A 126,328-nucleotide genomic window follows, 5' to 3' on the forward strand; every position below is an offset into this window, starting at 1 on the left:
CTCTGAAGGAAGCTGGAGGTGGAGGCCCCTGAGACTGTTTCTCCATTTTGGTCACGTGAGTGGTAGGGACTGATCTCTTTTCTTTGCCTCAGCTATCTAAGGGCTTGGGCCTTTTGGCCCAGCCTAAACAGAGGGGGTATTTAAGCCCTATTCCCTTCTCTCCCCTTTCTCTCTCTCTCTTTCTCTATCTCTATCTCTAATACTTTTCTTCCTCCTGTTTGTAATTAAACTCCATAAAAGGTTGACTGCTGACTTGAGTTTTCATTTAGGAATTACATAGCTGAATTCCTTGGCGACCTTAAATTAATATATATCAGTCTTTTTTTTTTTTTTTTTAATTTTAATATTATTTTATTTGGTCGTTTTCATACATTATTCACTGGAAACAAAGATCGTTTTCTTTTCCTCCCCTCCCCCCCCCCCCCCCCCCCCCCCCGCCTTTCCCTCTCCCATAGCCGACGCATGATTCCACTGGTTATCACATGTGTTCTTGACTCGAACCCATTTCCCTGTTGTTGGAGTTTGCATTATAGTGTTCATTTAGAGTCTCTCCTCAGTCTTATCTCCTCCAACCCTGTGGTCGAGCAGTTGCTTTTCAGCGGTGTTTTTACTCCCACAGTTTATCCTCTGCTTGTGGGTAGTATTTTTTTTTTTTTAGATCCCTGCAGATTGTTCAGGGAAATTGCATTGATACTTATGGAGAAGTCCATCACCTTCGATTGTACCACAATGTATCAGTCTCTGTGTATAATGTTTTCCTGGTTCTGCTCCTTTCGCTCTGCATCACTTCCTGGAGGTTGTTCCAGTTCACATGGAATTCCTCCACTTTATTATTCCTTTTAGCACAATAATATTCCATCACCAACATATACCACAATTTGTTTAGCCATTCCCCAATTGAGGGGCATCCCCTCATTTTCCAATTTTTGGCCACCACAAAGAGCGCAGCTATGAATATTTTTGTACAAGTCTTTTTGTCCATTATCTCTTTGGGGTACAAGCCCAGCAGTGCTATGGCTGGATCAAAGGGCAGACAGTCTTTTATCGCCCTTTGGGCATAGTTCCAAATTGCCCTCCAGAATGGTTGGATCAATTCACAACTCCACCAGCAATGAATTAATGTCCCCACTTTGCCACATCCCCTCCAGCATTCATTACTTTGCATAGCTGTCATGTTAGCCAATCTGCTAGGTGTGAGATGATACCTCAGAGTTGTTTTGATTTGCATCTCTCTGATTATAAGAGATGTAGAGCACTTTTTCATGTGCTTATTAATAGTTTTGATTTCTTTGGCTGAGAATTGCCTGTTCATGTCCCTTGCCCATTTGTCAATTGGAGAATGGCTTGATTTTTTGTACAATTGATTTAGTTCTTTATAAATTTTAGTAATTAAACCCTTGTCAGAGGTTTTTATGAAGATTGTTTCCCAATTTGTTGCTACCCTTCTGATTTTGGTTACATTGGTTTTGTTTGTACAAAAACTTTTTAATTTGATGTAATCCAGATTATTTATTTTGCATTTTGTAATTCTTTCTAATTCTTGCTTGGTTTTGAAGTATTTCCCTTCCCAAAGGTCTGACATGTATACTATTCTGTGTTCGCCTAATTTTCTTATAGTTTCTTTCTTTATGTTCAAGTCATTCATCCATTTTGAATTTATCTTGGTGTAGGGTGTGAGGTGTTGATCTAAGCCTAATCTTTCCCACACTGTCCTCCAATTTTCCCAACAGTTTTTATGAAATAGTGGATTTTTGTCCCAAAAGCTGGGATCTTTGGGTTTGTCATATACTGTCTTGCTGAGGTTGCTTGCCCCCAGTCTATTCCACTGATCCTCCTTTCTGTCTCTTAGCCAGTACCAAATTGTTTTGATGACCGCTGCTTTATAATATAGTCTGAGATCTGGGACTGCAAGACCCCCTTCCTTTGTATTTTTTTTCATTAATTCCCTGGGTATCCTTGATCTTTTGTTTTTCCAAATGAACTTTGTTATGTTTTTTTCTAAATCAGTAAAAAAAATTTTTGGGAGTTCCATGGGTATGGCACTAAATAGATAGATGAGTTTGGGTAGGATGGTCATTTTTATTATATTGGCTCGTCCTACCCATGAGCAGTTAATGTTCTTCCAATTGTTCAAGTCTAGTTTTAGTTGTGTGGAAAGTGTTTTGTAATTGTGTTCATATAGATCCTGTGTTTGTCTCGGGAGATAGATTCCTAAGTATTTTATTTTGTCTTGGGTAATTTTGAATGGGATTTCTCTTTCTAGTTCTTGCTGCTGAGCTGTGTTGGAATTATATAGAAATGCTGATGACTTATGTGGGTTTATTTTGTATCCTGCAACTTTGCTAAAGTTGTTGATTATTTCAATTAACTTTTTGGTTGAATCTCTAGGATTCTTTAAGTAGACCATCATGTCATCTGCAAAGAGTGATAATTTGGTCTCCTCCTTGCCTATTTTGATGCCTTCAATTTCTTTTTCTTCTCTAATTGCTACTGCTAGTGTTTCTAATACAATGTCAAATAATAGAGGTGATAATGGGCATCCTTGTTTCACTCCTGATCTTAATGGGAATGGATTTAGTTTATCCCCATTGCAGATGATATTAGCTGATGGTTTTAGATATATACTGTTTATTATTTTTAGGAATGACCCTTCTATTCCTATGCTTTCTAGTGTTTTTAGTAGGAATGGGTGTTGTATTTTATCAAAGGCTTTTTCTGCATCTATTGAGATAATCATGTGATTCTTGTTGGTTTGCTTGTTGATGTGGTCAATTATGTGGATAGTTTTCCTAATGTTGAACCAGCCCTGCATCCCTGGTATGAATCCTACTTGATCATGGTGGATGACCCTTCTAATCACTTGCTGGAGTCTTTTTGCTAGTATCCTATTTAAGATTTTTGCATCTATATTCATTAGGGAGATTGGCCTATAGTTTTCTTTCTCTGTTTTTGGCCTGCCTGGCTTTGGAATTAGTACCATGCTTGTGTCATAAAAGGAGTTTGGTAGGACTCCCTCTTTGCTTATTATGTCGAATAGTTTGTGTAATATTGGGGTTAACTGTTCTCTGAATGTTTGATAGAATTCACTGGTGAATCCATCAGGCCCTGGGGATTTTTTCTTAGGCAGTTCTTTGATGGCTTGATGGATTTCAATTTCTGATATGGGATTATTTAAGAAAACTATTTCTTCTTCTGTTAGTCTAGGCAATTTATATTTTTGTAAATATTCATCCATATCACCTAGATTGGTAAATTTATTGCCATATAGTTGGGCAAAGTAGTTTTTAATGATTGCCTTAATTTCCTCTTCATTTGAGGTGAGATCCCCCTTTTCATCCTTGATGCTATTAATTTGCCTTTCTTCTTTCCTTTTTTTAATTAAATTAACCAGTACTTTGTCTATTTTGTCTGTTTTTTCAAAGTACCAGCTTCTAGTCTTGTTTATTAGCTCAATAGTTCTGTCACTTTCTATTTTATTAATTTCTCCCTTAATTTTTAGGATCTCTAGTATGGTTTTCTTCTGGGGGTTTTTAATTTGTTCATTCTCAAGTTTTTTGATTTGCATTTCCAATTCCTTGGTCTCTGTCCTCCCTAATTTGTTAATATATGCACTCAGGGATATGAATTTTCCTCTAAGTACTGCCTTGGCTGCATCCCATAAGGTTTGAAAGGATGTTTCGCCGTTGTCATTTTCTTCAACGAAATTGTTAATTGTTTCTATGATTTCTTCTCTAACTAAATGGTTTTGGAGTATCATGTTATTTAATTTCCAATTAATTTTTGATTTGGGTCTCCATGTACCCTTGCCGATCAATATTTTAATTGCCTTGTGATCTGAAAAGGCTGCAGTTAATATTTCTGCTTTTCTGCATTTAAGTGCCATGTTTCTATGACCTAGTGTATGATCTATTTTTGTGAATGTGCCATGTGGTGCTGAAAAGAAGGTGTATTCTTTTTTGTCCCTATTTATTTTTCTCCATATGTCTATTAATTCTAATTTTTCTAAGATTTCATTCACCTCTTTTACCTCTTTCTTATTTATTTTTTGATTTGATTTATCTAAATTTGATAGTGGTTGGTTCAAGTCTCCCACTAATATGGTTTTACTGTCTAATTCCTCCTTCAATTCTCCTAGTTTCTCTATTAAAAATTTGGATGCTATACCATTTGGTGCATACATGTTGATTAGTGATATTTCCTCATTGTCTATACTTCCTTTTAGCAGAATATATTTACCTTCCCTGTCCCTTTTGATCAGGTCTATTTGTACTTTGGCTTTGTCATATATCATGATTGCAACTCCTGCCTTCTTTCTATCGGTTGAGGCCCAAAAGGTCTTACTCCAACCTTTAATTCTAACCTTGTGAGTGTCAACCCGTCTCATATGTGTTTCTTGAAGACAACATATGGTAGGGTTTTGTGTTCTAATCCAATCTGCTATTTGTCTGCGTTTTATGGGTGAGTTCATCCCATTCACGTTCAAAGTTATGATTGTTATTTGTGGATTCGCTGGCATTTTGATGTCTTCCCCTAGTTCTGACCTTTCTTCTTTAGCTTTCTCCTTTTGAACCAGTGATTTACTTTAGGTCAGTCCCCCTAGTCCCCTCCCTTGAGATGCTTCCCTTTCTAGCCCCTCCCTTTTTATGCTCCCTTCCCCTCCCCCCTCTCCTTCCCTCCCTTTTTGTGCTCCCTCCCCCCTCCCCCTCCTTAATTTTCCTTTCTTTCTTGCCCTAATGGATAAGATAGAATTCAGGATCCCACTGGATCTAGATGTTCTTCCCTCTCAGATTTGATTTCACTGAGAGTAAGGTTTAAGTACTTCCACTTCACGCTCTCTTCCTCTCCTTCTCATATGAGAGTTCTTCCCCTCCCCTTCCCATGTGTATCTTTATATGGGAAAGTTTATTCTATTGATTCCCCCCCTATTTCTTGAAGTTAATCTTAGTATTATCACGGTTCCCCCCTCCCTTTTCCTTTTTTTGCCCCAACTTTCCCCAAATCTTCTTGATTCCCCAATCTTTCCCTATGCATGTTTCTTCTAACTACTCTTATGATGATACAATTTATGAGAGTTACACAAAACATTTTCCCCACATATTAATATGTATAATTAGATGTAAATGTAGTCCTTATAGAAGAGAGTTTGACTTAAAGAGAAAGATAAGATTTATCTCCTTTTCCCTTTCTTTCATATTTACCTTTTCATGTTTCTCTTGCTTTCTGTGCTTGGATATCGAACTTTCCACAGAGCTCTGGTCTTTTCTTAGCAAATGCTTGGAAATCTTCTATTTTGTTGAATGCCCATACTTTCCCCTGGAAGTATATAGTCAGTTTTGCTGGGTAGTTGATTCTTGGTTGGAGACCCAGCTCTCTTGCCTTTCTAAATATCGTGTTCCATGCTTTGCGGTCTCTTAGTGTGTTAGCCGCTAAGTCATGTGTGATCCTTATGGGAGCCCCCTTGTATCTGAAGCTCTTCTTCTTGGCTTCTTGTAGGATTTTCTCCTTTACTTGGAAGCTCTTGAATTTGGCAATTACATTCCTAGGCGTTGTCTTTTGGGGATTTAGTATAGAAGGTGTTCTATGAATCCTTTCTATTTCTATTTTGCCCCCTTGCTCCAGAACGTGGGGGCAATTTTCTTTTATAATCTCCTCTAGAATAAAATCCAATTTGTTGTTTACCTCTGGTTTTTCTGGGAGACCGATGATACGGAGATTTTCTCGTCTTCCTCTGTTCTCCAGGTCCGTGACCTTCTCAGTGAGATATTTTCTGTTTTCTTCCAATTCATTAATTGTTTGGGTTTGCTTTATTGATTCTTGCTGTTTTATCATCTCACTTTCTTCGAGGTCCTTAATTCTGGTCATTAGGGACTGGATTTGCTTTTCAGCCTTGTCTGCCCTTGTATTGGCTGCTTCGAGTTCTTTTTCCAATTGAGCAGTCTTATCTGTCAGACAGCTGATCTCTTTCTCCCATTTTTCTTTCCAGAAGGTTTCCATCTTTTGGATAAGTTCCAGTTTGAGATCTTCCAGAGCTTGTTGATAGTTTCCATTTTGGGAGGCGTGTTCTGAATTTTTTTGGATTTCCTCTTCATTCTCCTCTTTCCCTTGGGTACTTCCACCATAAAAGTTTTCAATAGTCACTTTTTTCCCTTTCTTCCTGGAGGCTTGATTTTGGGCCATGTGAGCCATCCCTTTGGTGGTTTTATTCCCCTTTCCTTTTTGGTCTGGGGTCTGGGTTATAAGAGTGGTTTTTCTGTGAATTTAGGTTGCTTCAGACTAGTTCTTCCCAGCCTCCGAGCCCAGGTATTCAGCTCCGCCCAGATAATCCGTGCGCCTTGTTCAGCGCAGCCCGCCCGAAGTCCGCTGGCTTCTCCAGTGAAAGCGCCCTGAGACGTTTTTTCCTGGCAGTCCCCAGATCCCAAGGACCCTGGAGTGCCCCCCCAGACAGAGACGCTCCCCACTCACTCGCTGTCCCGGTGAGCGCTCAGGTAGCTCACTCTGGTTTAGTGGGGGAGGTGGGGTGGGGGAAGGGCGGCTCAGTTCACTTTTCTGTGCAAGCTTTTCCTTCTTATTTTAGTGTGAAAATGTTCAAGCCCCACGTACCTTTGCCTCTGTGGGGTACTGGGGAGTCCTTCTGTTCCTCCAAAGGTGATTTTATGCTCCTTTGATGTAGTCTATTTCGTTCGGTGCTGGGGAGAGGAAACGTGCCGCGTCTAGATTGCAGCCATGATTACCCGGAAGTCTATATCAGTCTTTTAAAGTAATTTCCTTGTCACAATCCTCAGGATATTAGCATAGTGCCAGACATATGGTAGGAGTTTAATAAATGTTGATTGACCAATACTAGCTATTGACCAATATTAGCTATGTGACCTTGGGCAAGTCACAACCTCTCCTGAGGGCAAATTTGAACCCAGGATCTCTCGTCTCTAGGCCTGGCTCTCCATCCATTGAGCCACCTAACTTCCCTAATCAACAAGTATTTATGCCATCAGGCATAATATTATCTCATTTGATCCTTACAATAGCTCTGTGAATTGAGTTATTATGATGTCTACTTTACAGATGAGGAAACTGAGGCAGAAAATAATTAAATGCCTTGCTTGGGGGTCATACAGCTACAATAGCATCTGAGGCCATTTTTTTAGCCACCCTGTCAGAGTAGCCATATCACAGGTGCCATGATGGGCAGCTGAGGCAAGAGAGAGAGACTGCATTGCTATGAGTTTCCTGTGTGGTGGGGACCAGTTTCTCTGCCTGTCTGTGCTATTATGAAGAAGAGATTCCCCTCTTCTCTGAGGATCCAGGGTTCTGTGAGATTTAAAATGGTTGAGGTCTTAAACTGTAGTGATTAAAATAGTGGAAGATATAAATTGTGATAGATATAAGAGAGGGTGAGTAAATTTGACCACAGAAATATGTTTCACTACAGTGTCTTGGGTTTTAAAATCAAATATAAGGTGGTTGCCAGGAAATATTCCCAATTATTCAAATACCCAAGTCAATTGGGTTTTATAGAGATTTTTAATCAACAATACAATGAGTAATCAAAGAAAAGAGAGAGAGAGAGTAAGAAAGGAATAAGTATGAAGGGCCTCAAGCCAATATGGCCTAGACCTGAGTCTTAAAAGAGAAATCAGTCAGTTTTTTAACACTCACCACAAGGTCTGACTAAACAAGGATACTAGTGACACCAGGCCAGCGTCCTTCCTCAAAGAGTCTTCCAGCCAGAGATTGTTTCAAAGGGCCTCTCTCAAGAGCCTCCAGAGCTCCTACCCCAGAGGGACAGAGCCCCTCAGAGGAGCTGCTCAAGGAGCTCTCCTTCAGAATGAGATTTCCTCCAAGAGCACTTCTCCTCAAAGAGATCTATCTCCAAGGAAAGAGCCCTCAAGCATCAGTCCTCAAGGAAATGAGTCTCTCAGAATGAGATCCTCCAGAATGAGAATCAGAAATCGAGATTCCCTGAATGAGATCCAAGCTCTTATTTTTAAGGGCAAAAATTTCCTCTGTCACCTCCTCTAAGTCCTTACATCTACCAATCACTGTAGATTTTTCTAAAGGACCGCCCATTTTGAATTCACAGCTGAGTAGTTTTAATCTCTTTAGTAAGTCATAAAAAATGCTGCTGTGTCGACAAATTTCATTAAGAAAAAACCTCCGAATAAGTTATCACCCTTTTAGGTTTAAGTAGTTTACAAGTTGTCCCCCCATATGGGTACCTAGCACCTCATTGTATCAATTTTAAAAACAGGCATGACTCAAAGAACTTCCTGTCCTTTCCATAAGCATGGGTCAAAGCACTTTCATTGTTCAGCAAGGAGTTTTCTGTCCTAAAGCAGTCTTAAGTAGGGTGGAGTAGGGATATTCCCAGGGCAAGGAGTTTTCACATTCAAGTAGAATTCTCACTATTTGCTAGGGAATTTTTTTAAGTAGAAGATTCCCCAATGGGGAAATTTCCAACATTCATAAGTCTGAGAAATTTTAAGGTTTACAGTTCATAGGGCTCCATTTCTTGGATGCAGCAGATACTTATGGGCCTGACTAGAATCGGCCTTAGGAAGAAGGATGGAGGTAGTGGAGATGAGGCTCTGTGTTAGGAAATAGCAAGCAGCTCTTCCTGGGAGAAGATTGAGATAATTTTTTTACCTTGAATGAATGAAAAGCATTTATTAGGCTCTTACTATGTGCACGACACATACCATATTGGTCAAGAGATTTCTCTAGTCTCTCCCACTGACTTCAAAAATAGATTTTAAAATTAATTAATTAAATAAAAATTTCCAAAACTTAAAAAAAAGAAAATAGATTTTTAAAAAATGAGTTGTTAGCTAGGTGGCTCAGAAGATTGAGAGCCAGGTGTAAAGGTCCTGGGTTTCAAATCTGGCCTTGGATACTGGGTGACTCTGGGCAAGTCACTTAACCCCCCACTGCTTAGCTTTTACCACTCTTCTGCCTTGGAATCAATATATAGTATTGATTCTAAGAGGAAATGAAAGGGTTAAAAAAAATGGATTTCAGGAATGAGCTTCCTTCCAAAGTCACGTGGGTGTGCTGGAAATGTCCTGCCAAGGCCTGGCAGTGGGGAGACTGGAGTGTTTTCTATCTTTACCAGAAAGAAAAGCATCAGGTGTTTAAGAATCTATTTTCAAAATTCTGTCTTGATGTAGCATATTCTAAGCTATAATAGGTGTGTTTTCCTTTTGGGTCTTGGGAAGTTTGGGAAGAGGTAAGAATCTTGACAGTTGATAGAAGCATGAACCCATTGTGATCGATGCACAAAATACTATGTAGTAGCTTTTACATTTTAAATGCTAGATTGAGCCCACTAGTAGTGGAAGGAGGTTGAAAGCAGTTCATGGAGCACTATAGAGAACCAGGGTGCTCAGAGAACCACAAGGCACTTTATGCTGAGTCCAGAACATATCACTAGGAAGCACATGGTCATCAATGTTCATCTACCTTCCCTTTCTCCTACAGTAACAAAGCAAAGGGCAGGGTCATTAGAAAAGAGGAAATCCATCTGTAAAATAGCATTAAGCTAAGTGGACACTTCCTAACTGTGTGACCCTGGGCAAGTCACTTCACCCCCATTGCCTAACCCTTACCACTCTTCTGTCTTGGAACCAATACTCAGTATTGATTTAAAGATGGAAGGTGCTAAAGTGACAGCAAAGGAAAGTAATGAATGCTGGAGGGGATGTGGCAATGTCGGGACATTAGTGCATTGTTGGTGGAGTTGTGAATTGATCCAACCATTCTGGAAGGTAATTTGGAACTATGCCCAAAGGGCACTAAAAGATCCAGCCATAGCAATGCTGGGTTTGTACCCCAAAGAGATAATAAGGAAAAAGACTTGTACAAGAATATTCATAGCTGCGCTCTTTGTGGTGGCCAAAAATTGGAAAATGAGGGGATGCCCTTCAATTGGGGAATGGCTGAACAAATTGTGGTATATGTTGGTGATGGAATACTATTGTGCTCAAAGGAACAATGAAGTGGAGGAATTCCATGAGGACTGGAACAACCTCCAGGAAGTGATGGAGAGTGAAAGGAGCAGAACCAGGAGAACATTGTACATAAAAACTGATATACTGTGACACAATCGCATGTAATGGACTTCTCTACTAGCAGCAATGCAGTGATCCAGGACAATTCAGAGGGACTTATGAGAAAGATGCTATCCACATCCAGAGGAAGAACCATGGGAGTAGAAACGCAGAAGAGAAACAACTGCTTGATTACATGGGTCGATGGGGATATGACTGGGGATGGAGACTCTAAAGGATCACCCTAGTGCAAATATGAATAATATGGAAATAGATCTTGATCAATGACACATGCTAAACCCAGTGGAATTATACATTAGATATGGTAATGGGGTGAGGGAAGGGGAGGGAAAGAACATGAGTCTTGTAACCATGGAAAAATATTCTAATTAATCTAATTAAATAACATTAAAAAAAAGATGGAAGGTAAAGGTGTAAAAAAAAAATCAGTAAGCCCAATGGAGGTGATGGAAAGAGGGGGCAATACATAATCATACTTAATATTTATTTGGATATACTCATTTGGCAGCCCTCCTCTTCTCCACTTCTAGAGGAATATAGATTTCTTAGGAATGTAGCTTATGTGAGTCTTTGTGTTATGTTTGGGACATAGGAGGTAATTTATATATATATAACCCTTACCTTACCTTCCACCTTAGAACTCTCAGCACTTGACCCTGCAACTGGTATCCATCAGGTCTTTATTATTTTATTAGGAGATAGGTCACCCTGAAATGAGCCAGGGGCCAGGGAAGAGCCAAAAAACAAATTAGAGGTTCAAGGCAAGCCAGAAAAGGGTGTGGGAGGGGGTGAATGAGTGAGGGTGCACTGGCTGAGGGAGATATCACTCCAGGCAGGGAGGATCTTGGAAGATTTTTTGGAGGAAGAGTTGTTTAAGGAGGGTGGGAGAGCTGGGGTCTTAAAGGAATAGAAGGTTTAATTAGGCACAGACTAGAGATTAGATTAGAGACTAGCATTCCAGATAAAGGGAGCCTGTGGGCTAGTAGCAGGATTAGGTGATCTCAGGAAATAATTTTCTTGATCCAGGAGAGGTAGGGAACCACTGCAGTCACTACAGGGGGTTTGAAGACATCCACACAGTTTCCTTTGGAGCTAAAGGAGATGATCCCATAAACCTTCTCTCCTTTACAGATCAAGGGGCTCCCCGAGTCTCCCTGGAGGAACAAAAAATGGTGTCAGCTTTATTTCTGGAAACCCCAAGTTTGCCTCTGTCCTTTGGGAATTTGCCTTGCGGAAAATCCCAGACTGACTTAGTCTCTAACTAAACAGTAAACCTTAAAATACTTAATGATCCCAGTTTAGGTGGGTCTAGTAGACATAATCAAATAAATCAACCATACTTCCTGTCCTTAGTTTCCCAAAATATATATAAGACCCTATGCTCTATTATTCTTTGGAGAATCATCTTTGGTGGTTCATTCTCCCAGAGACAGTGTTCCCAGAGTCCCAGAGCTTTGGTTCTATTTGGAATTAAACCCTTGACTCTGTGTGGCAGGGGAATATTGAATACTGTCTCTTGTCCTGATTAAAGATTTGGTCTTGCTGACTACTTTAGTGGTTTTGTGTTTTTCCAAGTTGACAATGGTTACCCTTCCTGCCAGGCAAACCCAATCCTGCCAGCAGCCAGTTTCTCAGAATTCAAGAAAACTGTCTCGCCAAACTAGGGAAAAAGAGGAAGTCATTTCAAGGACTCCAGAATCCTGTCTTTTTTACTACCTGTCCAGCTAGACAAGGAAGGGAGATTTCCCCATGGATGACTGCTCAGGAATCCTTTTTTCTTAACTATTAATACTGTCTGTACCCATTAGAAGAGTAAAGAAACACTAGTTCCAAGAGTCAGTCTTTAAGTTCATGAGAGGTCACACATGGAAAAATGGTGGGTACAAAACAAAATCGAATCAGTTACATTTTCCCAGAAACTCACTTTCAAAAGATCCCAGACTCTCAGAATCAGAGACTCCCAGAGAAACCAGTGTTGGAGGGAGTAATAAACAAATAAGTCCTGTTTTTATAGCACTTGAAGATTTATAAAATGTTTCCCTCACCACTATATTAAGTAGGAAATACAGGGATGGGTTGTCTATACCCATTGTGCAGAGAAGGAAAGATTCAGGTGGAATGTAATTTATTGGCCAAGACGGGGCTGGAAATGGAGCCTAACTCTGAGCCTGGGGCTTATTCATTATATTCCACTGCTGATCACCCAGTTTTAGAAATCGTCTAGTCCAAGCTTCCACTGAGTTAGGTCGGGCAGATATTATTCTCCCCTGTTTTATGGGTGGGGAAAATGGAGGTCCAGGAAAATGTGTCGTGTTCAAAGTCATCCTGTGAGTTGAGTCTGAACTCACATCTTAGAAATACATGATAGGGGCAGTTGGGTGACTCAGTGGATAGAAAGCCAGATCTGGAGTTGGGTTCAAATGTGACCTCAGACACTTCCTAGCTGTGTGACCCTGGGAGAGTCACTTAACTTCCATCGCCTTGCCCTTACCACTCTTCTGCCTTGGAACCAATACCTAGTATCAATTTGAAGATGAAAGGGTTTAAAGATAAAAATAAAAAGGATGCAGGATGTATAAATCTTCCTCCTACTCTGTGGGATACTAGAACCCAAAGAAGCAAGAATCCACACGCCCCTCCACTCCTTGCAATTCCAAGTGTCCCTCCTGGAGTCCCCATTACCTTGCAGGGTGCAGAACCCTTTTTGATCCCAGCCACACAGAGCGTCGTGGGTGTGATCTTCCCATGCCAGAAGCGGCTGTTGTTACACATGCGACTGTCCAACACCTTCACGTTCAGCTCCTGAAGGGTCTGGGCTGACCCTCCGTCCTGGCGCAGCTGACCCCAGCCAGCCACAGTGCATTTTGTCCCAGGCTGCAGTGGCTTCAGAAACAGATTTCTGGGCAGGGAAACTAGCTGCACCTCTGAGTTCAGTTTTACTTTTCTGTCCAGCTGGGGGTAGGAAAAGAAGGGGTGGGGAAGGGTTTTATAACTCTCTGTCCAAGCCCACATCTGTCTGCCTGGCTCTATCTACTCTCAACTCACCTTTCATCAGACAGTCTCATCTTGCTGTCTCCCCAACAGGGTCAGACTCATGTTATCTTAACCCACATTTGCCATCATCCTCATCACAATAATAGCTAACAGATCGAGACCGTGCCAGGCACTGTGCTAAGAGCCTTACAAATATTAGCTCATTTGATCCTCACAACAACTCTGGGAGAGAATTAGAATTATTATCCCCATTTTACAGATGAGAAAACAGGCAAATAGAGGGTAAGTGACTTGTCTAGGATCCCACAGCTAGTGAGAGAGGCTCGATTTGCCTTCAGGTCTTCCCTGATGCTCCATCCACTCTGCCACCAACTGCCCTGCATCTGTTCACTCATCTGTCCTTTCCACATCTCTCTGCCCAACCTCATATCTGTCTCCTCGGTCCTGAGGATCCCTTTCTTCCCTGCCTACCCCACCAGCAGAGTCTGGCTCAAGGCAGCAGACTCTTCCTCATTAACGTTTGTCTGTTTCTCATCTTCTCATCCCTTTCTCTGGCTACACAGCAAGGATTCTTAACCTGGGATCAGTGCACTTTTTTTAAGTCTAATTTTTGCATTCAAAGGTATTTTATTTTCCTAATTACATGTAATGAATATATTTTCTGAAACAATAAGACGGTGAACTTTTAAAAAACACACCACAAACCCCTTACCTGTCATCTTAGAATCAATACAGTATATTGGTTCCAAGGCAGAAGAGTGGTAAGGGCTAGGCAATAGGGGTTAAGGGACTTGCCCAGGGTCACACAGCTGGGAAGTGTCTGAGGCCAGATTTGAATGCAGAACCTTCTATCTTCAGGTCTGGCTCTCAATTCACTGAGCCACCTGGCTGCCCCGATGTGAACTTGGTTTTAAAAATATCTTGATAATCCTATTTCAATGTAAATGGTTTCCTCCACAATTCTGGGTGCTTTATTTTATGTTTAGAAACATTATGCCAGAAAGAGGTACAGAGGTTTCACTAGACTTGACCGCCAAAGGAGAAAGGGACACAAAAAATATTAAGAACTCTGCTCTACAGGCAACCAAGCTAGGGTGCTAATGCAATTCCACAGCCATAATAAGAGAGTCTCTCCCTCCAGAGCCATCCCCAGAGCTATGAAGGCTCTGAAGGGGTCACTGAGCTCAGTTTCCCTGCCCCATCCACGGAAGTCAAAACCAAGACTCTTGGCTGCCAGCTGAGTTTTTCCCATGGCACGGAGAAGCAGCAGAGCTCAGATGCCACCCAGCAGCTCCCCTTCCTCTCTCTGGGGCCCAGGCAGTACCTGAAGGAGCATGATGTCATTCTCCAAGCTTTTTTTATTGTAGGCTGGGTGGGGGATTATTTTCTTGATGCCAAAGGACACACCGGGTCCCTGGAGCTTATGTAGAGCCAGCACAACTCGAAGCAATTCTGTTCTGAGGTAGAAGCAGGGACATGTGGCTCACATGGGAGCTGGGGGGCAGAGGCTTGCCAAATCCCTCCGTGGGATATCTTGCTTGTGACAATTTCTTTTTTTAATCCTCACCCTCTGTTGTAGTATCAGTTCTTTTTTTTTTTTTAAACCCTTACCTTTTCTCTTAGAATCAATACTTTGTCTTGGTTCTAAGACAGAAGAGCAGCAAGGGCTAGGAATGGGGGTTTACTTGCCCAGGGTCCCATAGCTAGAAAGTGTCTGGTCAGATTTGAACCCAGGACCTCCAGTCTCTAGGCTGGGCTCTCCATCCATTGAACCATCTTGCTGCTCACTTAGTAACAATTCCAAGAAAGAAGAGTAGTAAGGGCTAGGAAATGGGGGCTAAATGACTTGCCCAGGGATACATCAATGAAAAGTGTCTTGAGGCCAAATTTGAACCCAGGTCCTCCCAACTTGAGGCCTGGTGCTCTCCCCACTGTGCTACCTATCTTTCCCACCCTTGGTAAAATCTGATACTAGGGTCCTTGGCCCTAGAAGGCCTAGGAGAAGGGACTGGGACCCGTTTGCTATCTTGACTCAAAAGAACCTCTCTGAGAGGAAGGAAAACCTAATTTCACAGACCAGATAAATTAAAATTTTTGGAACTCACGACAAAACAAATTTGGGGGGGGTAGCATAAGGGACTTTTTTTTTAAACCCTCACCTTCTGTCTTGGAGTCAATACTGTGTATTGGCTCCAAGGCAGAAGAGTGGTAAGGGCTAGGCAATGGGGGTCAAGTGACTTGCCCAGGGTCACACAGCTGGGAAGTGTCCGAGTCCAGATTTGAACCTAGGACCTCCCATCTCTGGTCCTGACTCTCAATCCACCCAGCTGCCCCCATAAGGGACTTTTATGGTTAGGAAAATTGAGGACAGGATTTCCCCTGGGTCACACAATGACTTGATGCAACTAGAATCCAGATTTTCTCCTTCCTAGGCTGGGGCTCTATCCAGTTTGTGATGTCAGAAAAACCAAGAGGAGGGATAAAAAAAGGTCCGCAGGGTGGCCAGGAAGGGTATGGCGAGGGTACTCCGCGGATATACCTCCCAGTAGCTGAGAGACGAGTCAGCAGTTTTACCCCCAACTTCTCAGGAAAGATACTGGGTCAGGGTGGGTGGCAATCAGACAGTGGAAAAAGGATTTCTGAGAGGGAAAGACCACTCACTCAGAGGAACTGTGGGGGCCCGGGGTGCCAGGTGCAGGGAGATTGGAGGACAGCACTTTGGAGCTCTACTTGTGGGATCCACCTTGCTATTCTGTAAGGTTGCAAAGGGCCCAAAGCCCCAGCTCTTGGTCACTCACCTCTCAGGCAGGCAATGGGCGGCTGTGAGCACCCACTGCTTGTGTATCAAAACACCTCCACAGATATGGTTCCTGTTCTTCTTTAGTGAGGCCATATAGGGGTGGGAATGGGGCACTGACTCATGGCCCCCAATGATCTGGGACTTGAACCCCTCTTCTGCTGGGAGATGGGGGAGTAAGAGAAGATGGGTCCTCTGCGTAATCGTATGTATGGTCCTCCCCATCACCAACACCACCCTCTTTCCCAACTGAGATCTCAAAGCCATGAAAATCTATCCAAGAGGGGACAAGCTGTTCACAGGCTGGCAGGGCACAGAAGATACCTAGGAGTTAGGAATCCAAGGTTCTCATTTACAGCTGGAGAAACTGAGACCCAGAGAGGGAAAAGGATATCTCCAAGACACTGGTACCCAAACTCAGATCTCTCAACTCCTCTCTAGATCTCTTCTCCCCCATTCCCAGAGTTGTGCCATCTCCCATCCAATGTGGAGGCCACCAGGGTATCTAACGGCAACCGAGAGGGGACTAGAACCCAGGTTTCTCACTTCCCCTTTCAGGTGGTCTGTCCAAGGAGTTACTCACCACCTTGCAGCCCCTCAATCACCAGCATCAACAACAATGCCATGCTCCTAATCATGGTGGCTCTGGGACAGATGAGCTGGGAGCTAAGCAAACCCTCTTAGAGGGCCCCACCCTACACCTTTCTTTCTCAGACTAGACAAGCTGAGCAACAAGAGGTGTGAGATTCACCGGATGAATATGGCACCTTCTGCTTCCTCAATTGCAGATATTTAGCTGTAGCACACAACAGAATAACTATGAGGTCTTGTAAGGGACCTCCTTCCTGTTCTGCTCCAAGCTATGTTGCAAAGGCAGAATTGATGGTCACAGGAAAGGGGCAGGACAGTGGCCCAGAGTTTAAAGTCTGAGGCTTGAAGCAAGGGGTGGAGGAGAGGAAGCACTGAAGGGCATAACTTTTATTTGTGATCTACCAGGTCTTAGTAGCTACTCCATCAACTCCTTATGTGGACCCAGAGGGCTGTGAGAAGAACTTGAGAGAGTAGGGAATAATTCAAGCAATCAGTAGATCTGAGTTTGGGGTCGGAATTATTCAGAGACCTTGGAGAAATTATTTCCCATCCTTCTGGACTTCAGTGTTCTCTCATCTTTAAAAGGAGAGTGTTAGAGTAGCTAATCTCCAAGATCCCCTCTAGCTCTTCTCTTTGAGTTTCAGCATTTTCACTTATAAAATCAAAGATTTGGAGGTAAAGCAATAGAGCACTTGGTCTGGAATCAGGAAGACCTGGCCTCAGACACATCCTAGATCTGTGACCCTGCTGTTCTGCCTTAGAGTTGTTACTCAGGCAGAAAGTAAGGGGTTTTATAAATAAAAATAATTTTTTTAATAAAAATTTTTATAAGTAAAAATGAGGGATTTGGATTCAATGGTCTCTAAGGCTAGATCCAGCTGTTCCTAATCAGAACAGAAACTCTTTGAAGGAGAAGCAGTCTTCAGGGAATGTTTTTTGTCATTGTCTACCCATCATCTAACAGTGCCATCACACAATGCTTTTATTTTTTTTTATTTAATTTTTTCCCCAATAACATATAAAAAGTTTTCAACATTTTCCAAAGAATAGTGAGTCTCAAATTCTTTCCCTCCCCCTCTCCCCCCAACCCCTTTGAGATGGTAAGCAATCTCATATGGATTTTACATTGCGATCATATAAAACATTTTCCCATATTGATCTTTTTTATGGAAGGAAACAAAAAAAATAAAGTGAAAAAAGTTTGCTTTGGTCTTAGTTCAGAATTATTTCTTTTTCTCTGGGAGTAGATGGAATTTTTTACCATGAGTCCTTTCAGAGAGTTTTGGATTACTGAATTGCTGAGAATAGCTGTTATTCACAGTTGTTCATTGTGAAATATACCTGTGGTCCTGCTTATTTCACTCTGCTTCAGTTTGTTTTTCCAGGTTTTTCTAAACTCCTGCTTGTCATTGCTTATAGCACAATAGTATTCCATTACAATCATAAAGTATAATTTATTCAGCTCTTCTCCAATTAATGGGTATCCCCACACTTTCTAATTCTTTGCCCCAACAAAGAATTGCTTTAATATTTCTGTTCATATAGCGCCTTCCTCCAATCCTCTTTAAAAAAATCTCAACTCCCTCAACAATGCATATGTGTTCCGGTTTTCCTATATCCCCTTCAAATATTGTCACTTTCCTTTTCTGTCATAATAGCCAATCTAAGGTGTGGAATGGGTACCTCAGAGTTGTTTTAAATCATGATTTTTAGTGATTTACAGCTTTTTTTTTTGCATGCATGACTATAGAAAGTTTTAGTTACTTTGTCTAAGAACTGCCTTTTCATATCCTTTTGACCATTTATCAGTTGGGGTCTTATATATTCAAGTAATTTCTCTATTTGTTTGAGAAAAGAGGCCTTTAAAAAGAGACAAACTTTTTTGCACCATTGTGATTATTGTTTATTACTTTCCATCCTATTTACCCATTTAGTTTCTGACCTCCATCTCCCCCATTTGTCCTTTTTTCTATTAGCCCCATTCCCCTTCTCTCCTCCTTCCCCTCCTATTTTCCTCTAGGGTAAGATAACTTTCTATACCCAACTGACTGTGTATTCTTCCCTCTTTGAGCCATTTCTGATGAGAGTAAGGTCCACATGTTGTTCTCCATGTTCTCCCAACTTCCCCTCCTGTGTGAATGCTCTTTCATGCCTTTTATGCTCAGCAATTGGCCACATTTTGTTTTTCTCTTCTCCCTCCTCCCACTGCATTCTTCTTTCTCATGCCTTAACTTAATTTTTATGTCATCCCATCTTATTCAACTCACACCCTCATCCTCTATGCATTCTCCTTCCAACTGCCCTCCTAATAATGACAAAATTCTTTGGTGTTACAAGAATCATCTCTCCATGTTGGGATGTACATAGTTTAACCTTATTGAAAATCTTTTGATTTCTTTTTTTTTATTATTCTCCTGAGTCTTGTATTTGAGAATCATGTCTTCTATTGAGCTCTGGTCTTTTCATCAAGATGAAAGTCCTCTATTTCCTTGAATATCCATTTTCCCCCTGAAGGATGATGTTCAGTTTGGTAGGGTAAGTGATTCTTGGTTGAAGTCCTAGCTCCTCTGCCCTGGGGAAATACCATATTCTAGGCCCTCCTATGCTTTAACATAGCAACTGCTAGAGTCTTGTATTATCTTGACTGTGACTCTACAATATTTCAATTTTTTTTTTGGTTGCTTATAATTTTTCTCCTTGACCTGGGAGTTTTGGAATTTGGCTACAATATTCCTGGGAGTTATCCTTTAGGGATCTCTTTCAGAAGAAGATTAGTGGATTCTTTCAATTTCTATTTTGTCCTCTGGTTCAAGACAGTATTCCTTGATGATTTCTTTAAAGATGATGTGTAAGCTTTTTTTTCTGGTCATGGCTTTCAAGTAGTACAATAATTTTTAAAAATCGTTATTTTCAAGGGGGAAGCTGGGTGGTTCAGTGGATCCAGAGCCAGGTCTAGAGATGGGAGGTTCTAGGTTCAAATCTGGCCTCAGACATTTCCTAGCTGTGTGACCCTGGGCAAGTCACAACCCCCATTGCCTAGCCCTTACCACTCTTCTACCTTGGAGCCAATACACAGTATTGACTCCAAGACGGAAGGTAAGTTGTTTTTTTTTTTAATCTTTATCTTCAGTCTATAATACTATATATTGGTTCCAAGGAAGAAGAGTGGTAAGGACTAGGCAATGAGGGTTAAATAACTTGCCCAGGGTTACACAGCTAGGAATTCTCGAGGACAGATTTGAACCCAGGACCTTGTGTCTCTAGCCCTGGCTCTCAATCCACTAAGCCACCAGGCTGCTCCCCTCCCCCCAATAATTCTTAAATTATCTCTCCTGGACTTATTTTCTAAGTCAGTTGGTTTTCCCATGAGATAGCTTACTTTTTCTTCTATTTTTTCATTCTCTCGACTTTGATTGTTTCTTGATGTCTCATGGAGTCATTAGTTTCTGCTTGCCCAATTCTCATTTTTAAGTCATGATTTTCTTTTCCTTCCTTTTCACGATTTTCTTCAGTGAGCTTTTGTACCTCCTTTTCCATTTGACTAAGCATACTTTGTAGAGTTCTTTCCTCAGTGGATTTTTGTACCTCTTTTTCTAAGGAGCCAATTCTGTCTTTCAAGTTTTTCTCTTCAGTGCATTTTTTCTTTTTAATATCTCTTTCCACTGGGCCAAAACTGCTTTTTAAGAAGTTCTTCTCTTCTTTGGATGTTTGTGCTTGCTTCATTTACCAAGCTGTTAGCTCTTTTTTCATGATTTTCCTTGATCACATTTTTTTCTCAATTTTTCTTCTATTTGATTTTTAAAATCCTTTTTGAGCCCCTTATTAATTCTTTTGGGGCTTGAGAGCAATTCATATTTTTCGAAGGGCTTTGGATACAGAAATATCGCCTTTGTTGTTTTCTTCTGAGTTTGAATCTACCCTGTTGCCAGAATAAGTTTTTTTTTGGTTGTTGTTGTTTGTTCATTTTCCTGCCTTTTTCTTTTCTTTTAGTTTAAAAAACTGTTCAAGTTGGACTCTAACTGTGGTTGAAGGGAGCACGGTTCCAAGTTTCAGGTTATTTGTGCAGCTGTCTTCAGAGCTGGCACTGGAGATCTATCTACTTTCAGTTCTTCCAAGGTAACAGGATGTAAGGAGAGATGTGTTTAATACTCTCTAGGCCTGAACTCTGGTCTGAGTAACTCTAAGCTTTTTTGCCCCTTGGAACTGTGACCAGGATCCTCTGCCCTGTGGCAGCAAGTGATGGTTTATGCTGATGTTTCTCCTCATCCTGTGACTATACCCCAGAGCTTTGACCTACTTGTGCATGTGGGCAATATGACAAGAATCCTGCCCCCAGAGCCAGCAAAGGGACCTCTATAATCTCCTTCTGAGAAGTTGTCCTACTTCTCTTACCATATGTGAATGAAAGTTACGGAAGCCTTGACTGCTATTTCAGCTGTGCCCAAAATCTGTTGCTTTGCTGAGGTCTGCCCTGGCATTCTGTGCTTCACCTCTACCCTAGTGCACTACTAGATCCCTCGTGTCAGCCTTCTAAGCCATTCTGAGTTGAAAAATTACTTCACCATGTCTTTTTGTGGGTTATGCTGCTCCAGAATTTGTTTTGAGGGCTCCCCCCCCACCCTGAAAGTGCTTTTAAAATGCTTTTGGTGGGGGAAGCTAGGTAGCACAGTAGATTGAGAACCAGGTCTGGAGTTGGGAGGCCCTGGGTTCAAATTTGACCTCAGACAGTTCCTAACTGTGTGACCCTTGAAGTCAACCTCAATTATCCACCCCTTACTTGTTCTTCTCCACCTTGGGACTGATACTTAGTATTGATTCTAAGACAGAGATAAAGAGTTTTTAAAAAGATGCTTACTGGATTAGAAGTCTAGTGTTACCATGTTTCACTGTCAGTCTTCTACCTAGGTTAGACTGAATTTGCTGAGATTTCAAGTATTTCTGCCTTTACACTCAAGCACTGATTAATGACCCATAATAAGTCAGTCAACAGTCTCTTCTCTGTCTTCCCTTTACTTAGAAATAATATAAAAAAAAACTTAAAAGGGAATCTTTTAGCCATCTAAGTCCAAATATATATATATTTTTAAAACTTAGCTTGTCTTAGAATACATACTAGGGAATGGTTCCAAGGCAGAAGAGTGGTAAAAGGGCTAAACAATGGGGGTTAAGTGACTTGCCCAGGGTCACATAGCAAAGGTGTGAGGCCACCAAAGCACTCATTTTAGATTAAAAAAGAAATAAGACCAGAAAGGAAGTAGCATGTTCAAAATCAAGACAGTATGTGGTAGAGTTGAGGTTCCAGTCCAGCAAAGTCTTCCTTGCATTTTGGTTCTGTTATGAAGTGAAATTCTCAAGAGAAACTCGTTTTGCCCATGCCTAACTTGTCTGAGCTCTCTTTTTAACCCCTTATTTTCTGTCTTAGTAATAATTCCAACAAAAAGCCAAGGGCTTAAGCCATCAGGATTAAATGACTTGCTCAAAGACACACAGTCAGGAAGTGTCTGAGGCCAGATCTGAATCCAAGTCCTCCAGACTTCAGGCCTGAATCTAGCCATTGTGCCCCATCCTCTTTAAGAACAAGGACCCTGGGGACCTTGGGAAGGAAAGCATGTATGCCATGGTGGAAAGGGGGCTAGCCTAGGTGTCAGAAGGGCCTGGGTTAAGTTCCTGGCTCTGTCACTGACTACCTTGGGTAAGTCATCTCTCTGGGTCTGTTTCTTCTTATTTCATCTGCTAGGCACTGAGCAAATTGCTGGGAACACAAAGATAAAAAGTTCCTGTTCTGAAGGAGCTCATAATCTAATAACAAGCAAATAATGATGTATAAACATGCTATACAAGGATAAATTGGAAATAATCCAGAGAAAAGGCACTAGAATTAGAAGGGACTGGGATTTCAGCTGGTACTTTAAAGGAAGCAAAGGTGAAGAGGAAGAACATTCCAGGGATGGGAAAATACATGTAATACTGAGATAGGGTCTTGTTTTATTTTAAGATCAGCAAGAAGCCCAGTGTCACCAGATTGAAGTATAAGGTATAAGAAACCTAGAAAGGTTGGGAGGAGGGGAAAAAAGTTGTGAAGGGCTCTGAATGCCAGAGAATTTAATATTTGATCCTTGTGGTGAGGGAGCAATTGGAGTTCACTGAGTGGAGAAAGGGAGGTTTACATGGTTAGACCTGTGCTTTAGAAGTTGAGTTGATGGACCGGAGTGGGAAGATATTTGTGACAGGCAGACCAACCAGCAAGGTATTATTAAAAAAAAAATGAGGGCATTGGGTTAAGATCTCTGAGGTTCCATCTTGTTCCAAATGTTTTATCCTACGACTATTCATTTTTGCCCTTAGACCCTCAGATTCTCTAGTGACTGGTACAAAGTGAAAGTTTAATAAATTAGCAAGTTTAGTAAATGCTTGCTGACTGACCAAAAAAATGTCAAGGTGGAAGACTGACCAAAAAAATGTCAAGAGTTGGAAGATTGGAAAAGTCCATTCTCCTCATTTTACTTATGAAGAAATCAAGGTCCATAAATGTCAACTATTAGTATTATTACCATAAAAATAGTATCACTGACCAAGATCACACAGAATCAGTGGCAGAAATAGGGCTAGAATCCATGTTTCCTGCACTGAAGATATTACAGTTCCAACAACCACCAGCCTTAATGGAGAATACATAGTACAGATGTGCTGAAGGCCAAATATACATGGCCTTCTGGAGACTACTTGCCATTTGCCCATTAAACAAGGAATAGGATGAGGTTAGACAGCCAGCTACTCTCTGGGTCTTCTACTTGAGGTGAGGGCCAAGAGACATTTTCTCTAGATCTAAGTTACCTGCTCAATTTCCAAAGTCCCAGCTAGATATTCCCATAAGACCTAGTCTTGAGGATGTGGGTTGGGTTGGTGACTGGAGAGGCCCCAGTTCTCAGAAACATAACAAGATAATTTAATCCCAGCAACACCTACTTAATGTTTTGAAGTCAGATAGCCTGACTACTTCCGGCAAACAAAGGGGTCCAAACCAGTACACTCTCAGGTTTACACTTTCCATATGAATTGGTGTCACCTCCTCTTGTATGTGGCTTAAGTGACATACATCCTCACCACTGTAGGGTCCCTGCTACAACATCCTGACTTCCCCCAATGACAGCCTCCTCTGTGCTAGAGGTCATTGAAAAAAAAATACCTTTGCCAAAATACCTGGTAGATTCCAGTTATCTCCTCCATAGCACCCGAGTCTGGTTATGGCAATCTTTTGACACCATCTTTTGACTCTAAATCTACCAATGACTGAATCTAACAGTCCTTTCTCAACTTTCACTTATCTTGACCTCTCTCATGAGGTGAACTCATCAGTCCCTATGGATTCAGTTATCTCTATGCAAATAAATCTTAGGTCTATTTATTTAACCAGCCCCAGTCTCCCTGCTTCAAGTCCCTGTCACTAGAGCTCAGCCTCCACACAGCTACCAAAGCAATTTCTCTTAAGTGTTCAACTGACCAAGTCACCTTCTATTCAGTTAATACAGTGGTTTCCTATCTAGGACCAAATATAAATTCCTTGGACATAATCCCCTATTCTGCTTATAAAAACCACAATTAACTTTTCCTTCTGTCTTAAAATTAATACTGTATATTGATTCTAAGGCAGAAGAATGGTAAGGGCTAGGCAATGAGGTTTAAATGACTTGTCCAGGGCCACACAGCTAGAAAGTATGAGGGCAGATTTGAATCTAGGACCTCTAGTGTCTACGTCTGGCTCTCTGTCCACTAAGTCAACTAGCTGCCCTCTATTCTACCCTTTCATCTTCATTATAAGGTACTCTCCCCTCCAGACACTATGGTGCAAACTTGCTATTCTTTAGACACTCCACTTCCTGTTTTAATGCCCTTGTCCTGGCTATCCTCCCATCCTCCTTGCCTGGGATGCTTCTCCCTCTTCACCTCCATCTCTTGAAATGTTTCAAGTGTCCTGCTAACCTGACTGCCAACATCTTCTCCAAGATTACCCTGTGTCCTATACATTACTACAAATATGCATGCCATCTTCCTAGCAGAATGGAAGAACTATTTCCCTTCTGTTTGTGTATCTCTAATACCTAGTGCAATGCTCAGCAGAGCATAGGTATCTCATAAGTGTAGCCAAATTGATTGGCTCCCCCTTTCACATGAGACAAAGTATACTATCACTCTCTATGGTTTGAACTCAGTCTTCTCTATTTTCACTCACAGGCTGCAATCCTTACATCACGAAGTGGTCACGAGGATCCGTAGAGAACAAATAAAAATGTTACCCATTAATTCTAACCCACTAGACTAAGCTAGAAGGGGCCTTACACATCATCTAGTTCAACTGCAAAGTTTTCAGAGGGGAAACTCTAGGTCCAGTTAAGAGGCTCACTGATCAAGGTCATACTACAAATCTAGGACAAAGCCTGGGTGAGAACCCACTTTTCTTTGCTTTCAATCTAGGACTTTTGTCCACATTATATGTCTTCTCCCTTGTATTCTACCACCCTTATCAATCCTGCCAGGAGATGGAGTAGTGGAAAAAGAATTGAATGAGTTCATTAATGCTTGTTCTATCTTTAAACAGTGGTTTCCTTATTCTTGCTGCCAGGTGGTGCAGTGGATACTGTTGTGTTTAAACCTGGCATCCGATATTTACTAGCAATATTTACTGGGCAAGTCATTCAGCCCGTGTGACTCACTTTCCTCATCTGTAAAATGGGGATTATAATAGTACCTATATCCCAGAGTTGTTATAAAGATCAAATAGGATATTTGTAAAGTGCTTAGCACAGTGCCTGGCACATAGTAGGTGCTATATAAATGCTGGCTATTATTATCATCATTTAGGTAGGATTATACCTTTCCAAACTTAGCATCTGGGTCCTTCTGACCAAAGAGTATGATCACAGCCTTTGCCCTGCCAACCTCCTAGAAGAGAAATTGCTCTGTAAACTATGAGGAGCTCTAGAGCCAGAAGGGGCTTTAGGCACCAATTCAAAATAGTTCGGAAATATTTGTTGAACTAAATTCAGTTTAGTTCATTTCCTACTCAAGTACCAAGCATTACTCTTGACTCCCAAAAGAAGCCTGTCACCACCCCCTATACAGCACACATTTCTCATAAAGTAGTTTTATTTAATATTTCAAACAAACTGAAGCAGAGAGAAATTGACGAAAAATTAAACCCACCCACCCACTCCTAGAAAAAAACCTGTCCACCCTTCCCTGCCCCAGTAGGTGTCAGCAGCTTAAGACCCCTGGGAGCCCCCTCCAGGCTCTGGGGGCTCTTGCCTCAGAGCATGGTGAGGGAGGCAGGACTGGAGAACCAAGGCCAGCCCAGGGCCAAGGATCTCCTAAGGGTGAATTTGCCTCCCTCTAGTGGTCTGATGTGGTGTTGCAAATATCCAGAGCAGAGCAGGCTGGGGAGAACCCACAAAAACCAGCTTAAAGCCTTTTCTCCTGCCACCCACCACCTGCCACCCACCCCTCTCTGTGGCAGAAGCAAGACAGGCCAGCAGGCAGTGTGACCCCACCTCCCAAATTGTAGCTGCTTCATTTTTCACTCACCTAATGCACACAAAAGCCTGTAGGATCCTCCTAGTCTCACCTAGATGGATGAAATCACCAGGAAGGAACAAAGTGGGCAAGTTCAGACCCCAGAGCTTTCAGGCTGAAGGGCCCAAGGCAGCCCCTTCCCTGGAAAGCCTCTCTTCCATTCCCCACAAGCTGGAAAATGGGGTCTTGGCTTTAAAGATGAAGAGGGCCTGGGGTGGGGTATGGGGGCATTCTTCTTTGAAGGGGAGGGGAAAAAAACACCCAAAACCCAAAAGGAGAAAACCAAGATCAAACAGAAAACTAGAAACTCCCATGAGGTAGAGAGTCTGTGTTCAGGGCTGTCAGGAGTCTAAGAGATTTCCAAACCAGTCTCCGGGTTCCTTGTCTGAGGTAAAATTTTATAAGTTTATTTCGGGCCCGGGGGTTGAGGGGAGGTGGTGTCAGGACTCCTCCGTCCCAGAGTCATCCTCATCGTCACCGTAGCAGCTGTCAGCCTCCTCCTCCATCTCATCGTCCTCATAGTAGTCATCATAGAAGAGGTCCGAGCCCTCATCTGGTGCAGGGGCCTTGGTCTTGACACAATACTCAGCCAATGTTGTGGGCACCTTTACCCCATCTCGTTCTGCATCTACCTTGGTCCCCAGGACCTGCTTCCTGGGAGAGGAGAGGAGAATCAGATTAAGAGGCAACAGATAAATAGCCAAAAGAACACTGTACTCAGGCATCAGGAAACCTCTTATAAACCCCCCAGATCCATCCCTAACTGAGGGACCCTGCAGAGGTTACTTTCTCTAAATCTCAACTAACTCCTTTGTAAAATGAAGATATCATCTACCCTCCCAATCTCATGGGGATGTGGAAGAGAAAAATCAAAGAATGGAATGGATGTAAAGTGCCATATAAGCTGCTATCATTCCTAAGGAAGGGGGCAGGAAGGAGATGTGGGAGGTTAAGAGGAAGGGCAGGACAAGTATTAGCTCTCTTTAATTTCAAGTTAAGCAGACATTTCAGTGTTTTCTCTGAGTAAGACTATGTCTTACCACAGAAGAGGTCAATCTGGATCCTTTCTTCATAGAGTTTAGGATTCTCATCAGGATGAATGAGATAAAAATAATTAGAATACAAAATTGAATGTGCAAATGCATGGAGTTCATAGGAGAGGGTAAGGACTTTGTGAAGCACTGGGTTATTAAACAGGTGCAGATGAGAAAGAGAGGGTAATTTTCAGGTCCAGATGTGAGAGAAAATACGCAACAGCTTAAAAACAATGGATGTGAAGTCCCAGCTCTGTAGTTCTGGGCAAATCCCTTCCAGTGCTAGGCCTCAGTTTGTCTAACTACAAAATGAGGGTAAGGACTCAGATGATGAGTAAGGTTTGTCCAACATTCCTGAGGGTCAGAAAATTTAGAACTAAAAGGGACTTTAAAATTCACTCTGTCCAAAACCCTTTTATTCTGCTGATCAAGAATCTGAGACTCAAGATGAAATGCCCTGCTCAAGGTTGGCCAATCCCCATAGTTCAAAGCCCAGGTACTCTGACTGCATCTGGAATAACACACTTCCCCATCTGGGGAGTTGTTTCTTCTGGGCAGAGTATAATATTTTGTGACTAAATGAAGGAAGGAGTCTGGGATATATTCAAAGGATGGTGATATTAATTCAGACAGATCCTTTGTTGTTCTTGTTCAGTCGTGTCAGACTCTTGTGACCTTATGGACCACTCCATCCACAGGTCTGGCTTGTCCAATCATACAACTAATAAGTATCTAAGGTCAGATTGGAACTCAGGTCTTCCTAACTCCAGACCTGGTGGCTCTATCCACTGAATCACCTAGCTGTCTTCTAGACAAATTATAGGAGTGTACTAAGAGGGTCATTAAGAGAAGTGGAAAACAGCTAAGGAAATAGAATGAGGACAGATTAGAGAGATTTTGATAACTCAAGACTTTAGTCTCTGGAAAACAGGTATTTAGAGAAAGTATCTGAGCAGAAGAACAAATCAGATGTTTCAGAGATGAGAGTGTGGGGAAATTGGGAGGATAGTAGTACCATAAATTAAAGAAAGAAATCCAGAGCAGAATAGGAGGAATATATCCTGATTTGAGGAGACAGCAAACAAATGGAAATGTGGGTCTAGAACACAAAGAAAGATCAGGGCTAGGTCAGAAAAAATAGAATGAGAGGCTTTTGAATACATATAATAGCTGAAGTCATAGGAGTGAAAGAGATCACTACAGTAAAGAAAAAAACCTAAGAACAGAGACTGGAGAATGCCTATATCAACTGCCCCGTACATTTTTTTTTTAAACCTCTATTTCCTGTCCCATTAACAACTCTAAGACAAAAAGACAAGGGCTAGGCAAACAGGGTTAAGTGACTTGCTCAAGGTCACACAGCTATAAAGTATCTGAGGTTACATTTGAACTCAGGTCTGGCATTCTAGCCACTGTGCCACCTAGCTACAGACAATTGCACATTTTAGAGAGCATCTTGATCTCTGTGTTTATGTGTGTACACCTTTATCTACCTACCCAAGAATTAAAGCTGTAAAATGGCTTCAGGATGTCCTAAAAATAGTGGAAATAACTTTCTTTTCATCAATATCCCCATAGCCATTCTTTGATAGACCATAATAGCCCCTAGGCATCCCTGAAACACAGAGAAATGAATAGCCATCCCCATGCACTAGGGATACTTTGCCTTCTGGAAAGAGTGACACCCAAGGTCAGCCATCTCAGAGATAAAACCTTGGACAAGGCATTGATAGTATACTTGAAATCCTGTCCCTCTTCTGCACTGAAAACTCTTTTTACCACCCAGACAGCAAGAGTTGCAAGTATCATCTCCTTCATTCTTGTGTATATGGGAGATTGTCTGGATCCTTGGAGAGAAGAATTACTCTATAGACATACAACCTGTTTCAGTCGTGATTTCTGAACTGCTGGCCTCAAATGATCTAAGTTCTTTGAAGCTAGAGCTCATGGCACCTGGGTGATTTGGCCCTAGGCCCAAATAGTTTAGGTGGGCTAGAAATCAAATTCCAATAAACTGGAAATTCTCATAGGAAGGAATGATATATTTAAGTCTAATAGGGAAGGTAATAACATGTATGTGTGTGTGTGTGTATGTATAGATAGATAGATAGATATGGATAGATAGATAATAGATAGATAGATAGGGACAGTATACGGAATACACCTTATACTATAGTTACATGTATACATGTTACATGTCTTACCTCAAGATCATCACTAAACTGAGCCAGTGGTGGACTGGAAAGAACTCTGGGCTTAGAAGTCAAGAGGAGTTGGCTTCAAATCCTACCTTTAGGGCTGACTTGAGATGTGTGACCACAGGTGAGCATTTAATTTTTCTCAACCCATCAATATTTATTTGTTAAGTGTCTACTATATACTAGGCACTATTGCTTGTGACACAAATGAAAAAAAAAGAAAGAAAGAAAGAAAGAAAGAAAGAAAAGAAAACCAAAAAAATCTTATGGAAAACAAGTGTATGTGTTTTAATGTCCAAGTGTTTTAATGGTTTAAAACTGCACTAAGTCTTTTGGGACATCCTGCTTAACTATAAATAAATAAACTATATAAAAACAAATTGTAAATAAAATATCTAAAGAAAAAATACAAATTAAACACATAGTAGTTAAATACAAGATAGTTAAGGGAGGGAGGAAGGGGAAAAGTACTGGCAATAACACCTGTGGAAAACAAGAAAGGCTTCATGTAAAAGGTAGTACACATATCTTGAGAGAGGGGTTCTTATGAGGTGGGCAAAGGCACAGAGCTGGAAGGTGGGGTACTAAGGAGGTGTATGTAAGGAAAAAAGAGATCAGTTTGCCTGAATTGTCAGATGAAAGGCAAGAATGTATAAGGAAGTTGGGAAAAGGCTGTGAAGGGCTTTAAAGCCTCATCAAAGAGTTGCTATTTTGTTCTAGATACAAAAGGGAGCTACATGAGTTTATTGAGCAAGAGAGTAATAAGGTTAAGATCTATACTTAAGGAAAATAATTTTGGCATCAGGGTGGAGGATGGATCGAATTAAGGAGATCTGAGGCCTGCTGCGACTGTAGTAGAGAAGAGTTGGATATGAGTTATGTTGGGGATCTAGAATGGACAAAAATCTGGATATGTGGAGTGAGAGTGAGGACTTGAGGTTAACACCAAACGAACCGAGACAGAAAGTCAAGAATAATGCTGGTGCCTTGGGTAGAAACAGGAAAGTGTAAAAGAGAGGTGGGGTTTGGAGAAAAAGAAAATGAGTTTAGTTTTGGACATACTGAGTTTAAGATGTTTCCAGAATGTCTAGTTTGCAATTCCCAAGTCAGAGACAACAGAGTTAGATGTACTTAGAACTGGGAAATATCTGCAGAAATGATAATTAAACCTACTAATGAGGTCAAGAAATAAAGAGTATATACAAAGAGAGAAGGAAAGAAGGTCTAAGACAGAATCTTTAGCTGTACCCACAGTGAGGACATGACAGAGATGAGAAGTCAGCAAAGGAGACTGAGAAGGAAGAATGAAACAGGTATAATGAAAACCCAAGGGAGAGAGTATCCAGGAAAGGGTAGTCAATAATATCAAATGAAGCAGAGAGGTCATGAAAGGTGAGAGCTGAGAAAAGACAATCAGATCTGGTAAGTAAGAGATTAGTAATTTCAGTTGGATGAAGTCAGAATGTAGAGAGTTGGGAAAAGAAAGTGCAGACAAGGAATATAGACAACTTTTTCTATGAGTTTGAAAAATGAAGTTAAATATAGGATGATAGTTTGAGGAAATGGCAAGGTCTAGTGAAAGTTTTTTAAGGATAAGAGGAAGAGACATATTTCAAGGCATATGGGGAAAATATAGGTAGATAAGGAGGTATTGTAGAGATTATAGAGAGAAGGGATATTTGAGGGGATAACCTGCTAAAGAAGATGGGGGAGAGGTGACAAAATCATGCAACTCCAACATTATCTTCTACGGAAAACCTTTCCACCCTCTATGTATTCTCTACACATTTATTCTCTATCTACTTATTTAGGTGCTTCTTTTCTACCTAATAGAATGTAAGCTCCTGAATAGTAGGAATTGCTCCCATTTTTTATATCTGTATTTGCAGCCCTTGACAGTGTCCAGCATACAGGAAGGAATGGCCTTAAAACTCTTCAGTAAAGTAAGGGGTGAGGTTCTCAGCTGAGGTGGCACAGTGAAAATGACAAACCAATCTACCAGTATCTTTGCCAAGAACCTCAAATGCTTTTAGGGCAGCTAGGTGGCACAGCAGATAGAGCACCAAGTGGGGAGTCAGAAAGACCTGTATTCAAATCTGACCTCAGACACTTACTAGCTATGTGTCTCTGGGGCAAGTCACTTATCTCTGTTGGCCTCAATTTCCTCATTTGTGAAATGAGATGGAAAAGGAAATGGCAAACCACTCCAGTATCTTCACCAAAAAAACCCCAAATGGGGTCCCAAAGAATAGGATACCACTGAAGCAATTGATCAACAGCAATTTCAGATGAGAGGGTAGAGGTTGGGGGAATATTGAGGAAAAGACAGAAATATCTTGGGGAGGGGGGGGAGTGAGTCTAGATGAATCTCAATAACATAAATTTGAGGTGTACCTGATCAGCACAATGGAGAAGGGTAGAAAGAATAACTAAGGGCCAGGGTTTGGCAGGAATGAATAGCAACAGAAAAAGACCAAAGTAATTGAAAGTAAAAGGTAAAGTTAAATTGGTTAACTCTAAGCTTATGGTTGAGAGGGGAGGAAAATTAAAAAAGAACAGAAGTCATAATGGCCTGAAAAAAGTTATGAATGATAGAGGAACTAGGGGGTCATATGGAGTTAGGATATATTTAAGAGGGGTGAGAAGAAAGGAAAAAAACACAACAGAAAGAGGAACATATGTAGGCAATGGTGATACAGTCCAGGGTTCAATCAGCTCAGGGTGTGGCTGAGGTGGGGTAGGGGAATAGGCTGGTCATTATGGCACAGGTATGTCAAGGGCACAATGGAAAAGCTGAGCACATGTGGAACAGGACAGTTATGGGGTAGAGTTGAGGAAGATGGGGATAAGATAATAGGAAGTTGAAGGAAGAGGGGAAGAAGCCAGTCAGGCAATGTCCTGCCAGACAAAGTACCAAGAAGCCCACACTTCCTTCATTCAAGATCTCCAATCCCTCCACCCTTCAATACTTTCTGGAAGTGGTTCTGTTTTTCCTCTCACTTCTTCTCTAGTTCTTAACCTTCTCCAACCAACTATCTATGGCTCATTCCTTCTTTATCTGAACCTTTTGTGCCCTCTAGAATTCTCACTCTATAATGGCTTGCTTGTCACACTCCACCACAATGAACAAGGGTCCTTTATTCAGGACCTCTTCTTCTCATATACCTTCCTTCTGATTAAAGTTCTCTTTGAACCCCAGTTTCCTCATCTATAAAATATGGATAAGAGAATTATATAATCTGAGAGCTAGAAGGGAACTCAGGAGCACCTAAACAGCGATATGAATATAGTGCCAGACCTGTAGTCAGAAAAACTTGAGTTCAAAATCTGTCCTAAAACATTTACTAGCTGTGTGACCCTGGGCAAGTCATTTAGTCCTGTTTGCCTTAGTTTCCACATCTGTCAAATGATCTGGAAAAGGAAATAGCAAACTACTGCAGAATCTTTGCCAAGAAAACCCCAAAAGGAGCCACAAAGAATTGAACACAACTGAAACAATTCAACCACCAAGAAGGGAACTCAGAGGCCATATATGTATATATAGCATTGAATATTTGCTGAATAAGATGTTCTATATCCACAGGAAATACCCAAGCAGACCATTCAGCTTGGCACAATGGGAAGAGGCTTGGGTCCCAAGTCAGAAGAGGTGGGGTTTGGCTACTGACTGGCACATTAATCCCTGCCTCTGACCTCTAATCGCCTCCTCTAGAGTAAGGAGGAAGCATCCTCTTGGAATTCCTCCCAAGGACACTCTTTCCAAGGCAGTTGTGAAGAGATCCTTATGCCAACTATAAAGTGCCATAGGAATGTGAAGGGCTTGACAGGCAGCTTCCTCCCACTCACCGGATGATGTCTGTATATTCCCGGTCCTTCCCTTTGCTGTCTTTCCATTTCCTGTACATCACAGAAGCATCCACGTTGGCTGGTGAGAAGGTATTGGGCTCATTTAAGAGGGAGATCACGCTCAGGAGGATGGTCCTACCCAGCAAAGGAAGATTAGGAAAATTGTACTGAAGACATCTATTCAGAAAACACCCCAAAGCTGAGACCCTCTCATGGCTAGCAAGAATCTTTCAGAACATCAGGTATCTTAAATGGCACACAGACATATCCACCCAACAGGCCATAAGGGGAGGAAAAGTGCCCACCTGAGACAGTCTTTGGGGATTAGACAAAGGCCCTAGAGAGAGAAAGCCTTTTGGTGGGCAAAAGGGGCTGTTTTCTAGGTAACTTGATTGAGAAGAGATGTGGTCCAGTGGATGAGAAGCAGTGGGGTATAATATTCTAGAGTACTGGCTAAGCACATGGGCTGAGTATGCTAGGATATAAACATACTCCCTAGTATCTCCATTTTTCTTCAAGTCACTAAATTGTTGTGGGACTGGGCAAATCACTTCTCCTTTGAAGTCTAGTTTCCTGAACAGTAAAATGAGGCTATCCCAAATATACAAAGGTCTCTTTCTTTCCTGACCTTCTATAAGACTACAATATAATGAGGGATATAGATAGCAGCAAATCCATCTTAATACTCCTACCATCTCTCTCTGCGAGTGTCCCAACCTGAAGTACCTTCCAAAGGAAAACACGCAGATAAGCTTTGAAAGAGATGCCAGGTGAACTGATACCCAAAACAGCCTACTCGGGTCTCAACAAGTAAGTTGTCAAGTGATTCAATCTGGTCTTGATCAGGTAGGTTTCAATGCATTTAGATCTTGTAGATTCAACTCACCCTCTGGAGAGAACTTTAACTCCAAGTATTCTAAGAGCTATGTGGCTATGAAATCTATCCCCTCTTCTCAGTGGGATCTTGTCTCCCCTTTGGGGGAACTCACCTGACATTCTGGGTGGGGTTCCATCGCTCAGAGGGAAGCTCTCCACTTTGGGGATCATCTACTGGAGGGTGAAGGATTGAGATACAAACATCCCCAGTCTGGCCATATGAGAAGGGAGGGAAGAAAGAAAGAAAGAAAGAGAAGAGGAAGGAGGTGGGGATGGAGAGAAAGAGAGAGAGAGAGAGAGATCAGCTTTTGTAGTGATCTTGGAAATGAAGTCCAAGTCTTTTTTGGGGGGAGAAGAGTCATGCTGACATGGGAGACAATGACCTTCCCTCAAATAAACGCTACTGTCCTCTGGCTGGGAGACACAAATACTTACATACCCAAAGATAGTCTCACAGACTATGATGGACAGCACAAGTTAACTTCATCCACCATTTAGGCTGACTTAAGGCCCTACTTGCCAGCTTGTTCATATCCAAGCCACTTTCAAACTGAAACACTCTCCACCCTGAAACTGGTTTCAGGTCAGAGACTAAATTGGTCCAGTTCCAGGGCAAGTCTTGGCTTGTACAAGACAAATAAATGCTCTGGGATACAGCACAAGGCAGGCTCATCTTCGGTCCCCTGAGTGAGCATGTACACCAAGATAGGTCAGCAGACTGTAGGCTCATCGAGGGTGGGGTCCTGCCTTTTACTTTCCTAGTACTATCCATCAGCCTCTTGCACAGTGTGAGTCCTACTAGAGCAGGCATGTTAATACTTGTCCTGCTAAGTAACCCTCCCCCCCCAACATATACCCACACTCAGAAGGACTCATAAAAATCACAGGAATCCTATGGGGCAGAAAAAACCTGGGGCTTACCTCATAGATGTTCGGGTGCCACATTTTTGTGAGGAAGCGGAAAGCTGGAGGGGAGTAGGGGTAATCAATAGGAAACTTGAGGCGGGCCTGAGGAGGGAAGTAACAGGGGAAAAAGAATGAGAAGGGAATGTCAGCATGCTCCTATGTCTCCTGGTAAAGGAGAAAAATGCCGGCTTTTTCCTGGGTTCCAATATTGCCTCCAAGGTATTTATTAGCTGTTTAACTCTGGGCAAGCCAGTTAACTTCTTTATACCTCAGTTTCCTGATCTTTAAAATGGGGCCAGTAACAATGATCTTAACTCAGAGGAATATTGGGAAGAAAGTGCTTGGAGAACCTTACAGCATTAAGAATTATTGTTACTGGATAGGACAGAAGATCCCCTGGTTCCTCAGTCTGATTCTGCCATTTACTCTATGGCTTTCAACAAATCACTTCACCTATCTAGCCTCAAAGACATGACAGCTGTTACTGTTATGAAGAAGAGAGAGCCATGGCCCTAAAGAGAGGTATAGATTTCTTCCTGTACTCCTCCTTCCTGTCCCTTTTCATATTAGCTTAAATACAGTCTACCCCCTTTACAAAAACTTATTCCATGCCATGTTAGGCGAGTAACTCTCCTGGAGCCTACTTGGTCAGACTCTGCTTTCTATATAATTAATTTCAAGCCTCAGGCACCCTTCTGGGCTGCTGAGAGCAGAGTTTCTATCATTCATTTCTTCTCTGACAAAATTATCATCTAAGTTACCCATTTTCGTTTCTACTCTAGTGACCAAACTCTGAAGCTTTCTAAGGGTTCCAGGATGGAAATGTATGCCAGAAAGATCAGTTCACAGCCCTACTTGGCCTTGGAAAGGGAACTCTCTGCCAGCATCCAGCTGGGTTTCTAATGGTACTTGGAAAGGTCCAATAGGCTTGCTGAAGCACTTTTTCATCCAAGGACTTTAAAGAGGGCAGGGGGATCTTGATTTAAGAAAACTCACTTTCCTCTACTGGCTATGACTTGAACATGGGTCTCTGATGTAATGTGTGCCAGTGTGTTGCAAACCTTTTGTGATGACAGCTTTTGTTGTCTTCCTCCTTGGTTGACCAGCTGGTGAAGCAGGTAAACAGAGGAAGTACAACTCAGACGTTTTTGTTTATTGGAAGCTGCTTAGTCCCTGAATCTTAGCTGTTTGAAAGTGCCTGGAGATTGACCAGCATATGTCACCCTAAGTTGTATAGATATTTCCAGGAGAATTACTTTATCCAATAATAAGCTCTCAAAGGTATAACTGGTGCCAAATTACTTCCAGCAGTCCCTTCTGTCCCCAAGTTCTGTGAATCTCTTTTGGAAAAGTTAAGCACAGGGAGTTCATGGCCCCTAGTTTCCAACTTATTTCTTACAAATACACACAATATCTCAACTCTCAACCCTGACCAAATTCTGAGAACAAAGTTGGTTAGTTTTTGAGGCCAGCAGGTTCTGAAAGAAGCAGTCATCAACAGAAGACTGTAGCAGATAAAAGAAAATGTATCAGAAGGAAGTGTAATATAATAGAAGCCTAAGCATATACTACCCAAGAAATTCATCCTCTTCTATCTCTGCCAAAAAACATATCTAGAATTGGTGAAGAAGTTATGTTTGGCCCTTCTGAATCAGGAATCCCAAGCTATCCAGATTGAGACCCTCTAGCAGATCCATTCTAATCAGGATTCAAGCAGAAACTTGGTGAGCTACCTCCAAACAGAACAGGAGGATAATTTCCTAAGACAAAAAGATATATGATGTTGGTCAGGTCCCTTCTCAAGTAAAAGTTAGAAGACCACTCATTTTGTACAGCTTATAATATTCTTATATATTCCACATACAGGCATCTCCTGTACATGAAAGAATGAAGGAAAAAGTACTTATTAAATAGTGCTTATTCTGTGCTAAGCACTGCACTGAGCAATGGGGATACAAAGAGAAAAGCAAAAACAGTCCCTGTCCCCCCAAGGAGCTTACATTCTAATGGAGGCAGTAATACACATAGGGCAATCAATATCCAGAGAAGAATATTTGGGTCCAAAAAGTTACAGGGTGGTGGTGGCGGGTGCAAATTGGGGTTTAGGGTAGTGGGTTGACACATGCCATCTAGGAAAAATGGCAGAGTTGATTTGAACATGATTCATGTCATGTTGAACTATATATGAGAGCTAATTCTATGATTCTCTCTGAGTCTTCTTTCTTCTCTGTAAAATTAGGAAGACAGAATAGATGATCTTTTAAGGTACCCTTTCCAGCTCAATCTATAAATTGTCTAAAATCAATGAACCAGTCCAGGAGACAATGTCTAACAGGGAACAACCTATAATAGATTTATTCTACCAAGCAATAGATAGAGAGATGTCAGCAAAGCTCACATGTAGGATTCTGGGTTATCCATTGTATCAAAGGTAGAGTTGGCTAGTGATAGCATATGTCCTAGCAGGTGTAAAGGATAATTTAGCGTTGTGACCTAAACTATGTTAATTATTTGGTCGCCATGGATATCCCAAATATAAAAGAAATATAACCAAGTCAGCTGGAAATTTATGGTGATTTAATTGATATAGTGGAAAGAAATTAAGATGAAGGAAGAAAAAGGGTGTAGGATTTCTCCCACCTGGCTAGTGCCAGGAGGAAGACTAGAGGCTCTAGGAAGAGGAGGTTTTGAAGAGTAAGGAGGAAAGAATCAGCCTGAACTCCAGGACTCAGCCAAGATGCCTGAACCCAAATCAGCTCAAGGGCAAACTCACTGCCAAACCCAGACAATAGCTGCCACCACTCCAAGATGTCAGAACACTTAGCACGCTGCCAGCCAGAGTCACCTCTCCGAGGAAAGAGAGAGCGCAAGTGACGTGCCTTATATAGACGGTTTTATGTCACTTTCCTGTGTCTCATGTGTACCAATTCTGTACCAATGATATCTTAGCTTGACTTAGGACAGCCCAGGGGTCTGTCTGCTTTTTCTGCACATGTCTGTTGAAGGCCATTTCCTCAGATAATTAAATCTTTGAGTATGGTGCAGGCATCCTGACCTTGTTAAACTAAGTAGGGTGGAGAAATGTATAGTTCCCAAGGCTTGATTCTGTTAAACCAAGTATCTCCATTGTTACTAATCAGGAAATAGCTAAACCAGATCTTCTAAAGTATAGCCTGAGTAGGGTGGAGTAGTTTTAAAATTCACACAGGCAAAAATATCTTTCTCAGAAAATGATAAAATAGTTAACTATCTCTGAAGAGGACAAGCTTTTCAACACAAATGCTAGTCCGTTCCTCACTCACAATCCCTTCTTTTCGGAAAAGATGAGAAAATTAGGTCTAGCCTGATAGGCCCAGTCCAGGTCTGCAACCCAGAGCTCATATCCTGAGCCTCATCTTACATCCTTTAAGGCCTCACCCCAAACCAACAACAAACACCAGTCACACTGGCCTGTGAGACTTCTGGAATTACACCCTTTACAAAACTGGCAGCTGGGCCCCTAGCCCATTGGGTAACAGCCGTTAAAAGATTAGCACAATAATGCAAACACAGACATCTGCCTTGCCAGCACCAGCTTTCCCCTTGCCTGCCACCCTCAGAACAGCCTCATTGATCTCTTGTAGTTTCTCGCAGTTGATCTGGCTCAGTCATAGCTTCAACTTGTATCCTGGGCCAAGGAAAAACCAGGATGCCCTGGGCCTGTGGGGGTAAGGGAGATAACTTTGCAATCCAAGACCAGGGTCAGAAAGGCTGTGCATGCTCAAAGAAAAATGTTTTAATACATGGTTCTGGCCCTGGTCCATGAAGTCAGGACTGACCTCTTGTCTGATAATTCTACTCCAGTTCTGGTCTAGATCTCCCTCCTCAACAGGGCAGAACAGAGCCAAAGCAAATGAAATCTAAACCATTTAGAATGATAACATTTCCGCTGATAAAATATTGCCCATAAGAAGAGGGAAAAGAATTATCAATGTTACCAAAACCCCAAAGCTCAGGTCTCTAGAGAGACTATTCAAGAACAAACATTTATTGAATTTAATTCATTGGCCTTAGGGTCAAAAGAACAGAGGGAAAATGGGAAGTCTATTTTAGTGAGCAAATAAAAGCTCTTGACTTTTCCTTGTAAAAGTCTGGGATGCTAAGATCCTTATCGGAGGGCCCAAGGAGAAGCATACCTCACCAATAAGAGTCTGTCTGTTTCAGTCTTTAATTTGGAAATGAAACAGCAGATCTCTGCTCAGGCCCAGCAGGGGCAGAGGGAGTGACAAGGTCCTGGCAGGGAAGTGATATGATCTTTGCCCACATGGGGCTTGAAGGATTACTAAATTGCTCTATTGGGCTGCCTCTACCAGGCACATATTTTTCTGGGCTGGCTGGTCACAAATGGGCCTCGGAATTGGGGAGGGTGAACTCCCACCTCCTGAATGCCAGTGTGACTACTCTCAGTCATTTTTTGATTTGCCCAAGCAGCTTGGGATGCTTTTTGTTGGAAGACTCCAAGTAACAACAGCCTTCTGGGTCCAGTAAGCAGAGAGCCTGCTTCCCAACTCAGTTCCAAACCAGCCTCCTCCCCCCAGCCAGACCCTGTGTTCCCCAACAATAGCTCACTCTGCACTCCACTAGCTCCAAAGGACACCATGAGGGACTGGAGAGCTGCTATATCCAGGGCTCTTTGTTTCCTCTGGGGAGGGGAGAAGAATGGGAAACAGGGTAAGGAGCATGGAGACAGCAAGGTGGGGCAACAGAAACCCAGAATTAATGAAAGGGCATCACATCACAACCCTCTAAAATAAGAACAAGGAAAAGTATCCTTTTCTTTCAGGGTTGGAAAAAAATATGAGGAAAATGTCACTGGGGATGGGTGTAGCAGTGGTGGTTCTGGGGTAAGAAGAAAAAATTAAAAGGACTGGACTTGTCCTGAGGGACATATGGTTTAAAAGGATAGGATAATGGGAAAGAGGAGGTAAAAGGGAATTCAAAGTAACCATGGGTACAATTTTTTGGGAGAATTTGTAAAAATAAAGGGGTAATAAAATAAAACAAAAATTAAAATTAAGGAGCTAATAAAAATGAGGGAAATTGATTACTCCTGATACAGTACTTGACTAAAGCGAGTCAGAAAACTGAGGAAGATGTGTATATTTGAAGTTGAAGAAATTGACCTAGGAAAGGGCTGTGGGGTGGGTGGGGTGTATCTAAGAGAAGGAGGAACCCCTGTGTGGGCACACATGCCCACTTAAAAGAAAGGGCAACCACACAAGCATGTGTGTGTGTTTGTGTGTAAGATATGAAAATCTATTATGTGAACCAGTAGTATAGAAATGGATGCATGTTTATAAGATAAAGGAATACAGCATGTTTATATAAGAGATGGGGGAGACTTGCTGGACATGTGTGTCTAAGAGAGAGGGGAACCGTGCATGTATATATATAAAAGATGGGGGAATCCTAAGGCATATGTGATATGTGTAATGGAAGAATCTAGCCTTTGTGTATCTGTGTATAATACATGGAAGGACCAATCCTCTGTGTATGTGTATTATAAAAAATAATGGAATGTGTGTGTAAAAGAAATGGAAGAATCTATTGTGTGTGAGTGTGTGAGAATGTAAGAGATGAGACAATCTATTCTATATATGTTAAAGATGGGAAAATATACAAACGTGAAAGAAATAAGAACATCTATTGTGTATGTACATGTAAGAGAGAAGAACCTATATCATATGCCTGTCTGTGAAAGAAATAAGAATTTATCAGGAATCTAGGGGAACAATAATTTGTGTGCGTATAGAAATCAATTTTTTTAAGTGTGGAATGAAGTAGAAAATCTATTAAAGTATGAAAAATCTAGCTTGTATATAAATGTATGTAAAAGAAGCTATTGCTAGGTGAGGGAGACATACCATTATGGTTATGGGGAAATCTATCTTCTTCACATGGGAAAAGTCTATTGTATGTGTTATGTGTGTGGTATGTATATGGAGAATCTATCCTCTGTGTGTGAGAATATTTTGTGTATATTGAGAATCTATCTTGTATATGTTGGAGAATATTATGTATGTAGGGGTCTCTATCTGTATGGGTGAAGAATAATCTATGGTGTGTACATGGACTCTATCATGTCTGCATTCGAAAGGGCCTATCATCAATCTTCTGTGGGAGAATCTGTTGTGTGAACCATGAGTAAGATATGGGAAAATCTATTACCATGCTTGTGTGAGAGATTAGAGAATCTATCATGCAGCATGCACACTAGGTCTCTCTAGTTATGTGTACATAGAATATCATGTGAGAATGTATATTTTATATACACATGTAAATGTATGAAAATTTATGTGTGTATTTACACATGTATGTGAAAGATATAGCTTGCATGTGTGGCAGTGGTAGAGGATAAAGAAATAGAATCTACCCTGCCTTCTGCTTGCAAAACTACCCCAAACTTGTATTTGTAAGTGTGTGTATGTGTAGAAACAACTCTCTGTATACCTCAAAGGAAGACAATTTATCCTGTTTGATGTATAAGAGATGGGGGAATAAATTTTTCAGATGAAAGAAAATGATAAGAACCTATCATGGGAGGATGAAGTATAAAAGATAGGGAACCAATCATCACGAATGGTGTAAAAGGTAGGACACTATATATGTAGGGGCAGTATAAAAGGGCAGAAGAGATCACTGGGTGAAGTAAAAGGGAACCCCACCATGAGGGGAAGAAGATAAGAGATTCGGAATCTACTATGGAGGGGGAGAAGGATAAGAGACGGGGTACTTACCACTGGGGGAGGGAATGAGAGGGGGGAAACTACTATGGGGGAGGTTAAGAGATGAAGGATCTACTATGGTAGGGAGAGTAAAAGATGGGGGAATTTACCATGGGGTGGGAATAAGAGATAAAAGAACCTACGAGGGGAACATGGTAAAAGAGTCGGGGGAACCTACCACACGGGAGGGGGGTAAGCGATCGGGGAGCCTACCACGGCAGTGGGGGTGGAAGGGGAAGGAACCCCACGGGGTGGCCGGATTCTTCGTGGCCTGGCCCCCACGTTAGAAGCCCGGCTGGTCTGCCTTACCTTGAAGTAGCCGCCCTCGTAATAGGTGTTGGGGGGCCCGAAGATGGCCACCTCCCAGTTGTACAGGTCGCCCTCGTCCACCAGGGTCACCCGGAAGCCCTCGACCGGCTCCTCCTGCAGTCCCTTGAGCTCCAGGAGCAGCGCCTTCTGCGAGCTGGGCACCAGCGGCCGGGCCATGGCGGTGGAGCAGGAGGCAGTGGGAGCGGCAGCAGCGGGGGTCGGGGAGGCGGCGGCAGCGGTGGCGGCAGCGGCGGGGGCGGCGGAGGCCGAGGTCGAGGGACCAGGCTGGGCCGCGTCGGGGGAACTAGGCCGCACGGCCGCCCCGGGCACGCGTGACAGGCCGGGCCGAAAGCTCTGGGCAGGGGGGGAGGAGGAGCCGCCGCCGCCACTGCCGGGAGCCGCCGCCTCCGAGCCCTGAACCCCCGAGCGCTCCACTCGCTCTGGATCCCCGCTCCCCCCCCAGCCCAGCCCAGCCCGGCCCCCCGCGCTCCGCCCTCTCCTCCCCCGGCCTCGCCCTCCCCTCAGCCCGCCCTCAGCAGCAGCTGCCGCCGCCGCAGCCGCCGCCTCCTCTTTCCCCTTCTCCTCAGGCCGCTGCCCGCGCGGGGCACGCCGGGAACTGTGGTCCGCTCCGGCCCGCCGGCTGCGGGGCGCCTGCGCCGGGCTGCCCGCCCTCCCCGTCTGCCTGTCTAGCTCTCCTGCCGGACTACTTCTACCCGCGCCTGCGCCGGCGCTTGCGCGCTTGCGCCACCCTGCCGGCTACCGCGAGCCCGTTTCCCCCCCCTCCCGACCGGCCTATCCAAGGGGGAGAGGAGAGGGGGGCCGAGCGCGCAGGCGCGCCTCAGCCGCGCTTGGGTTCCGCCCCCCGGCCGAGGCCGCAGCCGCCCCAGCCGGGACTACAACCCCCAGACACCTCTGCGGGGGGACGCGGGGAGGGGGCTGTAGGGATGGGTAGGCGTTGGAGCCCGTGGCTGCTCCGTGTGGTTGGGTTTGTTGTTTTTTTTTTTTTGTGACGTCCCCTCAACACCTCCCCCCTCCGTGTACTGGCAAGGGCGGGGCTAGGGTAGGAGGAGAAGACTAGGGTGGGGAGTCGGGGTGGCAACTAGATAGGGTACAGGGAAGTGAGTCAGCCTGGCTGGGATGAACCCAAGGCCCTTATGACCCAACAAACTTTTTAAAAAGAATTTATTTTGTGGGGCAGCCAGGTGTCCCAATGAATAGAGAGCCAGGCCTAGGTTCAGATTTGACTTCAGACACTTCCTTAGCAGTGTGACCCTGGGCAAGTCACTTAACCCCAATTGCCTAGCCTTTGCTGCTCTTCTGCCTTGGAACCAATACAGAGTATTGATTCTAAGATGGAAGGTATGGGTAAAAAAAAAAGTAAGGGTTTATTATGAAGGAACTGGGGATTTTTATCCTGGAGAAGAGAAGGTTGGGAGGTGGGGTTAGGACCTAACAGAAGTCATGAATTGGCAGGACTCTAGGGCTCAGCCCTAGTTCAGCTTAGCCTCAGAGGGCAGAATTGGGACAGATGCAAAGATTTCAGCTCCATTAGAGGCACAACATGAGAGCTGCCCCCACATGGAAGGGCTGGCCCTTGGAAGGAAGGAGTGAGCTCCCTTTCATTCATTAGGCCTCCAGAAAAGGCTGGCCCAGCGTTAGCCTTGTGCTGGAGAGTATTCCTGGCCAGCTATAGGCTGGAAGAGATGGCTCCTGAGGTCCATCCTTTCTTCCTCTTCTCTTCCCCGCACCCCATTGCCTCCAGCCTCCCAGAATCCCAATCCTTCCCCCTCAAGGCTTTGTCTGCCTGGGGGGGCAGTGAGGAGTTGGGGGCATCTGAGCTTCGTGGAATCCACCTCGGAGTCTTTGCTCACTTGGGGAGGGAATGAGATGGGAGCTCGTTGAGGGCAGGTCCTTATTTTCTTTTTTGGTCTTAGAATGCCCAGCAGAGGCCTGGCACCTCACAGGGGAAGTCACTGAGCACTTGATTTGGTTCCCTTTTACCACAGATCCTGCCCTTGCTTTCTAGGCTGGCTAGCATCCAGAAAGATGCCTGGGGATTGGGGCTGCCCCACTGATGAGGGTGTTAATTTGGTGCTGATGCTATAAAAGCTCTTTCTGCTCTCCCAAACTCAAATGCCCCCTACTGTAAGAGTTCTTTGTTGTAGCATTGAAGATATCTCATGCATTAGTGTGAAACCCACTGTTTTTATGCCCCTTCTATTGGCAAAACGGGCCTTAAAAATGGGTCAGCTGGGACCCAGGACAATCAAGAATCCTACTGTATGTGGTGATTAACCAAAGCCATCCCCTCCCTTCTAGTACCGTCCATTATTTTTCTGTGATCTTGGGCAAATCCCTTCCTTCTTTGGGGCCTCAGAAGCAGCCTAGTGTGGGTGATAGAGGCTCAGCATGCCATCTACTATATTTCCTTCATGCCATTTCTGTGCTGTATGTGATGTATCTCCTATCGTGATATGTGTCTTCTATCATGACATGAGCAATACGGAAATATTTATTAAGTGAAAGTATAGGTCTAACCTAGATCCGACTATTTACTCACTACCTGTGGGGAGGAGGGAAAAAAAAAATCAGAATTCTAAGATGTTGAAAAAGTTGGCTGCCAATCAAAGCCCATCCTCTTTCACGTCGGTTTATTTACAATTTTATTTGGGGGTTTTGGTTTTGTATGGGTGTGTTTTACCACAATAACCAATAGGTAAGTGGGTTTTCATGGTAATACATGTATGGCACAGTTCAAATTGCTTACCATCTCCAAGGTGGAGGAAGGAAAGGAGAGAGGGAGAGAGTTTGGATCTTATAATTTTGGAAAATGTATGTTGAAAATTATCATTATGTGTAATTGGGATAATTGAAAAATAACTGAAAAAAATAAATAAAATGTCAAAAAAGTTGCTAAAAATTGTTTTTATCAGTAACTGAGAAAAATAAAAAAAAAAGATCTGAAAAAAAAAAGAGTACTAGGCTTAGAATCAGGAGAGACTTGAATTTGAATCCCACATGCTGATACTAGTTCGGTGACCAAGGACCAACTTTTCTCAGTCTTAATCTATAAAAATGGGGATAATGATAGCCAACGTACTTACCTCACAGGATTATCAAGAAAATTAAATTCAACATTAAAAAGCATCTGCCAGCCCTAAAAGCACTATACAAATGATAATCATTATTTTCCTCTGTAACATTAGGTGGTTTCTTCTTCAAAGGGGAAAGGTATAGCAGCTGTTTTAGAACGTATAGTAGGGGGCAGCTAAGTGGCTCAGTGGATAGAGCACCAGGCCTGGCTCCTGGAGGACCTGGGTTCAAATGTGACTTCGGATATTTCCTAGTTGTATGACCCTGGGCAAGTCACTTTACCCCCATTTGTCTAGCACTTGCCCTTCAGACTTAAGAGTTGTTACTAAGATAGAAAGAGAGGGTTAAACAAATGTAGAGGAGATGATCCTCCCTTATTGGAGGTCTTGAAGCAAAGGATGATGGCACCATATTGGATATGCACCCACATGGGCTGACCTCGATGGTTCCTTTCAGCTGAGAAAAGAAGGGGACAAGAGATGGATGAGTCATCTTTTCCCTGCCTCCTGAAAATCATAATCTAGTTGTTGTCCTGCACGTGAACATAGGAAAGACTAAATGACAAAGCAAGATGTAAATAAGACCTCAAGACAACAAGGGGAGAGCTGTCACAAGAGCGGATATGATTCACTGGAAGATGAGCTTGTCAGTAGTGTAGGAGTTCAGGATGGGGGCAAATCAAGGAGAGGAGGTAGTATCTGAGCTGGGCCTAGAGGCATTTTCGATAGGCAGTGTAGGAAGATTCCAAAAAAGAGGGAGAAAAAACTGTGTAGAGGCGGAAAGCAAGGGGGTGTGTTTTGGAGACTGAAAATAAACCAGTTTGACTGGAACAGGAGATTCCCTAAAAGGGAAGCAGGAGGAAATGAGTTAGACAGATGGGTTGAGTTCAAATGATAGGTTGAAAAGTATAGACTCTTTTTTTCTTTTTTTAGATAAGGCAGTTGGGAGCTATTGAAGGTGTTTTCCTAAGGCCAGGTCCATTGCTCTAATACCTGATACTTATATAGTATCCCCCATGCATTATCTCCATTGATCCTCAAGACAAGCTGTAAAATAGGTACTACAGGTTTTCTTTAGTTTACAGAAGCTCAGCAAAGTTAAATATTTGGCCTAGGGTCACACAGACAGCAAATGGCAAGAAGCAGGATTTGATCCAAGTTTTTGTTTTGTTTTTTTTCTGACTCCCCAAACTGGAACTTTAGCTCCTTTGTTATGCTGCTGCCTTTTTTTTTTAACCCTTATCTTTTGTCTTAGAATTGATATTAAGTATTGGCAAAAGAGCAATAAAGACTAGGCAACTGGGGTTAAGTGACTGGTCCAGGGTCACATAGCTAGGACGTATCTGAGGTCAGATTTGAATCCAGGACCCCCCAACTCCAGGCCAGGTATTCTATCCACTGTGCTATGTAGCTGCCCTGCCACCTTTCAAAAGGAGAAATGTGGAGTTGGAATGAGCAGGACTTCATTATTGATGAGATGTGAGGGAGAAGGAGAGGGTCCATGCTTGGGTGGATGATGGTGCCATTAATAGAAATAAGGAAGGCAGGAAGAAGAACTAAGTTGGGATTTGTTTGGGGAGGAAGGTCAATAATGCATTTAACTAGGGGCAGCTGGGTAGGGTGAATTTTAAAATTACTCCACCCTACTCAGACCTTACTTTAGAAGATCTGATTTAGTTATTTCCTGATTAGTAACAATGGAGAAACTTGGTCTAACAGAATCAAGCCTTGGAGACTCTACATTTCTCCACCCTACTTAGTTTAATGAGGTCAGGAATATCTGCACCATACTCAAGGATTAAGTATCTGAGAAGATGGCCTTCAACAGACATGTGCAGAAACAGCGGACAGACCCCTGGGCTGTCCTAAGTCAAGCTAAGCTAACATCGGTACAGATGAGTCACAGGAAAGTGACGTAAAACCTTCTATATAGGGAACGTCACTTCTTTTCAGCCTCTTTTCCCAGAGAGGCGCAAGCCAGGCGGCAGAAATCCTACACCCTTTCCTCTCCCTTCTTCTTAGATTTCTTTCCACTATATTAATTAAATCACCATAAATTTCCAGACTGACTTGGGTAAATTTTTTAAATTATTATTAGGGATATCCATGGCGACCAATAATTAATATAGTTTAGGTCACAACACTAAAATTATCCTTTACAGTAGCTCAATGGATTGAGAGCCAGGCCTAGAGACAGAAGGTTCTAGGTTCAAATCTGGCCTCAGACACTTCCCAGCTGGGTGACCCTGGGCAAGTCACTTGACCCCCATTGCCCAGCCCTTACCACTCTTCTGCCTTGGAGCCAATACACAGTATTGATTACAAGACAGAAGATAAGGGTTAAAAAAAATAATGCATTTAACTGTTGGATGATGATGGAGGGGCTGATAAGCAAGCAAAGCTGTGTAAGATGTCCTTAAAACACATAGGAATGGAGATAAGACAGAGAGGGGCAGGAGCCATGCTCAAGCCATAGCCTTGGAGGTCATTCAATGTATGGAATAGTTAAAAATGAGGGAAGTTGGGGCAGCTCAGTGGATTGAGAGCCAGGTCTAGACAAAGGAGGTCCTGGGTTCAAATATGACCTCAGACACTTCCTACCTGTGTGACCCTGGGCAAGTCACTTGACCCCAACTGCTTAACCCTTACCACTCTTCTGCCTGAGAACCAATACTTAGTATCAATTCTAAGACAGAAGGTAAAGATTGTTTTTTTTTAGAAAATGATAATAAGAGAAGTAGATGAGATTGTTAAGACATAGAATGTGGAGAGTTCCTTGTTCTCCATAGAATTCATAGAATCTCAGAGGTAGAAATGACCTCAGAAGTCATATAGGCTTACCCATTCCTGAACAAATGTAATCCAAGCCAACAAACATTTGTTCAGTGCCTTACTGTATACCCTGCTAAGCATTAAGAATACTTGAAAACAGGGGCATCTGGGTGGCTCAGTGGATTGAGAGCCAGGCCTAGAGACGAGAGATCCTGGGTTCAAATCTGGCCTCAGCCACTTCCTAGCTGTGTGACCCTGGGCAAGTCACTTGACCCCCATTGCCTAGCCCTTACCACTCTTGTGCCTTGGAGCCAATACACAGTATTGACTCCAGGATGGAAGGTAAGGGTTTAAAAAAAAAAGAATACTTGAAAACAAAACAACAATAAAATGAAAATCAGTCCCTTATCCTCAAGAAGCTTACATTCTGCTATAGATCTGAGCTGGAGAGCTGGAAGTGACCTCAGAGACCCCCTTATTTTAATGATGAAAAAATTGAGGCTCACAAAGGTCACCCACAAGTGACTCGGCCAGTTTCACAGAGGCAGTCCACAAATAACAGAGAAGGGTTCAAACCAAGACCCTCTGACTCCATGGTTGGGGCAACCAGGTAAGTACATACGTGATATCAAGAAGATTGATTAGGAGAACCCCTGATTAACTTCAGGAGTTCCCCAATAAAACAAAAAAAAACTTCAGGAGTTCCCCAATAAATAAAAAAGCCCCCTCAAATACAAGTTGTGGGGCTCATCCTCTGGCAATCTTCCTGAGAGGACGCAAAAGGAGCCAGGGAGGAAACAGATGTAGACAGACTTATGAGAGTTGTGTATGAGCTGACAGATCAGCTCATCCTCTTTTGCAGAGGCTTTGTTGTTGTTGTTCCTTCTATTCAGAAAGTAGACAGCAGAATGCTCCTGTTCTTGAGGGTAGGGAATTCTGTGATGTACACAGCACTGGGTTCCCATCAGCCTCACCCCCTTACTTTTTCTCCAGGTCTAGAAGTGGCTTCATTGAAGCAGAAATGTAGGGGAGCTGCATGAGTTTGCAGCAGGGAGAGAGTCAAGAGGTCTGGAGAGTGGACCTATTTGTCCCTAGAGATAGTAGCAACTGGGGTACCAATAGATTTCTTGCAGACACACATGGTAAGGGAAGACACGTGCATGTTCACTCAGCCTAGGAGGGTTCAGTTGATGGATGATGGTCCTGAGGACCAAACTCCCAGAGTGCAGGGCAGCTGACTGATAGTGGGGATTCGGAATGCTTCAAGCAGGCTATATCTTGGAATTTAACCATGTTGGCTGCTGAGGGAGAGTTCCTGGGCAACATCAGTCTTGAATTTGCTTCTTGGGTAGCAATGGCAAATCCAAGAGTTTTCCTCCATTTGACAGTTTGTGAATCACGGGAGAGAGAACATTTCTTGATGCAGCATGTTCTTTGGAAAATGAAAATAATTAGGGAGATGAGTCTTACTCTGAGGGCAATTCCAGTGAGTTATATTAGGGGAGGACAGGCCCAGGCAGAAAATGATGAGGGTTCAGCAGCCCAAAGATCCATATGAAATTATGAAAAGTAGGAGAACATTATGTACAGCTACAGAATTAATGTCTGAAGAATAACTTGAGGATGTCTGCTTCCAGAGAAAGAGCTGATAAATAGAAACATGAAAGATACATATATCCCTTTTACACTGAGACTTTCCCCATCTAGGTTTCATTGTACTTGTGGGTCAGCATAAGGAATTAAATGAGGGGGCAGCTCAGTGGGTAGCTCAGTAGATTGAGAGCTAGCCCTAGAGATGGGAGGTCCTAGGTTCAAATCTGAATTCAGATACTTCCCAGGTGTGTGACCCTGGGCAAGTCACATAACCCCAATTGCCTAGCCCTTGCCACTCTTCTGCCTTGGAGCCAATACACAGTATTGATTCCAAGATGGAAAGTGAGGGTTTAAAAAAAGAGAGAGAGAGAGAAAGAAAGAAATTAAATGAGAATGTTTTGAAAGCTTTGTGAAGGCCAGCAGCAGATGACACAGAAAAAGTTGAGAAACTCAGAAATGCATAAAATAGCCTGTGATCAAATATTAATCTAGATTTTACAGTTAAGGCACTGTAAATACCCCATAAGAGAAAAGGAAAAAATTCAGACTTCTTCGGTACAAAGAAAGGACATAAAATTGTATGCATTTTCCAAGATAATGAGAGCGCTGTCCCCACAGCCCCCACAATGTGGAAGGGATGTCTGGTGGCTCTAATTTTGTCAAATGATGCCTTCTCTAGTGCAGGAAGGGGATAGAGGGAGATACCCAGGAATTTTAATTTAACCAACAATCAAATTAATCAATACCAACAACAGCCAGAAAAGATTCTGGGGCCCATCTAAGAGAAGCATGATGTTGTGTAGTCATGACATATTGAAAGAGTAAATTATTATTATTTTTTAATTTTAATTTTATTTTGTCAATTTAGAACATTATTCCTTGATTACAAGAATCATATTCTTTCCCTCCCTCCCCTGTCTCCTCCACCCTTCCCATATCCGGTGAAACATGAATTCAACATAAGCTATATTTAGAGCTTTTCCTGGAATAATTCTAAGTGTGGGTAACAAACCAAAGTGAGATAATGACCCTTTTTGGAGAGAAGAGGAGGATCTGACCCCACGACTGATGGAGCTCAGTCTGTGTGAGCCCAGAGTCTTGGAGCAGGGTAAATGATGGAGAGGAGGACTCTGGGTCAGAAGTTAAAACAAAATTTGAGGATGGTGACAGTATGCCTAAAGGGATGGGGGGAAAGGCTGCTTTTTGGAGGTGGCACATAAGCTGAAGAAAGCGAGAGGTCCTAAGAGGAAGATATAAGGAAAATTCTAGTACTGGTTCCCTCCTCTTTGGGCATGCCAAGGTTTTTAGTTTTCAGAAACACAATGAAGGAAACAGATTTAGCTCCTCCAGCTCCTCTGTGTTAGCACTGAAAGCACTTCACATCCTGGCCCCTTCCCACCTCTCTAGCCTTTGGAGCCATTGTTTCCCTACTTGTCCCCTACAGTCATGTTGGGTGCTTGCTATTCCTCACAAAGGATGTTCCATCCCATGTCTTCATTTTGTGAAGATTAAATTTAACTCTCTCTTGATTATAACAATGAAAATACTTAACTCTCTCCTGATTGTGAAGATTAAATTGTAACTCATGTCTATTTTTAGATTTTAATCCCCATAAGTGTAAATACAGTATTTAAAAGTTAGGTATGAAGATCTGCTTATGTAGATCTAATCACCAAAAGTGCAAATATCCCACTTAATAATCATGAAGTGGGAGGTCTGTGGCCCATGTGTGTGATAGTGGGAAATGAATCAGAATCGACTAACTGCCTTCTGGGCAGTCCTAGAACAGGACTTCACTGTGATTGGTAGATGTAGAATTAGGGGAAGGCACAGGAAGTGATGCAAGAGAAAATATCTTTAAAAGGAATTGTCAGGACCTGAGACTCTGCTATCTTTTCTTGGTGAGGCTGATGAAGAATCTGCTGACTAGACTGACAGGTGATGAATGAAAGGCTAACTCTTAACTGCTGGCTTTTCTCTGAAGAAAACTGCCTCAGGGAAGACCTACTCTTTTTAAAAAATCCTTACCTTCTGTCTTGGAGTCAATACTGTGTTTTGGCTCCAAGGCAGAAGAGTGATAAGGGCTAGGCAATGGGGGTCAAGTGACTTGCCCAGGGTCACTTAGCTAGGAAGTGTCTGAGGCCAGATTTAAACCTAGGACCTCCCATCTCTAGGCCTGGCTCTCCATCCACTGAGCCACCCAGCTGCCCCTAAAAAGATCTACTCTTGAGAGAGGTTTCCCTGGGTCCTCAGCTTTGCTGAGTTCAGTTGAAACTAATTCTCCCTGCCCAGAGGGGCTGGGAGTAAATTCTTTAGTGCTCAGGCTAGGTATCTTACCTTATCCTCTCTCTGATTTCTTACTTCACTCTTTCTACATTTTTATAAAGAAATTGTAAATAAAAATCCCTTTGGAATTAATTAAAATTCCTGGTGACCACACTCATAAAATATAAGGTCCAACCCTTTTGAAAATAAACCCCTTTTACCCCTTACAATGCCTTTATATTTATCTCTCCAGCTCTGGACTCTGCAGAAAGCCTTTTCTTTTCTTTTCTTTTCTTTTCTTTTCTTTTTTTTAACCCTTCCCTTCTGTCTTAGAATTGATACTAATAGATGCTATTCCTTCTAAGGCAGGAGAGTGGTAAGGGCTAAGCAAAAGGGGCTTAAGGGCCAGGGTCACACAGCTGGGAAGCATCTGAGGCCAGGTTTGAGGAAGCCTTTTCTTGATTTCTTCATCCACTAATGGAGGTTCCCTTCCTTCTACTATATATATATATGCTGATTTCTTGGGTAGAATGTCAACTCCTAGAGGGCAAGGATTGTTCTTTTCTTTGGGCCTCTAGGATCGAATCCACTGCTTGACCCAGTGTGTATATATGGCAGGTATATAAATAATAAATCCTTGTTGACTGACCTTTTGACTGATTGGAGGTTAGCATTGGTTTAGATAGCTTGGCTTGGGAGGAGAACAAGCCAGGGACGACCTTGTGATGGGCATAATTAAACAACTGCTCACAACCTTGTTTCTGCCCACATAGGGCCAGACCCACAGGACTAGGGCAGGAATGGCTCAGTCTTATCTGGGCAAATTCCAATGCTCCTCCCATTTTCTGAATTTTTGCAGAACTGAATTAGGCAAGTTTCTACCATGCAGTCCCTTCCCTTTTCTTCCCTTTATCTTGTCTATCAGAATTTGGGAGTGGAAATAATCTGGCAGAGCAACTTTTTCACAATTTTTTTCTCTGACAGCTTTTATTCTTTGTACTGTGTTTTAATAAATCATGTGGCCCCTAAAAAGTCAGTCTTCTGGGGCAGCTAAATAGTACAGTAGAGATACTTTCTAGCTGTATGACCCTGGACAAGTCACTTAACCCCCATCATCTAATCCTTACTACTCTTCTGCCTTGGAACAGGAACTTAGTATTGCTTCTAAGACAGAAGGTAAGGATTTTTGTGTTTTTGTTTTGTTTTTAAATGTCATTGGAGGGGCAGCTAGGTAGCATAGCGGATAAAATGCCAGACTTAGAGAAGGGAGATCCTGGTTTTAAATCTGACCTCAGATGCTTCCTAACTGGGTGACCCTGGGCAAGTCACTTAACCCTGATTGCCCGGCCCTTACCTCTCTTCTGTCTTAGAATTAATAGTAAGCCAGAAAGTAAGGGTTAAAAAAAGTCAATCTCCCCAGTTTTATGGATGGCTAAATGGAGAATCCAGCTAGTACATCGCCAAGCTTGAGGAGAGCGTTAATATTCTAAGAGCTTACAAGATAAACGCTCAGCATCAGGACCTTTATAGCCATTGGGAAGGCCTGCAAATAGATGTCCCCTTGTGACTCTGATGAAACCATTTGGGTGGTGGCTTGAGGGAAGAGCCATCTGGTGGCTAAATTATGTATTCTATTTCCCAGGTGACTGATCAACTAATTGACAGCCTTTTTTTTCTGTTAGAAACAGGGAAATAGAGGAGCAGCTGGGTAGCTCAGTGGATTGAGAGCCAGGCCTAGAGATGGGAGGTCTTAGGTTCAAATCTGGCCTCAGACACTTCCCAGCTGTGTGACCCTGGGCAAGTCACTTGACCCCCATTGCCTAGCCCTTATCTCTCTTCTGCCTATTGACTCTACGATGGAAGGTATGGGTTAAAAAAAAAAAAGAAAGAAACAGGGAAATAAGTTGCTGGTGGAGAGAACTATTACTGCATTAGCAGCCACCAAATTTACTATTTAGACCATATAACCTATCCCATATCTAAAACAGATCTCTCTCTCTCTCTTTTTTAACCCCTAAACTGGTCCATCCCTAAATTTTACCATTTCTATTGGGGGAACCACATTTTCCTAGGCCTTCCCTCTTATACACCCCATCCTCCCATACACCATCTATTACCAAATTTTGTCAATTTTGCTTCTTTCGTTATTGCGGTTTGTAAAGGACATACTTCCTTTTTTTGCCCTCTCACATTGATTTATGCATTCTTTATCTACTAGCACATGATTACTTTTTTTTTTGTCAAAGTACTATATATTTTTTTCTTTAATATTCTCATTCAGAAATTATAATGGTTCTTTCAAAGTTTATTTTTTCCAACAATCTGTTAAGCTCTCTATATTTTTTTTTATTATAGCTTTATCTAGCTCTAAAAGAAGGGCAGCCAGGTGGTGCAGAGGATGGAGTGCTGGGCTTGGAGTCAGAAAAACTCCTGACTTCAAATCTAGCTATGTGATCCTGGGAAAGTCACTTAATCCTATTGACCTCAGTTTCTTCAGTTATAAAATAGGATTCATGATAGTGTCAACTGGGTTTTTGGGAACCCCTAGTTTGCTTCTGTCCCCTGAGAACTGCCCTCAGGGAAGTCCCAGACTAATCCTTTCCTACAATAAACCTTAAAGTACTTAATGATTCCAGTTTAGGTAGGACTAGTAAGTTAAGTCCCCTTTTTGTCTTAGTTGTTTCTCTCATTGTACTGAAGTCCTCTCCAAGGAAGTCCAACCCTTGACTGGACTCTTTCTTTAGTATCTATTGTAAAGCATCAGAACCCCTCTCTGATAATCCTCTCTTGGACTTCTCATTTCCCTGTAGCCATAGTAAAGCCAATCAATCATAAGTCCCTGTCCTTAGTTCCCCAAAAGGTATACAAGACTCCAAGTTCTATTATTGAGTGGTGATTCCTGCAGGGATATTGGTCCCAGGGAGTCAAGATGGAGGTGTAGAGGCAGCGAAAGTTCAGACCTCTGAAAACCCTTCCTTACTGATTACAAACTGAATTCTCTTAGGGGCCTGAAAATCAAACCTAACAACAAGATGGAGCCAAGGAACCCTCCTCCTGGACTCAACTTAAAAGGTATGCTCCCCAAAAGCCTGAATAAATAAGTAATAAATAATAAATAAATAAGCCTTCTTTTCAGCAGCACATGGTACATTCACAAAAATTGACCACATACTAGGGCATAAAAACATTGCAAACAAGTGCAAAAGAGCAGAACTAATAAATGCAACCTTCTCAGATCACAATGCAATGAAAATAATAATTAGTAAGGGTACATGGAGAGGCAAATAAAAATTAATTGGAAATTAAATAATACAATTCTCTAAAATTGGTTAAAGAACAAATCATAGAAACAATTTCATTGAAGAAAATGACAATGATGATACATCCTTTCAAAATCTATGGGATGCAGCCAAAGCAGTACTCAGGGGGAAATTTATATCCTTGAGTTCATATATTAACAAATTAGGAAGGGCAGAGGGTCAATGAATTGGGCATGCAAATTAAAAAACTAGAAAGTGAACAAATTAAAAATCCTCAGATGAAGACTAAATTAGAGATTCTAAAAATCAAAGTGATATTGGTCCCAGAACCACAGGGTTTCCATTCTGTGTAGTATTTGGAGCTTGGCCCTGCTACATCAGCCAATTATGATGGACCTATCTTTTTCCTGATTAAAGATCTGGTTTTGCTGACTACTTTAGTGGTTCTGTGTTTTTCTAGGTTGACAATAGCATCTACATGGAAGGTTGTTGTGAAGATCAAATGAGATGATATTTGTGAAGCATTTAGTGCCTCTCACAAAGTAGGCATATACAAAATACTTGTTCATTTCCTCTTTCTTGTCCTTCTTATTCCCTTACAATCAATATTTTTTCCCTCCGTAATTCAGGTAGCTTTTTCTGTAAGAAATTAGATAGTATATTCAAGCATATATTTATGCCAAGAAATAACTATGCCAGCATAGCTTCATATTTAATAATGCTATTGGTTCATTGTTTATGATATCTTTAAGTATAATGTAGTTTCCCTGTTTGTCTTTCCTAAATTCATTTCTAGTCATTGTTTATCTAAAATTATGATAACGACTTCCAATTTCCTTAATCACTTGTTTTTTTAAAAAGTAAATATTGTTCTAGCCCTCATTTTTATTTTGCGTCTACGTGTTTTTTTTTTGAAACCTTATCTTCTTTCTTAGAATAGATACTAAATAAATCAGTTTCAAGGCAGAATATTGGGAAGGACTAGGCAATGAAGATTAAGTAACTTGCCCAGAGTCACATAGCAAAGAAGTGTCTGAGATCAGATTTGAATCCAGGACATCCTATCTCTAGGTCTGGCTCTGAATCCACTAAGCCACCTAATTTTCCTGTGTCTATATGTTTTAAGTATATTTCTTCTACTCATCAAATTTTATGTTTTGTTTTCTTAATTATTTCATTCAAATAGAGAGTTTAATCCCTTTACATTAAGGATAAAACTGTTAAGCTCCACCCCCATTTCTAGTATTTTTCCATTTCTCTTCACTTACATAGTCAACACTATTGTTCAAACCCTCATTACCTCTTACCCAACCTATTTTAATAGTTTCTTAATCAGTCTTCCTGCTTCTAGTCTCTACTGTCTAATCAATTTCCCACACAACAGCGAAATCAATCCTCCTGAGGCAAAGAACTGCCTATACTACTCCTCTGCTCAAAGACCCTCCCTACTGTCTCTAAGATAAAATAGAAAGTCCTCAACCAGGCATTTAACACTTGCCATAACCTCTCTCCAACCTTATTTCATATTGCTCCTCATCAGACGATCTGTGTTCCAGCAATATTAGATGACTGGCCCTTCCTTGAACTTGTCATACATCTCTTGCCCTGCATGCATTCATGCAAGTTATTTCCCATGGCTGGAATGTTCTCCTCCTCTCTGCCTCTTAGAATCTTGACTCTTCTTCAAGTCTTATCAGATATGACTTCCTTTAGGAAACTTCCCTGATCCACCCCCCTCTCCCCCCCGTATTAGTGTTTTATCAGTGTATACTTTGTAACTGTCCAGAGAATTCAAGCTCCTTCAGATCAGAGATTGACTTCTTTAATTTTTGCATCCCCCAGTGTCTAGTACAGTGCTTTAGATACAAAAGGTGCTTCATAAGTGATGACCCCCCTCCCTGTCAGGTGATTGAAGACAGTTTGAAAATGAAAGAAAGTCTCAAGATTCACTAAAAGAAAAACTGGAAACAAATTGGATGTCCATTGACAGGTGACTGACTTAATGAATTGTGGCACACAAATGGAAGGGCATATTTCTTCATTGCAAGAAATGATGAGGATGAAGAATTCAGAGAAGTATTGAAGACTTACATAAATTGATACAGTGATGCAAACTTAACCAAGCTAGGAAAACAATGTACAGAATGAATAAAGTAAGAAGAAAAACAAAACGGAACCTTGTGTGTAATTACAAAGTTTACTTATCCCTAAAAAAGAGATGAGATAATGTACTTTCCTTTATTTTGCAGAAGTGGAGGACTACGGATATGGAATATGGCATATAATATCAGATTCTATTGATATGCTGGTTACTTTTCCCAAACTGATTTTTTTCTCTTTTCAATTTTTAAAATTATTATTATTATTTTTGCAAGAGATGTCTCTCCAGGAAGATGGCAGCTTAGCAAGCAGCAAAAGTTCAGACCTCGTGGAAGACCCTTCCTTACCGATACAGACTGAATGCTCCTAGGGCACCGAAATTCAAGCTGAACAACAGGACAGAAGCGGGGAACCCTCCTTCTGGACTCAAATCAAAAGGTACGCCCCCCAAAAGCTGGAATCCGAGAATACTCAGGGCTAAGGGGAAGGCAGGGCGAAGGTCACAGGACCCCTCCCCCACAACCCAGAGGGCTGAGCCCACAGCAGCAGTGGAAACCTCTGAGCGGGCAAAGGTGCTGGTTTGCAGGGTCTACCTTGTGAGCAGCGGGGCGCCGGGCTTGGAGCATCCAGCTTGGACAGCAGAGAGGAAGCCAGGGAGAAAGGGTGGTGGCTGGGTCCATCCATTGGGCTCCAGTCTCACCCTTGCCTCGGGCACATCCAGACCAATCCAGTTGAACTAATCCCATCAGAACTCCTCAGAGTTTAGGGAGGTGGGCAAAGGCACTTGCGGACAGTGGAGAAGCAGCTGGAGAGAACTGGAGAAAGCCTGGGCGGCCCAGCCTTCCAGGAGTCTTCAGAGCCTCAGTGCTTCATACCACATACAGCCCAACCCAATTGAACTCAATCCAATCAAAAGCCTCCAGAGGACAGGGAAGCTAACATTCCTCTCCTAGAGACTGTACCAAGAGATCTGACAAAGCTCCAAGAGGGGAGACTGACAGCCCCAAAACCAAAACAAAATGAGAGGAGCAAGAGCACAGCCAAATATGGGGAGCAAAGAAGGGATAAACTCGAGCAAACAACAGAAAAAGAAGAAAGAAATTACAATAGACAGCTTCTGCACATGAGCAAAGTAATGAGTAAAGGTAATGAGCAAAGAGCAAATGAAACAGAGGGGGAGGACCCAGCAAAGGAAAAATCAGAAATCCCAGCGAATTGGATACAGGCTTTGGAAGAACTCAAAATGCAATTCAAAACACAATTAAGAGAGGCTGAAGACAATTGGGAAAAGAACTTAAAAACTAAGATAAGTCATCTGGAAACAGAAAGTAGTGTCTTGAAAGCCAAAATCAACCAGCTGGAAAATGAGGCAAAGCAGATGAAAGATGAGGCAAAGCAGATGAAAGATGAGGTGAAGAAGATGAAAGATGACCTCCAAAGAAAATCCGACCAAAAGGAAAAGGATGACCAAAAAACTAAGGATGAAATCCAGTCTTTAAGAACCAGAATACAACAACTTGAATCGAGCGACCTCACAAGGCAGCAAGACACTATAAAACAAAACCAAAAGAATGGAAAAATTGAGGAAAATATGAAGCATCTCATTCACAAAACAGAGGATTTAGAAAATCGTTCAAGGAGAGACAATTTAAGAATTATTGGCTAACCAGAAGACCATGACAAAAGAAAAAGCCTGGACATTATATTACAGGAAATTATTAAAGAAAACTGCCCCGAAATCCTTGAACAAGAGGGAAAAGTGGAGATTGATAGAATCCACAGATCACCTCCTGTACTTAATCCCCAACTGACAACACCCAGGAATGTTATAGCCAAATTCAAGAACTATCAGACCAAAGAAAAGATATTACAAGCTGCCAAGAAGAAGTCATTCAGATACCAAGGAACCACAGTGAGGATAACTCAGGATCTGGCCGCATCCACACTGAAAAAAAGAAAGGCATGGAATACAATATTCCAGAAAGCAAGGGAGCTAGGTCTACAACCAAGAATCAACTACCCGGCAAAACTGACTATATTCTTACAGGGGAAAGTATGGTCATTCAACAAAATAGAAGGATTTCAAGAATTCGTAAAGAAAAGACCAGACCTGAACAGAAAATTTGATGTCCAAGTACAGAACTCAAGAGAATCATCAAATGGTAATTAAAAAAGAGGGGAAAAAAGAAAAAAAAATTTTTAAGAGACTCAATAAGTTAAAATGATATGTATCCCTATAAGAAAAGAGGTCATTGGTAACTCTTAAAAACTGTTGTTATTAGCTGGGCAGCAAAAAGAAGTATACTTAGAGGGAACAGCAACAAACTGTATAGGATGAAAGGACAAGACATAAATAGGTATATAGATATATGCATGCAAAAATACATACGCATGAGTATGCATATATATATATATACATATATATATATAACTGGAGCTTAAAAATAGGTTAATATTAAAAGAAATGGGAAAAGAAACAAATGGGGGTAAATTTATATGTCATAAAGAAGCTCATGGTGGGAGGGGGGAGAACATCAATACACTGGAAGGGTAAAGATGTCAGAGACAGGAAATACTCAACTTTTACGTGCTTTGAAAGTGACTCAAAGAGGGAAAAACAATCCAATCCATTGGGGGCAGAGAATAGATTTGCACCCTATAGGGGAGTAGAAGGGTAACAAACGGTCTGGTGGGGAGGGAAGCAGTACAAGAGAGGGAGGGAGCGGGGGGATAAATAGGGAGCGGAGTAGAAAGGGAAGTAAAATAAGGGTGGGAACAAGGGGGACTGTTCAAAAGCAAACATTGGTGTAGAAGGAAATAGTGAAAGAAGAAAAGGCAGGTAAAGGAGCAGATATCAAAATGCTGGGAAATACACAGCTAGTAACCATAACTGAATGTGAATGGAATGAACTCACCCATAAAACGCAAGCGAATAGCAGAGTGGATTAGAGTCCAAAACCCTACTATATGCTGTCTACAAGAAACACATATGAGAAAGGTAGATACACATAGGGTGAAAGTAAGAGGGTGGAGCCAAATCTATTGGGCATCAACTGACAAAAAGAAGGCAGAAGTCGCAATCATGATATCTGACAAAGCCAAAGTAAAAATAAATCTAGTTAAAAGAGATAGGGAAGGTAATTACATCCTGATAAAAGGCAGTATAGACAGTGAGGAAATATCTGTACTCAACATGTATGCACCAAATGGCATAGCATCCAAATTTCTAAAGGAAAAACTAGAGCAACTCAAGGACGAAATAGATAGAAAAACTATACTAGTGGGAGATCTGCACCTTCCTCTATCCAAACTAAATAAATCAAACCAAAAAATAAATAAGAAAGAGGTAAGAGAAGTGAATGAAATCTTAGAAAAATTAGAGTTAGTAGACATGTGGAGAAAAATAAATAGGGACAAAAAGGAATATACCTTCTTTTCTGCAGCAAAAATTGATCATGTATTAGGGCATAAAAACATTATAAACAAGTGCAAAAGAGCAGAAATAATAAATGCAACTTTCTCAGATCACAATGCAATGAAAATAATAATTAGTAAGGGAACATGGAGAGGTAAATCGAAAATTAATTGGAAATTAAAAAATACGATTCTCCAAAACCAGTTCGTTAAAGAACAAATCATAGAAACAATTAATAACTTCATTGAAGAAAATGACAATGATGAGACATCCTTTCAAAACCTATGGGATGCAGCCAAAGCAGTACTCAGGGTAAATTTATATCCTTGAGTTCATATATTAACAAATTAAGAAGGGCAGAGGTCAATGAATTGGGCATGCAAATTAAAAAATTAGAAAGTGAACAAATTAAAAATCCTCAGATGAAGACTAAATTAGAGATCCTAAAACTCAAAGGAGAAATTAATAAAATTGAAAGTCAAAGAACTATTGATTTAATAAATAAGACTAGAAGCTGGTACTTTGAAAAAACAAATAAAATAGACAAAGTACTGGTCAGTCTAATTAAAAAAAGGAAAGAAATAAACCAAATTGACAGTATCCAAGATGAAAAAGGAGACCTCATCTCTAATGAAGAGGAAATTAAGGCAATCATTAAAAACTACTATGCCCAATTATATGGCAACAAATATGGCAATCTAGGTGATATGGATGAATACTTACAAAAATATAAATTGCCTAGACTAAAAGAGGAAGAAATAAATTACCTTAACAACCCCATTTCAGAAAAAGAAATTGAACAAGCCATCAAAGAACTCCCTAAGAAAAAATCCACAGGCCCAGATGGATTCACAAATGAATTCTATCAAACATTCAAAGAACAACTAATCCCAATATTATACAAACCATTTGACAGAATAAGCCAAGAAGGGGTTCTACCAAATTCTTTTTACGACACAAACATAGTACTGATCCCAAAGCCAGGCAGGTTAAAAACAGAGAAAGAAAACTATAGGCCAATCTCCCTAATGAATATAGATGCAAAAATCTTAAATAGGATACTAGCAAAAAGATTCCAACAAGTCATCACAAGGGTTATCCACTATGATCAGGTAGGATTCTTACCAGGAATGCAAGGATGGTTCAATATTAGGAAAACCATCCACATAATTGACCATATTAACAAGCAAACTGACAAAAATCACATGATTATCTCAATAGATGCAGAAAAAGCCTTTGATAAAATACAACACCCATTCCTATTGAAAACACTAGAAAGTATAGGAATAGAAGGGCCTTTCCTAAAAATAATAAACAGTATATATCTAAAACCATCAGCAAACATCATCTGCAATGGGGATAAACTAGAAGCCTTTCCAATAAGATCAGGAGTAAAACAAGGATGCCCATTATCACCTCTATTATTTAACATTGTACTAGAAACACTAGCAGTAGCGATTAGAGAAGAAAAAGAAATTGAAGGTATTAAAATTGGCAATGAGGAGACCAAGCTATCACTCTTTGCAGATGTTATGATGGTTTACTTAAGGAATCCTAGAGAATCAACCAAAAAGTTACTTGAAATAATCAACAACTTTAGCAAAGTTGCAGGATACAAAATAAACCCGCATAAGTCATCAGCATTTCTATATTTCTCTAACCCATTTCAGCAGCAAGAATTAGAGAGCAAAATACCATTCAAAATCACCCTAGACAATATAAATTACTTAGGAATCTATCTACTGAGACAAACACAGGAACTATATGAACACAACTACAAAACACTTTCCATACAGCTAAAACTAGATCTAAACAATTGGAAAAACATTGATTGCTCATGGGTGGGACGAGCTAACATAATAAAAATGACAATCCTACCCAAATTAATTTACTTATTTAGTGCCATACCCATTGAACTATCAAAAAACTTCTTTACTGAATTAGAAAAAACCATAACTAAGTTCATTTGGAAGAACAAAAGATCAAGGATATCCAGGGAAATCATGAAAAAAAATGCAAAGGAAGGAGGACTTGCAGTCCCAGATCTCAAACTCTACTATAAAGCAGTGGTTATCAAAACAATTTGGTACTGACTAAGAGACAGAAAGGAGGATCAGTGGAATAGGCTTGGTGTAAATGATCTCAGCAAGACAGTTTATGACAAACCCAAAGACCCCAGCTTTTGGGACAAAAATCCATTATTTGATAAAAACTGCTGGGAAAATTGGAAGACAGTGTGGGAGAGATTAGGTTTGGATCAACACCTCGCACCCTACACCAAGATAAATTCAGAATGGGTGAATGACTTGAACATAAAGAAGGAAACTCTAAGTAAATTAGGTGAACACAGAATAGTATACATGTCAGACCTTTGAGAAGGGAAAGATTTTAAAGCCAAGCAAGACTTAGAAAGAGTCACAAAATGTAAAATAAATAATTTTGACTACATCAAATTAAAAAGTTTTTGTACAAACAAAACCAATGTAACTAAAATCAGAAGGGTAGAAACAAATTGGGAAACAATCTTCATAAAAACCTCTGACAAAGGTTTAATTACTCAAATTTACAAAGAGCTAAATCAATTGTACAAAAAATCAAGCCATTCTCCAATTGATAAATGGGCAAGGGACATGAACAGGCAGTTCTCAGCCAAAGAAATCAAAACTATTAATAAGCACATGAAAAAGTGTTCTACATCTCTTATAATCAAAGAGATGCAAATCAAAACAACTCTGAGGTATCACCTCACACCTAGCAGATTGGCTAACATAACAGCTATGGAAAGTAGTGAATGTTGGAGGGGATGTGGCAAAGTAGGGACACTAATTCATTGCTGGTGGAGTTGTGAACTGATCCAACCATTCTGGAGGGCAATTTGGAACTATGTCCAAAGGGCGATAAAAGACTGTCTGCCCTTTGATCCAACCATAGCACTGCTGGGCTTGTACCCCAAAGAGATAATAAGGAAAAAGACTTGTACAAGAATATTCATAGCTGCACTCTTTGTGGTGGCCAAAAATTGGAAAATGAGGGGATGCCCATCAATTGGGGAATGGCTGAATAAATTGTGGTATATGTTGGTGATGGAATACTATTGTGCTAAAAGGAATAATAAAGTGGAAGAATTCCATGAGAGGTGATGAGAGAGACCAGCTGAGACCACGGACGGACATGAGAAGTTTGGTGGCCAAAGGAAGGACTGAGTAACAAGGACTTTCTTTGGCTCCGTCTCATATATCTGCCTTGGCACACTCACAAGGTCCCCCCGTATTTGAAGTCCTAAACTCCCTGGCCAAACCTGTTCCTTCAGGGGCTGCTGCCTCAGGTAAAGAAAGTGTCAGTGGGCATACTGTAGAGCTATGCTTCTAGGTGAAGCAAAAAGCTTCCACCCAGAATACTGTTGCGAAAGATTCAGGTCACAGGGACATAAAAATGTACCCTTGGCAAAAGATAAGGACTGTTGATGTTCAGAGCACCGTGGGAAGAGGGAGTGCACAATTACATGTTGTCAATGGAAGTTTCAATTGACCCATCTGTCTTGGAAAACAATTTAGACTCCTGTGAAGAAAATGTCTAAACTATCTGTGTTCTTTGATCCAGAGATTTTACTCTTAGGTATATACTCCAAGGAAGTATTGGGAAAAAGAAAAACCCGTACTGGGGAAGAAGGGAAGAGAACAAACATTTATTGTACACCTACTATGTGCCAGGCACTGTGTAAATAGCTTTTATAAATATGATCTCATTTGATCCTTACAACAATCCTGAGAAGTAGATCCCTATTTTTTAAACCCTCACCTTCTCTCTTAGAACTAATATTAAGCATTGGTGCCTAGGCAGAAGAGTGGTAAGGGCTAGGCAATGGGGATTAAGTGACTTGCCCAGGGTCACACAGTTAGGAAGTGTTTAAGGCCATATTTGAACTCAGGGCCTCCCTTCTCTAGGTTTGGCTCCCTCTCTACTGAGCTGCCCAGCTGCCCCAATTTTATCTCTATTGAGGGGTAGTTGAGGAAACTGAGGTCAACAAAGGTTAAGTGACTTGCCCAGGGTCATGTAGTCAGTAAGTGTCTGAGACCATTTTTGAATTTAGGTCTTGTGAACTTCAAGACCGGCACCTGCTGCTTCTATAGCAGTATAGCTATAATATCACTTTTTGTGGTTGGAACAAAAGGAAACAAAGTAGATGCTCATCATTTGGGAAATGGCTCAACAAATTGTGGTACATGATTGCAATGGAATAGTTTGTGCTGTATGAATGAATATGAGTATGGAAAAGCACCAAAAGACTTACATGAACTGATACAGAGGAAAGTGCTATATTTGTAAATAGGACAACAATAAACACCAGACTACAACAATGTAACTAGAACAACAAAAACCAATCTAAACTCATTGCTGAAAAATTGCAATGGCCAGCTTGGCCCTAAAGAAGAGAAATGAACAAATGGCGGGCAATGCCAGCCTTTTTTGGTGTGTTGATTCATTCTAAGGAACTTTTTTTTCTTCCTCATTTTTTTTTAAACCCTGACCTTCCGTCTTTGAGTCAATACTGTGTATTGGCTCCAAGGCAGAAAAGTGGGAAGGGCTAGGCATTGGGGGTCAAGTGACTAGCCCAGGGTCACACAGCTGGGAAGTGTCTGAGGCCAGATTTGAACCTAGGACCTTTCGTCTTTAGACCTGGCTTTCCATCCACTGAGCTACCCAGTTGCCCCCTACTATTTTTTTTAAAGAGGAAAGAAAAGGGGGCAGCTGGGCAGCTCAGTGGATGGAAAGCCAGGCCTAGAGACGGAAGGTCCTAGGTTCAAATCTGGCCTCAGCCACTTCCCAGCTGTGTGACCCTGGGCAAGTCACTTGACCCCCATTGCCTAGCCGTTACTACTCTTCTGCCTTGGAGCCAATACACAGTATTGACTCCAGGATGGAAGGTGAGGGTTTAAAAAAAAATAGTACATGGGATAGCTCTTTGGGGTTGGGAAGAATACAATGGGAAATGTAGGTGATGTACAAACAAAATACTAAAAAAATTATTTTTAAAAAATTCCCCTTTTGAAGTAAGGAACTTCAAACATGATAAAGAGATGTGATCTCTGTCTTAGTGGCCTGATCAGCTCCCATGGATTTAACTCTCATCTTTGTGTGGCTGGCTTCCATTTTTAGATATCCAGTCTTTTCCCCCAGAGTTTTAGACAAGCACGGTCAACTCCCTTTTGAAGGATTTCTTAATCTTTTTTTGTGCTCTGGATTCTCTGGCCGTCTGGTGAAACCTACGGGCCCCTTCTCAGATTAATGCTTTTTTAAAAAAAGCCCTTAGCTTCCAACTTAGAATCAATACTATGTATTGGTTCCAAGGCAGAAGAGCAGTAAGGATTAGGTAAATGGGGGTTACATGACCTATCCAGGGTCACCCAGCTAGGAAGTATCTGAGGCCAAATTTGAATCCAGGACCTCCTCTTTCTGAACCTGGTTGTTTATCCACTAAGCCACCCAGCTGCCCCATTCCCATAGGCTCTTGCAGTAGACTCCTGAATGGCCTCCCTTCCTCAAGTCTCTCCTCTCTCCATAGCATTCTCCATACCAATGTCAGTGATTTTCCTAAAGTGTGAATCTGGCTATGTCAGTCCCTACTCAATAACGAACAATGGCTCCCTATTGCCTCTAGGATAAACTACAAAATCTTGTTTGGCATTAAAATCCTTCACCACCTGGATTCAGGTTCCCTTTCCAGCCTCATCATACCTTATTCCTCTTTCAAGAATTCTACAGTCCAGTCAAATTGACCTTCTTGTCATCCCTCACACGTGAGGATTTCATGTCCTATCTCCATGCCGTTGCCCTTCTCTAGCCTGTCCTCATTTCTGACTCTCAAAATCCTTTATTCCCTTCAAAACTCAGCTCAGACAGCACCTTCTGTGTGAAGCCTTTCTTGATTCCCATTCCATTCCTGATGACTTTTCTGTATCTGTTGTTTGCACACACATACCTGTATGTATGCATATCTGTAAATGTGTGGATGTATAGTCTCCCTGATGGAAGGAAAAAACTCCTCGGGGGTAAGGATTGTTTGATTTTTGCCTTGGCATCTCAAGTATCTAGCACACAGTAGGCACTTAATGCTTCCAGAAGATCTAACCTATCACCAACCTATACACACTCTCTCATTGATGTGGGCACTCCTTACACACACACACACACACACACACACACACACTCACACACACAGACTTTTATTGGCTATTTAATGGGACCTTGACTTCTTGCCAATGGCTGCATTCCTGAGTGTTTTAGAGGAGCCTTCTTGCCCTCGTCTCTTAATCACAACAAAGCTGGCTAGGGAGCAGCCCTGGCACGGAGAGGTAGGGAGAGACAAGGGAGTCTCATGCCAAAGGCGTTGAGTAAGATGCAAAGCCAGGCCAGACCAGGTGTTCCAACCTGAATCTGATAGTCCTTGCCTTTGACCTCTGAGCTACACATCTGGAAGAAAAAAGCTCATATTTACCAGCAAACATCAAAGATGGAGCCTCCCTCTGTGCTATGGTTGTCCCATGAAAACGGCTTGGATCCAATAGGGTGCTCCAGAAAGCACCTTCTCCCCTTTGCGCAGAGGACAACGGCTATAGCGGTGCGATGCTGCATTCATTCACCAAGGCTGACGGTTTGGTTAGCTTTGAGGAGCTGTTCCGTGTCACCCTTTTTTATTCTTTGTTCCAAGTGGGGTGGGGTGGGGGGAAGGGTATGTTTGGGAAGGGCGATGATGTCAAAACAAAGGCTATAAACCAGATTCTTTGGGAGTCTGTTTCTCAGTTGGAGTCGTCCAGTGCGGAGCTGTGTTAGTCTGACCCCAGATCTGGGCAGCTGTGCCTCTTTTTCACTGATCCCCATTTGGATGGAGGAATCTTGTTCTGGGCCATTCTTTCCCTTCCCAATATGGCTACTGGTTTACGGGATGCCAAGGGGAATGGGAAACGGGCATGAGAAGCCAGTCACATCTCTGATCTCAGGTTATCAGCTCCCAACACCCACTACAGCCTGCTCAGTTAGGCTGATGGAGAGGACTTTTGTTCTGAAGGATGCAATAGAACTAAGCATGTGTTTTCATTGGAGAGGGAGAGACGGAACGTGCCAAAGAGAGCGGGCGTTCCTCATGGAGCTAGGTCCTTGGAAGCGGGAGGAGACTGGGATCCCAGGAATAGGGGAAGACCCCCCGAGATGTGGAGGCAGGAAGATAGATGAGGGAGCTCTCGGTTCCTGAGGGATGGGAGGTGAGGTCATCTGCTGAGTGTGTGTGAGCCCAGGCAGGGTGGGGTACAAGGGGCGAGGTTTAAAGCAGCCACCGTGGGGTGTGGGCCAGACAAACGCCATGAGTGTGTGTGTGGGGGGCAGCAAAGGTCAAACACAAATTTGTAGTCGATTATATGTTAGTGCAAGTTGGTGACTTTGGGCAGCAGCCGAGGGTTCAGGAGCGGAGAAGGCCAAGGCACGCCTGACCCTCAGGTGAACACGGCTATCTGATGAGGAGGGGAGACAAGTAGGGCTCCCTGTCTGGCTCCTCCCGGCTGGCCACTCTCAGGCCGAACAAAGTGTTAGTGAGGGTCATCTCGTCGAGACGCCAGTCAGCATTTCTCATCTCTCAGGCCAGGGCATGGGGCTCAGGTAATGATAGGTGTGATGAGAGGCCCTGCCTGGGGCTGGGTGACGTCTGCTTAAGAAGATGAGGACAGGATGCTTCTGCCCCAACTGGAGATGGAGGCTCTTTTTTCTGCTGACACTGGGTGGGCAGGAAAGAGCTGCCACGACTCAAGCATAGACACAGTGCTGGTCGGCGGTTATAAAGATTTTATTACTTAGAATGAAGATGGAAGCTTGGAACAAATGAGAGCCCCAGCCCAAGGGGCAGAGTGCCGATGGCAGGCAGGAGAAAGCCACAGGTGGATAGCCTCAATGCTGAGCTGTCCAGTGATGGGCAGATTGGGAAGCTCTATTTCCCAACTTCAGCCCAGAAAATGATCACAGGACCTGACCCCTCTCCCCTCTGGGAAACCTCCTGGATTCTGGTTCTCCCCATGGAGAAGTTTTTTAGGGGCTGGGCTCCTTCCTCTGTGGGTGGAAGACTAGGGAGGGGGCAGGGGATAATCTCCCCAAGGAGAACGGAGACAGAATAAACTTGGGCTGAGTAAGAACTGGTCCTTAGGTCACCCTTCTGTCAGGATCCCTGGCACAAAGTGCCATGGCTCTTTCCTTTTGGGAGAACCTGAGCAATCTGAGCTGCCAGCAGCCCGGGCCCTATCCCTTCCTCTTAGGAATTCCCAAGCCAGCCAGGGGGCCCTTCCCAGCAAGGGATCAGGGAAAGGAATGAGGTATCTGAGGGGTAAAGTAGAGACAGGGGCCAAGAGGAAGATTGGGGTAGCTTTGCCCATTGATCTGCACTATCCCGACCCGGATCTCGGGTCAGGTTGATCCCTGAAAGGTTTGGCAGCTTTGGGGTTAGCCCACAGGCCTGACCTTTGCAATAAACAAGGTAGCAGCTTTCTCTAGGAATTCGTCCCTCAGCATGGCCGAGTTGGGCTTGCGGGCCAGCAGGGCCCGGTCCATGGCTAGGGCAAGGCAGTCGGGGCCCAGCTGAGAGCCAGCTTCCAGGTATCGGCTTGGGGCTTCAAAATCCCCAGCCAAGAGGGCCCCCTCGAGGGTGTCTAGCACCGCCTGGCACACTCGGCGGTCAGCCTGGCCCGAGTCATCCAGGACCTCGTAGAGGGCATCTGCCCGGGCCACAAACTCCAGAAGCACAAAACAGGTGAGCATGCCATAACGGAAGATGTCAAAGGGAACAGCCTCATGGTCCCGGCACTGGATCTTGCGCAGGAGAGGGGACACGATCTCCTCAGGTGCCTCCCCGTCCCTGCAGATACGCTTGAGAAGCTCACTATAAGTGCGCCCATCTAGGCCCGGCCTCTTCTTCCGGCCGCTGGCACTCAGGCACTCGTAGGCCACGCTGACGTTGTTATTGAAGGCCGTCCTGCAGGATGGGGGCAACAAAGCTGCAGTGAACTACATATGGCCTGTGTCCTCCTGCCTCCCCCATCCCTCTCTACTGGCACACTACCAGACTGTCCAGCCCTGAACATCCAACCTCTTCTTTTAAAACCCCTCCCCTTCTGAGAATCAATATCAAGTGTCAGTTCCAAGGCAGAAGGGCAGTAAAGACTAGACAACGGGGGTTAAGTAACTTGCCAGGACGGCACAGCTAAGAAGTGTTTGAGGCCACATTTGAATACAGGACCTCTCTTCTCCAGACCTGGTTCTCTATCCACTGAGACACCTGGCTGCCCCTGCCTTCTTAGTATTTCTGAACCAGAGGGGTCGAGGACTCCCTGCCATGGGATTTTCTTTCCTCACAAAGGACCTAGAGGCTAGGGTGAATAATGGGACTGGCTCAAGTAGTTGAGAGGAGGTAGAAAAAAGATGGAATCCTAAAGTATTGGGGTTAGAAGAGATCTCTAAACAGACAGTACTTCCTCTAACTTTTTTAAGCCTCAATGATCCTTTTGTTTAAAATCTTACTTTTATTTCTATCTTTTCCCTCTCTTTCTTTCTATAGTCTTTTCTTTATTTGGTGATCTCCTCTCCTCCCCTGGGTTTATTTACCAGCCTTTTCCCTGGTCATGCATGACTACTGAGTCTTTCTTTAGTTAGAAGCTCTTCCCTGAATGGTCCCATATGGTCCCACTCAATGGCCTTTCACCATCTCAAACAAGCTCCAAACTAGACTCATCACAAGTTCAGAGCCTGAAGTGACCAGAGATGATATCTAGCCTGAATCTGAGAACTGAAGTGACATCCAAGCTCACTCAAGTACTTAAGTGACAGAGATGGGATTTGAACCTTCCCCTTTTGAGTCCAGACTGGTTTTTTTCCCTGTCCCTCCTCCATATCTTCCTACTTAAAAACCTATCTTTGCTCCTAGAATTGATACTACAGTTCTAAGGCAGAAGAACAGTAAGGGTTAGGCAATGGCAATAATTTATCCAGGGTCACACAGCTCAGAAGTATCTGAGACCAGATGAGAACCCAGAAACTCCTAGGAATCTCTAAGCCTGGCTCTCTATTCACTGAGCCACCTACCTGCCCTTCTCCGGCCCCCCCCCCCCTTTTTTTGTTAAGGTCACCAGCATCCTTTCATAGACCCAGATTTGAAAATCTGGGAGGCATCGAGCCTCTGCCTTTTTCCTCACCCCTAAGAGCCAATCAGGCACCATTACTTATGCATTTTAGCTCCACAACCCCTCTTACATCCATTCCTCCTTTTCTTTATTCAAGGGGCCGTTTATTGTAGCTGTACTTCAGCACCCTGTTCTGTATTTGACTACTATCACCTCCCAACTTCTGGTCTCTCTCCTCTTCAAATCATCCATCAGAGATCTGCCAAATTATTTTCTTCAGGTAAGGGTTGGACTATCCCTCCCTCTATAGCTCCCTACTGCCCAAAGGATTAAATCTCTACCCCAGCATCTCAAGCCCTTCCAGGTTTAGCTCCAGACCACCTTTCCAGCTTTTTCATAGGTCTCACTCTCTCTCTGTGCTTCCAGAAAACTAAGCCTGGACTACTGGCTATCAGACCTGGGCTCTCCAGTTCCCCTGCTTTGGCTCAGACTGCACATTACAGTTTCTTCTAACCTAGGAGCTTTAAGTTTTTCCAAGGCTCATCTCTCTCCAGAGCCTCCAACCCTTGTCCAATCTCTCCTTTGTCCCCTTTCATTCCTTCTGTGAGTCATGTCATATCCCTGCTCTTTCCCAGTAGGATCAAGCCACTTGGGATCCAAGATTCAGTCATTTTGCCTTTGTATGCCCAATTCCTCAGAGTCCAGAGAAGAGAGCAAGTTTGTTCAAGGTCACACAAGTCAGAGGCAGAACTGAAATTGGAACCCATGTCTTTGTCTCCCAGCTCCGAGCCTTTTCACACTCTGTGGCCTCCAAACTGATGCCTGATGCCACCTAATATGTGCTGATGTAGCCTTCAGAGGGGAGGGAGCAGTGTTTGTGGCAATGCTCTCCACTGCTCCTCCTCTTCCAGTTCTACCCTAAAACAGAATCAGGAAAGGATAGCTAAGGAGAACATTGAGTCCTATTGCCCTGGCACAAGGAAAGGATGGAAGTGGGCCTCTGAGCTACAAAAAGGTTGGCAAATTATTCTCTAGAGATATGAGAGGGGATCCAGGGGGAGAGTTAGAGAGGGAGGGGACTCCCCAGACAGGTCCCTGTCTGACCCAGTGGATGCCCCTCCCTCCTTTACCCAGGCTTTGTTTCTCTGTCTATAAAGTCAGCTTAAAGGGATTTGTCATCTGCCAGATTATTGGCAAGATGAATGAGGTAAGGCTATAAAGCTATTCCAGAATACAAAGACAGTGATGATTAGACCATAAAATAATAAAAGGGTAGTAATATACGGCTTCCCTCCTCATCACATAATTACACTCAGGTTTAAGAGGCAAATCTTTTTTGGAAACAAGATTTACAAAGGCCTGGTGTTCAGTTTGTTCACTCTTAGGGAGGGTTGTACAAAGGACAATGTAGTCTGGGAGAAAGAACCTAAGACTAGGAATTGGGAGAACTGGCTTTTAGTTTCAGCATTGCCACAAACTATCTGTGTGACTTCGGGTTGGGGAAGTCAGGAGAAAAGGTAGGATCACCGGATTTGCATGTAAGAACATAATATCTAATCTTTCATCAGGAAGTATTCTGGGAGTACAAAGAGAGTTGGTTCTGCTAGGTTTGCTGATATCTGTGTGACCCTGTATATGTTGCTCAAATAAAAGCATTGGACTAGATGGTTTGTAGGGTCCTTTCCAGGACCAAATCTATGATTTTACTAAAGACAGAGAAAATAAGGCCCAGAGAGGGTAAGTGATTTGCCTAAGATACTTAAGGGAAAGTTATTTATGTTTATCAGTGGCAGGGCAAATCCCTATTATGTAAAGGAGAAAACTGAATTCTAGAGTGGTTGCTTGGGCTAACAAAGTAGACCTAAGCTAGTCCTAGGCCTAGAACCCATGTGTTTTGTCCATGATTCTTTACCTTTACCTCTCACTCTATGCAACTGTACAAAACCTTTTTTCTGGGGCTGTGCTGTAACATAAGTCCCTCTCTGGACCTTCCATGTGGATACATTTGCAAGGTCCTTCCCAGATTTGACATCCTATATTCTAAGTTCTAAGGTTCGTCCGGGAGTCTAAGAGATGAGCTGTTTCTATCTCAGGCTTTACAGGTACCATAGAACAGCTGGTCTCCAAGCCTTGGTAGGGGAAGACTACAAGGCCCAGCATGCAGCGCGCCGCCCACGCCCCCAGGGGAGAAGTGTGTGTGTCTATGTCGGAAGACTACGACTCCCAGCATGCTTCCCGCGGCACGCGAAAGACCCTGGGACTTGTAGTTTGCGAAGGCTGCGGCCCAGCCGACTGGTAGGTCGGTCCGTCGGTCTTCCCGCCCGGCCCGGCCCCCCGCACCTCTGGGAGTGGTGAGCCAGGCGCAGGTGCCACAAGGCGCGGCCGATGCGCTGCTGCTGCAGGAGAAGCAGGCCTGGGGGTTCCCCGGCGCCGCCGTTGGCCGGCGAGCGCAGGCCCAGGTTGTCGAAGTAGTGTGCCAGGAAGGGGAGCGGCTCGTCGGGTCGCGCCTCCAGCACCTTGAGTAGCGCCGCGCGAAGCATGGCTGTCACCCCGGCCTGGCGCAGGAACTCCTCCTCGCTCTCGGTTGCCAGGCCCCGTGCCGGGCTCGCCCGCCGAGCCTCCGAAGTCCCCGCCACCGCTACCGACGCCGTAACCCGCCGCTTCTCCGCCATCTTCCCTGCGGGCCGCCCGGGGGCCGGAAGCGCCACCATCTTGGCACGGGGCAGTGCAGGAAGTTGTGTGGCGGCCATGTTAGCTGCTGGCGGCATCGTTGTCACCAGCTCTTTGGTGGCAGAGGTGGGTTACAAAAGAGCTTAGATGTAAATGAAAAAACGCTCTCTCTTACTTAAATCTTCTCCAGCGGGGCGGGGGCTCTGCGGCCCGGGCCCCAAGAATGAGCTTTACCAGACGTTAGCCTGGCTTCCCGACAGGCTTGCGGAGGAAGTTGTTCCTGGTATGACGCTGTTGCTACTGCCATATTGAGTATGGGCAGAGGACCCGCCTCTTAGCAACAGCTACTTCTAGTTGCTAGGGACGCGAACTCCGCGTGCCGTTCCTCGGACCTCAGAAACCCAGCTTTAAAACCGGTGTGAAAGTCTCTCTCTCTCTCTCTCTCTCTCTCTCTCTCTCTCTCTCTCTCTCTCTCTCTCTCTCTCTCTCTCTCTCTCTCTCTCTCTCTCTCTCTCTCTCTCTCTCTCTCTGTCTCTCTGTCTCTCCCTCTCTCTCTCCCCCTCTCTCTCCCCCTCTCTCTCTCTCTCTCCCCCTCCCTCTCTCCCTTTCCCTCCCTCCCTCTCCGCCTCCCCCTCCCCCTCCCTCTCTCTTTCCCTCTCTCTCTCTCTCTCTCTCCCTCTCTCTCTCTCTCTCTCTCCCTCTCTCTCCCTCCCTCCCTCCCTCTTTCTCTCCTTAAGTCCCAGGCTGGTTCTTGGAGTTCAGGAGGGAGTTGGTGGGGAAGCAACTCCTGTTTGTAGGGATTGTATGTTCCCAGTCAGAGCACTAGATAGGAATTTATGCTTGCAGGGAGCTTGGATTCCTGGAGTTTGAGGTTGTTTCTGCCCTCAGGGAGCCTCAGATGACCTGGAAACAGCTCCTACCTTTAGGGACTCGCATATGTGTGGAAATGATGGTCCTTGCCCTAAGGGAGCTCTAGATTTGAGGTGGGAGGAAAACAGCCCTTTCCTCAGGAAGCCCATAGTATATGGGGTAGACTCTTGTCTGCCTTCTGAAAGCCCCAGTTGTGAAGGAGAGAACCTGGATACACTTTACCTTGGGGTTTAAGAAAAGGATACACAGGAAAATAATCAAGAACGCTTTTAGAGCAACTTCTCAGCAAATGTGAATGACTTCTGTGCAAACTGTGGGCCTTTGCATGAATGAAAGAAATAATGAAACAAGTGCTTAGACAGTCCCTGCTGTGACTAGAAATTCACATGCCATTGGTGGTGGGGTGAAACAGTAAAGGAGTGGAAGTGAGGATAGGATATTTTGGCTTGGAATGTTACAGGGATGATGATGGCCTGAATTCACAGAGAAAAGTAAATCCTGGCTAGATGTAGAGGGAACCTGAGAAAATGATTCAGCCATCATTGCCTAGAGCTATCTTTCTGCATGCACAAGTGACCCCATTTCATCTTGTCTCTGTGAGCAGATTGCCCTGCCTGTCATCCCCACTTTCTCACTTAATTTCAACTTCTCTTTGTTTATTGTCTGCCTCCCTACTGCCTACAAACATGCCCATTTCTCCATTCTCAAAAGAAAACTCACTCCATCTGTCCATTCCCAAGGGCTATCTCCATATCTCCTCCCTTTGTGGCCAAAATCCTTGAAAAGACCATCTATCGAATAGATGCCTCCACTCCTTTTCCTATCATTCTCTTCTTAACTCTTTACAATCTGACTTCTGACTTTATCATTCAACAGAAATTGCTCTCTCCTTGCCAAATTGAATGGCCTTTTCTCAATCCTTAACCTTCTTGACCTCTCTGCAGCCTTTGGTACTGCCCTTCACCTTTTTCCCTTTAGATTTTTTTTGTGGTACTACTCTTTCTGGCTCTCATACCCATCTAACTGCTCCTTCTCAGACTCTCTTGATGAAAGCTCTGTCTTGGGCCCTCTTCTCTTCCCCCTCTATGTTATTTCATTTGGTTACTTTTTCAGCTCCTGTGGATTCCATAGCCCTAACCTTTTGCTAATCTTCAGTCTTGGATCTCCAACTGTCTTTTGATTATCTTGAACTACTTAAACTCAACATGTCCAAAACTCAGTGCATTATCTTTCCTCCTCCCTCCCTTCCTCCTAACTGTCCTATAACTGCCCAGAGTACCACTATCCTCAATCACTCAGGCTTGAAACCTCTCATCGTTTTCTTTCACTGCCCCCCCCCCCCCAATCTGATCTATTAAGTACTGTTGATTTTACCTTCATAACATCTCCTGTATATTCCCCCTCCTCTCCTGACACTACCATCATTCTTTGACCTGAACTCTTGCAGCAGCTGCCTGCTGGCTGGTCTCCCTGCCTCAAGTCTAAGCTTCTATCCTCCCATCTATCCTCCACTCAACTGTCTAAGTGAAGATCGGACCAAGTGGCCCCCAACACCCTCACATTCAGTAAATTCCAGTGGCTCTCTGTCACCTCCAGGATAAAATATAAAATCCTATTTGGTGTTCAGAACCCTTCATAATCTCCCCCTCCCCTACTTTTCCAGTCTTCTTAACTATCTCTCCCCCCCACCCCACCCCCCTCTATGATCCAGGGCTTGGTTTCTGGTCGGTTTCAGTTTGGAATGGAAGTTGTCAGAGATCCATTCATTCCCAACCTCAAAGAATGTGGTTTAGGTGTTAGGAAATGAAACTATGACAGTGACTCAGTTCCCCAAACACTAGTTTTTGACTAGAGGGATATCCTTTTGGATGACCCTATTGGGGGAGATTTCTACTGTTTCCTTTTTTAGGGGTCCTTGTCCCCACCTCAGATGAGTGCATTTCTGAGAACAGTCGATGTCTTCCCTCTTAGGGAGTTTAAGAGCCAGGACTATATATTTTACCTCATAATGAGGGCTTCCTGAGGCTCCCTTCTGTGAATGGGAATTTCCTGAGGGCCAGGGTATTGTCTCCTGCCCACTCAGAATGGAAACTCTGCTTCAGCATTTTGGGAAACTGGGAAGATGTAGCCATTAGTTCAGGAAATTAGCTCAAATTATCTTTATCTTACCCTGAGGGACTTGGTGTTTCTGACAACCTAAACTTTCGATGATTCTGGCTTGTGGGACCTTTACTTCCTCCACTGGCCACTGGGAGGGGAGAACCAATCTGACCACTCTTAGGAGAAGTTTAATAGGGGAATGTTACTCACTCTCCCACTGACCAGGAATCCAGGGATAATATCTGGTCATTCACTCTGAATTTTGAAGAGAAGTGAAACAGGCCAGAACAGGGGAATAATCTTGCCCCATGGGCATGTGGATACTTGAAGTACCAAAGTCAGATCTGGGTCTCCTCTATTCTCTCTAGTCCAGAGTTCTTCCAGCAGGCTGAAGATTCCTACTGTTGTTCCTCTGGAAGTACTTTGGAATATTTTGATATACTACCTAGGATATCAGAGTGAGGACTACAACTATTTACTTTTTGCTTATTTTGAAATGATAATGGCCAGAGTTAGTCCTCAAGAAGAGACATGAGAAGACACCTGCCCTTTTTTCTTGCTGAGCTGGGGAGCATGGGTATAGAGCGCTGCCTAGGACTCCAGACTCTTTTTGATGACTAGTTTTGCTGAGCTCTTTTTAAAAATTCCTTGGTTTTAACTCCTCATTATAAAGGATGGCTTTCTAAGTAGGGATGGTGGTGGGGATACATTGGGAAATGTAGATAATGCAAAAATGAAAGCTATTAATAAAGATTTGATTTAAAAGAAAGTATGTTTTTTTCAATAATGATAAGAGCTTCCTTCTCTATAGGCTCCTATGAAGCTTGGTACCCCTTCCAGTGTATTCGTCACACAAACCTTGTAGAAATTTCTGGTGCCAAGTTCATATTTCCATTCTTTCTCTGACTTTCTCTCCAGCCTTCATTTCCTCAACTTTGGACTTCGCTTCTGTCCCTGCTAGTTAAGGATCCTGAGTTAGGCTGGGCTTAGACAGAGAGGAGGAGGATGGGCAACTATTCAAACCTATAGTCCTGATGAAGGCCCAGCTCTGTTTGACTCCAGACCAGCCCACACCACTCATTTCCTCCTCCCAACTTGTCTTTTCTGACACAATCCCTAACCATGTCGTCCCCCAGATCTCTAACCCCCTGTTCTCCCCTCTATCTTTCATCTGCTAGACATCTCCACCTAGATGCCCCTCTCCCTTTTCCTGACTTCTGCTTCTACCAAGGGTACCACCATCTGCCCTGTGCGCCATGTTTGAAGCCTCATTGTCATCCTTGACTGTTCATTTTCCAACCCCTCCATATCAAATCAGTGGTCAGATTTTGTCCTTTTTTACCTCCTTCACAAGGCCACAACCCTAGCTGAGACCCTCATTACCTCTCCCCTGGACTATTGCCATAGCTTCCTCATACTTCCAGTCTCTCTTTCCTCTTAATGTATTGTCCAAAAGACTGCCCAGGCCCTCTTCTTCAAGAACAGATCAGTCCCCATCACTACCTTTTTTTTTAAAAAAAACCCTCACCTTCTGTCTTGGAATCAATACTATGTATTGGTTCCAAGGCAGAAGAGTGGAAAGGGCTAGACAATGGGGGTTAAGTGACTTGCCCAGGGTCACACAGCTAGGAAGTGTCTGAGGTCATATTTGAACCCAGGACCTCCCATCTCTAGGCCTGGCTCTCAATCCACTGAGCTATCCAGCTGCTCCCCATCACTGCCTTTCTTTAGGGTTCTCAGGGTCTTTACTTGGTCAAACCCTTGTGTCAGGGAAGTCACTTTAGTAACTCTAGAGGCTTAATAATTAAATAAATCTTTCATGTTAAACTTTTATGTTAACCTTTAATTTGTCAGTATAGCTTAAAGGGGATCTCCTGCTAGATGTCACAAGCATCAGTGGAAAGGCCCGAGATATATTGAGAACCCCTCCACTCTGTATTGTTTCTTCCCCCTAACTTATGTCAGACAGGCCTGGACACAAGGCTTGACCTAATTCTGAATCCTGTCAGTGGAGGGCCTTTTACTGGAGTGCCCCGGACCCACTGCTAAGAGGGGCATCTTGAGGATGGGTGTAGATGGGCTGGTTGATGTATGCCCACCTCATTGTTTGGTAGCAACTTGGGTATCCCAGGAGTTGGAGAGAACGCACTGAAGCTTGGCCTGACTGGGCCTATAAGGACAGGACTGCGCATGAAAGGGAATAAAAGCTATATTCTGGAGAAGGTGGGAGTTGCAGACTGTTGGAAGAGCTGGAATCTTATTTGTTTAAGGGGGCCAGGTCCCTTTAATAAATAGTTATTGGCTTGGAGCTCTGCCTCGGTTGTTTTATTTCAGATTGCACACATTTCTGGCATTACGGAAGGGATGCCAAATTGGAAACTTGAGTTCCTCAAGTCTGTCTAATGCAACCTCTCTAGCTTCCTTCAAGGAATTATTGAGGCCCACCAGAAGAGTTCTCCTGGTCCTAACCGCTGTGAGCACTCTTTCCCCCTACCCACCTCCCTTAGTCTGTCTATACTTTGTCTCCACATACATATGATTCCAGTCCTGCTGCTGCCCAACATCGGAGTGTTAGCGGGGACCAGGTTGGGGTTGTTCTCTCTCCTTGGCATTGAGTACGGTGCCTAGCACAGAGTGAGTACTAGTTAACACTTGTCGAATTCATAATAAAGTTAGGGGTAGGGAGGATAGTATTCAGAGGTCTGGAGTCAGAAGGGACTGCAGAGGCCACCTGGTCTATTCTCATTTTTACAGATGAGGAAAAGGAGGCAGGAAAAGAAGAAACAAGGATTTATTAAGTGCTTCCGGCAGGCCAGGCAGTATGCTGAGTGCTTTATAAAGATCATCTCCTTTGATGCTCACAAAAAGCCTTCAAGGTAGATGCAATTATTACCCCTATTTTACAGTTGAGGAAGTAGAGACAGAAGTTAAATGACTTGCCCAAGATTGTAGTGCATAAGTGTCTGAGGTTGGATTTGAACTTGGATCTTCCTAACTCTAGGCCCACTTTTATCTATTGCAACACCTAGATCGAATAGCTTGCTCAAGTCTAGTTAATAGGCATTAGAAGCAGGAATTGAACCCAGGGCCTCTTATTCCAGAGCCAGCTGTTTCTGGATTAAATGAACAAATGAATGTTCTCTAAGTCAGTTCTGATGTTCTGTCTTCAAAGATCTCTTCCAGCTTGGACATTCCATATTTTGACAGTCTGAGCTGTCTCAGTTAGCAGGAGCAACAGCTTCACAGACAGATGAACTCTTTATTAGTCAGACCCTGGGATGATCAGAAATGGATTTGCTGCCCATTCCCACCCCAAAGAGAAGAACCAGCTGATGTGAGAGAGCCTGGCGGGACCCCTCCCAAACTGTCCCTACCCAACCCAGAGGACCACCCTGCTTCCACCTAGTTTCGAGGGCCCTCTGGGTGGCAGACCCAAGGGAAGCCCTTCATGGCTGGATGGGAGACAACTTCCCTCCTTTTTACACTGGCCATTCCACTTCCCAGCCCTGGAAGCTGGCAGGATCTAGAGCTCGGTATTCAGCCAGGGCTGTGACAGAGTGTGCTTTCAAGGCTGGGCTCAGGTTTGGAGAGAGGCACAGGCCTTAGTCCTGAGCCATCTCCGTAGGCGGTAAGATACGAAGGCCATAAGGATCAACCCCAGCATACAACCACCTGTCCATAGGGCTGCCGAGTTGCCCCATTTGTCCACATCAGGCACTGAGAAAGGAAGGAGAGGGCCCTGTGAGTCGTGAGCCCCTCCGCCTGCTCCAGTCCCCCCAGCCTCTCCGAGCTCTCCTTCCTTTGGTGCCCTCTTCCCTGTCACTCCAAACCACCCTTGCCTTGCCCTGCCACCCCTCAGAGACTCACCAATGTTCCTGTCCAGGGATATCCTGGCCGTTTGACCCCCGGGTTCTTGTTGGCACTGGTACAGTCCCCTGTTCTGGGGTCCTGGATGCATTATGATTAGGGTGGCCTGGGCCCCAGCCTCCTGTCTCTGGTAGTCTGCCAGGCTGCCTGGGGCCTGGCTCCAGGACACAGATGCCCCAGGTTCACAAGCTGTCTTGCATGTTAGCACCAAGTGTCCCCCATGGATCCCTGATGTTTGGGACCAGGATATTTTGGGGAGGCACAGATAGCCAGTGCTGGGTTTTGAAGTAGGGGATAGTGAAGACCCAGGGCCCAAAGTCAGGGAGGAAGCCGTGGTGTCAGGAAGCGTGGAGGTGTAATCCTGTACTACAGGGGCCTCTGAGGAGGGCAGAAGCAGCCCCGTAGGGGTCTTTGTTGCCAGAGGGGTGCTTGGTTCCGGGGATGTCATCCTGGCCATGACTGGGAAAATAAAGTAAGGCAGAGCTATTTTTACTCTTTGGGGAAGGTTTCTCTTGCACATCCTCTCCCCCAACCCTAATGAGCAGCCTTTTCCTCTCCATCCCCCCACCAAGAGAAAGGGGCATGGGTCTCCTTGGGGAAAGGAAGAGGTCCTTTTCCAGAGGAAGGAAGGAGACATTGCCCTGCAATAAGGGTCTCAAACCAGGTCAGTCAAACAAATGGAAAGTCAGAGGCGTGCAGGATTGGAGGGAAGGGTGTGGATATTTAGGGAGGAAGGCTCTTCGGAGGAGTTTGGTTGAGTAGAGAGAATATGGGCTGGTTGGGAGTCAAGTGGGGGTGGAAAGGGGGGACACGCTCACCGGCTATGCCCCGGCTGTGGCTGAGAACCTGATGCTCAAGCTTCATCTCGACCTGGCAGCGGAGCTCCGGTCCCAGGGTCACAAGCTCCGCTGGTAGAGCCCAGTGCTTAGTGACCTGGAACACTTCCAGATCCTCCCCAGTCTCTGCTTCTTGCTCAGGCTTCAGATCTTCATAAAGGAGCTCTAGTTCCCCCAGCTTCTCATCTCCCTGGTACCAGGCGAACGTCAGGCGGCTGTCATAAGGGGACACCTCTCGGGCTGAGCAGACCAGGGTGGCCGCCTGCCCAAGGACCAAGGTGCTCGGGGACACTTCCAGCTTGTCAGGAAAGGCTGAAAGAGCCCGAGGTGAGGTTGATGAGGAACGGTACAGGGTCCCAGCTACCTCTCTGTCTCTCCCCTGCCCCCCTTTCTGATCTCTCTTTCTCTTTGGCTCCTCTCTCAATCTCCATCTCAAAGAACATGGACTTTCAGAGCTATGAGAAATCAATTATACTTAACTTTCTCAAATTGGGAAACTGAGGCACACAAAGGGAAAGCCTGCCCTAACCCAGTGAATTGGGATCAGAGCCAGGTCTCCTACCTCTCTACCACGGGCTGCTCAGCCCGAGTCACGAGCAATCATCGTTCTTTACCTCATCCCAACAACTCTGTTAGGTCAAAGACTGCATTACCCTTCCTGTTTTATGGAGCAGAATGCTAAGACCCAGAGCGGAGCTGGGTCTGGCCCAAGATCACACAGGGCCACTGGGGTGGAGTTGGGACCTTGCTGGCCGGTGGGCTTTCCCTTCATCTCCTGCCCCTGGGCTCTTGCCTACCCGAGTTTCTTGCCAGGATGGGACTTACCATATACTAGCAGCTCTACACGGTCCTGGTAGGTCTGGCCTTGGCACGTGCTGATACACACCTTGGTCCCAGCCATAGAGAGCGTGGCTTCAGGGATGGTCAGGACGCTGAGGCCTGGCTCTGAGAAGACGTGGCCAAGGCTTGTATCTAGCCCCTTCCATTGCACCGTGGCTTCGTTCCCAGGGCAGGCCACAGAGCACCGGAGCTGAATGGAGCCTCCAGCTGGAACCACTGGCCACTTTGGCTCTACTTGCACAGGGTTCTCTCCATCCCTGGGTGCCGCTAAGGAGAAGAGGTACAAAGGGAGGGCATCTGCAGTCGGAGGGGACAAGGGCACCTTCTTGTCCTGGGACAAGGGTTTAAATCATCTAGGTGGCTCGGATGATAGAGAGCCAGGCCTAGAGATGTGAGGTCCTGGGTTCAAATGTGACCTCACACACTTCCTAGCTGTGATTCTGAGTGACTCACTTCACCCTCATTGCCTAACCTTTACCAATCATCTTTTCTTTTTTTAAACTCTTACCTTTCTTAGTATCAATACTGGGTATTGGTTCCAAGACAGAGGAGTGATGATAAACATCTAGGCAGTGGTGATTAAGTGACTTGCCCAGGGTCACACAGGAAATGTCTGAGGCCGAATTTGAACTCAGGATCTCCCATCTCTAGGCCTGGCTCTCAATCCCCTGAGCCACCCAGCTGTCCCTCCTGCTCTTATCATTCTTCTGCCTCAGAACCAAAACACAGTATTGATTCTAAAACAGAAGGTAAGGGTTTTAAAGACATTTAAAATGATGAGATTCTCTTTCAAGGCTGAGGGGTCTTGGAGCTAAAGATCATCTCAGTTATCCTTGGGCTCAGGGCTTACCATCCTAAGGTTATGATCATTTAGAGCCAGAAGAGCCTGGGGACATTCTAGTGTTCCAACCACCTCATTTTCCAGATGGGCAAACAAGCCCAGAGAAGGAAAGTAATTTTTACCACGTCACAGAGTCAGAATTCAACCCAAAGTCCCTTTGATGTCCTATTTATTGCTTTTACCAGCAATATTACATGCACCTTCTCAAGGACATTATGGCATAGTGGGTGCTTACTGGCCATGGGAAGGACCTTGTAGAGAGACCTTCTCACTAAGCCTTAGATTCCTCCTCTGTAAAATGAAGGAGTCAGACTAGATGGCCTCTGAGGGCCCTTTTGGCTCTAAACTTGTGATTTTATGGTTGGTTTGCTAAATCCTTTGAAACTCTCCAGAAGCTTGGCTGCCTCCCCCATCCGTCTCCATCACTGTTTCCTCTACCATCATCTGTGGGATTGGAGATGCTGAACTATGCTCTGACTCTACAACCCCAGAGTCGCTAAACTCTAACTTCACACAGAATTCTGTAGCTTCAAGGGACTTTAGAACATGGAAAGTCAGAGCTAAAATGTTCAAAGATGGAAGGCCATAGATGGCTGCCTGGGACCAGAGTATATGAGAACTGGGAAGGACTTAGAACATAGAGTATGTCTGAGCTGAGAGAGACCTTGGAGATTGATGAATGAATGAATGAGCAAATACAAATATACTAAGTGCTGGACTTAAAATACAAGAGAGACAGACAGTTCCTGGCCTTGAAGAACTTACTTTTGAACAGGGTAGAAAGCACAGGGGGCAGTGGTGGCCAGAAAAGAGATTTACCAGGGAAAGTCCCAGGGATGGTGAAAAGAACCCTAGGTCCAACAGCCTTGGGATTGAAAGAGAGAGGTGTGTGTGTCTGTCTGTGTCTCTCAGGATCTTGAGGCAGCAAGTATCTGAATAGCTGCTTAGAAGAGATGTGAAGTAGGCTCTGGTCTGGGGCTAACTAAATATAGTGGGTACGTTTGTACTCGATACCAATCAAGACATGGAAACCTTAAATTTTCAGATGGAGAAACTGAGACTCAGAGAAGAGGGACTTAGGGTCATAGGATTAGAAGCTAGGAAGAGCCTTAGAGATCAATATAGTTCAACACTCTCATTTCACCGATGAGGAAACCAGGTATGGGAGAGGTTAAGTAACTAGCTGTGGAAGAGACATGAAGAGAGAGAGGATGTGCAGGACAACCCAGGCATGCAGACCAAGGTGAAGGACCTGTCTGTCAATCAAGGAGAAGATTCCAAATGGAAATCCAAACAGGTCCTTCACCTTGGTCTGCATGCCTGGGTTGTCCTGCACATCCTCTCTCTCTTCATGTCTCTTCCACATAGCCCAAGGTCACCTCCTACCTCCTTTCCACTCCATGGTGATTTGCCTAGGGCCACAAGGCCAATGGGAGGTAAAGGCTGTATTAGATAGAATCCAGGCCATCCCTTCACTCCCAACCTTACCAAATAGGAAGCCCTATTTGATGAGTCAGGAGGCAGAGAACTTACCCCAACTACTCTGGCCCTGGAGGAGGACAAGAAGGAAGAAGAGGAAGAGTTCACGCCGGAAGAGGAAGAGAAGGTAGAGGGGGAAAGGGAGGGCTGCTTCATTCATAGCTCTCTCCCTCTGATGCAGCCCCCTCACGGCAGCTCAAGCTCCAGTTTCCTTTTTCTCTCTGAATCCCTTCAGAAGACCCTGCTTAAGTAGCATCAGCCTGACCCCGCCTCCTTCGTCATTGGATCCTAGAGGATTTCCAGGGGGGAGGATTTCTCTGCCCAGAATGGGACTCTCCTGAGTCCCTTGGGTCTTGGGGGGAACTGAAGCAATGCCAAATCAGGGAAGGGAATAATGAAATCTCCTGTTCTGGAATGATCTGTCTACGAATGGAGGGTAGGGAGTGGGCTGGATGGATAGGTTGACTCCTGAAGAATATGATGCAACCTTGGAGACCTTGAGGGAGGGCGACCTAGGTTCTTAGGTCAAGAAGACACAACTTGCTCCAAAAAACCCCTCATGGTGGTGGGGGTGGTGGGTTAAGTGGGGAGTCTCTTCCAACCCTGGTGAACTGCCCATAGCCATTTACTCTCTGTGCCCCTAACAGGCTGAGATCAGAATTTAGGCTGACACCAAAGTCAGAGCTCTGCCTGGAGCTAGGAAAAAGGGTCTGAAGCATTCCTTCTCAAAGTTGCCACTCAGAGACACATCTACGGATCCTTTCTCTCCTCCCTTTCATCATGGGCTATGGGAGCAGAATCGGGTGCCGTGGGAAAGGTTTGGTTCTGTAGTCCCAGGACTTGGGTTGATTCTAATAACTGTGTGGCCAAGCAAGTCACTTCACACTTTGGGGCCCCAGTTACCTCATCTGTTACATGAGGGGGTTAAAATTATTGGTCTCAGAAGACCCTATGAAAGGGAGGGTGGGTGGCACCATGCTAGGGTGTCTTTTCCCTCTTTCTTCCTTCTCGTTGTCTTCAGCCTTGGCTGCCCCTTCAAAGTCAAATTCCCAGGAGCCTTCATCTTAGCAGGGCTATGTGACTAGCCTTGGGTCTAGTTATAAATCCCCTCAGAGATCAGAGACCAAAGCTAGGGACTGTTTTCTGAGTTTCCATGTGGGGGCAGAAGACTTTAAGACTCCCTTATCTCCAGGAAGACATGAGGACCTCCAAAGGAAAGACTTGGAAGTCTTCTCTTTCACTTACTGGAAGATAGCAGGGACTGTGTGGGAAGCTGGGGTTTGAAAAGAAAAGACCCAGGCTTACTGATAATCTGACTAGGTCAAGGCTTCCCAGTTGAGGGCTGGAATTCCCCATCCATCTCCCAGGGGCCTGGAAGTGATTTTAGGCTTAGCTTCTCTCTTCTTTCTAATGCAGGCTCCTTGCTTCTTCCTGCCCATGGGAATTTTAGACACAGCTCTGCTCTGAATTACTCTGATTCCTCCCTTTTCCCCAGTTCATCCTAATGTGGCATCCTTCACCAGCCCCTAAAAGTCATGACTCCTTATCCCTTCATTTCCCACCTTCCTATTGTCACAGGGTAAGACTGGGTCTTATGTGGGCAAGCACTGAAGATATATCCATCCTGGAGCACAGCCTTACTACTCAGGTCCAGAGGCAGCCACAGGACTTGGGAGTTAAGGGTTCTGGGTCTGCCGTGTGACTTTGGGCAAGTTTCTTCCCTTCTCTGGACCTCAGTTTCCCCTTATATACAATGAAGGAGTTGGATGTGCTCATCTCTAGCTTCTGACATGCTGTGTCTTATCTAAGACCCCTCTCAACTCTGACATCTACAAACTCATGTGCTGTAGACCCAGAAGTCATCTATCTCGACTTCTTTATTTCATAGAAAAGGAAACCCAAGTCCAGGGTAAGTAGCCAGCCGCCCCTAAAACTGTGGCCATCTGGGGTTATCAAGAAACATGGGGTTGGGAATCAAGGAGATGATGGTTCTACTGGCACTCTGCCCTGGTCCAATAACAAAGGGGAAGGAGAAAGGAATGTGTATAGTGACCTACTATGTGCCAGGCATAGTGCTAAGTGACCTTTCTTTTTTTTTTCCTCTTAAACTCTTATCTTCTGTTTTAATATCAGTTCTAAGATAGAAGAATAATAAGGGCTAGGCAGTGGGGGCTAAATGAGTTACCCAGGGTCACACCGCTAGGAAGTATCTCAATTCAGATTTGAACCCAGGTCTTTCCAACTCCAGACCTGGTGCTCTATCCTCTGTGCTACAAAGCTAGCTGCCCCTTGTGCTAAGTTCTTTTTACTAATATCTCATCTGATTCTCACAACAACCTTGAGAAGTGGGTACTGGTGTGATCCCCATTATGCTGTTATGACCTCCCTTTTACAGATGAAGAAACTGAGGCAAACCAAATTTAATTGATTTGCCCAGGGTCACACAGCTATAAGTGCCTAAGGCTGAATTTAAACTCAGGGTTTCCTGACTCCTGACTCCAGGCTCAGCTTTCTATCCATTGTGCCATTTAACTGCCTCTAGAGAATTAATATGGGTTCTGAGTACCACATTTCAGGAAGGATGTGGGCAGGCTGAAGACTCCACCTCTGCCTCAGTTTTTTTAATCTGTAAAAGGGGATTCTAAGGCACTTTCCTCCCAGGGTTGTTGTGAGGATCAAATGAGATATTTGCAAATTGCCTTGCCATCTTTAAAGCATTCTATGAATGCCAGCTATTCCTATGTGTGGGTTTGTTTGTTTTTTTTTGGTATGCTTCTATAGGATGACTCTGGAAGACTGAGTAAAGCCAAAGACTGTAACGCTGCCTCATTTAAATCCAATTCACTTGCAGGTCATCCACCCATGATGCCATGATGTCATTGGTCCTCTTTGAAAATGAAGGCCAGACAAGAAGAAGAATGTAACTTCTTGGGAATCAGGGACTATTTAGATTTTTTCTTTTTGTGCCCAGCACAATGCCTGGAATGTAGTTGGCACTTACTGGATATTTGTTAATTATTTGATTGGCTCTGAGATTCTATGAAGTAACAGACCTGGAGTCAGAAGTCAAACCCAGGTCCCTTAGCTCCACATCCCCTGTTCTTTCTACTACCCTTCCCGCTCTCTTCCAGCTCTGACGTTCTGTTCACCAAGGCTCCTCTGAAATCCTCTATGGTAAGGTTGGGCTCTGATGTTCTCTCAGGATGTTCTATCAGGATGGCTGGATAGAGGCAGCTCACTTAACTCACTCCTTTTGCTGTTCTCTGCATGGGCTGGGCAAAGGCTTTCCATTTTCTTGCATCCCCCTCATACCACCCCATTCTTTTCTTCCCTTGGTCCTCCCTGAGTCATTTTTGGTTCCAGTAAAGTCTAAACAGGAAGCCAAATTGTAGGCGAAGGTCAGGAGTGGAGACCCAAGGGGTAATGAAGAATAGGCAGAGGCCCTGGGCACATCCCAACAGAGAAGGCTGAGGGGCTGGGGCCCTTCCCCGGGAAGCTGGACCCTTAACCCCAGTCCTCTTTGTTTACTTTTGCTTCTAACACACCCATGTTGTCTCCGGCTCAGAGAAGAAGACTGGGGGGGGGTGATTAATGGGTTACTTCCCTCCTCAATTTCCTAGCTAAGTCAGATCTAAATCCCCAGTTCTAAGGCTCTAACAGCCAACTGCTCCCTTCATCTCCAAGAGAACGAGGCCATAGGAACGTGAGGCATTGCTGAGCCTGCCATTTTAAAAATTCCTCAGTGAGATCATGTCATGCTAAAATGACTGAGTAGTAGGTGGATAGCCATGAGTTCTCAACCTTTTAGACTGAGAAACTTGAGGGCTAGGCCAGGCAGGTGAAATGACTCGTCTGAAGTCCCAAAGGAGATCAGGGACGTCATGGCTTGGTATGACATAGCTGTAGTTGAATAAGCCCTGGCTTAGGAATCAAGAGATGGCACCATGGATAAGTTACTTCTCCAGGCCTCAAATTGCCTTTAATGGTCCCTTCAGGCTCTGATGTTCCAGATTTTTTGATTCTCAGACTGAGGTCCTTTCTACTACATGAAAATATTTCCCATGTCACCTCATAGGACATGGAATTAAAAATGGAAAGGAACTTTAGAGCACATCTAGTCCAAACCCCTCATTTAGAGTTGAGGAAACAAGCAGAGAGAGAGAAGTGACTTTGCTATATTCATACCAGTAATAAAGTAGCAGACATGGGATGCCCACCCATAACCTCTAACTCCAAAATCCAGAGCTCTTTTTGCCTTTTCATTTTGCCTCTGCCATCATTCTTAGGAGAAACAGGCAGGGATACTTGGAGAGTCAAGAGTGGTTAAGTGATTGGCTTAGAGAACACAGCAGTGGTGGAGCTGAGAATGGAAATCAAGCCACTTGCCTGACACAGTCCCAATCTTTACCAGATTTGGGCCAGGTTTATTGGTTACCCCTTTTCTCCCTCATACTCAGAAGTAGTCATCTGGAACAATGAGTCTAGTAGCTACTCTCTCCAGACTTTCCCTAGATAGCTGGCTAGGCTCATGGAGATGGAGGCCGAGGTTGTTCCTTCTAGCCCTAAATCTTCTCACTTGCCTCCTGACTTTGTCCTGGCTCCATATCAACTCAGGGAAGAAAGCCTAGAGAACTCTAGAATCCTGACCTCACTAACAATCCTAACACTACAGCTTTCTTCTTACCAAGCCTAGCTTGGAGAGGAGAGCAGAGGCTCATTTGGAAATGGTTTGGTTTTGAGTCCTGGTTTTGCTATTGATTCCTTCCCTATATGTTTTTCCTTCCTAAATTTTAGCTTCCACTTTTGTGGAATGGGCATAATAATCCTTGCTTAGCCCCTCCTTCAGGCTAAAAACCAAAGTATCTATGGACTATGTTATCAATCCCATAGTAGGAGCTTAATAAATTCTTATGGATCCATAGATTTTTTTTCTCCCAATGTTCTAGAGAGATTTTATTTTACCAATTACATATAATAAAAAATTTCACATAAGTTTTCTGAAGTTAAGTTGTCTTCTTCCCTCTTCTCTTTGCCCCCTCCCAGAGCTGGCAAGCAATTCAATTTGGGTTATATGTGTTATCAAGCAAAACATATTTCCATATTGTTCATTTTTGTAAGAGAATAATTATATAAAATCAAAACCTCCAAATAAAAACCCAAATAAACTAAAGTGAAAAATCATATGCTTTGTGGATCCATAATAGATTAGTGGATAGGAAAGGGCTTTGAAAACTGAAGAGCAAAGAGTACCCTAGGTGGCTCAATGGATTGAGAGCTAGGCCTAGAGGTGGGAGGTCCAAAGTTGACACTGCCTAGCTGTGTGACCCTGGACAAGTCACGTAACCCCTGTTGCTTGGCCCTTATTGCTCTTCTGCCTTAGAACCAATTGGGAAAATATGGGTTTAAAAAAATGAAAACTAGGGGGCAGCTGGGTAGCTCAGTGGATTGAGAGCCAGTCCTAGAGACGGGAGGTTCTAGGTTCAAATCTGGTCTCAGACACTTCCCAGCTGTGTGACCCTGGGCAAGTTACTTGACCCCCATTGCCTACTCTTACCACTCTTCTGCCTTGGAGCCAATACACAGCATTGACTCCAAGACGGAAGGTAAGGGTTTATAAAAAAAAAAAAAAACTAGAACCCTGAGAAAATAGTTTTTATTTTTTTAATTTAAAGCACTTACTAAGTGCTTACGTATGTGTCAGGCACTGGGCTAAGCCATGGGTATACAAATACAAGCAAAAATAAAGACAGTGCCTATCCTCAATGAGCTTACATTCTAATGGGGAAGGTACCACATAGAAGGAATCTGAAAAGGGAGGGGAAGGAAGATAAAAGGTAAGGGTGGAAAAGTCTGGAGAGTTAGGAGCTAAGGCAGGATAGAAATGAGCATGGCATTGACATGGGTACTTCCTCAAATAGAAGTTCTAGCAAGTAACTCACCAATAGGAGGAATGAATGAATGAATGAATGTAAAAGTGAAAAATATTTTATGAAGAACTTTCTATATGCCAAGCACTGACTGACCTAAGCATAAGGATACAAGTGCCAAAGCAAGACACTTGTTCCTGCCCTCAATAAACTTACATTCTAAAAGGAGGAAGATTTAATATAAAAGGGTATAGTGGTTCCAGAAGTTCCCAGGGCTTAGAATGAGAAGCCATAGGACTGCAGAATTTTATACCTTTTCCCAGAAGTATTGGTGGTTTTGATTTATCATTCCCAAAGTAGGTGATGGGTAAAGAAGGGGATGCTTTGGCAGGGCTGATGGCAAGATGGCTGGTGAGGATCAGGGTGGAATCAAGAGCCACTAGATAGAGCAGTTGCTCCTCAATCAGGGCAGCATCTGCATCCGCACACTGAACTAGGCCTCATCTGCCCCATGCCCACCATGGCCTGGTGGAAGAAGATGTCTTCTGCACTCTCACTGGCATCTCTTGTGACCTGCAGCTATTGCTGGGAGAGTGGCCTAGCTGGTCTGAGGTCCATTTGAGGAATTTCAGCCACATCGAGGTAGAAGACAAGAAAAATGGCTGGGGTGAGGCAGGTCAAATATAGTTGTCACAGAACCTCTCAGCCTTGGTTTCCTCATCTGTAAAATGAGAGATTTGGCCTAAATTGCCTTTATGATCCCTTTCCACTCTCAAGTCGTGTGATCCCTCACCAACTAGGCCATCTGTCTCTGGTACCTGCCACTTAGCACCACCAGGCGGCTCCCTAACCTTGCTTCTCCCAGCTCCCAAATGGGTGAGGTTTTTATTTCATCTTTTCAGAACGAGGCTTTCTGTGCCTTCCAAGGGGCTAAATATGCTCATTGTCAAGGCCTGGGGGAGACTCGCAGCTAATACTGAGTGTATGAGTTAGCTGGCTGAAGAAATCTGATCAAGAAACCAATTGGCCTCTACTCAAACCTTCCCATCTCTTCGAGGAGACTACCTCTACTCTCACTTCGGTCCCACTCAGATTAGCAGAGCTGCTCATCTTCTTCCCCCTGGACTCGAGTTCCCCTACTAGCAGCCTGCTTCATGGCCCTGTGACCAGCATGGCTAATACTTCTGCCTTCCCCAAGCTGAATGCCTTCCTAGCCTCAAAACTCAGCTCCAGGAAGTTTTCCTTGCTTAACTCGTGGTGGTTGTCCTTTATATTTGAAAAGGAGCAAAATGATATCACTGGTGCATACATTGGATTGAAGTGAGGCAGAGTCGCACAAAGTCATCAGCTTCCCTCTTTTCGAGTCATGGAAGTCTAGTGACAAGACAAAAGTTGAGATGACTGGTGATGGCCCAGGATGCACTGGATGACCTTGGCTTCTTCCATGTCTAACCAAGCTTTAAGTGCTTCTGCCATCTTTTGATGCCTTTGTGACTGTTGGAACAAATTTGTTTTCACCGACCCATCCCATCAGGGGCAGGTCTTTACATGCTGAAAGACATCCCCCTAAACTCATCGATGGGTTTGAGGCCTGTCGGTCACCCTCAACCTAATTGAGCACATCTGCCAAGATGCTGTAGCTTCTTGGAGCCATAAGTGAGAGTGAGGTGAGAGGTGGACACCAAAGGAGCCCCCAAAAGGGCTTGGCAAGCCCTCACGTTGCTAGTCTTCCCTGAACACCTTGTACATCCTTGGTTAACTCTGCCTGATTCTATTACCCTTTTATTCTCAGCGCCTACTGATTAGCTGACACAGAAATTTATGGAGCTGCCTTGTCTCATGTACCCTGGGCTCCTCAAAGCTGAAAGCTAGGATGCTTCCCTTAGACCAGATACTACCCTGTATGTACCTCTCACATGGAGCAGGTGAGTTAGATGACTCTGTTCCCTCAGCTATACAATGAGAGGGAAAGACCAATTTACTTACTCCTTTTCTAGGATGAAAAATATCTTGGGATCATTGAATGAATGTTAGAACTCAAATAGACTGTAGAAGACTGTGAAGATGAGTTTAACAGAGACCTAGAAAGGGAAATTTTTTTGCCCAAGATATCCCACTAAGTCAGTGACAAGATCCCAGAGCCTCTAAATCCGAGTACAGGACTCTGTCACATCACATGGCCCCCTGCCTGAAAATGATGAGAATATATTAATCAGAAGTAGTTTTTTTTAGCGAGTATTTATGTACAAGACTCAATAAGCAACTGAAAAAAAAATCTCTGGAAGTAAATAGCATACCAAGGAGTTAGTAGATGTTATTAATCATAAACACTTCTACAAGGTTTTGCTTAATTCCTTTTAGGAAGTATGTTGTTATTCAATATTTTTCTGTCATGACTGACTATTTGACTCCATTTGGGGTTTTCTTAGCAAAGATACTGGAATAGTTTATCATTTCTTTCTCCAGCTCATTTTATAGATGAAGAAACTGAGGCAGACAGAGCTAAGTGACTTGCCCAGGGTCACATAGTTATGCACTACTTGAGGCCAGACTGGAACTCTGAAAGATATCTTCCTGTACATCTTGATTCTCTTTTATAAACTCCTCTGTTCTTGAACTTCTCAAAATGTCTACCCTTGTTTAGGGGTTCCAACTGTTAACCCCCCTTTCAGTTGTCTGAGATGGATTCTGTCTTCACACTGGGGTGCCAACATTGTATTAGTGGGGAACTTGAGAAGGAACCACTGGGGGACTAAATAGAAGGTAGCACCACTTCCTTCCTCCTCTTCCCCCAAGTTGAGCTGTTAACAAGTGGAGTCAGTTCTAACTGGACTATAAGGGTAAGTAAAATTCCCCTCAGCCTTCCTTCTTGAAATGATGTTTTTTGAAGTTCCCCTCCTAACACATTGAATCTGATTGAAGTCTCTATTAAAATCAAGATGTCTATTTATTTAATTATAACGGGTTAGGAGTAATGAGGATGGGGGATAAGGAAATCCTTAGCTATTTCTCTTGAGGGTTTGAACCAGGGAATCTTCTTTAGAGTAAGCTCTGGGTTCCCCTAAGGGAAAAAAGTCTTTATCCTAAAGATGGATGTCATCAGTTGAGAGACAAGATCTTCTGCTGCTCAGGTAAAAGGATTAAGAAATGTGTATCTTCACTGCCAAGGATAGTTCTTGCTCCTACTCAGCTCATAGAGCCCAAGGACTCTTGGTTTCCCCCAACTGTTTGCCTTTTCAGTTTGGCTGGAAAATTCCATACCATCCCCGATATCAGCTGGGTTCCATCTCCTCTTCTCCTGAGGCATTTCTTCAAAATTCAATTTTTTCATTGCTTCTGGTTTTTCCCTCTTATACAATACCAGACCTAGCACTCTATCTACTGTACCACCTAGTTGCCTTTATAAGGAAATATGATTTGTGGTTGATCAATATCGTTAAAAGCAACATTTAACATCTTAAAAAACAAATCTTAAGATTTATTAATCTTAATAAAATAAGTTATTGTTGAAAAATTCTACCCAAAGCCAAGGGAGCTCAGTCCTGGGCCTTCCATACTCTCGACACTCTCACTTTGTCACCTCATCATCTCGTCGCTTTGACTATTATCTCCATTCAGATGAATATATCCAGCCAAGTCTCTTCTAAGCTCCAGTCTCACATCCTTACCTAATAGATGTTTCAAACTACTTGTCCCATAGGCCTGTTTTGATGAACCTATGGCTGGAGGGGGCTGCTCCCTTCTCTGTCTCCACTCAGCCTAAGGACATTTCTCCCATCACCCACCTAATCTGCCCAGCAGCACAATGGGGAGAGCTTTCTCCCTCCCCTGTTGCAGTTTGGGCACTGGGCCTCTAAAAGGTTTGCCATCACTGCCATAGGCATTTCAAACTCGTTTTCTTTTCCTTTGAATTCAATCCTCTTCTGAGATTTTATTTTTTGTGGGGGGAATCACATCCTCCTCACCCAGGCTCGGTGCCATCCTCGACTCATTCAGTTGCTAAATTTTAAATTTGCCCCCTTCTACACTCATAAAGCCACAACCTAAATCTAAATTCTTCTTGCCTGGACTATGGTAATAGCCTTCTAGTCTGTTTTGCCTCTCCCTACGCTAATTCATCCTCCACAAAACCACCAAAGTGACATTCCTAAATCACAGATCTGATCATGTCATTCTCCTACTCAATAAATTCAAGACCCTCCATCTCTAGGCTCTAGGTATTTTTCACTGGCTGTTCCCTGTACCTGGAACACACTCCTTCCTCATCTTGGTCTCCTGGCTTCCTTCAAGTCTCAGCTAAAATCCCACCTTTTAAGGGAAGATTTTCTAGGCAACTTAATTCTAGGCAACTGGGTGGCTCAGCAGATTGAGCCAGGTCCAGAGGTGGGAAGTCCTGGGTTCAAATGTGGCCTCAGACACTTTCTAGTTGTGTGACTCTGGGCAAGTCACTTCACCTCCATTGCCCAACCCTTACCACTCTTCTGCCTTTGGAGACAAACATAGTATTGATTCTATAGATGGAAGGTAAGAGCTAAAAAAAAATTCTAGTACCCTCCCTCTGTTGATGATGATCTCCAGTTTCTCTCGTATGTGTCCTGTTTGTACATAGCTGTTTGCAGGTTGTCTCCCTGCTTAGACTGTGAGCCCCTTGAGGGCAGGGACTATCTTTGGCCTCATTTGGTATCCCCAGTGATTAGCACAATTAGCACACAGTAGATGCTAAGTAAATGCTTGACTATCACCTCTAAGATCAACTAATAAACTCTGCATTTAAAGTTCTTCCCAATCTAGCCCCAATTTACTCTTTTGGACTTTTTATTCATTGCTTGCCTAAATTGTCCAGCCTACAGGACACTCAACCTACCTAACCATCTCCATGCCTACAATGTATTTTCTTCTCCTTTGAGTTTCCTTCCAGACTCCATTCCAGCACCACCTCCCACAGTAAGCCTTTCTTGGTTCCCACGGTCATTCGGGTCCCCGTCTCCCCCATTATATCTGTCTTGTACGTACATATATAGGTATATCTCTGCATCTGTGTTTAGGGACAGATTTGTTCTCGCTGATAGAACATGAACCCCTTGAAGGCATGGGCTGGCTCGCCTTTGACCTGTATCTCAAGCTTCTTAGGCAGTGCTTGCCTCATTGGTCTGTTTAGTCTATGAACTCTGCTCTCCGTGGGATTAAGCCAACAGCCTAGCACTCTGTAGGTCACTGGAGTTTGGAAAGACCCGAGAGCCTGACTTCAGTTGGCCCACATTCCAAACACTGTTGCTAGTCAGCCCTCTGGAAGGTTCCCTGTAGAGTCCCTCTTCTGCAATTTCCTCGAGCTAGTCTTGATCGCACAAGAGGAGGTGCGTGTCAACTTTGGAAGCCAACAACTCCACATTAGGTAGGTCATGGCAGCTGGATCAGACTTTACTTTAGGGTACAGGGAGTGGGTTGGGAGATTCAGAAAGGTGGCTTTCACTGGATATAAATCATGACTGGTGACTGGCAGAGGACAGAGGCCAAGGCTGCTGCATTTCCCTTTACGGAAACCTCTTCCAAGGCTAATGAGATGGCCCCATGAAGCTTTCCTGGAAGGGAAGATAACAAAAGGAGTTTGGACAGCTACTGATGACCTGCTAGCTCTGAAGGCCAAGTTCACTGCCAAGGATGCTGGGAGTCACCAAAGCCATCAGACTTGACTCAAAAAAGCATGCTCGCGTGTGTCTGTTCAGTATAGGGCTGGGTGGGTCATCTGGCAGAAGGTGCTTTTTTTGCCTGGAACATCAGAGATGGAAAGGGCCCTCAGGAGTTCAGATGGAGCAATGCTAAACAAATAGCTCAGCAGGCAGAAACACAAAGGCAGAGACTGTTTTTCTTTGTAAGAAGAAAGCAGCTGTTTAATAAATAACCAGAGGAGGGGGGCACCTGTCTCTAAACACAATCTGAAATCAACTAAATGGCACTGAGTTATCAGCTAAAAACACAAAATCAACAACACACCGGGGGGTTAACGTCATCAATTCCAAAGTAAAGGGCTGGTCCCTTCTTAATTAAAACACAGAAGGTTGGCCACAATAGGGAATTGGGGTGAGGGGTGGGCATCTGGAGGGAGGGGGACCAAGCAGGACAAACCATGGAACCCTGGCTACCTGCCAACAGCCAACTCACATCATTGTCTCAATGTTTGTTTCAAGCAACAGCAGGTCCACTGGGACTCCTTCAACTCCCCCAGCTGGGTCCCTGAGGGGGGCATCTTAAACCGGAAGTGAACTAAGCAGGGGAGAAGAGGGCTGCCTTTTGGCCCCAAACCAGGGGGCACTGTGGCCATAGGGGCATCCCTGGGACAAATGGCCTGGGCTGCCTTGTGGGAGAATTGACCTGGGGAATGTGCCAACATTCCAATAGTGGCATTCTGAACAGAAAAAGCTGCACTGGGGGAAAAAAATGCCCTTTCAAAAAACTGGTTCACTTTCCTCCCCCTACAAAGTAACATAAAATTGGCAGAAATAGTGGTCTCCGGACAGCTTCCAGGACACATGGGCCTATCAGACCTTCAAGGATCTTCATGCAGGCCTGGCAACTAATGCTTTTTAGGGACATGGGGAAAGGCAAGAAGTCTGGGATGTCACATGCTTCAAATAATTTTTTTTGGAGGGGGAGAAAAGGCAGGTTAAAGGGAGCAACCTGGTAGGACCCTGCCAGGGAAGGAGGGCTTACTGGAAATGAGGCCCTGAGGCCCAGTCACTGCCTTGTGGTTTCTCAGGTCCCTGCTCAGAGCTCTATTCCTGGCAATGTCCAGATACCACAGGAGACTTTTCTGCTACCTAAGGGCTCCTGGCCTGATAACCCAAGTTGGTCTGTTAAGTTGAAGGTGTAAAAAAAAAATTAAAAAGTGGTCATCTGTGATATTATTTTGAAAGGATGTGTGAGATTCTGCTTTTCTGATGTTCCTACCCAAAGTATGGATTGACTGTTGGCCCTGGTGGGGTCGCCCGAGTAAGACCTGGGTCACTAGGGTTGGAGCTTCAAGGGGAAGAGGAATGAGAAATGGGACTGTGGGGTCCCTGCAGACTAAAGTGCAAAATGTAAAACCCATCCTCCCTCCTCCCCCAAGGTGGGTTCATTTCCACAATGTCTGGATGGCTCTGGCTCCAGAATCGTAGGTCCTGGATGAGGGAGGAGACTCACGGGCAGGCTGAGGGCAAGGCAGCTCTGGCTACCACCCCTACCAAACACACAGGGTCCCCCTCCCCCAAGAATCCTTTGCTTCTGGAGGCTCTTGGACCTGTGCTGAGGGGCCAGTTAGATGTCCACTTGAGCCTTCCACCATCCAAGAGATGGAGGCCTGGGATCACTAACTATTCTGTATGTAAACTAAAGCCTTGGCTGAGAATGGTGGGAGAACTTGGGACCCCTCTGAGGCAGACAAATATACCCAAGGGTATGCCAGGGAGGGTTGGGACACTGGGGCTGAGGCAGGGTCTTTCCCGGAAGAGGGGTGGGGGGCAGCCCAGGAAGCTGTCAGACAGTGGAGTCACAGACTACTTCAGGGCTCATCGCACCAGACCTGAAACTGACTTTCCCAGAACTAATGGCGGCTGGCCTTGCATCGGGCCTCTCCAAGTGAAAGGAACCATGGGGCATTTCCCCATATCAAGAGGTCAGGCCAAGTGAATGGTCCTCAGGGACAAGGGGCACCAAGAATCAAGTCAAAAGCAGTAAGGGAAAAACCGTCTACCCTCTTGTCACCAGAAGAGAGTCCAGCCTGGGTCACTCCTGCTCCCTCAGATGATTACCTGCTCTCAGGCCTTTTGGCTGCTTTTCTAGCATCATGTGGGCAGCCTGACTTTCTTTAAAGGTGCTTCGTTTTGCCCTTCAAGCTAATTCTTGTGTGTGACAGTCCGTTGCTGCTTTTGAGTGACTACAGTCAAGGAGATGGCTTGGCCTTTCCTTCTCTACCTTTCCTGGGCCTCTGGGATGGGGTGGGGAATGACAGGTTACTGGCCAGTTTTCAGTCCCAAGAACTGACCTCTGAAATACAGGGCCAGTGCCAGGAGTGCTTTCCAGAAGAAGGATTTGGATTCCACCAGTCAGCCACAGTTATTCCAATGACCCATGAGCTTTTTGGATGGCAGCTGCTGGGGATCTGGTGCAGGGCCAATAGATAGGTGCAAACCAAGAAGAACATACCAGTACCTTGGTGTACCTGGACATCCCCTCCTTCAGTGGGCCCCCCAAGCCTGCCCCTTCTCCTTTAGCAGTTCAGAACCATGACAAACTTGGCACTCTGGCTATTGCAAGCCAGATGGGCCTGATGAAGGGGGTTCTCTATCTTGGGTTTCTGGGGGCATGAGAGTAGGGAACACTGGGACCCCTCATGATGGTGTGGGAAATTCTTTGCCTTCTATGAGACCATCAGCAAAGAGCTCCCTGTCCCAGAGAATCCTGGGCTGGGCAGGCACATTTGGTTGGGTGCCAAGGAAGAGGGGGACCAAGGGGGTAGGGTCAGTCCTGGATAGAGCTGACAGTGGGTCTGCTGTTGCAGGATTACTTTCCTGCTTGTGGGGGGTGAGGGTGGTATCTCCCCTTCTGGGTACTGCAGTCCCAGGACACTCTTTGTATCCTCCCCCCACCCTCAACCAGCAGACCAAGAGTGGGCCACCAGAGAGCACGTAACCCATGGGAGAATCAGAGGTGCCTCACATGACTCTGGTAGCCATCAGAGCCCGGGAGGGGAGTGGGCCAGGACCTGAGATTCAGCCACTCTCCTGCTCCCTGGCAAGAGGAGTATTTGGCAGGTCCCATTTCAAAGTCCACAGTTCACCAGAAGCAGGTGAGCTTAACACTACCCTGTCTTCAAATGGTGTAGTCCCAACTCCTTCCTATTCTCCAGCCCTGGGTGGATGAGAGAATCCTAGTTTTGCACCATTGGGACTGAGTTTGTGGGTAGCTGTGTTTATCTTTTTTTGGCTCTGAGGGCCTCAGTCTTCTTGGTCCTCTCATTTGCTATTAGTGGTACAGTCCGTGACCACCTCCCCTCCCGCCCTTGGTCCAGTCCACATCGAGCACACTGATGCCGATGGGGGAGTCGGACGGAAGCGGAGGTTCCTTGCCTCTCCCTTCCCATCATACACTGCTGTCCACCAGAAGGGGCTCCTTCCCATCCAAGCCGCCTGCCTGGGGGCTGTGCGTGTGGCTCTGGGCACCATTGCTGTGTTTCTTGTGGCTGCCGGACCGCAGTGTGAGATGATTGTGCTCAGGGATGAACAAGGCCACGAGGAGGGACAGCAGGACTGAGCACGCTCCGAAGAGGAAAGGGGGGCCTGGGATGATGCTCCGCTAGAAGGGCAAAGGACAGGAAGGGGTTATGTCAAGGGCCCAGGTGGGGAGAGAAGGACAGAGAAAGTGGAGGGGGAACTCACCTCATCCGAAGGGTTGGCCATGTTAGGCTTGGTGGCCTTCTCTAGGCTCTCTACCGCCACCATCTCATTCAGCTCCACGTGAAATAGATAGAAGACAAAGCCATAGAGAGCCGGACCCAGACCATTGCACAGGCCCCGGATGCCGGTGATCATCCCTTGAACTACACCTGGGGGAGGGAGGTGGGGAAAGGAGAATTATCAACCTTTTCTAACACTGTACACCACGAGCTGGGAATCACCTCCACAAGTCCAGAGCTTCTTATTAGTCCAAGCTAAGGGATGCCATAGGCCAGTTCTGCCTCTTCGATGCATCTCATGGGAATATGTGAGAATGGCTGTCCTTGAAGGGAGGATCTCAGGCACTGTGTGCATGGGAGGGTTTTTGGGGGACGAACAAAGGCCCAGCCCAGGTAGGGTTGGAGCTACCTTGCTGGTCGGGGTCTGCATTCCGAGACACCATGGCGCTGATGGCAGGGAAGGTGATGCTGGACATGGCTGCCACTGCACCTGCGGCCCACATCATCCTGGAGGAAAGGAAAGAGGCAGGCCTCTGAATGACACGGACCCCCACCCCTTGGATGCAGAGAACTTGGCCAGAACTAGGGTTAATGGTTCCTTCTGGTGCCCTGACCATGACAAAGGAGGGGCTCTGGGGTCCAGGAAGAGAGGAAGCTTGGGCTGGGAATACCATTATTTTCATTTCAGGAAGCAAAGCACCACCCCTCCCCCCTTCCCCAGGGGTTTAAAGGGAACCGGGAAGAAGAGGAGCCCTGGGCAGCAGCATCATAAACCCCTCTCTTGGAGGTCCATTCTGAGGATTCCACCCTGTCCCATGACCCCAGGCTCTGCCTAGGGTGGGGAGGGGTGCATGGAAGAGGAGAGGCAGCAGGAGGAGGCAGAGAGGTAGATTCCTGGCTGGTTCTTACCAAGGCTGGGAGCCAAAGCCATACCAGGCCAGCTGGAGGATCTGGAACCCCAGGCCAAGCAGGATCGTGTTTTTGTTCCCTATGGAGCGCATCAGGATTCCCAGCACCACTGTCTAGAAAGGGACAGGGCACATGATGCCAAAGAAGAGAGAGAAGGAGCCAGTCTGGGGTAGGCCTGGGCCCAAAGTGGGGTGCTGGGTGGCGTGAAGGGTGTGATGGGTCAGGGACAGGGAAAGGACTCTCACCTGAGCCAGGATGGACAGAATCCCCACCACACCAATGAAGGCAGCTACTGTTTCTGAGGAAAAGCTAATTACCTGCAGAGATCAGAGAAGGTCTGGGGTTAGGATGGTCTGGAGTTAGGCCTTACAATGCTAGGAGGTTCTAGCCCTCTCCTGCCACAGATTAACCCTTGGCCTCAGCCAGCGCATTTATAGCCTTACTGGGATTGACAGAGTCTCCATGAGATTGACCCGTCCTCGACACAAGGGAGATAATGCTGGAAACAGGGGTGGGCTGCTAGGCCCTTTCTAAATCGTAGATCTCTAATTCCTGGAGGTTGAGCTGAGCTTCAAATGGGCTTGTTTCTGGATAGGGAGGGCTGCTTAGTTTTTCATGGGATGGGAGATGGGTTTTGATGTGTTCAGCTTGAGTTCTGATGGCACCATTCCCTCAGGGTTTCATGTTTACTTGAGGAGAGCCCAAATGTCTTAACTCTTTTTTCCAAGAAGCCTGCTTCTACTGGCAGAGAACTTCTCCTCCCTGACTCTGAGCCACTAGCGAGTGGAAGAAATCCCTGCAAGTACATGATCTACCTAGTTTCTTTGACCTCTTATTTCCAGTATAGCACAAGCCATGGCTTAGAGGACACTACTCATGGCTGCCCAGAATCCAGGGCACAAGTGTGCTCACTGCTGACCTGGCCAGGGAGTGTCCACAGGAAGGGGATCTAGGGCCCTGCTTCTGGCCTTGGATTAACTCACCTGGCGCAGGTAGAGAAAGAAGCTGGAGTACTGGCCGGCTTCTGGCAGGTAGGACAGGAAGACAGTGATGCAGATGAGAAGGACGGTGGAGTCTTGGCCCACTTTCCGAAGAGACTGAGTGAGATGAGATGGGGATTGAAAAGAGAAAGTCTACCCCAAGGGATGGTATGGAGTGATGGGATTTGAAGGACAGCAAAAACCACCACCACCACCACCAGCCCAATAACAAGCCTCCTCTCTCCTGGCCTATCCAGGGTTTGACATTCCCATCAAGTTCACTCCTTTAGGGGGACTGTTCTTCAAAAGGCTCCTGAGGAGGTGGGGCCTGGAAGTGGGTACCAAGTTAGCCCACTAATACTCAGTATTGGTGTACATCCAACTAATATGTGATCCTATATAAGTACAAGTGAATCAGTTTAACCAGACAGCCTGGTTTGGGGGAAAGTGAATTGGACTAGGGAGTCAGATGATCCACATTCAAGCCCTATCTCTAACTTTAGCTAAATAAAATTGGTCTTTCAAGCCTCAGTTTCCTCTTTTGTAAAACAGGGAGGATAATACTAGAATTCTCTATTGAAACAGCTGTTGTGAAATGGGAATGTGTATAAAAAGCACTTTTTAAACCATGTATATAATCAATTAAATTGTTTATGGGGCATGTGCCATTTTAATTAGGAAGACAGCAACAGTAGTCTGGGTACCACATTTTAATACAAGAATCAACAAAATTGGATTTGAAAACCATCCAGAAGGTGGTGAACTGGAAGGTGGGAGGTCTAGAAAACCTCTATAAGGAGTTAAAGGAATTAGAGCTATTTAGTCTGCAGAAGAGAAGCCTTACAGAAGCATAATTCTGATCTGTGAAGGGCAGTCATGAGCAGAGGAGGCAGAAAGTCAGCTCTGTGTGAGTCTTGGGGCAGAGCGTGGCACCAATGTGTGGAAGGCAGTTTTCAGCTTACAGGATAGTAGAATTTTCTAAGAAATCAGAATTGTCTGATAATGGAAAGACCTATAGTGGTGGGGAGAGAGCTCCTTGTCCCTGGGACTTTCAAGCAGATAGATACGAGTCACTTACAGCAAAGGGGTCAGCTTGCTCCCAGGAGATGGGAGCTCCCCAAGACACAGGCCGCATCTCCTCAGGCAGGGACTCAGGCACAGCCAGTAAGATGAAGCCAATGTCTAGCAGAGCCACTCCTGAGGCCAGCACCACCACCAGTGTGTCACCATAGGCGCGGGACAGGTAGGCACCAATGGCTGGACTTGTCACCAGACTGGCAGCAAAGGTAGCAGAGACCTGAGGGGGGAAGGAACACTATGGATTACTCACCTGGCCCCTTCCTCGTTTACAGCTTGCCCTGCACGGCAGGTAGAAAAGCCTAGACTTCAGAGAGGAAACGTACCGTCCAAGAGGAGCTTTGGCCAAAGTCCAAAGTGAGATGACACGGTCAGTTCTGGGGGGAGGGGGGATGAGGTGGGGAGGGGGTTCCTGTTTTTTTTTTTTACCTTTTGGTAAAAGGTCTTTTTACCTTCACTAGACAATTCTGTGAAGGATCTCATGGGTAAGACACAAACAGGAATGGTGGTCAGTGAGACCCAGGCTCCTTACCCGCTCTGGTAAAGAAAGGCCTGTGATACCAAGCAAAATTGGGCAGAGCTGAGGAGAGGCACCAAGTGCTAGAGAGGTGCCCGAAAGATCACTTCCAGCCAGAGGGATCAGAGAACACTCAATGGGGGAGCTAGCTCTGGAGGTGGCTATATGAATGGGTATGTTTGTATGCACGCATACACAGGTGCACACATCCATCCACAGAGCTCTCTGGATATTTAAATGCTATCATAGATCCAAGAGTAGAGCCAGATGGGGACAAGGTCTGGCATGTGCAAAGGGACAGGAGGCTTGTTGGGGGGGGGGGGGTTCTGTTGGTCAGAATACAGGTTAAGTGAAGGAAGTAACAAGAGCAGCAAGAATCTGTGATAGAGTCCCTGTGATGTTCCGAGCACTGTACCAAGGGCCGGGGATGCAGAGACAAAACCAAACCATCCTTGCCCTGTTACATTTGGTTAGGGAATGGGAAGAACCTATTGAAATAAATACAAAGTAATGATGGGGAGGGTAGAGAAAGCATTGGACACTGGGAGGGGGAACCAGGAAAGCCCAGTCTGAGCTGACCCCTGAAGGGAGCAGAGGTGAGAAAAGGAAGCATTCTCATAATGGAGGATGATAGGCCAAGTCCTATGAGCTGAAGATGGTAGGTCACATATAGGAATAACAAAGTAGTATGAGGGAGATTAATGTGAAATCAGCCTGGTTAGAAAAGTTAGAGCCAAACCATGAAGGGGCTTTAAATGCCAAACAAATAAGGAAATGTTTTACTGGAGGAAAGAGGGAGCTAGTGAAACTTCTGGAGTAGAGGACAGACATGATCCAACCTACACCTCAAGAGGCTCAGTCTGGCAGCTCCGTGTAACATGGTTTAGAGAGAGAAGACACAAGTCAGGAAGACCAATTAAGAAACTACTGCAATAGCCCAGAGAGAGGTAATGAGGACCTGAATTGAGTGGCAAATGTCAATGGAGAAAATGGGATTGATGAGAGGAACACTGGAGAGGACCCTGAATATCAAGCTCAGGAGTTCTGACTATCTGATGGGTCATGGGGGGCAGGTCCATAGATGTGATCAAAGCTATGCATCAGAAAGATGAATCAGGTGGGCTGTGTGGGATGGACTGCACAGAGAGGAGGATGAAGGCAAAGTGGTGATGAGGAAGCTGTTACAAATTGTCCAGGTGTAAAGGAAAGAGAGCTTTGAATGAGGCTATAGGAATATAGAGGAGGGGGTGAAGGGGATCTGGAATGTGAAACATTTTGGGAGAAAGAACTGGAAGGACTTACCACCAAACAACTTACCCTACAGTGATAAGTGGGAAGAAACAGGGATGCCAGACTTTGAGCCTGGGGGACTGTAGGATAGTGATGCTACTAACAGAAATGGGGAAAAGAGGAGTTGCAGGTTTGGGACAGGAAAAAAAAATGATGCTATTTTGCAACAGCAGACATTTAATTCAAAGCAGAGAGAAGAAACACAGGTCCAGGGAAGAAGAAATGTAGGGTATGGTATTGTGAAAGGGAATTCTTTATTCTCTTTGTCTATTTTGAGTTAATCAAATCAAGAACTTAAAGTACCCCTACTTAGACTATTCTGAGTGAGGATACTTAAGACTATTTTGAGTAGGGGTACTTTAATTTCTTGATTTGATTAACTCAAAATAGACATCCAGTGCCAGTCCCAGGTCTGGCATGGAAATGCTACGTGCTCTTTGGGCCTAAGCAGCTGGAGTAGGGTGGCAGGGAAGCCAGTGGGATGGTATCAGTGGAAAGGAGGTGCCATCTCAAAGTCTTCAGAAGATGAGGTTGGGAGGATGAGGTTTTTGTTTCCAGAGAGGGGCAGGCTTACCAGGCCATAGGCTGTGCTCCGCTCATGTTCCTGGGTGATGTCGGCCACATAGGCAAAGATGACGGAGAAGGTGACTGCAAAGACACCTGACATGGAAATGACTGCAAAGTACCACCTGAATGAGAAAGGATTGCCTTGTTAAAGCCCTTCAATTGGGAGAAAATCCAATGGAACTAGCCTCATGGCCCTGCATCCCCTCTTTTCCTGGCTGCCTGTCTTACCAGCAAAGTCCTAGGTCCCTCCCCCCCCCCCCCAATAATCTCAATGCATTTGGATTTCAGCAACTCGGGCACTGTCTCCTTCCCTTAGCAATGAGAATGGCCTAAGTAATTCCTCTTCATAGAGAGCCCTGTGCTCTCATACTTGGGGCATTCAAATATAATTAAGATACTGTCCTTATCATCAGGGAGTGTGCCACCTAGAAGAGGCTATATAAAGGCTTACCCAGGAAAAGGCATTATTGCCATAGACTAAAGAGCTCAAGGGCTGGCCAGCCTGGTCAGGGCTTCTTCTCTAACCCTACCACAGAGAGGTGGAAGGGCCTGGGCCACCCCCCTTCTCCTTGGCCTCACTTACCATGGGCTGATCTTCATCAGGGGAATGGGTGCACAGGTAAAGAACACTGTCAAGAGGAGGAATGACTTTCTGCCCCAGACATCTGAGAGGGCACCAATGAGAGGGGCACTGAGGAAAGACAGCAGACCCTGGAAGACATGAAGACAAGGATGGGATTATTGGAGGCTGGGGGCCTGTGGTGAGCCACAATTCTCTCTGGGGAGAAAAGAAAAGACCAAGGTAGTGGAAGGCAGGCAAACTGGCTCTACCTGTTCTCTAGGAAGGGGAAGAATTGGTAAGAATGAAGGCCTCTGGACCCATTGGAAGACTTCTAAGTACTTTTTATCCCTTAGGGTTCATCCTTATTAACCCTAACCAAGCTTTTCAGGCCTTTTAACAATATATGCAGCTGCTATTCTACTCTGTGACAGGCTTCTAGGCTGAACACAGCTCTGAAGCTATCAGACCTCTGACAGGCTCTAGGCCCCTGTAACTCCGGCCTGAGCTCTTACTTCCTATAAGCTCAATGGGATCAGGCTACAGACACAAGGAGTCAGCAGCAGAATATTTTAGTTTGGCACCCACAAAGTTCAAAACCACATCATAGGAACAGACATAAAATGATTTTATTTCCCTTTCCCCTGCCTCCCTGGAACTGATAGAAGAGGAGTCAATTGTGGTTAGGCCCCCAAACCACACAAAATTTGGAGTGAAGAGAAAAGGGCAGAAGTTGCTTCCTAAATCACTTCTCTGTAAGGAACAACATAGATAATGATGACATGCATCTCTGGAGCTTTTTGGCCTCCACCTCCATCTTGGTTCCAATTCTGGGCCCAGGTAGAAAACCAGATCTCAAGTCTCTGGCTCCCTCCTTGGAGAGCACCCACTTCTAGCAGTGTCCTTTTTTTTTTTTAAACCCTTACCTTCTGTCTTAGAATCAATACTGTGTATTGGTTCCAAGACAGAAGAATGGTAGGACCAGGCAATGGGGGTTAATCAATTTGCCTAGGATCACACAGCTAGGAAATGTCTGAGGTAAAATTTGAACCCAAGACTTCCTGTTTCTAGGCCTGGCTCACAGTCCATAAGCTACCCAGCTGCCCCCAGAGTCCACATTTTTTAAGTCTTTCTACTTAGGGGCTATTGGAGAACTTATTACTAGATTGCTAGTAGGTTCTGGTAGAAGAATGAGGGACCAGCAAAGGAAGCTTGGGGGTTCTGTGTAGTGTTCCCTCTGGAATCAGGAAGACTTGAATTCCAATCTTATCTCAAATACTTACTATACCCGTGTGACCCTGGGCAAATTACTGTGCCTCATTTTCCTCATCTGTAAAATGGAAATCACAGAACTACCTACCTCCCAGGATGTTGTAAAGATCAAATAAGATCATGTCCATGAAGTATACTGCAAACCTTAATGTGCTGTACAAGTGCTATTTTCATTCTGAGAGAAACCAGACCCTTAGGCTGAATTTGGCTTTCTCCACCCACCTCTTAGCTTTGTCCAACAGACATGGGGAAGGAGAGTGCTATCCCCATGGCTCCCTTGCTCCAGGTCTCTGTGCTCAGCCCTGAATCCCCAACACAAAGGGGCCTATTGTCATTGTGGTAATGCATGTTTGTCCATTTGGAGCTGGACAGAGGCCATGGCCTAGTGGCAGGCAGGGAACAAGTGGCCTGGGGTCACTGCCAGGTCCAGTCCCTGGGCTGCAATGGGTCCCAGAGGAGGGGCTTCCATCACAAAGTGAGAATAGACAAGGCAGGTGCCAGCTGAAGCTCACCTTGACTCCATGGATCAGGCCATTCATCAGGAAGGTGTGCTGTGGGAATGTCTGGTGCAATACCTGTGGATAGTAACAGAATACCATGAGGCTGCTGGATGCTACAGGGTACTCTCTCCTCCCACTGCCCACTGCCCACCACCTCTCTTAGTTATTACCACTGTCTTTGCTCAAGGACAGTAGGAGGGGAGGCTGAGGAGTCAGGAGACTTGGTTTCAAGTCCTGGCTCCACTGCTGACCCTGCATGAATAAGCCACATAATGTTTCGAAGACTTGCCCTTATCTGTCAAATAGGGGTGTGAAAACCACTGAACCCATCTACTTATAGGGCTTACGTGAGAAATAACATATGGAAAGTATTTAGGGGGAAAATGATTTATTGTTGCTAGACCCTATGGACATGAGTACTCACTATCAATGACCTCCCCAAACTCTTTGCTTTACTCCTTCCCATTTACTGGTACAGTTAGCTAGCTCCTTCCCAAGTCCTGTTTTAATTCATTTTACTCTCAACTGGTCTAACATTCCTGCATTTTACCCTGAAAGTAGGTTTCTAAGTGCCATTATATCTTGTAAAAAAGGCAACTTCCTAGAAATGGGACACCAGAGCAGGAAGCAGCAGTCAGTCCATTAAACCATGTCATGTTCACAGGTACCCCAGTATCCGAAAACAAGTTTGGAAACCAAACTTTCCCCCCCAGGGGTTTCTGTCTGAGAGATTCTGCAATACCTCACCCCTTCTCCCCATTAAGGCAGAACATCAGAGCTTGAATTTCAAAATCTTTTCATTAAAATAACCCCTCTATACTTGGTTTTGTGGCAGCATTTTTCTTTGTTCTTTTAACAGGAAATAACCCCCAACTAAGTGAGGCAAGCACAGTCTACACTAGAGACTGTGGGTAGAGCTGGTGCCTAGTGTTGAAAGAGAGGGATCAAGGGATTTCTTTCTTCAGGTCCACAGGCTGTGGATGAGGGCAGGTGAGAAAGCGACAACTTTAAGATCTGAGCAGTTGTCATTCAAAATAAAAGCAGCTGCCAACTTTATAATACTTTCCAGGGACCAAGTACTTTCCTTCCATTATCTTAGAAAATCACAGAATCACAAGAGTAGATCTGAAGTTAGTCCAACCCTAGATGAAATATGGATCTCATGTGATATTCTAAACACTCTGAGGAGAGGGAGTAAGCATAAGCTTTATCCTCCCCGTTTTAGAAATGAGAGAACTGAGGCTCAGCCCTGGAAGGTATTTGTCCAAAGGCACAGAGCCACAAAGAATGTAGACCTTGACTTTTATAATCTAGGCAAAGAGACAAAGCATGTATCCATGAGAAACAGCAACAAAAATAAGGCAATGGAACAAAACAGGACTCCGGGCCTGATCCAGTCCCATATTAAGTGGCAAGGGCAGTCTCTACTGTATGTTCCTTCAGGCTGAGGTGGCTGTGAGGATTTGTTACATCTTCCTGGTCAGACCATGGCCCAAATCTCAGGCTGGTTCATTCCATTCTGCCTACACTCCTCTGGTTTCCTAAGGGGACAGTGTTCTTACAGCATGTCCTAATGTAGGCAACAAAGACACAATGTTCCATTCCCTGGGGAGCAGAGATCTGCATGGCTGGACCGAGGGTGGAGGTGAGCCTGGCCTGAAATTTGTTATCTACAAACTGTGCTTGCTCAGTTCATCATGGACAAAATGGCAACACTGTTCCATCAGGCTACTAGGCAGAGGTCAATTTCTAGGCTTCCTTATTTCAGGGAAATCACCATTTTCTTAAAGATGGAAATAGATTCTCCATTTTCTTTGTATCCAAAGGTGGGCTCTCCTTGAGATTGTGGAAAGAGACCTGGAAGGGAACCTGCCCTATTTACCCTTTCTCTAGAAAGAGAAATGACAGCAACAGTCTGGACTGTCTCTGAACTGTCTACTATTTAGCTTTATGAGAATTTTCCCAGTTTCTACTGGGAATCCAGTCCTCAGCCAAGGAATCTTTCAATCTTTACCCTCCAGATCTGGTGGGCAGAATGGGGTAAGAAATACTTACCGTTAACATGGGGGTTGTGAGCAGGCCCCAAGCAAAGAATTCAAGGAAGATCACCACCACAGCATGGTATACACTAGGCTCACCAATCCCCTGTCGCTGAAAAACAACATGACTGACTGGTAAGTGGATGAAGGGTAGGGAACAAGGGAATCAGCATTGGGGAAAGGAAGAAAAGGGGCTGATTAAACAGTCCTCACTAAATCAAGATCTTGGAAGGAAGGCTTTGTTTGCTCTCAAAAGCCAAGTGCAAACATCTCCTAGGCTACTACCCCTCGGGTTCCAAGGTCCCTGAAGTTCAACCAGGTTTAATCAGCAAGGTCACAGATTCAAGGGCTTCAAAAGCCTGAGGAATCCATATGCCCTTCAGTGTAACTGTGGCAGCTGGCACAACCTGGACTTTAGGCCAGGCAAAAGGGCCCTATTCCTTTAGAAGTGGCCCACAAACTCAGCTTTTATTGGATAGAATCCTGGCTTCAGCTAGCTTAGGCTAGCAAAGCTAGAGCCTAATAGATGATCTGGATGTCCTCTGAAGGCTGGAAAGCTAAGGTGTCATCTAGTTTGGGGATTCAAAAATGACTCCGATCATGAGGATATAATTAAGCCAAGATACACAGGCCAACAAGTTTTAGACTAGGGAATTCTAGGGCCAGTTTGAAATGGAAATCCTTGCTTTTGGTCAGTATCAGTAAGCTTAGAAAAGGTAGTAGAGTAGTGGGCCTCAGAACAAGAAAGGCCTGATAATCCATTTGATTTTGGAATAGCAAAAAAACAATTATTTCATCAAGGACTGAAAGTTGGCACAAAGCTATTAAACCTTCTCCATCCCCCATCCCTCCAAAGTCTGATACCCTGATAAACCTCAAATAGCTTCATTCTTTCCCTGAGAAGTCTCTCAGATCAAAGAGTTAGGCTTCCCCCAAATCAAGAGGCAGTTTGCTTCTTGGGGCCACGTCACAGGCTCCTGGCTCTTCAGTAGCCTTGCTCCAGCCAACTCAGGGTAATCCACTTCTTGTTCTTTCCAATCAGTCCAGGAAAGGGAAAAAAGAATAAAAATAAAAAGCCAAGATCTTTTTCCCAGGCAAGACACAAATGCCAGACTCCAGAAGCTTCTAGGTCAGTGGCAGGGCATAGTGGCCAGTGCCATCTCTCCAGCTGAGACAAATGGCAGAGAAAGGAATGGACTGTAGTACTCAAATTCTGATGCAGTCATCTACATTTTGAGTAGAGTGGTCAATCCTGTTTTATCAGCCCTCATTAAAATATACCTACAGCTAAGCCTTCCTCCCAGTCTGACAACATCCCTCTTCAGATTTTTAACTCTTCTTTGAGTGTGGTAGAGTGGAGAGAGCCCTGGAGTCCAGTGCATCTTGGCTAATTCATTATGTGATTCTATGACCTTCTCTACTCCAAGGCTCGGTTTGCTTCTCTAGAAAATGAAGTGGCTAAACTAGATCTCCTTTCAGGTTTTTCCCAGCTCTAAAGTGTTCTGAAATTCTCTTGATTGCCGAGTTGACTCTTCTGTCCCTCTCAGATTTTCTTCTAGAAGTTAATTTTTAAAAGGAGGGGGAAAATGGTTGAAATATCCAAGTCACCTCCAAGATCAGCTATGTCCATCTCTTCCCCTCAAGGCAGTTACTCAAGAGGGACTGTAACATTCTGATCTAATCTGGTTTCTCAACTCTTTTGTTTTTCTATCTGATTTGCCTGGTTTAAGACTCAAGTTTTCTTCCTCTGTTACTCTTCCAATAGCCCCATCTTTACTTGGGACTTTTTGAGATACTTTCTTTCTCATCTAATAAAACATCTTCAACAATTCAGTTAAACATTTATCAAGGGCCTACTATATGCATGGACTTATGCTGGATGTGCTGATGAAAGAAAGACCAGAGACTTTGAATTTACTAATAGCAGAATATATAATATGTATACATACAAAATGGGAAGATGCAATAAGGGCCAAAGGACCTTTCCTTTGGTAGGGACTTTCAAGGTCATTCACTCCTTTCAATTTACAGAGGAGGAAACAGAAACCCAAAGGTCTATTAGAGAGAGAGAGAGACAGAGACAGAGACAGAGAGACAGAGAGACTTTTGAGACAAGAGGTGGTCCCCAATATGCTCCTGGAAGAAACACAAACTACTACTACTTGACAAGTCCTTCAAGACAAGGGCAGTGTTTCCTCTAAACCCTGTAGCTTCCTGTTCCCCAAACAATGAATAATAAGAACTAAAAAGTGGTCCTTGGAGTCTGTGCTGGTGCTGTTCCACCTCCTAGGTAAGCTTGACTTAGAAAAACATACTCTTTTAGACACTGATGATGATTATATATAAAAAAGACAATACAGCCAAAGGTAACAGAGCTTCAGAGTGACTCAGAAGTGGACACAGAAAAAAGGTATGTTTTGCTTGTAAAACTGTTTGATTCTACTCTGTTAAAATATAGAGTATAATGTTTATGATTTTGTATAAGCTTTCATTCCTTACTTCATACATTTATTTGATTGTTTTTGTTGATGGTTATTTGCATTTAAGAAACCAACCTGTTAGGGCTCTTCAGTAACTTTGGATGGAGATCACAAATGACCTGCCTCACTCTAAACTTCACTTTCAAGTGAGGAGTGAGCCAGGGAGCTAACAGGTTGGGCCAATTTTTACAAAGATTGTTCTAATAATCCTCTTCTCCAGAGCTGACTTGTTTCCAGTGTAAATAAGGAAGCCAGCTTCACCTTCAGTTGAATACAGTAATCAAAACAACTTTCTCTCAACAGATAGGCCACTAATGTGACTCTAATGAACTAACTGTCCTCAAGAGGCCACCCAAACAGCCTTAACAATAACTCTTGGAATTAACACAAGCTTGCAAATAAGTCCATAAAATTTCATCCCTAGAAATCAATTCCTATGGCACTACTGGTGCTATGAAAATTTTTTCTTTCTTTGTAAGCCTTCATGATGATGTCTGTATTTATATCAGTTATTTCTGAGTAGATCCAATCAGCCTCTTCTTGTAACAAGAAAATAGTTGTCAAATCGGCAGATATTACTGCCATATTAAACAGTGTACTCTATTCTTGGAACTATTAATTTAGCAGTTACTCATATACTACTTTGTAAGGTTTTCTAATTGTTTTATTTCTTAGTCTTATCTCTGAGCCCTCAGTTAGATTAGATGCTCCTGAAGGGCCAGGGGACCCATGCCTTTTAATGCCACAGAATCTTAAGTTTGTTTAATTCAGAGGTCATAGAGCCCAGTCCATGCCCCACATGGCACACAGTAATAAGATAAACAAAAATCTGAAATGATGGACATGATACAGTTAGAGAATGTTAGGGCTGGAAAGGCCCTCTGGTCTTATAGACAAGGAAAGAGGGCCAGAATGGGAAAAACTTTCCCATCAAGGCTATACAGAAAACAGAGCTCAGCCCAGAAGCTAGATCTCTTGATTCAGCTCAGTATTCTTTCTATTCAACAAGAATGTGCAATGCTTCTATTCTTTCCCCTTCTGTGCAGTATAAAAGAATTTCCAGCCTTGGGCAAGTAAATGAAGGCCTCTTTGCAAGGCTGTGTTATGAGGCATATGTACCAAAAATTCATAAAACTGAGACTCCATCCTTTCGCCCTTTATTGACACCATATTGGCATTGTCCCTCTCTTAACTGAAGGTTCCCTGGGAAAGGACATACGTGTCTTAAAAGCTTGAGTAAATGAAGAAAAAATATAAGAATCACAGGCTAACAATCTTAAAATGTAGAGTCAGTGAGATGGAATTCCTTGAGAAAAGCCATCCAGGTTACAAAGTAAACCGTGCAATGATATGGATGGAAGGTAAACTAGAAAGGTTAAGAAACTATCGGACAAGTTTCTGCTCTAAAAAAATTCCCAACAGACTAGCACAATGGCCAAAACAAACAAAATAAGATTTCATTGGGATAAAAGTACAGTTTGGTAGTTAAGCGCCCAAACTCAACTTCACAGAGAGGATCCAAAGGAATATGCATAGCTAGGCAAAAGTTTATATAAAAAATACCTAAGATTTTTAATATAACTGAATAACAGTGTGTGATGTGCTTCTGAAAAAAGCCAACTTGACCTTACTTGCTCAAAATTACAGGGTTTTGAAGGAGGGAGTTATAGTCCTATTGTCCTCTATCCTAGTCAGACCACATAAGGGGTACTGTGTCCAATTCTCAGGACATATTTTTACGATGCAATCTGATAAACTGTAACATCCAAAAGAGGGCACTGGAATGGAGTAAAGTGACTCAAAATCTTGTTATATGAAGTACAGTTGAAATAAACGGGAATAGTTAGGTTAGAGAAGATTTTTGGGAGAGGATATGAATGCCATTTCCAAAGATCTAAAAAACTACTATGGGCAGAGATTTGTTTTGTGAAACTTCATAGGACTCAATGGGGAGGATAGTTCCTGGGAGATAGAATTAAGGTAAATATTAAGGAAAAACTTTTCTTCCCCCCCACACCTTTAAAACCCTTAACCATCTTGGAATCAATACTAGGCAATGAGGGTTAAGTGACTTGCCCATGATCACACAGCTGGAAAGTGTCTGAGGCCAGATCTGAACCTAGGACCTCCTGTCTCTAAGCCTGGCTCTCAAGCCACTGAGCCACCCAGCTGCCCCTGGAAAAAAAACTTTTCTAACATTGAGAATTATACAAAGATGTTAAGGACTGGGGCAGCTAGGTGGTTCAGTGAATATTGAGCCAGTCCTGGAGATGGGAGGTTGGTTCAAATTTGGCTTCAAACACTTTCTAGCTACATGACTTTGGATAAGTCACTTAATACCGATTGACTACCCTTAATAGCTCTTCTGCCTTGGAATCAAGACTTAGTATTAATTCTAAGAGAAAGTAAAGATTAAAGAAAAAGGTAGTATTTTTTAAAATGGAAAGGGCTATCTTGGGAGATTATGAGTGTGCTATGATTGAAAATATTTGAACAAAAGCTAGTTGAACATTTAGGAGTTATGCATTGGCCTGGGCTCTGTTGGATCAGATAAACTTGAGGACCACTCCCCACAGAGATTTTAGTAAGTACTGCCCTCTACTCTTGGTCCCACATGCTAAGAAAAAATTATGATGTATATTATACAAGACAATAGTCTTGGGACATATAAGAACATGTCACTTGCCAGTGTTTATCTTTTCTTAGTCTAGAGTCATTGAGCTGACCTCTAAGATTTAGGATTCTTGGTACTGAACACTCAGCCAATGGGATTCCAATATCTGAATGAAGGCAATTGGAAAGATAGACAGGGTCCCAGTCTTTCAACCAAGCTACTAAGGAACAATGAATTTTAGTCCCATCATGGCACAATTTAGAGAACCCATGGTCTTGATTGACTCACATCAAAATTTCATTTCTCTCATATGGTGACAAGAGCAAAGCACTGGATTTCCTGGTCCCATTCATTGCTTCTCCTCTGAGAAAATGACTGCTAGTTTTAGTCCCTAAAGGATGCTTGAAAGTAATTCCCACCTCTCTACTTGATAACAGACAGACAGGGTCACGTGACATCAAACTGAAAACAAGCACCCAGGACTATCACAGTACCTTTGAGGCATTGCATTGATTGGTGATTCAGGACAGGACATGGGGAAAGACTCAAATTGAAGATATCCATTTAATAGAAGATACTGAATTTTAACAAAACAACTTCCAAATAGTTAAGGTAGGTAAATTACAACTCTAAGTTGTGGGCCATGCCTGTGATACTCATGTAATACAGTAAATTTAGATTTTCTTCCTACACCTATCCATCCCCTTATATGGATGTCTTCAGGGATGCAGGTCCATCCTGGGAGGTGGCCTTGGACCCAGAAAGCTTGTACATGGCTTCCTAACCTAGCTTATCCCCAAAGTACTGGAGCAGGGAGGGGGATAAGCCATAGTTATATTTTGAGTATCTTAAGGTACACAGATTGGAGGAGAAACCTAAATAATGATTAAAGATGGAGGGAGATAAACCAAGAGTGATTAAGTATGGTTTACTGAAGTTCACGACAGTCAGCAGAATCAAGACAGTTTTACCAGAGTGGAAGAGAAATAAGAATTTCTTTGAGTGGCTGGAAAGCTTAATCCAACAGTACAAAGTCATATACACTCCAGCATGGAGGGTATAAACAAGGGAAAACAGGCAGGAATCAGTAAAATGTTAAGGGGGACACCGATCAGGGGCTGGACATACTGGGTGTGTATGGATGGTGACAGTGAGAGAAGTGAGGAGTGATTGGGGAGGGAAGCTGGTGATATATAGAGAGCAAATGGGAATAATGAGGTCTAAAGAGTCTAGCAGGGGAGCAAGGAGAATTGGGATGGTCAATGTATAAGAGATAGGGTAGACAGAAGAAAGGTCAGGGCCTGGGAAATGTCATGTGACTAAGAAGGTAAGGCCAGAGACTGGATCTAAGGATGAGCACATCTGGGATCAGGCTGAGTGAATGAAAGGGGAAAATAAGGAAGCAGCCTAATGGTCAGAAGTGAAGGGAAAGTTGGGGAAGCAGTGAGGTAGTAGTGCCCAGGGTAAGTGGATTATAGGCTGGGGCCACAGCTATAGAAAAAAGCACAATGGAAGATTGTTGGGAGCCATGATTTGAGGTGTGTGAGGTATGTATGGGCTGAGAGATTAAAGAGATAGAAGAGAGCTAGACTCTGTTTACACTAAATAGGGTATCAACTGAGAACTAGGGGGTGCTGAGAGATGGCAGTGGAGCCTGAAAAAGATTGGGGATAACTGCCTGACACTGAAACTAGAGCTGAGAGGATTTACTTTTTTGGCTTTTTTTTGGTAACTGCAAGGTTTACAATAGTGCCTGGAATACAGTGGGTGTTAAATAAATGCTGGTTGACTCACTACATTAGGAATGTATGATGGGAGCCTAGTAAGGGCTGATGGAGAGCAATGGAGGAGTGGGGTTGGACCAAGACTATGAGGAATAGAGCCTAAGGAAAAGATGGACACGAGGTCTGGGAGACTTTTTGAAAGAATGAGGAGCCACGGTGGGTAGGAGATGAAGGCAGGAATTAGAGAAATGGGTGTAAAGCTATGGTGACTGGGTCTGAGGGAACACAGAGGCCTGGCAGGGTTAGGGCTGAGAAGACATACCAGCAGCTGGACTGAGGTTTGTATTGAAGACATACCAAAGGCCTACAGGGCCTAGGCTGGGAGATGAGCACACCAAGGGGTAGTGAGGGCACTCTAGGAGAAAGGCCTGTGAAGGCCTGGGCTGAGAGATGGGCACATTAAGGGTTTGGCCTGGACTGTGAGGTGGGCACATCAGGGGCCTTGCAGGACTGAGAAAACATACCAGCAGCTGGACTGAGTTTGGGCTGAAGGTATAACCCAGGGGCCTAGCAGGGCCCAGGATGAAAGGTGAGCACACTAGGGGGTGTCGAGAGCACTCTAGGGGCCAGGCTTGGCATAAGGTGGGCACCTCAAGGGGGACCAGGCTTGGCAGGGAGGTGGACACATTAGGGAGTGGTGAGAGCACTTTAAGGGTTTGGCCTTTACTACAAGGTGGGCACCTCAGAATCCTGGCAGAGCCTGGGCTGGGAAGTGGAGATTCCAGGTGGTGGTGAGGGCACCCCAAGGGCTGGGCCTGATGACACCTCAGGCCGGGCAAGAAAGGGCCGAGGGGCCTGGCTGGGTCTGGGGGCACAAGGGGGCTGGCAAGGGGCAGCGGCCAGGCACTCACGGCGCCTCCGTCCTTGGTGATGATCTTCTTGGCCAGCAGGACGCTGCGGTTGAGCCGCTTCTTCTTCTTCTTCTCCCCGGTCATGGTGCCACCTCCTGGGCCCGGCGCCCCCGGCTCGGGCTCGGCCCCTTCATCCTGCAGCCCCGGGGCGCGGGGCGGCGCTCTCCCCGCTCCCGGCCAGGTCCGGCCCGGGCCCCGCCCGCTCGCTCGCTCCCCGCCCAGAGGCCGCGGGACCTGTCAGTGGCGGAGGAGGCAGAGGCGTAGGCAGCGGCGGCCGGAGCTCCCGGGGCGGGCGGCCGGGCAGCTTCTCCGCCTCCTCAGCGACCCACTTCCGCCTGCCGTGGCTGCGTGCGCATCCACACAGCCTCCGCTGCGCCTACAACTCCCAGCAGCCTGCGCGACCGTCCCATCCCGCCCTCAATCATTCCAATTCCCGGCGTGCTCTGCTCCTCTACGGGAGGCGGGGCACTGAATGAGGGGGTGAGGGAGACTACAACGAAGACTATGATTCCCATCATGCCACGCGCGACAAATATTTAGAGAGGTTGGGGGAGGAGATGAAAGTCCTGGTCTCCGCCGGGTCCCCAGGTGGCTTTAGCTGGGAGCTGTCTTCCCAGAATGCAGCGGGGCACAGATCGTCTCTTCTCTTCTCTTCTCTTCTCTTCTCTCCTCATCCCACTGCCCGCCCCTTTTCTTTTTCTCTCCGTCACACACCCCTCTCATGGCTGAGCGCTTTCTTTCAGCCAGATGCTTCTCTGGGACCGGCCAGATCCCGGGCTGGAGGATCCAGACCCCAGAGCAGAGGACTGTGTTTCCATAAGCTGGGAGTTTAGTTGCTAAAGGCTGAGTGCTTGCTTGTTAAAGGTTGGGTCATGGTTGCTAAGAGCTGGGGTCTTGGTTGCTAGGAGCTAGGAGTCTAGTTGCTAGGAGACCTAAAGCTACTCCTCCCTACTTCTCTTCCCCATGATGACTGAAACACCCCTATCTTTGGTTCCCTCCATGTCCAAAGACCCTCTCCATCCTCTTCTACCTGCTTCAGTTTACAGCCTGTTTCTTGCCCTAGGAACTGTGGATGGGCAAGACATCCCATAGAGCCCCAACACCAGAGACAGACCGAAAGAAAAAGAGAACTATGCCTTGGGTTCTCACCGTTCTGGAGAACAACAGCTCTGTTGTTGGGGAGCTGCCCCCATTACATACAGAGGCAAACAGCCGCAGAGGCGCGTGATTCTGAGTCAGGGGGCTGGCCACCGGACAATCGACAAAAGGAGAGCTGCTCCCTGGGGAAAGCGGGAAGAAGTGACAGAGGGGGGGAGAAGGTCGTGAGCAGAAACTCGATATGAGAGAGCATCTACTGTCAACAGCTGGCTTAGAGCCCTGCTGCAGTCCTACACACCGGGAAACAGAAAGAAATCAGGCAGTGAGCAGAAAGAGAATCAGGCAGCAGACCTCAAAGAAATTAAATAAAGGCAGCTTCACTTCAAAATGAGTAAAGGCAGAAGTAGTAGCAACAGATGGGAATTGCGGGAATATAGATTTAAGATTGAATTAAGGATAAATTTCCTGACAATAAGAACTGTCCCAAAAGAGATTGGTTTCCTTAGGCTGTCAATGTATTCCCCACCACTGGAGGTCATCATCATGAGTATCATTAACAAACATTTTATTAAGCACTTACTGTATGCCAGCACTGAGCTAAGCACTGTAGCCAAGTACTAGAATAAGGCAAAAATCCGGTCCCTGGTCTCAAGGAGCTCACTTTCTAATGAGGAAGACAACAGGGATTCAAGAAGATCGCTATTCTAGTATGTTTGGACTAGATGACCTGAGAGATCTCATCTAACTAAGAATATGTTCATCTACAAATGAGGAACAAAAGGGTGGCATTTTGTTCATAATAGCCCTGTGAGGGAGACTGAGCAGGAAATATTAGCCCATTTTAAAGAGAAGGATACTGAGGCTTGCCCCAGTCACACAGTTGATAAACAGAAAATTCAAAGCAAAAGGATTGGAAGTTGAATTCCAAAGTACAGCAATCTTTAGTCCAAATAGTATTCTATCTTTAACTATGTATGTGATTCTGACTATATACATATATACATATGTACATATGACTGTCTATTTTTATATATGATTCTGACTAAAAGACTATGTATATTATATACACACATATAGTCTGACTATATATGACTGACTATATATAAACATATATATGCATGAATATATGTATATATACAGACTCACAAAACAATATGCACATAGGCTCAGGTTTTATATTGACTATTGACTAGGGAGGATGACTAGGGGGGATATATATGTATATATATTATCTGGATCACTTTCTGTTAGTGATATCATAAAGAGGAACCTTGCTCTGTTTGGAAGGTCTCTTCCCTAAGAGTTCATAACTTTTGAAAGATCCATAATTATTTGAATCAATAGGATCTACAGGACCCTGACAAAAGCCTGAGACCTCAGGAATCTCAGAGACCATCTAACTCAAACTATCCAGACATAACCAAGGACCCCCTTTACCACTGTAAAAAACAAACCCCACTAAGTAATCATTAGGCTTCAATGAAAAGTATTTAATGTCCTCTGATGTAGCCTATTTTACTTTTAGATAGTTTTAACTATTAGGAAGCAGAGCAATAAAATTTAATAAAATACATCCACCCAAGATGGATTTCTCTGTAATTTCCATGTATTGCCCATTCTGTTTTGACCACTAGAGCCAAGTCCAATAAGGTTCATTCATCTCCCATATGCTGGTCCTTCAAATTCTTTTATTTTTTTGAAAAATTTATTTAGTCAATTTAGAACATTATTCCTTGATTACAAGAATCATATTCTTTCCCTCCCTCCCCCTCTTCCCGTAGCCAACACACAATTCCACTGGGTTTTACATGTGTCCTTGTTCAGAACCTATTTCCATATTATTAATATTTGTATTAGGGTGATTGTTTAGAGTCTTCATCCCCAATCATATCCCCATCGACCCATGTGATCAAGCAGGTATTTTTCTTCTGTGTTTCTACTCCCACAGTTCTTCCTCTGAATATGGATAGTGTTCTTTCTCATAAATCCCTCTGAGTTGTTCAAGATCACTGCATTGCCACTAATGGAGAAGTCCATTACATTCAATTGTGCCACAGTGTATCAGTCTCTGTGTACAATGTTCTCCTGGTTCTGCTCCTTTCGCTCTGCATCACTTCCTGGAGGTTGTTCCAGTTCACACGGAATCCCTCCAGTTTATTATTCCTTTTAGCACAATAGTATTCCATCACCAATATATACCATAATTTGTTCAGCCATTCCCCAATTGAAGGGCATCCCCTCATTTTCTAATCTTTTGCCACCACAAAGAGCTCAGCTATGAATATTCTTGTACAAGTCTTTTTCCTTATTATCTCTTTGGGGTACAAACCCAGCAGTGCTATGACTGGGTCAAAGGACAGACAGTATTTTAGCATCCTTTGGGAATAGTTTCAAATTGCCCTCCAGAATGGTTGGATCAATTCACAATTCCACCAGCAATGAATTAATGTCCCGACTCTGACCCTTCAAATTCTTGAAGACAGCTATTGGTGTTCCCCTAAGTCTTCTGTTCTCTGGGATAAATACATACAGTTCTTTGCATATATGGCACGTGCTCCATTCTTCTCACCATCTTGTTTGCCCTCATTTATAAATGCTCCACTTTGTCTATTTTTTTCCTGAGATGAATCTAATACTACATGTGTAATCTAATGGGAGGGGGTTATAGTGAAAGAATTACCTCCTTTGCTTTGGAGACTATGCCATTCAATGTAGTTGAAGACAGCATTCACTTTTTTGGCTATTGTATCATACCAGTGACTTAAATCCACCTTGTGATCTATTTACATTCCCAAAAGTGTTACAGATGAACTGTTGGATGTTACCATGCCTCCTCCATCCTATATTTGTGATTCTTTGAACCTGAGTAAGCCTTTATGTAGCTCATATAAGCTCTTATTCCAGCTCCCACTCTCAATGACAAATCTGGTCTCAGATCAAGAGAGACACTGGGGTCTTCATCCCAATTCCCATTTACACTAATGAACTAGGTCCCCCCAAACAACAGATAGCCTGTGCATATTGACTTAGGAGACCACATACGAACACTATTCTTGCTCTGTTATATTTTTATTTATTTTGTTACATATTTCTCATTCATATTTTAATCTGATTCCCATCACACTCTGGAGCAACCTCATGCAGCTATCACTGTGTTTTTGACACCTTTGTTTCAGAGCAAGAATACATCTCTCCTTGGGGGTTGAGGATACCCCTGAGGGGCACTGGGCTTCTAACTCAGTCAGCTTGAGCTCCCATTCCACTGTGTTCTCCCTAATAATCACTAGCTTCAATTAGTATCTCCTTTAAATCATTGCTTGACTCAGTGATGACTGTCCCAATGTAATTTAACCAATTAATATGAATCTGCTTTTTTTTAAACTCTTACCTTCTATCTTAGAATCAATACTGGGTATTGGTTCCAAGACAGAAGAGCTGTCAATTCTAGGCAATGGGGGTTAAGGGACTTGCCCAGGGTCACACAGCTAGGAAGTGTCTGAGATCACATTTGAACCTAGGACCTACCATCTCTAGGCCTGGCTTTCAATTCACAGAGCCACTGAGATGCCACCCCGACATATTAGCTTTTAAAAAAGGATATTTAGGGGGCAGCTAGGTGGCTCAGTGGATTGAGAGCCAGGCCTAGAGATGGGAGATTCTGGATTCAAATCTGACTTCAGACACTTCCCAGCTGTGTGACCCTGGGCAAGTCACTTAACCCCCATTGCCTAGAATTGACAGCTCTTCTGTCTTGGAACCAATACCCAGTATTGATTCTAAGACAGAAGGTAAGAGTTTAAAAAAGGGGGGGGAAAGGATATTTACTAAGAAGAAATAGCAAAGAACAAAATACAAAGGTCTGAGGTCACATTTGAACCCAGAACCTCCCATAATCCAGGCCTGACACTCTATCCACTGTACTACCTAGCTACCCCTCAGCCTGCTCACACTTAAAGCTGGTGCTATAAAACATTGCCCCCAGCTAGTTCACTTCTGAATACAACATGGATGTATTGGATGAATCATCCCCCAGGTACCTCACCATATGGTGCTCTGCTGCTCTACTGGGTCAAACAGTCTATGGAGTGAAACGGTGCTCACTTGCTAGTCTCTGTTCCATTTACATTCATTCTGATTATCTTATTTAATGCCATCCATCATTCTAAACCTGACGAGTTTTTGGATCTGGCTAGTGTCAGAACGAATGAGAGACAGAGAAAGGAGAGATAAAGAGAGACAGAGAGAGAGAGAGAGGGAGAGAGGGAGAGAGGAGAGAAGAGACAGAGACAGAGAGACAGAGAGAGAGGGAGAGAGGGAGAGAGGGAGAGAGGAGAGAAGAGACAGAGACAGAGAGACAGAGAGAGAGAGACAGAGAGAGAGAGGGAGAGAGAGGAGAGAGACAGAGACAGAGAGACAGAGAGAGAGAGAGAGGGAGAGAGACAGAGAGACAGAGAGAGAGAGAGAGGGAGAGAGGGAGAGAGGAGAGAAGAGACAGAGACAGAGAGACAGAGAGAGAGACAGAGAGGAGAGAGAGAGAGACAGAGAGAGACAGGGAGGTAGGGAGGGAGAGAGGGAGAGGGAGAGAGAGCGAGGGAGAGAGACAGAGAGAGAGACAGACAGACAGACAGACAGACAGACAGACAGAGAGACAGAGAGACAGAGAGAGAGAGAGAGAGAGAGAGAGAGAGAGAGAGAGAGAGAGAGAGAGAGAGAGAGAGAGGAAAAAGAAAGAGACACAGAAACAGAGAGAGATTTTATTAGGCCAATGAGAAGTATTCACGCTGCTTCTATGTCTGTGTGTACTCATCACTGGTGGATACCGTACCTCTCTATTTTTCATTTGGTGTGATCTCTGCCTCTTTCCTTCTCCTTAGAGCATCTTTCCCAGTAGACTGGAGGCCTTCCTCTAGTCCTTTTGATGGCTTACAGATTCCAATAACCCTTGCTCTCCCAACAAAACCCACCTCTGTTAAGGTCATATGGATCATTGAGGGTATCTTTTCCAGAACTTTTCACATGCAAAATTCTCATTGATAATATGCTTCAGCCTATAAATGCCCACCATGTTTCTTTCAGTTGTCCTTTAAGTCCCCTGAAATTCTGATTCTTTTATAATTGTGGTATTCTTGACTTGCTAGTCACTTAGCATGGTATTTATTATTATGAATATTATCATTAAAATGAGGCAGTGGATAGAGTACTGGGTCTAGAGACAGGAAGATTCATCTTCCTGAGTTCAAATTCAGCCTCAGACACTTATAAGTTGTGTGACCCTAGGCAAGTCACTTAACCCTGTTGGTCTCAGTTTCCCCAACTGTAAAATGATCTAGAGAAAGGAAATAGCAGACCTCCCCAGTCTCTTTGGAAAAGAAAACCTGAATGGGATCACAAAGAGTGCAGACACAAGTGAAAATGCTGAACTAAAACAAAATTATTAGTTAAAAATTAGTCACAAGGATGACTAGATGGATTCAGTGGATTGAGAGCCAGGCCCAGAGGAAGGGAAATTCTAGGTTTAAGTATGACCTCAGATACTTCTTAGCTGTGTGACCCTGGCAAGTCACTTAATTCCCATTACTAGCCCTTACTGATCTGTCTTAGAACCAATATACAGTATTGATTTTAAGACAAAGTAAGGTGGGTTTTTTAAATCAGTATTCAGAAAAGGGAAATGATAAATTCTAGAAGGAATGTGGGAAAAGAGGCCTACTAATGTACTATTGGTGGAGTTATGAACTGATCTCACCACTCTGGAGAATGGATTTGGAACTACTATAAAATTGTTCATACCCAATAATACCTCTGCTAGGACTATGCTCCCAGGAGATGAAGAAAGGGAAAAGCTTTCATACGTACAAAAATATTTATGGTAACTTTCTTGTGCAGTGGCAAAGAATTAGAAACGTAGGAAATGCCTATCAATTGGAGAATGACTGAACAAATTGTGATATATAAATGTATGGGATACTACTATGCTATAGGAAATGATGAAGCAGATGGTTTCAGAAAAACTTGGGAAGACCCATATGAACTGATACAAAGTGAAGTGAGTAGAACCAAGAAAGCATCTACCCAGAATAGCAATATCGTATAGATAAATTATCAATTCTTATCAATACGATGATCCACCATAATTTCAAAGGACTCATGATGTAAAAGGCACTCCACCTCCAGATAGAGAAGTGATAGTCTCTTCATGCAAATTGAAGCATTATTTTTTCTCTTTCTTTATTTTTATTGATTTGGGGCAAGGGGATATGGCTAATGCAGAAATATGTTTTGTGTGATTTTATATGTATAATAGGTATATTTCCTGTCTTCTTAATCGGTGGGGAAGTAAGTGAAGGGAGGATGAGAATTTGGAACTGAAAATAAAAGTAAAATTAGAAAACACAATGTTTTTATTGGGTATCTTTTTTTATATATTGGCCTACAATTTCCCCTTAAGAGCCTCCTACAAGAAGATCAACCTTTATAACAAAGTTGTTTGTTTTGTGTTCTTTTTAAGAAAAAGATAAAAAAAAGCAATTCAACACAAGGGGGAAAAGAGGGTGATGTATTTACAGTGTTCCACCCAGGGAGACCTTCACACTTACAGAATAGCAAGGAGATAACTTCTCATATCTCTTCTCTAAGGGCCAAATATGTTCTTTAGAATTTTGTAACATACAGTATCGTTTTTAAGTTGTTTTTTTCCATCTACATGTTGCCATTATTCCCAGCTCAGCTTATTGCACTTTGCATGTTTGTATGTCTTTCATGCTTCTCTGTATTCGTCTTTGTCATTCCTTAAATGCAATTTTGTTTTATGCATATACCACAATTTGTTTAGCTATTTCCCTAATCAATCTGTATCTGTTTGTTGCCAGCTCCTTGCTATCACAAAAGCATTTAGTACACTATTTTGATAATAATAATAATTAGCCCGCACCTTACTGATTTCAATACTTCCAGGATCTGTAATTACACGGGTGTTTGTTGCTCCTTCTGTTGCTATAGATCCCAATCCCTTAGTGCATTAGCAAATAGCTTCATGAATGCCAACAGTAGTCCTTACTTGATCATAGTCACTAAACAGAAGAGGGTCCCTTTCGTCAGTGACTCTGTCCTCTAGATTGATCAGTTGCCCCATTTATGGATTGTGTTAGGATTCTTTTAGCCTCTTCCCATGAAGGGCTGACCTTTTCTCTTTTGTCATCATGGTGGCTACAAACATGTGTTCTTGGGGAAAAATCCTGCCTAGACAAACCTCAATGGGAAAACCCTGGTGGCACTCTGGATAGAAGACCAGGCTGGAATCAGAAGGACCTAAGTTCAAATCTGGCCTCAGATTCTTTTTTTAAAATTAAATTTAAATTTTTAAGAAATTAAATTTGCTTATTTAATAAACTTAGAATATTTTCCCATGGTTACATGATTCATATTCTTTCCTTCCCCTCTTCCCACCCCCCTTCCATAGCCAATGAGCAATTCCACTGGGTTTTACATGAGTCATTAATTGATCAAGACCTATTTCCATATTATAAATATGTGCACTAGGGTAATTGCTTAGAGTTTACATCCCCAGTCATATCCCCATCAACTCATGTGATCAAGCTGTTGTTTTCTTCTGTGTTTCTACTCCCACAGTTCTTCCTCTGGATGTGGATAGTGTTCTTCTCATAAGTCCCTCAGAATTGTTCTGGGTCATTGCATTGCTGCTAGTAGAGAAGTCCATTACATTCAATTGTATCAATTGTGTATCAGTCTCTGTGAACAATGTTCTCCTGGTTCTGCTCCTCTCACTCTGCATCCATTCCTGGAGGTCATTGTTCCAGTTCACATGGACTCCCTCCAGTTCATTATTCCTTTTAGCACAATAGAATTCCATCACCATTAGATAACCACAGTTTGTTCAGCCATTTCCCAATCGAGGGGACATCCCCTAATTTTTCATTTTTTCTGGTCTCAGATTCTTACTAGCTGTGTGACACTGGAAAATCACTTAACCCTCTGCCTCAGTTCCCTCATCTGAAAAATAAGCTAGAGAAGGAAATGACAAATCACTCTAGTATCTTTGCCAAGAAATTCCTCATATGTGTTCACAAAGAGTCAGATATGACAGAAAGACAAGTCTGGTCCTGGAACTATCTCTTTCTGTTTTGATTCTTTCCTAAGTATTGGTGTTTGAGTAGCAATTCTGAGATAGATATTTCCATTCTTACAGACAATCTTATGAGTTTGAGATGTGGGAACTCCTGGATCCTCAGCTGACATTTGTCTATTTAAACATTACCTTCTGTCTTAAAATGAATGCTGTGTTTTGATTGAGTACAGACAGATTTGCCCAGGTGTCTGTGGTGATCCTTCACCATCTAAGGAGTTCAAGCCATGGTGAACCTTAGAGATAGAATT

The 126,328-nt window shown here is 44.0% G+C and overlaps 5 protein-coding genes and 1 long non-coding RNA gene across 7 annotated transcripts; 1 reads left to right on the forward strand and 5 right to left on the reverse strand.

The window, feature by feature from the left end:
• Window positions 1–10,727: 10,727 nt before the first annotated feature.
• Window positions 10,728–13,587, reverse strand: GZMM (granzyme M). Its single transcript, XM_007489429.3, has 2 exons — window positions 12,747–13,587; window positions 10,728–11,218 (listed from the first exon to the last, which is right to left on the reverse strand). Exons 1-2 carry the CDS (start codon window positions 13,074–13,076, stop codon window positions 11,066–11,068), a joined length of 483 nt encoding a protein of 160 aa, XP_007489491.2. The 5' UTR covers window positions 13,077–13,587; the 3' UTR covers window positions 10,728–11,065.
• A 12,803-nt stretch (window positions 13,588–26,390) lies between these two features.
• Window positions 26,391–42,417, reverse strand: CDC34 (cell division cycle 34, ubiqiutin conjugating enzyme). Its single transcript, XM_001365693.4, has 5 exons — window positions 41,947–42,417; window positions 34,889–34,975; window positions 34,081–34,178; window positions 33,092–33,226; window positions 26,391–26,667 (listed from the first exon to the last, which is right to left on the reverse strand). The coding sequence occupies exons 1-5, from the start codon at window positions 42,121–42,123 to the stop codon at window positions 26,454–26,456; spliced, it is 711 nt and encodes a 236-aa protein (XP_001365730.1). The 5' UTR covers window positions 42,124–42,417; the 3' UTR covers window positions 26,391–26,453.
• A 25,842-nt stretch (window positions 42,418–68,259) lies between these two features.
• Window positions 68,260–73,596, reverse strand: TPGS1 (tubulin polyglutamylase complex subunit 1). The gene is made up of 2 exons (XM_056822083.1): window positions 72,938–73,596; window positions 68,260–69,453 (listed from the first exon to the last, which is right to left on the reverse strand). The coding sequence occupies exons 1-2, from the start codon at window positions 73,363–73,365 to the stop codon at window positions 68,925–68,927; spliced, it is 957 nt and encodes a 318-aa protein (XP_056678061.1). The 5' UTR covers window positions 73,366–73,596; the 3' UTR covers window positions 68,260–68,924.
• Window positions 69,718–72,938, forward strand: LOC130458245 (uncharacterized). The gene is made up of 3 exons (XR_008917355.1): window positions 69,718–70,289; window positions 70,755–70,877; window positions 72,691–72,938. It is a non-coding gene; the product is annotated as an uncharacterized LOC130458245 (long non-coding RNA).
• Window positions 73,597–79,026: 5,430 nt separating the features above from the next.
• On the reverse strand, window positions 79,027–84,307 carry MADCAM1 (mucosal vascular addressin cell adhesion molecule 1). The gene is made up of 5 exons (XM_007489430.3): window positions 84,155–84,307; window positions 81,766–82,047; window positions 80,923–81,252; window positions 80,105–80,563; window positions 79,027–79,954 (listed from the first exon to the last, which is right to left on the reverse strand). The coding sequence occupies exons 1-5, from the start codon at window positions 84,258–84,260 to the stop codon at window positions 79,815–79,817; spliced, it is 1,317 nt and encodes a 438-aa protein (XP_007489492.2). The 5' UTR covers window positions 84,261–84,307; the 3' UTR covers window positions 79,027–79,814.
• An 11,520-nt stretch (window positions 84,308–95,827) lies between these two features.
• LOC100024842 (hippocampus abundant transcript 1 protein-like) lies at window positions 95,828–117,195 on the reverse strand. Of its 2 annotated transcripts, XM_056822085.1 has the most exons (13): window positions 116,837–117,195; window positions 109,982–110,137; window positions 109,124–109,219; window positions 107,081–107,143; window positions 105,321–105,448; window positions 104,745–104,859; window positions 102,365–102,583; window positions 101,290–101,403; window positions 100,552–100,623; window positions 100,307–100,419; window positions 99,807–99,904; window positions 99,381–99,547; window positions 95,828–99,297 (listed from the first exon to the last, which is right to left on the reverse strand). In XM_056822085.1, the coding sequence occupies exons 2-13, from the start codon at window positions 109,994–109,996 to the stop codon at window positions 99,085–99,087; spliced, it is 1,413 nt and encodes a 470-aa protein (XP_056678063.1). In that variant the 5' UTR covers window positions 109,997–110,137; window positions 116,837–117,195; the 3' UTR covers window positions 95,828–99,084. The 2 variants fall into 2 exon arrangements, with proteins under 2 accessions (XP_056678063.1, XP_056678062.1); XM_056822084.1 differs by lacking the exon at window positions 109,982–110,137.
• Between the last annotated feature and the right edge of the window lie 9,133 nt (window positions 117,196–126,328).

The sequence above is a fragment of the Monodelphis domestica genome, chromosome 3 (genome assembly GCF_027887165.1).
Source record: "Monodelphis domestica isolate mMonDom1 chromosome 3, mMonDom1.pri, whole genome shotgun sequence".
Lineage (NCBI taxonomy): Eukaryota > Metazoa > Chordata > Mammalia > Didelphimorphia > Didelphidae > Monodelphis > Monodelphis domestica.

Excerpts from the sequence above, each read along its gene's own strand:
- CDC34 (XM_001365693.4), bottom strand. The coding sequence starts at position 42,123 with ATGGCCCGGCCGCTGGTGCCCAGCTCGCAGAAGGCGCTGCTCCTGGAG. Across the intron at positions 34,976-41,946 it reads ACGAGGGCGGCTACTTCAAG|GCCCGCCTCAAGTTTCCTAT; the intron begins GTAAGGCAGACC and ends TTCCCTCCTCAG. Across the intron at positions 26,668-33,091 it reads GAATATACAGACATCATCCG|GAAGCAGGTCCTGGGGACCA; the intron begins GTGAGTGGGAGG and ends CTCCTCTCCCAG.
- TPGS1 (XM_056822083.1), bottom strand. The coding sequence starts at position 73,365 with ATGCCGCCAGCAGCTAACATGGCCGCCACACAACTTCCTGCACTGCCC. Across the intron at positions 69,454-72,937 it reads CTGGCTCACCACTCCCAGAG|GACGGCCTTCAATAACAACG; the intron begins GTGCGGGGGGCC and ends CCCATCCTGCAG.
- GZMM (XM_007489429.3), bottom strand. The coding sequence starts at position 13,076 with ATGTGGGCTTGGACAGAGAGTTATAAAACCCTTCCCCACCCCTTCTTT. Across the intron at positions 11,219-12,746 it reads AGGGTTCTGCACCCTGCAAG|GGAGACTCGGGGAGCCCCTT; the intron begins GTAATGGGGACT and ends TTGTTCCTCCAG.
- LOC100024842 (XM_056822084.1), bottom strand. The coding sequence starts at position 116,920 with ATGACCGGGGAGAAGAAGAAGAAGAAGCGGCTCAACCGCAGCGTCCTG. Across the intron at positions 105,449-107,080 it reads GCCTGATCCATGGAGTCAAG|GGTCTGCTGTCTTTCCTCAG; the intron begins GTGAGCTTCAGC and ends CATGTCTTCCAG. Across the intron at positions 99,298-99,380 it reads TGGCCAACCCTTCGGATGAG|CGGAGCATCATCCCAGGCCC; the intron begins GTGAGTTCCCCC and ends TTGCCCTTCTAG.
- MADCAM1 (XM_007489430.3), bottom strand. The coding sequence starts at position 84,260 with ATGAATGAAGCAGCCCTCCCTTTCCCCCTCTACCTTCTCTTCCTCTTC. Across the intron at positions 82,048-84,154 it reads CCAGGGCCAGAGTAGTTGGG|CGGCACCCAGGGATGGAGAG; the intron begins GTAAGTTCTCTG and ends TCTTCTCCTTAG. Across the intron at positions 80,564-80,922 it reads CCACAGCCGGGGCATAGCCG|TCATGGCCAGGATGACATCC; the intron begins GTGAGCGTGTCC and ends TTATTTTCCCAG.